The following is a 137,864-nucleotide window of genomic DNA, read 5'->3' as shown; positions in this document are numbered from 1 at the left end:
TTAAGGGGTTATATTTATTCATACAAATCTGACTTACTCTGATTCATCCCTCAGCACCAGAAACACCCGCATAGTCATCAATTAGTTCAACAAATGATCACCATGACGTGGAGCTTCTATTTCTCACCTGTCTCACCTCCCTGCCCCCCCACCCCAGTCCCTGATGACGTCACAGGAGTTCAACCTGTTAATTGGCTGCTGACTGTGCTGTCTGGAGGGAGGTGTTCCTCCTGCAGGGGTGAAGTGTTGACCCCCACAGGCACGAGTGGGAGTGGGAGAGGAAGCACCTGCGGCGCACGTTTATTAATGAATGAATGACTATATATATATATATATATATATATATATATATATATATATATATATATATATATATCATTATCATTATTATATATTTAAATATAAGTGTTATTTTAAAGACATACAATGTGTGACAACAAACAAATGTAAAATGTGTGAAAGAAGGAGATTTAAAAACAAAATAGGTCAATATACACAACCAAAAATGGGCATTTTGATTTCTTTTAGATAGAATGTTTAACAGAGTTAGTTTCAAGTTCCTTAAATGTTTGTTTTTCTACCTTAAAAAAACAAACATGATCTCATACATTATAATTAGAATACTAACACCTGATTTTTTCATTTATGTTCAACTATTTCATTGAAGTTCTTCTCACCAACTTGAAAAAAATACATTCTGTTTTAACGTTTCTTTTAATCTTCTTATCAGTTCAATCGGCATTAGCGACAATGAAATGGTTGAAATGATGGGTTCGACATTGAACTGTCAATAAGATTTAAAATATTAATTGATTAATAAATATATTCATTGATTATTTTTCAGACAAGAGATGAAAACCTTTTTTTATAGTCATAGTCAATAGTCATAGCTGCTGTTAACTTCTATCAACATAGACTCAGATTTTTATTTTTAGTCAGATCATCTGTCATTAATTGAATCCCTCTTTTCTCCCATTAATCAATTATTCTATTTCCTGAGGGATCGCATTACAAACTGTGACTGATTGTTGGGGAATATCATGCAAAAAGGAAGAAGGAAAGACCAAAAATGAAGTGAAAAAAACACAATATGGCAGTTAGTTAAGTTAAATGTATAATGGAATTAGTAATAAATAGTAATACAAATAATAATATTAATTTATTAAGGCTTATACTTTGACACGACTTCATGAGGGCCAAGTAAAACAGTCAAGGGGCCATACGTGGCCCCCGGGTCGTTTAGGTTGGATCTAAACTGAATTTTTCTCAGCCCTGTTTTTTCTGTTTTTGCTTCCTCAAGTATGTTATTATTTTTTATGATGTACATTTCCAGTGTCAATGCTAGTACATATCTTGGCAATAATGTTGAAAAACTCTCTCGCTCGTCTACAGATGGGTGTAAGGGAACTCAAATAGTGTTCCAGGCCCGACCATAAATAATACATCCCAGCGAGGAAGAAGCTTATGTGTCAGAGCGAGCGTGAAATTCTGAGATTTAGTTGGGATGTGCTGACAGTCCTGTCCAGGTTCTGGACACCGGGCTGGCAGAGGAAGCAGCAGGAACCCCTCGGTGGAGACAGAGACGCTTCTTGTGGGGGGGGGGGGGGGGGGGCTCCCTAGAGGAGAGATGGAACTGTAATGAGGCCTTCAGCCCCGAGGCTCAGCGCCCAGAGAAAACATGTTAACTACCAGTTCTGGTGTCGAGGCTTCGGGGTTCAGTTTCTCAGGGGACTGTCCTTCAAAACAGTCCAAATTAGGACCTTCATTAAATGCACTTGTTTCTTCCTAATCACATGATAGTAGCTTTAGTAAAATTATAGTAGAATCAAAACCCTTTTTCTAATATGAACTTCTTCATAAACAGGTTGATATTATTTAGGATCCACAAAACCTTATATGTATTCAAACTTTACAAACCAAAGGGACTGATTTAATGATGTGTCTCTGCACCAACATAGCCTTAAAATGCACATGTTTTAATGGTTTATTCAATTATCTAAGTGATCTCCAGTGTTTTCCAATCCTTTGACGTCCATATCAGTTTAGCCTGGTGATTTAGTATATTGTCTTATAACAAGCATCACCATGGTTAGACCAACATTAACTCCCAGAAGAATGATGTAATGCTACATTAAATAAAAGAAAAGCTTTAAAAGAAAATCTGAGGAAGAGAGAAGTTGAGTCTATATTAAATGAAAGAGCACTGAGACAGAACATACCTCTGCCAAGCAGCTGATTTCACATAGAAAAATGTGGGAAACAATTAAAAAATAAATCAAACTTCAGTTATTTAAGAATTGAAAAATAAACAAGGAACCTAAACCTGGTTTGGAAGCCAAATAACTACATTTTAGAGTCCATAAATAGTTACCTAGCAACCTTAAAACAATGTAAAAAAAATAAAAAGATATTTGTCTCAACAGTTTCAAGAAAGTTGATTTATTTTAAGACGTGTTTAATAATCTTGTGTTTATTGCTGGTTAGGAACAGAGCTGGGTGTGTGAGCAGCAGCAGCAGCAAGAAGCCATACAACTAGTGATGGTCTGATGAAGCTTCATGAAGCAGTGTCATTATTTTCCACTAGATGGCGGTCTCTGCACTATTTTCCTTGTTTTGAACAACTGTTCTAATGAAACATCACATCATTCTTAAACTGATGGCGCCACCTACTGACCTCTGAACAACATGACACTGCTTCACGAAGCTTCATCAGCACATCAGTACATACAAGTAAATGATCCATTAAGGTGTAGTTTCTGTCGTCATCTGTATTTTGCCGACAGACAGAAAGATCAACCCTGACTTAAACTTGACCTGCTAGACAGAAGTATGTTAGCTCAACCAGAAATAATAAGTCACCAAAACCATGTGAATGTTTTTTCTGTCACTCTATAATTCTTTGTTTGTCCTTCGTTGTAGTACTGAAATCTGCTGACCAAGCAGACTGGGAGCTCCACACAACATGTTTGGACACCTGAAGATGATCATTCTTAAGCCAGCAGGTCAGCATGACAAAATATTATTGATCAGGTGGCACAAACACTGAACCCATTTGTGTGAAAAAAATATATAATTATACAGAGATTTGGCTTGATAAATGGTGATGAATTCATCTTGAAATTCATCTTGTGATTTTTCTTTCTTATTCTTTCATTTTCAATCCATCTTAATTATCTTGTTTAACTAACTATACACTCATGTTACTTTTCTATACCATCAGTTTTACTGGTATTGGATCATTTGTTGAGATCTGTAATCACACACACACACACACACACACCCCCCCCCCCCCCCCCCCCCACACACACACACACACACACACACACACACCTACACTCACCTACACTCACCTACACACACACGCACACACCTACACTCACCTACACACACTCACACACACACACACACACACACACACACACACACACACACACACACACACACACACACACGCCAAGGGACTTTCCAATTTTTTGTAATTAGTCGTCTCTGGATATAAAAAGTATCCACCCACTTTTTATTATTTTTATTCTTTCTCAAGAATGAGTCACATCATACGTTACGTCTTCTGCCACAAACTGAATGAAACTGAGAAAGTCGATTTGAAACATCATTATTTCTCACTTTTATATGTAATTACCTCTATAAGAATGATATCTTGTTATTGTTAAATATAGATCATTGTCTTGTCTTTGCTGATAGTTGAAAGGGCAACTAATGTGTTGATTCAAGTGTGTTTTAAATAGATGTTGGACCTCTATTGTACTCATCAGTATGTGTCTGTTTGTACAAAACTTTTAATTGAAATATTTACTTCAGAAAAAGTGCTTAAGCCCCGCCCACTGAAAACACTTTCTAATGCCCACATCACTCACATGCCCATCATCAACCCCGGAAGTCTCCACCTCCAAGAGACTCTTTGTATAAACAAAGCTGGGCGCTGCTGGCAAAATTACGTAATAATGGACTCCACTCTCGTAACCTCTCGTTCGCTTTGATTTCAGACAGAGGAGAGCTGGATCTTGGAGAGGAAGACTTCAACATTTTAAACATGTAAGTCAAGAGAGTTGGAGATGTATTCTATAAACAGAGCGATCTTCTTCTCAGTCCATCTAATTACTGCCACCTACTGGCGAAAATGAAAATAGTCATTTAACGGAACAACGTAAAAAAAAAAAACAGCAATATTTGTGACTATTGACGGTACAACAAGGGTACAGGATGCCACTAAAAGCCTGATAAGACATTCTAAGTCCATGATATCGGAATCACTTAAATTGGGCGTCGACGCAGAAAAATCCGATGAATAAAAACAGGAGGAGACACAAACAACGCTAAAGATGATGCTAAAAGAACACACACTCAAATCAAAGAATATCATGTAAGAGCAGCCAAATAAATCTTCATCATAATGAAGATGATCACGTTTATAATCTTAACAATCTTCACCATCCATAAGTACAATACAGTATGCATTTTTTTAATCTTTAAAAAATCCAATAATACATGCAGCATAAAAGTAAAACCAAAATAGTTTTTTATTTCTAATTTGAAATTGAACTCATTAGTTTGTGATTGCAAGTTATGATAACAGAAAATAAGGAAACAAAATACAAGTAATAAATGTATAAATACATGAACAAACGTCGGACTTGTATCAATTAGCTGCATCTAATATACTAGTAGTTTTTGTTTGCGCATAGTTTTGAAGCACGATTCAAGTTTTAAAGACAAATCTGTTCTGGTGCTTTTGAACGTGGGTGTTGTTGCTACACGACAACAAGTGTGAACCAGAGACGGTGACAACGCTTCATAATAATAGACAAACACTAATTAAAGCAGAGTTTACGTCTCGTTCGAACCCCCCGCTCCTCATTCTCCCTGTCAGCCTGCAAACTCCCACCGCAGCACCAGCTATGTAATTAACCTGCTATAATCTGCGAGGATTGTCTCCTTTTCTACAATCCGCTGACAAGAGTGTGGGCAAAACTGACACCCGCGGAAAGTAAGTGAGGGAAGAGGAGCTACAGGTACTGATCAGTAAACTATATTTAAAACACCTTGAGGTCATTCTCATCTGGATTTCCAGCTGAAACATGTTCTTGCCAAAGCTACTTATAACGGGATGTAATTACATCATTTTTATCTCATTATTGTGCGTCAGACTGGATCATTATTATAGTATAAATGAGTGCGGCAAATATAAGAAAAGGTGGTCTCTCTGGACCGCTAAGATGCTGCTTGGTATGACTGAGAAGCCCTTGAGCAAAGCATCAAACCAGAAGCTGGTCGGTGCAGAGATCAATGGCAGCTCCCTCATCCTCAGCTACTGTAATGATTGTGTGGTTGTGTGTTTGTACGTGAGAGAAAACTGTGTTGGAGTGAACCTGCCACCTTTTCGTACAATCTCCCATGAGCTTCTCTGGCTCCCTCCGACAGTCCAGTTTCCTCTCGATGTATAAAAACTTGCAGTAGCTAATTGATGACCAGGAGTGAATGTGCGATTTGTGGTCTGTTCGTATGGTAATATTAAGGACTTTAAGACTGGAATTAATGCTTTAACGCAGGATTTTTCACACAGGTAAAATTCCTGGATCTTATCACCTGCCTAGCTTAGATAACACTTGGCTGCTTCCTTACCCTCCCATAATCGCGACTTACAAAGTAGGAAAAAAAAAGTATAATTGCACCCTAATCAAATTGCGTATTAAAACTACATCTAATCCTAATAAATCTTAAACTACGCATGTGTGTTTTTGTCTACAACAATTTGGCGACACTTGCTGAGCTTACCTATGTTTTTGTTTTCTGATGACAAATTGACTTGACGTCGTCTCTCAAGTCGCATCTCTGGGTCTTAATTCCAAATAAAGGTCAGAATGTTGGTTTGAGGAAGTCCCTTATCTTGTGTGGAAATATGATAAAAGGTTAAATAGTAGTGATGGTCTGATGGAGCTCCGTGAAGCAGTGTCATGTTGTTTAGAGGTCAGTAGGTGGCGCCATCAGTTTAAAAATGATGTGATGTGACATTAGAACAGTTGTTCATTACAAAGGAAAATAGTGCAGAGACCGCCATATACTGGACTCTGAAAAAAATGACACTGCTTCATGAAGCTTCATCAGACCATCAATTATAAATAGATTTGTATGGCATCGTTGTTAGGTCCATCATTTAGTCACATCCTCATGGTAATCTTACCCTACAGTCAGCCATGGTTGTCTCAACAAAGTTTTGTTTAATTTTTCTCTCTTTCTCTTGTTTAAACTCCAATCCTCTTCCTCTGCAGCTGGATATACTTGGATCGTTCAGAGGATCTATCAGCTCGGTGAGATAATTCCATTTCTATCTATATTCCAGTTTGCCTCTAAGCATACGTTGCCGTAAAATCTGGGCTTTGATTTCCTAACAGGCTGCAACTTGTTACTAAAGTATAGGTTTTCTCTACTTGAGCGTTTCAAACATGCCTGATCAATGTTGTGAGAAATCCATTGAAACTGTGATATGCTACACCATTCGCGTCACTTACCCCTACATTGTATTTGTCTGAGGAAAGGGGTTGTATTTCCAACCAGAAATTGTGTATGGTCATGTGTCAATCACAGATATATCTTCAATGTCTATCAATTGCCTTTAATGCATACATTGAGCTTGGCTTTTTGAGCCTTGTTTTTGAACCTTTTGTTTCCTTCAGTCAAGTTTTTTTGTCAGTGAATTTGATTTTTAAAAGCAATTGGAAAAGGTGTATGTGTTTTTTGTTTGTTTGTTATTTTAAAATGAAATTAAACTGTAAGTAAGTAAGTAATTTTTATTTGTATAGCGCTTTTCCAAACTGTGTGGTGTCTCTCTAAATTTGAATTAAAAGGTAAATTATTTATAAGGTCAAATGAGTAGCATTAAAATCGATTGTCTGTAATTCATCTCATAATACATTGACGACATTATTATTAATTCATGTAATAATATAAAGGATTAAAACACTACTAGAGAGGGTTCTGATCCTCTCTATTCAGGTCAAATTGAAAATTGTTATGTACCATCACTTGTGAGCAAGATCTCTAAGCAAAATTGCAGCTTTCAGTTGCCGTGATTTTACACGGTATCATGATCATAATGGCAGTATAATATTGGTGTAGGAAACAGCTCTGTGGTCTCCTGGGACACCAAAAGGTCTGACTAAATGTTCCAATAATCTTGTGAACTTTGGTAAAAACATGATCATGAATGTGATTCTACCGCTCTATGGTTGGCTGTTGACTGTCATCTATAAAGTTGTAACCTGTTGCTGAGTAATAGTGCTGCTAATTTTCCCCTCTATTGTTGGAATTCTTCTGAGCGGAAGCGTAAGTACAGTGAGGTCACTCAAGTTCAAGACCAACTTGAAATAGCTGAGATATTTTTAGACTCCAGTATGAGGCATGTATGCATGGATGATAAATGTCAAATATAAAAAGGACCCTGGAGCCTTTTGACACTTAGAGCCATCTATAGGCGCCGCGGAGCTCTGATTTAATTATTTGTAATTCTCAGTAATATTTTATCACACACACACATAACACACACTCTCACACACACACACCAGGGTTACTTATAAGGGCTGGCTAGTTGCATTAAAGATCATTTATTAATCATTCCCTGGGGCTGGCAAGGCGGCGGCAGGTCTCGCCGAATCAACTCTATCTTCTTATAAACACATCTAAAAAATAAAATAAAGACTAGAATTGACTGTTTCCCCTCGAACCACCATTTGGGTGATACACTGATGGATCCGAGGATGCTGGAACCTGGTTAAGAAGAAGTCAGATGGAGAGTTCAAGCTGATTGTTATTCTATAAATCAGACTGGGCGGACACAGCAAGGTTCACATGAGCAGGAACGCACACTCGTTTTATTTTTTTTATTTTGCCTCTCTCACCCCCTGCAGCATCAGCTCGGGAACATGACCATTAAATATCCTGGTTCCTATGGCAACGCCCTGCAGCTCCTATGTGTGTGCCCACTTCTTTTTTCTCCGATCCATGTAAATCAGAACCTTCAGTAAGTTGGAGAGAAACCATCAATATTCTCTCCACTTTTGTAACTTCAAGTAAAACTTCAAGAGAGAGATTTGAGGTTTTAATAAACATTATTTAACAATAATAACCAGTCGGTTATGGTTAGTCAGGCTGAAGCCAAACGTGCAACTTGGATGATGGTACATTCCTTACTTTATTGATCCCTCAGGAGGTCTCCTTCGGGAAATTGTTCTAATAAGACATCACTTCAATTTAAAAACTGATGGCGCCACCTACTGACCTGTAAACAACATGACACTGTTTCATGAAGCTTCATCAGACCATCACTAGTTATCACTTGGTTGCAGTCGTTGCAGCAAAGGGTCCCACGACCAGTGGTTAAGTTAAGGGAGAATTGATTTTTCACATTGATGATGTTGGTTTTGAATAATTCTTTACTTCCGATAAAATAAATGATCATCATTGTATTTTTCCTCAATTAATATTTTTTGGATACAAGGGTGAAAAATAGCAAAAACTGGATGAATTAGGGGGAAAAACTTTTTCACAGCACTGTATGGATGGATGGATGGATGGATGGATGGATGGATGGATGGATGGATGGATGGATGGATGGATGGATGGATGGATGGATGGATGGATGGATGGATGGATGGATGGATGGATGGATGGATGGATGGATGGATGGATGGATGGATGGATGGATGGATGGATGGATGGATGGATGGATAAATGGATGGATGGATGGATGGATAAATAGATAAATGGATAGATAAATGGATGGATGGATGGATGATGGATGGATGGATGGATGGATGGATGGATGGATGGATGGATGGATGGATGGATGGATGGATGGATGGATGGATGGATGGATGGATGGATGGATGGATGGATGGATGGATGGATGGATGGATGGATGGATGGATGGATGGATGGATGGATGGATGGATGGATGGATGGATGGTATTGTGTTGACAAAAACATATTTTTTCTCAAAGGTAACCTTAGCATGTGGCTCTTGACACTGTCAACATGACAGACACGCCATTTTGTTAGATAAGTTTATAAAAATAAATCTGTAAAATGGTGAAAATGAGTTAAACACAAACTCTATACAATTTTTTTTTTCAGTTTTTATCTGAATGTCAGTCCTTAAATATAATGCTAATGCAAAACTGGTCCGTGGTGCAAAAACTTTTGGAGACCCCCAGTTTAAATAACTGTATATCTTAATGGTCAATATACTGTGTATTGCTGTTTTCAAAAATATATTAAAAAAAAAGCCATAAAAAAACAAAATATATTTGAAAAAATCAATATAATGATTGCAACTGAAAATTTGAACACACTCGTTTACTTAAACTAATCGATACGCAACAACAAATTACTACAAACTTTGTCATTGAAGACATCAGATAAAGAATACAACACGACACACAAACACACACACCTACACACAGACAAAAACACACACACAATATAATCAAGCAAAAGAATAATAATCATTATTCAACAAATCTTTTAGGAACATAGGTTCAAAGTCCTAAACTGTAGTCAGGTTTTCATAGTGATTGGTTGAGGTAAGAGAACACCACAGTCTTCTGTGTCTATAAGATATATTTCCCTTCTCCCCTGAGGATTCAGTGTGAGTGACAGACTCTGCCCACCACCACCACCACCAGCAGCAGCAGCAGCAGCCCCTTCCATAGTCGTGGGCAAGCTTTGTAGATCCTTCCACCAACCAGAGCTAATTATCACATCTCCACACACACACAGGGGTTTATTAATAAACTAGATTTTAGCCGCATATGCCAATTATCTCAGGTTTGGCCATCGAGACGGGAGTGTGTGGGTGTGTGGATGCTGTGCACCACTTTGTGGTCAATACAGCTAGTTACCATTGGAAATCAATGGGAAGTGACAGCAGCCATTTCTTGGAGTCGAGCAAAGGGAGAAACACGTCTTCACACAACAAAAGCAGCCTCTGCTGGTGTGTTACGACCCGTCCCATGATAATGCTCTCCGCGGTGCTGGTGTCACAGTGTCTCAGCTGTCTCTTCTCAAGCGCTCAGCCACCCCTGACTTTAACTGTGGTACCTGCACATGATCCGCAGTTAGAGCCAGACGCAGGACGTGGAATGTTCACCGTCCATCAAGACGATCGGATCCAACCTGAACGTCTGTGTAGACAATGAGTCGGCGGAACTCTTTAACTTACCCTCCAAGGGAGGCTGGTTAGAAGAGAACGTTTCGTCCTGTGACTCAATCCTCGCTCTAAGATGTGCAAATATTACCAAATGACTGTTCAAAGATCAAAATGATCACTTGCTCCCATGATGGAATAGATTCATTTCAGCTAGAGGTGAATAGATTTCATATCTTTCGGAGAAAAAAAGCAGTGATATCACTGACTCCATTTGCATTAAAACCCACAGCCGGAGCCTTTTTTACAATATCACACCAATGCTATACTTTTTATATACGCCAGGGCAATTTGAGAGTTTCTAACCTGCGCCTGCTGCGCGAACAGTTAACACTTCTGAGGCATGAAAAACTAGGCGGTCTGACCTTTGGAAAAATGACCCAGTTTTGCAAGTTTCTGTCATTTAATTGCTTAAATAAATAAACATCTATGTGAGTCAGGTGAAGAATGTGTCTACTGTAACTGTTTTAAAGATTCTATCTAAGATATATTTATTTAAAAAAAAAACAGTTTGTGGTTTATTTTATACCATGAAAGCAGTATCAAGAAAACAGACACATCCTGTATATGTATTATTGTACATAAGACAACACAACTATTAAATTATAAGTTTTAATCTCTATGCTGTTTTTATAAAGTCATGGGAACTTAGCTTTTGTTCCTGCTTTTCAAGTTAATTATGTGTATTTTTTTTTTTTTTTTACTATGTACTAATGTGTTTCTTTGTGCTTACAACACGCAAAGCAATTCATCACAAAACACACAACAAGTTATCAAACCTGATGTGACTTGTAGGTGTACATTTTTTCAACTTAAGTAAGCATTGTAACACCAAAGTTGTGTATTCAACAAGTTTTTTTCACCAACTTGCCTTCTTTAATCTCAAAATAACAACTTGTGCCATACCACACATGCCTCTATCTTTGTGTTGAAGACTAACAAATATTTTCATTCTATCTGAGGAATGTTTTTTTGAAAAAAAACAATATATATTTTGGAATTTAAAGATTTTTTTTCCATAACGGTTCCAATTTCTTTCTGTCGTTTCGTACAATAACTATATTGTCATATGGTTTGAATTTAATTTAAATGTATCTATTTTTTTCTGAATGTATACATTATTGTGTTAGTGACATCCCTGACATGAATAAAGTTTAGTGAAACTGACTTTATGATTAAACCATAATATTGGAAGAATATGAAGATATACTTTGTGAAACAAGCAACTCTTGTTTTTAGAAATGCTATAAAAACATCATTTTTGTTTGTGAAGTGAATGAGATGTACCTTGTATTTGCTTATCACATTCACTTTTGACCCATGGGCCAGGACTAAGCTATGAGCTATGATTAAAACTCCTCTCACAACTAATGAGAAACAAATTATTTTAATAAATGATAACCAAGTAATGTACATTAGCAAAAGAAATCAGGCAGACAAAGTGAGCAATCTCCTTAAGATGATTGGATAGTGTTGTGTCAATTACTCTGACACTGTTTGTACATGAGCGGCGTTCCTTCACAAAGACCCGGCGCACTAACGGAAACAAAGCCACAAGTTGTTGGCGAAGCACCAACGTCGGATCAGACACAAAGGACATGGGAGGCATTTGAGCCTACATGTCAGCTTAAAGAACAATATGCTGGAAGCTGATACCATGGCGGCCATCTTTCTTAGTGACATGTAAACGACTATTGTGTCCTCAGTAGTTTGGTTACACAGTATATTTTAAAAAGTATCCAGGATAAAAGGATGTATGCAGTTGGCAATGTGAGTGATGCTAAGTTAACAACAACGTTAAGACTGTCGCTGTTTCACCATATAAAGGATTATTTTCATGCCATTTATTTAAGGGTTCTTTTGTAAGTTACAAGAGGAAGAGCATTTATCCAGTTCTACTCCAACATAACACTGAACCATCTGAACCCTATAAAGAGCTCATACACTGTATCAGCTGTTCTGTCCTAATGATCTGACCCGTGACCGACTGTTGACAACATGCACTTTGATGGTTCATTTCGCTGTAACACCGTCACACATAGATACTGAACACATCTTGGGTTGGTTTCTAGTGAGTACATTTGTATGATGTAACTGTCAGCACAAAAGCTTATTGATTTTTGAATGAAACAACATACATTTACGCCTCCTCCAGTTCTGCATTAAGGTCTTTCGTAGTGGAACCTTTGAATTCTCAATGCAGTTCGCTCCACGTTTGTTTGAAGAAATCACTTTTATTGGACATTAGAGATATTGGACTCGGGATTGTAAATTGTGAAATTCTCTGCTCTATCAAGTATATACTGTATCATTCAGAGCCTTGAGATGATGTGGACGGATCTCATCCACTCTAGTGGTATCGTCACTGAGGAGCTTTTCAACTACCTCTGAATCCTGGATTAGGAAGGTCCTCACAAGTGTCTTTTCTACCTTCTTTATTAATGTCCCTGGCCAAGGTCAATATAACTCTGGCCCCACTGTAGTCACAAATTGTAGCTGGCATGATCCGTTGTGTAGTACTCCAGGGAGTTACAGATCATTATGGCAGTTGTCTTCACTCGACTTTACCAGCACTTCCTGTTTGGGCTTTCCCCTTCTCTCCGGCACCCTCCCATGGCATCTAATCCAACCTAACCCAAGAAGCCAAGAAGTGTTTAAACTATTTTATTCCATCAGTTCTCTCTCTATGGATTTCATGTCTGGGATCAATGTCAGCATGAAATCCGAACTGTTCCTTTTTTGAAACTGGAAACTGAAGTTGAGACTTTAGTTGTAGTTCATCTGACAGTGTGAAAATGAAGAGCTCTCTGGGATTTTAACTCAAAGCCTTTCACGTCGTGCGACAGAAGATCATTGTTAACCGGTGAATGCCACACTAGATATAATTGCTGACTTTTGCTCAGAAGTTCTGTTCATTATGAGACAGGGGTCAGAGCCTTAAAAGGTCAGCGACGACCCTTCCGACAATGAAGCGTTCATCCTCCTGATGAGGAGAGCTTGAATAGAATCGTGCTAGAACAACTATTTCTTGCTAAGTCGAAGTCTAGACCAAATGTTTACCACATCATTCAATTAAATGTGGCCATTAATGTTACGCACTGAGTAAGAAATGGTTTTGTAAATACTGAGTAGGTCTTATCATACGAGATGTTGACATGTTGAAAAGGTCAAGTCAGATGAAATAAAGTTTTGGACACTATTACAGAGTTCTAAAAGTTGTAGGGAAATCTAAGAAATGTAGAAAAATACAGCATTAGTTTGTGAGGACTTCGGGTTATTGGAAAAAGCCTTTAGGGATTTGAGTCGTTAAAACAACTACAATATCGTGAGAAACGTCAATACCAATCGCTTATATTGATGAAGCTCGTTTTACAACTGCACACAGTGACAAATGAGCTTTCTAAATATATATACACATTCTTTTTCACCAATTTCCTTAATGTACTTGCAAAAACACTGTGCTTGTGAGGAATTGCATGCAGTAACATTATTAAAGCAATTTGTTTTTACGAAAGCTCCAGGGCTGAAACCAAAGGAAAGTTGAATCATCAATGGACATAACTCTAAGTCCGGGTCTGCACACAATCTTCTTTTTTTTAACTTCAGAATCTGGTAAATGCTTCACACCATAAGCAGTTGCAAAAACACAAACGTGCCTCACCAGATCAATGAGAAGTACAGAAATCCATCCTAGCAGCTGATCAACCACGAAGTAGCTTTAAAATGGTTCAAGTCATAGGGATGTTTTCTCTAACCTATAGAAGTTAATGTAAACATATTTGAACAATTAATTTCCATTTTGTCACTTTATTGTCATTAAAAAACTTAATTATTCAAATTATTCAACCTCAAAAATAATATTACTCCACCATTAGTTGGGCTCTGTTTACTGTAGTCTTCCTGTTGTAACTACGTACTTGGCGGGTTATGCCAAATAACACTTTATTATATAGAAAAAAATCATATTCAACAGTAAAATGATCATCTAGATATTTGGTGCCCAACCTTTTGTGCACCACAGACCAGTTTAATGTCGGCATTATTTTCCCTAGACCAGTCTACAAATAAAACAAAAATAGAAAAGCTCGACCTGCAAAAACCTTTTAGTGCATGAATACAGTTTTCATCATAACGCTGAATCAGCAAACGCTGAGTTTGTTTCACTCTGTTCCACACGTGATCAAAATAGCATCTTGACATGTCAAGAGTCACATGCTAATGTAGGACCCCTGGTCTAGATGTTCATCCTAATGATAACTGCTCATTGGGAAACAGACTAGAGAATAATAGCAAGATTTTAGGTAAGATCCTCGGCCATCCATTCAAAGTTGATTTCCAAAATGACATTTATATTGACGTTCTGATTTTCTGTCACATGCGAGACTGATGGAGCATTTCCTTCCTCTGTCTTATAATGTGAGCAATCAATGCAGCTGAGCCATTTGTAATTTAAGACAAGGCAGATGGTGCAGTTATTTAAAGGGAATGGATTCTCAGCTCAAGCGTCCACACCATGCTTGGAACACACGGCCGTGGGTCTGCAGGCCGACTCTGCAGCATATGCTCGGTGGTGATGGTGGGAGATGCTGAAGAAGTGTAGGTGGATCTTTCGAAAGGGATGGTGAATAATTTGAATGGAGACCGAGCCAAGTCACAGGCGAGGCGACAAAGTAGCGGAAAAAACTGGAGTTGTGTGAAAATATACTGAATAATACTTATATATTTCACAGATCAAGCAGCTATGACCAAGCAACACATCCCCCCCTGAACGTGAAACACATTCTTCCTTTGGTTTACTTTTATTTTGGTGATGTGGAAATAAGTAACCAGGCTGAACTCTGCCATAAAAAAGTAAACTTGAGATGATGCATTTGTGGAATTGGAGTAAAAGAAAATGAGTTTAAGTTCATTAACAGAGTCTTGACAGGGACCTTTTATTGCACCAAGGAATAATTAAAGCTGAGGTTCTATTACAGTTGTTCACAAAGTCAATGCTATACTGGAGTTTTTTTTTAAAAAGCCCTGGTAAATATATTCAAAACGAGATGAATTATTGTCTCTTAAAAAAACCATGCACCTCTTTTGTACTCAACAGTATGTGTTTGTACAAAACTCTCTTTTCATTGAAATATTTACATTAGAAAATGATCTTAAGCCCCGCCCACTGAAAACTATTTTCTGGAGATGAAATCTTGTTTACCATAACCATACCCACTCTGCTATGATTGGTCAAGCATCAAGGTTTGTCACCGCTTGTCATCAATTCCACAAGTCTACACCTCCAATGGACTCATTGTATAAACAAAGCGGGGTATGATTACAGCTGGCTTGAGGAGGAGTGCAGCCATTTTGTTATAATGGCTCTCGTAACCTCTCATTCGCTGATCTTTCAGACGGGGTAGAACTGTATAAAGTAATAGCTTTAAAACAGGGTCATGATGAGATACTTACTGCTTCTTGGAGAGGAAGACGTCAACATTTGATAGATGTGAGATCCAATTGTGTTTGGTTTTATTTTGTCATTGTACTTCCTGCTTCGCCATTTTCTTTTCCTTTTACAGTTGACGGGTCCGGTTCCTGACAGCGGTTGACAAGTCGCACAGCTGCACAGCATTTAGGGATTTAAGGGGCAGACCCCCAACCAGCAGCGTCAGCTCGTTTCCACTTCCACCTGAGTAGTCTTTGACTTAGCTACGCTTTACCTGCTCACAGTTCCAACCCTTTTCTTCGTACGTTGTTGTTCCTGACAGTTTCCTTGTCAGCGTTTTTGTTACTTGTTACTTACTTGTTTTTCGTGAGTTTTGTTTTGACTTCTATTCTTTTTCCCCTAAGTGGATTGTGCGTCTTGCTGCCCTGTCGGAACCTACCCCCTTGTTTTCCCTCGACAATCTTTTGTCTTAGATCTTTATTTTTTTTTAATTAACATGCAAATACTCACGTTTTGAATTTTCCCCTTTGAAATTACAGTTTGGGCTGCAAGATGGCAGTAGTCATTACGTCCTCTGAAGCTAAATAAACATTGAAATCCTGCAAGATCCCAGCTATGACTGAGGACAAGAGGATACAGGCGACTCCAGACTTTTTTTAAGCTGATGTTTAGATATAATTTGGTTTCTTATACAAAAGAAAGTATTTGTATATATTCTTGTTCCTTCACTATCACAATATATCGTATCTTGCCCCGGCAGATTGATTGCAGCCGTACATCCAATGAGCAAAATAAATAAATTGTGCAACATGGTGCACATTAGCATCAGCCTTCTTCTGTTCATACAGGTCTATATTGAACTATCTGGTCAGAGTGTATCTTATTTTGATTGAGAGGTGCAGTAATACTAATGGTATTTTTAATATGCATGTTGTTAACTTGCTTGTGGGTTTTTGTGAAAAGTGTTTTAATGCAAATTTGTCATGTATTGAGAAGGGTTCAGGTTAAAGCTAGAGGTAAAATGTCAGTGCTGAGTGTAAATTGGTCAAATCCCTCCCAGTTTTACGTTCATTGAAAAAAGAAAACTGAATCAAATATATGTAACCTGTAAATGTTATTTTTATATTTAATATCCAGGCAATTTCCTGAGACAAGACACTAAGGCTGATTTCATGAAATGGGAAATTGAACGATGCTCAGGTTTTGTTAGCAGAAGTGATAATTGTTTTGTTTGTGTATTTTTGGGGGGTCATTTCTTTTTTCTTTTTTTTTAATGGAAATGATTATCTTTCTTGTGACAACTGTGAAATAAAGGGTCACAAGATAAAGGTGAATGTTTTCTATGATTTTCTTTTGTTTTTTCTTATAAGTTGTTTGCTCATGTTTTCAAATAAATATTAATGTTAAATCATGGTTACAAGAGCATGACAGAAGATATAAGGAACTTAAAACTAGTGTTTTACTTTGAATCACCCGCACCGCCCAGCAATAATACAAGGAAGTCCATCAACTGCCTGAAGTAAAGCTGACGTTGTTTCATGTAATTTGTATTTTGTGATGTTTAATAAGCTGAAATATGTATATATATATATATATATATGTACAGAGTGTATCCACATTCTAGCCAATAAATGTTCCATGCTCCTCCAGTCATAAATAAGTTAATGGTTTAGATATTGCCAATGTAAGTCAAACTGGAAGTAGAAGAGCAGCAGAACCTGGAGAGAATCTTTTGAAAATGGTATTAAACGATTGAAAAGGTTACAATGAATAAACAAAAGAAAAGTGTTTTTTTTAAAACAAAATAAGAGTTTGCAGGACTTCAGAAAACGAACCAAAAAAAACAACAAAACTTTTATGCCTTTACAATTAAAAAAAACAAACAAAAAACAGCTAAGGCTTCTTACTGCAACATAACATTCAAAACCTTCCGAAATCCAGATGAATCTCAAGAGAAATACCTATTTCTTATCTCACTATCATGTTCCCTGAAATTTAAATTCACCCTTGTGTTATCTCAGGGTCAAGGTGACCCAAAGGCCTGAAAACAAATGTGTTTGTTGTATCCCTTGTGTTGTCTCTGGGTCAACTTGAACGACCTCTCTTGCTTCCATAGATACATATTCAGTGGTCGAGGTCGTCAACCTTGACCCTAAGACATCACAAGGGATACCACAATAAAAATCGGTAAAATCATTCAGAGATTTCCAGATGTTTCTTATCACATTTTTGCTGATGACATCCAGCTCTACTGCTCTTTTGATCCAACTGAGCCCCAAAGGCTGAGCAGCTTAGTCAATTTTTTGCTAGAAATTAAACAATGGCTGAGTGAAAACACTCTACAGCTAAATGTGGACAAAACTGAAACACTGGTGATTGCTCCTGATGATAAGGTTCCAGGGTTGAGTCAGTACTTGGGTGACTTAGGTCAGTCTGTCAAACTGGGCCTGAGAAACCTGGGTGTTGTATTTGATAAAGACATGTCTCTTGTTCGACACTGCAGAAAACTGACCAGAAACTGTTTCCTTCAACTGAGAAAAATCTCTAAACTTAGGAAAATGTTGTCGGAACATGATCTGGAGCTTGTAATCCATGCGTTTGTTTCTTCTCGTCTGGACTATTGTAACAGTTTGTTTTCATGTCTTAACAAGAAGGATCTGTCTCGCCTGCAGTTAATTCAGAACTCTGCAGCGAGAATTCTAACCCGCTCAAGTAGAAGAACTCACATTTCTCCGATCCTTAAAACTCTTCACTGGCTTCCAGTTTCTTTCAGGATCAACTTTAAAATTCTGGTTCTTACTTTCAGAGCTATTCATGGTCAGGCTCCTCCTTACATCAGTGATCTGATCCAGCCTTACACCCCAGCTCGTGCTCTGAGGTCTGTGGATCAGAATCTACTGATGGTTCCTCGCACACGGTTCAGGACCAGAGGAGAGAAATCTTTTCAGGCTGTTGCTCCTAAGCTTTGGAACAATCTTCCTCTCTCTTTGCGCTTGATAGAGTCTACTGACTCCTTTAAGAAACATCTTAAGACGTTTCTATTTGTTTAGGCTTTTCCTTGCTTTTCTGGAACTCCTGTGTTGTTCTCAGTATTATCTTGTTCTTTAAAGTGTATATACTTGTTTGAGTATTGTTTTGTTTGTTTAAGCGCTTTGTGACCCTGGTCTGGAAAAGCGCTATATAAATAAATATTACTTACTTACTTACTTACTTACAAACACATTTGTTGTCGGTCCACCGGGTCCACCTGACACTGAGATAAAACAAGGGTTAATTGTCTGAAAGAAACAAACACCTGACTTCCTAGTAAAGGGATAATAGCGATACAAACGTTTATTGACATTTCATATATTTTATGTTAATAAATACATTTAATTTCTAAAGTTGTTCCCCACAGAATTAAACGATGATAGTTCCGTTTTAATGTTTGGTTCTTAGTGGCTAAACTCTTATTGTTTCCTGAGTTTTTATTTATTAATGTTGTTTTTTTCCCGGGTAGTTTTTAGGAAGCTGATGTCAGAGCATGCCGGTCCAGTGCACGCCAGTGTCCAATGTGTGCTGGCTGAAAGGGCTCATGTGTGAATGCATGGGTGTGTTTGTAAGGATTCATCTACCTCAGCTCCCCTAACAAGTTCTGAAATAATAATGAGAACATTAGTTGGTTCTGAGGTGCAGGGGCTGCGGCGAAGGGGGAATAAATGTAGGACGAAGAATAAATTGGACTGAAATATGATGTAAAAGGTAATATCTGAGGTCCAGCATTAAAGTTTTACTGGCCAACTCTTCTATATTGACTAGAAAGGTAAATCAGAGAGTGCAGTTGGTCCTTTTCTATATTCCTTTTTTCATCCAATATTATTAACATAATATTAATCTATCTGTATATGAAAAAAAACTTATTTTCACCAATAGTTCAACTGAAATCAGCTTAATTGGTGGCGGTACAATTCAGTAGTAATGGTCTGAAGCTTCACGAAACAGTGTCATGTTGTTTACTGGTCAGTAGGTGGCGCCATCAGTTTAAAAATGATGTGATGTTTTATTAGAACAGTTGTTCAAAACAAAGGAAAATATAGCAGAGACCGCCATCTAGTGGACTCTGACAATAATGACATTGCTTCATGAAGCTTGATAACACAACCTCAGGCTACAGTGACCAACACATCCCCCTCAATCTGTATTTTTGTCCCCGAAAAAAAGTCATCTTTTACACTTAAAAAAATATATATATATAAATATATATATTTCATCTGTCATTCAATCCTCAAGCAAAACGATGGAGTCACCATCAGGAGCAACTTATAGTACTCCCTCTAGTAACTCTTGAAAGAGCAGGTACTCTGAACTGCAGTTTGACCCCTTCTTTTCATCTACTGGTATAACCCTAATGTACAGGTATACGAGAGTCTACTCCAGCTTGTGGTTCTCCCACTCTTGGCTGATCCAGAATGGAAAATAATCCAACCCTTCTCAAGTGGATCACTGCTGGAGCCTGGAGTCCGTGTTGAGGTAAACTTTACTTTAGTTGGTACTTCTCCGTCTTGCAAAACAACTAATTCCCAACCAGAGAGGAAGTTCAATATCCCAAGAGCCCGTCTAGGAATCTTTCCAACAATCTTTTTTTCAACATTTCTGGACATTCCTTTCACTAATAATCCCTTACAATCTGGACGCGGTTTGGTGAAGTAGATCATTTCCTGGCCGTGGTCCTCCTCCATTTCTTAGGGTCTGAATGATCAGGGAAGGGTAAGTGCTGTTCGGTTTTGTATTAAGAAGTTTTATGATTCGCTTTTTGTCTGGTTCCTTATCTTGGACCTTCGTTTTCATGGAAGACCCTACAGGCCCAGACAACATAGGGCACTCATTGCAAATGTGGTTGCCTGGTTTCAGCTTAATGGTAATTGTTAGCACCAAATTAAAAGTCATCCCACTAAACTTGATCCGTTATCCTTCAGATCCTTTACGCTGTCATTATCACGGTACAAGATTAAGTTACAGCGGAGATGTAGCCATGGATGTGTACAAAGAGGCCAAAGGGGCCTCACTTCAGAGTCATCACAGTTGAGGGCCACTAAACTTCGACTCCTGTAAGGCTCAAGATGACGTAAGTACCTTGAAGGAGTCGATCATAAATGGCCGACTATGTATTCAAAAACAATATTTCACTCATCAAATGATGGTTATGGAAAACTGAGAACACACTCAGTATGGTGACGACAAATCTAGATCTGTTTTTATACAGCAATGATTTTTATTTGCTCCGGCTCTTAATATTTTTTATACACCATTGGTGTATAATTATATAAATCTATGCTGATAACAAATTAATGAAATTCTCTCGAAAACGATGCTTAATGAAATGAAAGAGAGAGCAGCACACAGAGGCATCTTGTACGTAGTGGCTGACGTTCATATCCAGGCGTTATTCGGTGAAAAGGGTAAATAATCAGATCTCTCTTTTTATGGTGAATATTAGAGCTGCGCGCCATCCACGGCAGTTTTATTTTTACTTGTCTGTAATGCTTGTTGTGGGGTTTAAAAAGATTCACATTCTTTTGAAAGCATTTTTAAAAGTGAATTTTTCATAGTCATGATTATTTGTTAACATAGAGATGTCAATTCTTCTATGTTTCTTCTTATTTATTTTAATATAGATGTTCATTGGCCGTGTGCAGGTGCAATAGCAACTATTCATAACTTCCCCGATAATAAAGTTATATTTGGTTCCCATTAATGTCACCTATTCCCTTCTGCTATGAAACAAAAACACATTCATAAATAATTGAATACACAGATGCCCCAAATTGAACCTTTTTTTTATCAAACTACTGAAAAAGCATTCCTTAACGCGTCAGGCTTTTCTCGACATTTAAAACTGTGTTTAAAGTAAAGAACATTTATATTTCATATTAAATATGTGATTTCTCTACTTAAGGACGTTATAAGACATGGACATGGAAAAAGCAAAAGTGACATTTAGGTAATGTTATGACTGGACGGTTGGCTTTACAGTCACAATATCTTGCTAAAATAGAACGTTTGGTTTTAAATAATTTACTTGTATTGTAAAGACAATTTTACAGTTCAAGTTGTCTTGTTATTCTTTTACTTTCTATTTAAAACTCAAAACCATGCCAAAACTTGCCTAAAAAATATCTAAAATATGAATCTCTTGAGTGGATTAAGTGCATTGTTATTTCCTTTGACCACAATAAAATAAATAATGAAAGAAAAAACGAAATAACCCGGAGGAAGCTGGAGAAAGAGATCCAGTATTATACAATGGCAAAGTGACAATAGGGTCGTTTTTTTTGTGACACTTTAATTTCATGCTGCTTCAAGTTTTCATTTGTTACAAAATATTCCATGCAGCTTCATCAAGTGGTTCCAAAAAGTGCAAAAAAAAAAAAAAACAGGTCCAACTTTTTTTTTTTTTACAGAAACCAGCGAGCATGCCACACATGAACAGAGTCACTCCATAGAGACGTGCAAAGGTCGGTGCTGAAACCACCGGACTGGGATCATCGAGATTAGAAAAAAATATATATATTCCGTCAACTCCACGAAGTAACTGACAGTCATGCTCTTCAAGACATTCATCACTGGTGAAATAACGGTGTCGAGGTAACTTGTAAACGTCTCGTTTTGGCAAAGTTTACTCAAGCATCAACAGGTCGGCACAAGTCTCTTTTACGCACAGGTTTTACGCACAAATCTGGGTTGTGATATCCTTCCTCACTGGGACCCCAAAAGTGAGTTCTAGCTCAGCCCGATCATCACCGTCTCCACGTCCTTCGAGGGTCTCCGGTCCTTCACCAGAAAGTTGATCATGCTCTCCGACTTGATCATCAGGTTGCAGCCCAGGAAGAAGATGCCGAACATGACGGTGAGCGAGAGCACGCACAGCACCGCGATCTGGACCACCCTCATGATGAAGAGCTTGTGCTCCTCCTGGAGCAGCACCAGGGACCCGCCGCCGCCGCCGCCGCCGTCCGCCGTCAACGCGCCGCCGCCGTCCGTGCTGTTGCGCGAGAAGTTGTGCGTGTCATTCCCGGTGAAGAAAGACGCGTCGAACATGGACATGTTCATCGCTCCTGGCTGGAGGAGGAGAAAGAAAAAAAAAAGTCTTTCCTCTCCAAAACGACGCAGAGACTCCGGATGAGAAAACGCGTGAGTTTTGGAGTGTGTTAGCTCCACGTGCACGCGCATCCCCAGGTGAGAAACGACGCGCCCCCCCTTTTTTTTTGTGTAACGAGAGACAGTCCGTGCGCACCTTTGCGCGTCTTTTGTGCCAAACTCTCTGGTGCGTTCGGAGGGATGATGATGATGGATTCCCCCGAGGACCACTCGTCAGTGGAGAAGGTGGTCACGTGACCTGATTCGATCCCAGCCAACAGCAGCACAATATAGATTTAAATTCACGCATTCTGTTGACTTGTCATTTGTTTTAGTTTTGTTTTGTTTCATTCTGTATAACGCTTACGCACTATTTGTTTGAGTATAAAGACACGGCATTTAAATGATTCCAACATCCTAAACGTAAAACACACACAAGACAGTTTTTCATTATTAATGTAAACGCAAGTCAATGGGTTTCTCCAAGTCCCACGTGACACAGGAGCTCTCCACCTATGTGTCGTTTACATTGAGGGACATATAGAAGTGAGTTCAAGAATGACATAAACAGGATTATTATATGCCATTTTTATGGTCATTTCTCTTATTTTAGTTCAGTATATTCATCTCTTTTTATTCCATTCGTTATTATTTCATTTTTTTATTTTGTACAACAACTTCTTGGGTTGTGTTTACAACACTGGCAATGAAAGTTTTCTGATTTTCATTCAGTTAATGTTGTTGTTTTTGCCATTATACTATAAGTGCAAAGTTCAGTCTTAATCTGTCAAAGTTTCTGATGACAGTTACTTGTAAAATGTGTCAAAATGTATTTTGAATTAAAACTGTTATTATGAGCATATTGGAAGTCATTATAAATATAAATCAATCCATTTTCAATCATTATTTAACAAGGACATTTTACCATAGTTCAGTAAGACCCACAAATGATAAAATGTTCTTTTAGTATTAACAGATTAATTTCATGAAAAAAATTATGTTGATATTCCCGTAATTGATACATTCATAAGCGTATTTTCTTGTACATTAAATACCACCAGATAACCTTTTTTTATGGTTATTTAAAATATGCTTTTTCTCCAGATGACAAGACTTACAGCAGGTTTCAAGTACTTCAAGTACTACCTTATTTTAAGAGACAATATTTCAAGCAGACACATTTTTTGCACAAGGGTCCTGATAGCTAGACCAACAGCTTTAATTATATATTTTTCTTGTCTTTTGTCCAACTTTAAGGTATAATATTGTGGAGGACATTTAAACAGTATACTTGGTATCTTAGCTGGCAGGACTAGCATAGTCATCCTTGGGAAAAATGTACAAGGTTGTAGCTTTAATGTGAGCAAATGAGTATCTTAATTATGAAAATAAATACTAATAAAACTATAATTAAAATATAGAATCATCAAGTGTTAAATTATTTTAATCTCTTTTTAAATGTGTGTCATTTCTTAACATTTACTTTGGTTAAGTTTTCTTATTATGACCCAACTATTGACTCAAGATTTATACTCTCCATACACGTTTGATTTTTTTTAGTTGGATTTTCCAAATTCATTGTTATTTAAAATCCCCGCTTGATAGAAATTATTGCATATTGCATTTTATAAGAATTGTCAGTGACCTAAAATATTTCTATTACGTTTTTTTTAAATGGAATACTAAACAAGTCATAATTATTTCAGTGGATGTGACTCGGTATTAATCGCATCATCAAAAGTATAATCTGTTGCATGTTGAAGTCTGTTATCTCTAAAGATGAAAGCAGGTCAGGCGAGACTATTTCCATGCTAAAATCTTTGTAACACCACATTCTCCTATCAATAATCCCCCCGGAGACTCAACACTTAACGCTTTGCCATTAAACTCCGGAAAAACATCCAGTTAAATGAGATCAATATGAGGCGCAGCGTGATATATGCACCGACGAAAAAAGAACCTGGTATTTATAGTTTTAGTCCTGTTGCTGCGGAAACTGTCAGCACAACTCCATGCCCACCACACAGGGACAACTATCACAGCGTGCCAGAGACGGGGACATGAATTAATAAACTCTGATCGACGCCTGGCAAATATTTATCTGAAATATTGCCTTCCGAGATTTCAGGCTTTTTGAGAGGTTTGAATAACTCAATGAAGGGCTGACAGATCTTACTGTTATTGAATGGTGCATATAAATACACCTCTGTCAAAAGTCGCAACAATTGATGAAGCCTGGGAATTCAGTGACGTTTTTTGATGTGAGCATGTATACAATAGACAATTCACAATTACCATTAATTTCATTTCATTAGACTCTCACGCAAATCTTCAAATAAGGCGCTTCCAAAACTGTAAGAGCAGCAGCTTTTTTATCCAAACAATTCCTGCCAAGATCTTTTAAGCAGGCCGGGTAGGTTTTCAAGTCATGTCTGTCTCAGGCATGAATCCACCTGCTTGTACTAAGACTGGGAGATTACATTGCCGCTATCTGACTTGCAAATGTGTGCTTATTTTTCAGAGCTTTCTGAAGATGTCTCAGAAAAGACTCTGCAACCTCTCCCTCAAAAATACAACATATTTTTCATCTTAATATCAGAATCAGAATCAGAATCAGAATCCTTTATTTGTCCCGCGAGGGGAAATTCGGTTTAAACAGCAGAGCAATATACATAAAATAAAAACACCCAGAAATAAAAATAAAATGAAAAAAAAATCTAAATAGAATAGAATAAATCAAAGTTCTGTATGACTCTTGATGAACGAAAATTGAGCTACTAAGTATTTCTTATGGAAACCTCTTCTGATAGCTGATAGATGTGCATTTTATTTTATTTTAATTTTTTTGTTACTATTATTATTAATCCTTTATCTCTTGAAAATGTGGAAATGTTCTTAATGGTATTAAAACTGGAAGAACATGGATCATTTTCCCAAGTCCAGTAAGTTTTATCTATTTGTTGAAACTTTCATTTCTGAGTGTTCTTTTAATCTTTTTAAACCCCGACATATATACATATTTTTTTAATTTCCAAAAGCCACATTTTCAAAACTTCTGAACTTAAGTTTGGCAACATTTTTATCCATTTTCGAAGCCTTAAAGTGATAGTTCACCTAAAATTACAACTCATTTTCTACTGTCTACACTGGAGGCGCTCGGGATGTTCACCCAGAGTACTTCCTGTCTGTTTCGCTGGTTATTCTTTAAACTTCTGCTCTGAACAACCTTAGAATAAAGACTTGTTTAAGTTACTCTGGAACAATTCCTCTTGTCTTGCTTCAATTAAAGATGAACGGTAGAGACAAGCACCATGAGGACAAAGACAACCCAGCTTCAGTCGCTACATTAAAATGAACAAACATTTTTGCCTATAATTTTAAAAAGGAATAGATTACTCTAAAAAAGTCATCATGAGGGTAAGTAGAGAATAAGTGATGGTTCAATTTTGGGTGAACTATCACTTTAATATTTTTGTTATTATTTTAATCTTTTTAGACCCAAGCATCGTGTTTAATTGTTTTTCAGACAAAAAAAACAGGTTTCAAACATTTCCACACATTTTTTTGAGTTTCAGATAATCATCTGGACTTAAAATGTTCATGTTGCGGAAAATGATCAAGAGTCGTATTTGAAAATTGCAAAACATGTTTCCGCCCGGTCTCGAACCGGGGACCTTTCGCGTGTTAGGCGAACGTGATAACCACTACACTACGGAAACTGATGGACGCTCTATGAAACTGACGAGCGACACTTTATTTTGATGCGATATTCTCTGGTCAACCGTCTAAAACTAAAAATAATTCAACATGTCCCGACAGTGAGTCGCAGATCACAGTCTGGATCTCTGGTTCTATTGCTTATTTTGTGTCTTAACTTATTTCATTCATTTATTTATTTATTATACTGACAGTACCAACAATCCTTTGTTTTGTTTACAATATTAGCAATAAAAGTTTGTGATTCTGAAAATATATATATATATATTTATTTATTTTTATTTTGAAGATTTCTGAAAATTACCATTTCAACATTTCAACAATATTTCTTTTTGTTCAAATTGTCTTTTTAGACCAAGGCACTGTGGGTTATTTTTCAGATTTAGGACCTGATTTTTTTGTAAAAAAAAAATCCATTTTTTGAAACCTTTATATTTGGGCATCATTTTAATATTTTTAGACCCCATAATTGTGTTTGTATTTGTTTTCCAGATTTCCAAAAAATCCCAAAACCTTTCAAAAAACTGATCCATTGGGACATGAACCTTGGTATGACTGCATTTGTATCCAAGTCAGTGGCAGCTGCAGTTATGCTGAGTTGATATTTACCACCACATTGTACTAGTTAAAAATCTTTAATTTATTATTTAACATGTAGGACATTTTGAAGAGAGAATGCTGTTTTGATATAATGGTTGTATTCACAAATCTGCAATATCTTCATTATGGAACAGAAGGGATGATTTCATTTGAAAAATGGGTCACAAACATATAATATTAGTATATAAGTATATATATATATAGTTTAAAAGGTAAAATAAATTGCCTTTTTCTACTGGCATTGATGCTAAAATTCCATTTGCCCCCAAAAAAACCAAAATCAAGTAAACACGCAGAGCATTTGTTGTGTTTTCCGTGACAACACGTGTTGATCTATCAGCGTCAGCAGGCTAATTAAAAAACACGTTCATCTCTGGATAGCAGCTTAACTCTAAAAATAAAAGACATGGAATTCCACTGAGCCTCATGTTTGTGTGCAGACGTGTGCAAACACTGATAGCTGCCACTGTCTGGTGGACTCCCTCACATCGACCAGAAGCGACACGCTGTGTTCATCAATTAATCTCATTAGGATTTTCCATTTGATGATAAACCAGCAAGTCGATGTCTTCAGATGAGTTCAGCGCTGTGACACATGATGGAGAGAAGAACTGTGCGAGAGAAGATGGAGGTGACACAAAGAATCTGATATTTTGTTGGATTTTAAAGGGAGTTTCACACACGTTTTTCTTAACTTTCCTTCATAAACCCACCTGTCGCTGCATCCTAACTTCTCTTCTGTCTCTGGTGCCCCGCTGATGTCACGCCTCCAGAGACCCCCGGCCGACCACCTACACCATCACCACAACTGTATACCATTGTGAGCTGTGACTTGTTGCTAGGCAACCATGGACCTTCCAGCCCATTGGCAGTTGGCCAGTGAAGTTATTTTAGCTAAGAGGAGATGGAGGAATCCACTGGGCAGGGAAGGATGGGGATTAGAATTAGAGGGTAGTGCCTTTTTTCCCACCTTACAGGAGGCATCTGGCACCCATAGCAACACAAACTCCTTAGCAACATGGTGGGGGTGTTAAACTTTGCACCTTAGATTTCAACGGATGGGTGTCATCGATAAAAGGAGTGACAAAGCTCAGGTGTCTCCAATAAACCAGCTGTTAACTGTTGTTGCTTTTCTTAGATTCATTTTAAAATGAACGCACATTTAAAAATATTTCAAATGATTCAGATCAACATAAAGACCATGTGGCTATTGAGCTGTGGATCGGTCTGCAACAAAAACAAAACAAAGTAAAAGTACGAATCTCTTTAAGAGAGGTAGAAAAAAGAATAGTATATGGAAAAGAAAGTGTTATAACTGAGGATTATGATAAATCTATAAATGGAATATAGAAAATAGAATTGAGGATTATGTTGCATATGGTACATATTTGCGGGGATACTTATGGGTACTTATTAATTTTATATATTGTGTAAATGTGTATGGATATCTCCTTATATATATAATATACACATATACCCTGTATATTAAACCATGTTATATTAGGGAAATACTGTTTTGTAGTGTTATTAATGAACAGTAGTATATGTTATGTTATGAATTGATAAGGAGGTTTATTTTTTGTATCTAAATAGATGTCAGTGCAGAATCATTTAGAGTGTTTTATTTAAAACTGTAAAATAGTTTAAAAGTTTAAAAAGAAAAAGTTTATTACACATTCTTACTCCTTTTTCTGTGTTCTGTGTTACGTTGTTTGCTTTATTTTTACATTTTATTAATTAAGTTATCTATTCATTTACTTGTTTATTTTGTCCGTGCAAACATGTGTTATACTTGTTTGAAATAAGGCATTTATATTAGAGACAGTTGAGAAAACTTATTATATAATTATGCAACATTCCGACCAAGATTAGAGTTACTTCTAAAGTAGGTATTTATTGTTCAAAATGTCAGAATTTTGACAATATGACCTTGTTTAAACGGAGAAACTGTGAACATATCACACTCTCACACCCTCACAAAAATAAAGTGTGTATGTGATCATGAACGCAACCCTTGTTACTTTTGACTATTTTGCATATTGTTCTGTCGGAATGTAGGGTACATGTATTACTTGTCAATTGAAAAAAACTAATAAACTTAATGTCTATTTGTCTGACTGATAAGATCTTTTCTGGAGCTTCATCTGGACGTATTACTAGTGATGGTCTGATGAAGCTTCATGAAGCAGTGTCATGTTGTTTACAGGTCACTAGGTGGCGCCATCAGTTTAAAAATGATGTGATGTTTCTTTAAAACAGTTGTTCATAACAAAGGAAAATAGTGCAGAGACCGCCATCTAGTGGACTCTGAAAATAATGACACTGCTTCATGAAGCTTCAACAGCCCATCACTACATATTACAGTTTCTTTACTCACTTGTATGGCTCCTAACCGTTTGTGTTGACAAAAATCAAACAAGTGAAATAAATAACCGAACCACTTTACTTCATCTAACACAGCATACATCCAAATGACAAAAATGAATATTGGTAATTTGACATTATTTAAGGGTTTACTTTCTTCAATTATTTATTTAAAAACCCATGTGAAATTAAACTGTATTCAGTGATTTTCTCATTAAAAATGGTTCTTACATCCACAGCATATATTAAATTCAACATTATTTAGCATAATATGTCATTTTAAAAGGGAATAGTATCATTACACTGTAGATCATACTTACATTTGTTCTATGAAAGAGTGTTTGTATATATAATATACGGTATATACAAGTTATATAATTTATGATAAGGCTTTTCTCAAGTAGAAGGAGAAGCGTTTTCTACTTTTTCCTTCCATGGAAGACTCCAGGAAAATCCATTAAACAGTGCTCTCTGCCGACCCTGTCTGATCTTGTTCATTTTTTAAGTAGCCGAAGCTCCTGACTGCGGTAAGTGTGGAACAATAAAATGAAGTAAAGAATCCATATTTTTGCCTTTTGGCTCCGCTCAACACCAGGCCGATGTAGTGTCTATATCGTAAGTGGAGATGCAGAATCTGTCGATATCCCTCCTCTCCATCCCTCGCTCCCAAGCATTCCAGTGAGAATTGACTTGAAGCGCTGCAGATCACAGCAGCACAGCATTTGCGAAAGCAACGTAAAGATCTGGTTTGTTGCCCCTTTTTTCATCTTCTTATTCTTATCCGTAAAGCTAAGAATTCAGAGATTGATGACTGAATGAATTAAAAAAGGGTGAAGCAATATGTAAATATCAATAAATACTGTGAGGGGTAAATTAAAAGTTCAGTAAGTTATATATGCAACTGTAAATAAATGATTTATACAAATGATTTTAATGTGGGTAAAAATATGAATTTCAATATTATACATACATCTTTGAATAGAATACTTTAATAGTAAAACTGAGTGGTTAGCAATAGAAAATCTAATTTAATATTTTTAATGTGTAAAAATGGAGGCATATATAAACAAATGTGTGTGATATTATCATTTTATACAAACTACACCTGAAAATAAACATCAGCTGAATTTAAGAATCCAAACTCAGAGACTTTTGTGTATTCAGATCCCACCAATTGACCTCTCTTTCTACTATGGAATCAAAAAGCAGAGATAAACTATGAACAGACTTGTGCTTGAAAGATACCTCGATCCGCAGATGGATCTTTAACAGAGGTCAAGCCTCCTCCCTCTAACTGTCCGCTTGAAGCCGTCCTTCCTTTGGTCTTGTTCACGTGTAATTGGCTGCCATTTGACCCGGTCGCCTCTTTTTCCTTCCAAAATGCCACATTCAATCTGAAGGCTCGGTCACCAGCACTGCAGCAGAGGGTGTTTGATAAGTGAATCACACAACTATTAACCCTCTGTGATGATGCTCAGCTTCAGAGTCTTCCACTAATTCCACATCTTTCTTAACTGGTGGAGGACTTTTTGGAGTCTGGTGTCTGTATCTTAGCAACCAGGAATGAGAATAATCTGCAGAGATAGAAGATGGAATAAGTGGACAAGTGCACAAATACACACTCTGGAACACACACTTTTTCTCTGTCACAAGCCATCTCAACTTTGATCACATTTTCTGCTTCAAATCTTCCAGTCTTCATTCTGAAAGTTGCAATATCTAATCAAACGCTTCACTGGGATTTGATGTGGTTTCAAATGACTTTTTATTCTTCCCACTAGGGGTCCTACCACCACAACTCATCACCTCCGTCTATAATCCGTCTCTATTTACCTCACAAAACCCAACAATATATTTAACATTCGTGAATATTTCTTCCTTATTTAGAAGACCACACTCTGATTTATACTCATTCATGTTAACTTTTCATTTACAGCTTTATAAATTCGTTTTTTCATGATAGATAGTTTTCCGTCCCTCAAAAAGTTTTCTAAAAAAAAGGTTTTGAGACATGAATGAAACATCATATGAAACACAGAAAGAAAATATATATATATAAAAAACAAATTACAAATTAAATAGTTATTATTTTAGTCGGCTTTTACGAATAAAACAACCAAAAGTTACAAAACCAAAATATATTTTTAAATTATAATTTTAATGTAGCAAGACTTCAATCAATCATTATAAAGATCGATATTACAGCTGGTATATGGCCTTTTTTCTTGGAAGAGAATAACTTTTTTTTTATTCAGGTGTAACTGAATGGAACACTTATATTATGTCTTGTTTAAATGCGTTCAAAATTGAACAATTGGATCCCATAACACTACATATTTAAAAAACACGTAATTAAATATTAGCGATTTTTGTTTGATTTGTTTTTTAATGTCATCAAAAAAAAACAACTAACAATAGCCAAATTTCACTGCTCAATAAATACCGTCGTAGACGCCGGTGACGTCATCGTCTGCTACTTCTGTCATGTTTCACAAGTCCATGTGTCACGGCGTCTGTGGGATGCAGGGAGGCAGTGTCTGTCAACATGTTCTCATCTGGCCAGGAATGAGGAAAAGAGTCGGTGAGAAGTCCAGAGGGAGAGGTTTCCAGTCCGCCTCAGTCCACCTTAGCTCGGTCATGGCCACTTTTAACCCCCTGGTCCTGGTTATTGCTGTGAGCGTGTCCTGCTTTTCCATCGTCCACGGTAAGATTTCTTTTTTTTATTATTGTAATTAAAGAAAAAGAAACATATAAACGCGCAATTGGCATCCAGACACAATCCTGTTTTTATTATTCACTTTAAGTGTATTACTAGTCAGCAGATGAACTACTGTTTGTTCAACTTTTCCTTATAGGGCTGCAAAAGTGAATGAGGGTCCCGAACAAGCTCAAACATCAGTGACTTTTGGAAACAGGCTTTACATGCAACACGATAACATCAAATATGCCTATTTTGTAAATGACTTTTTGGCTGGTTTTGGCTGGTGGTTTTGACTTTTCTTTCTCTGTTCATCTTGATTTATTCTTCAAGGCAGGACTAACATTGTTCAGTTAATGATTAAATGTTGTAAAGGTAAAGTAGGACTCGGTCAGTAACACACCCATCTACAGACAATATAACCCCTGGAGAAGTCCAGTGTTTCAAGCATGTTTCAATAATGTTCCTGGGATCTCACTATAACACAACAACAATTAATGTTTTTTTTCCTGGTTGCTTGGTTTATTCCGCACATAGCAGTCTCAAGAGAGGATGTTATAGTATCTATCACGCCAAATAATCAATCAAATGAAATGTATATATCAAATACAATTATTTATATTCAATGTTTCATACATTTGCCAGTGACATGTTGATGTTTCATGACAATATTAAGAACTCCAGCAGCTCTAGTCCTCGAGCAACTCTGCAAGGTGAAAGTGTGTCAGGCAGAAACCTAAAGAGGACCCTGCTCCAGGCAGGTACTCTTTTCCCAAGCTTGTCAGGGCGACTCTGAATAAATACAGAATATCGCACAGGAATGCAGAGTAATGAGGGGGGGAGTGACCAGAAGGGGAAGGAAACACGGAAGTGCTGCCCGTGGCCTTCTGCAGGACGGCTAGTAGGAGACCCACCAGTGGCTGGCACCGCCCACCATAATGCCAAGAAGTCACATCCCCTCTAAAACTACCAGGACGCCCCTGGACATGACATCACCCAGACGGGGTGGCAGATAGGCGAGGTGCCAAGCAAGGGTTGCACCACATGCCCACTCCAATCCAAAAGCCCACCATCCTGTGTAATTATGAAGGCCCAGAAGGCCCCAGGGACCCATAGAGCCAAAAGGCCAACCCAGAGCCCGGCCCCAGGGCAGTCCACATGCCAATCATCCACACCACCACAGGCCCCCCCTGAAGGCAGCCAGGTCAACCTTCCGCAAGTCCCACCTTGTCAGGCCAGAACCATTTTACAGAGCCAAGGCAGCACCAGAACACCACATATTGCCTTCCATCAGAGAGAAGAAAGAGAGTGCAGTGAGACTTTAGATTTTATTACTTTTTTCTGATTAAAATTTTAAAAGAAAATAAAAGTAAATTTCCTTTTACGATTAAAAGACAGCAAGACGCGGCACAGACACGTAGTAAAAATATGTTTTTTAATAAATTAAAATATGAAAGAACATTACGTTTCAATTGAAGCATAAAGCGTTTATAGGAGATGAATAAAATATAACTGTATATTATGTAATTTGCTTCATTAAGTCATCTGCATAAATAAAGAGCAGAAACACACTTTTTTAAACAATGCAGTAAAGAGAACTGGTTGCTTTTAAGCATTTCATACCCAAAATGAACTATACATAAATGAAAGCTTTTATTTTGATTTTCTTGTTGTAAGGATAAAAGTTCCTAAACATTTAAATTCTTTATCTAACCTGGACATTTCTTTTCAAGGTTCAAATGTTTGCACGTCCAGAGGTGCCACAACATGCCAACAATGCTTGTCAGTGGACCCCATCTGTGCATGGTGTTCTCAGGAGGTAAACGTGCTACATATCTGCTGCATGTCAGGACGTGACCCTCATGTATCTAAAGAGAACTTTATTGTCACATAGTGTCTGAAGAAATGTGGTTTCACCGCAGGCTTTTGGAAAGGGATCTGTGTCTCGCTGTGACCTGAAGCAGAACCTTCTGAAAGAGGGATGTAGTTCTTCCTCGTTGGAGTTTCCCTCCAGCAAAATGACGATTAAGGAGGACAGACGTCTCAGCGACAAAGCCTCGGGGACCTCAAATGTCGTTCAGATGAGACCGCAGAAGCTTCATATGGTTCTCAGACCAGGTATTCACGTTTGCTGCCTTGATACAACACAACAACACACACTTACTGTGACAGTCTTCTGTTGTTCTCATGAGCTGATCTTTGGTGATCTTCATATGTTCATCGAACTTTACATTAAAAGGTTGTCAGAACAGTTTCTAAGGATCTCTTGTTTATAGGTCCGTTACATTGTCTACTAGAACAGATGCATTTGAGTTTTGTAATCACGTGTATACAATGACAAAAATTATCTTATCTTCCTCAAACTAAACCTTATTTTTACCTCAGTGATACAACGTATGCAGGAACATTTAATTACCAATTTGAAAGTAATGAGACTTAGTCTTAAAGGGCAACTAATGTTGATTTAAGTGTGTCTTAAATATATCTTGGACCTCTATTGTACTCATCAGTATGTGTCTGTTGGTACAAAACTCTCTTTTCATTTAAATATTTACATTAGTAAATGTACTTAAGCCCCACTGAAAACACATTTTCTAGAGATGACATTTTGTTTACCATAACCACACCCACTCTGCTGTGATTGGTCAAGCATTGATGTTTTTCACCATACGTCATTATTCCAGAAAGTCCAAACCTCCAAGGGACTCATTGTATAAACAAAGCAATGGAGAGGGGAAGGGGTTAACACTGGCTGGTGGAGGAGTGAAGCCTATATTAAATCATTATGGACTTTACTCTCGTAACCTCTCGTTTGTCGAGATTTCAGACGGGGAGAACTTTATACAGTTATAACTTCAAAACATGGTCATGATGTGGGATTTACTGTCTCTTAAAGGTAATTTCCAAAAGTGAAATTCTTTATCAGTTGTACTGATTAAATGAGTCGGATAAATGACTAACTGGGAAAACATTGAAACAGTACATGCCTCCTCAAATGATCTCATTTCAAATGATAAAAGTAAACCATAAAAATCCTTTCTTGATTTACAAATTTATACTTTAAACAACTGGGTCTTTTCTCTGCGTATGTTCATTTTGTTCGACCCACTGTTTTCAGGTGACACCCAGAGGTTCACTGTGTCTGTGAGACAGGTAGAGGACTACCCTGTGGACCTCTACTATCTAATGGACCTTTCATTTTCAATGAAGGATGATTTGGATCGTCTGCGAACTTTGGGAAGTGAGCTGGCGGTCAAAATGGGAAGGAAAACGAGTAAACTGCGGATGGGATTTGGCGCATTTGTGGACAAGACCGTGTCCCCATACATGTTCGCCCATCCTGCTGAGGCCGTCAGGAACCCTTGCCATGGGTATGCTCATGTCATATTAATGGTGAAATGATGTCACTTTGTCATTGTTGTTTCTTTTTTGTTCCACTGATCGCTCCATCTAGAATTAATGAGCAGTGTCAGGCTCAATTCGGATTCAGGAATGTCCTGTCACTGACGGAGAAGGTGGCCCGCTTCACTGAGGAGGTGGGGAAACAGGAGGTGTCTAGAAATAGAGACGCTCCTGAGGGTGGATTTGATGCTGTCATGCAGGCCGTCGTGTGCAAGGTGGTTAAAAAAAACAACTTAGACCCACTGCTTTTTTTTACTCTGCTTATTTTTAAATGTACTCTTCATATGCAGGATAAGATAGGATGGCGACAGGAGGCCTCTCATCTGCTGGTGTTCACCACTGATGCTAAAACTCACCTCGCTCTGGACGGCCGAATTGCGGGAATTGTCCAGCCCAACGATGGGAAATGTCACCTCGATAATAGTAATATTTACAAAAAAACATCTGTGTTGGTAAAAAGTGACGTTTTTCTTCAAAAGAACATTTGACTTCATTTAAATGTCGAGCTTACCTTTTGTCTTTTATGTGCCTTTTAGGACTATCCCTCTTTAGGGCTGTTAACAGAGAAGATGTCTGAAAATAACATCAATTTGGTTTTTGCTGTGACAAACCCTGTGGAGCCATTATACCAAGTAAGAACCTGTTTATGACAACACACACTCACCAACAGCTGGATTTTGTTCCTGAACATGAAATGTTATTTACAGGAATACAGCCAGCTCATCCCTGGAACTACAGTGGGAACTCTGTCCACAGACTCTGGAAACGTTATCCAGCTGATTGAAGAAGCATATAAAGTACGGCTTTTGAACAATGAGGTACTTTTGAAATGTGGATCATGTACAAATGTTATGTCTTACAGAAAATCCGTTCCAAAGTAGAGCTGGAACTGCTGGACATCCCAAAGGAACTAGATCTTGTCATCAATGCAACATGCTTGAATGGGGAAATCATACCAGGAGTGGATTCCTGTTCTGGCCTCAGAGTCGGAGACACGGTGGGATTTAAAATTTTTTCTTTGTTTAAACCTGTGCATTATCTCCAAAAATGCAAACATGCATCCATTTTTTATTGAAACACATTAATAAACAAATATAGTTAGAACTTCACTTATGAACCTTGTCTTTGGCATTCTACGAAACTAGAACTAAATCGATTATATCATAAAACATTAACCACTACAAAGATAATTAGTATAGCACTTTTTTAAGCATTTAGAAAAGAACTGGTAGCATCCCATGACTAAATGAGCTATATATTATTGAGTCAGTAAGAAATTGCTTTTCCAGACCAGGGTTACAAAGCGATTAAATAATCAAAACAATACTCAATAAAATATATGCTTAAAAGGTCAAGATAACACAGAGAACAACACATAAATGTGAGTTCTTCTACTTGAGCGGGTCAAATTTCTGAATCAACTGCAGGCGACACAGCTTCTTCTTGCTAAGACATGAAAAAAAACTGTTGCAATAGTCCACACGAGAAGACACACGTGGATTACAATTATTATTAATTATTAATGTTGAACATAAGTAGAACAATGGATGGATGGACAGTACGCTTAAGATCTTTCCACTCTTTTTAGTTTTCCTTGTCATCCTGAACACTATTAGAATGTTTTAATGAAAGTGTATCATTGAAACTCTGTCTCTTCAGGTGTCATTCAACATTGAGGCTCAACTGCGCGGTTGCCCAAAAGAAAAGAGTCAAACATTTATCATCAAGCCCCGTGGATTTAAGGACACCCTGCAAGTAACAGTAGAGTTTGCCTGCAGCTGCAACTGCGAAGCAAAGGCCCAACCAAACAGCCCCTTTTGTAGCCAGGGAAATGGGACGTACGTTTGCGGGGTCTGCCAGTGTCATCCAGGTCGCCTGGGCCCACGTTGCGAGTGCTCGCTGGAAGACTACAGTCCCTCTGATGATGACAACTGCATTCAGAAGCCAGGCTTTCCTGCCTGTGGTAGGCGAGGCGACTGCTTGTGCGGACAGTGCTCTTGCCATAACAATGAGTTTGGACGAGTGTGGGGTAAATACTGTGAATGCGACGACTTCAACTGTCAGCGGTTCAAAGGTGCCCTCTGCTCCAGTGAGTATATCTTTTTGTGTTTAAGGTACTTGATCTGAACTGTCATCTTGCCACAGGACAGCTAGTAAAGAGTGTTCAATACATATTGACTCCTCTAGAGATATTCTTTCATGCCCTCAACTTAAAAGCTTAGTGTCTTAAGTTCACTGCAGAAGCTGGTGACAATCTTTAAAAATGCCAAAAAATGTCAACACAAATCTAGAATATAACCGTATATCAATTGGATTTCCTTAATGCTTATATATTAATTTGGTCAATTTGACAGGATAACTGGATATTACTTATTTTCTGCATCTCCATGTTTTGGTGGACATTTGTGTGACCTTTAGTTGTGTTTTTCAAATATGTAATGCTGTCATCAGTCAACAAGGGGATGGATGTTGCCCTTACAAAATGCAACTTACTGTTAAATGCTTAACTTTAAACAATCGGAGACAGAGACAATAAAGTAAAGTTACTACTGTACTTCCCTTCGCTAAACACAATAAAGCTAATTGATAGTTGGATGGATGGATGGATGGATGGATGGATGGATGGATGGATGGATGGATGGATGGATGGATGGATGAATGGATGGATGGATGGATGGATGGATGGATGAATGGATGGATGGATGGATGGATGGATGGATGGATGGATGGATGGATGGATGGATGGATGGATGGATGGATGGATGGATGGATGGATGGATGGATGGATTGACAGAAAGATTGAAGTGAGGGAGAGCTGGATGGACAGTTGGTTTTGAATGGACTGAAAGAAAGATGGATGGAATAATAAATAGATGGTTGGAGGGACGGCTGTATTGATGTTTGGATGGATGGATGGATGGATGGATGGGGGACAGATTGATGGACAGTTGGTTTTTTGTTGGATGGTGCAGGGATGGATGGTTTTGGATGGACAGATGGAAAAATGGTTAGATGAATGGAATAAGGGATAGATGGATGGATGGATGGATGAATGGATGGATGAATGGATGGGTGGGTGGGTGGGTGGGTGGGTGGGTGGGTGGATGGATGGATGGATGGACGGGCGGATGGATGGATGCACAGAAAGATGGACATACAGACTGACTGATGGGTGGATGGACTTTATCAGTCATCACAATAAAAAGGTATAGAGATGTTCTTACAACTATAGATGACCCATAGGAGCTGGACTTCATAATTGTGTCTTCGTTATTTCAGACCATGTAACATCATTCATGTGTAAGCTTCAGTGTGAACACTGTCATGGATTACATAGCTCTCAAGTAGTCAATCAAATAATATAATACTATTATATAATATATATACTTATATAAATAAGTATCAAATATATATACTTATATAAATAAGTATCAAATAACCAGCAACCAACCAGTACCTTCTTTCTCAAGCACTGTGTAGAAATAAATGAATTATGTCCACTTATGATTTCATCTTGTTTGACAACTAGGGTGGATTATCTTAACCTGCATTAAGTCATGTCCACAAAAGTGTACTTAAAGGATTATATTTGTTGGTACACTCATTGTCTGCGGTACCTGAGATTTGTCAATAATTGATGACAGTAATCTGTGCAAACATTTCCTGACATCAGCAGCGTACACAATCCAAATGTTACTTAAATACCTGCATAATCTATTGTTACTCCTCTCTGAGGATGAGGCTGCTGACTGTAGAGAATGCTTTTTCAAATCTTTGCTTCTAAAAGAACATCAATATAAGGGTGGTTTAGTGGCTTCATTGCCAGTGATCTTGTGAGGATCCACGTCTGATACCATTTTAGAATGATGGTTCATCTCATCCAAAAAGCCAATTTCAACAAAAATGATAGACATATTATATTAAACATCACAGTTTGTCATCATGTAGTGCTAGGACATCCCATGCTTTTATATGTTGGGGCCACATAAAATGTGTCAGAGTGTATTTTATGAGGTATTTGTTAATACAATTAGCTCTTTTTTAATTATCAAGCCAAAATAAACAGAAATTCACTGACAGAGTTATTAGCTTTTTAACGATATCTAGTCTAGCTTGTCTATTTCCCCTACAAAAATGGCTCTTCTGTGTTACTTTATCTTCATTAAAGTTCTGTAAAATAAGTGTTGACAGCGATATGATGATTATGATGATGATAAGGTTGTGTTTGCACAGATAGTCCAGGATTATAAAAAAGATCAAGTCATGAGTAAGTTTGCCTCTAATACATGGTGTTTGGCACATACATAGTTATTAACTTTGACAGTAATGACACCCGAAGTGTGTGCGCACACTTTATCTGAACAACACACACTGTCAAATCCATATCTGCTGCAGGACAGCAGGTTTCCGCAGACGTCAAAGTAGGTCCACTGAGTCTGAGAGCGTCCCACAGGCTCAGCTCAATTCCATGACCCAGGGCGACACAAAACCTGCTGTGTGCCCTGTGGGTGTACATTTGTGTGTCTCGGACGAGAGGCAGGAGTCAGCAAGCCCGGCTGCAGGGATTGTCAACTGAACTGAGGATGAAAACAGGAAAGCATGCATTCCCCAGCACTCAGATTTGTCCGACCTGCTCCGGCCCCTGTTCCTTCGATCTGTTTCCAATAGAGTTCAACAGTTCAGTTTATTTCTGGCACTTAACAACTTTAAGTGTTTTAAAAAAACGAAAGGGTTGCTCAAATATTCGGTAACCAGAGAGCTTGTATAATTGTAATACTAAACCAGTGTGGAAGTAATGGTTTTGTGTAGAAAAGTCTGAAGGTTTGGCTCTTTTTTTTAATAACATGAAATATTCGCATTTTAAACTAGAAACAAAATCTAAGCATTTTTTTACCCAATATAATTGTATTTTATGTATTTTATTGCCAACTAGGAGGAGGGACTAGACAGAGATAGTTATTCTGAAAACCTACCTTACTCAGTATATAATACATGTTGTTTAAATGTCGCACCAATTGTACGTATTTCAAGGGGGTCTTCGGCCCCTCTCTTGACCTGATGGAGTTGCCACAACCCCTGGACTCCTGTCTTTGTCAAGAAAAGGACCAGGTTATGTTACTAGTGTGTTAAAAATATCAATACAACACAATAAATTGCGAAGTTTTTCTTCATAATACTGTACCAATAATGAACAGCACTGTATTCATTATTATTAATTTTCTTTTTGACTTTTAAATCATATTGTATTCTTTTACCCCAGTTATTTAAGGGTTTATGGTTCAGTGTGTTTAATAAAATATCGAGATTTTTAATTTATTTCAAAATATTGACGCAGTTTGTTAGATGTCATCACATCCTCCACAGCTAAAAGAACTTTGAAATCCTGTGATATCACGGAGATGACTGAGGACGAGAGGATACAGTTGATTTTGGTCATATTTTGGTTTCCAAACAAATGAAAGCAGTTACGACTTCTTCAAGAGTCATGAAGTCTGTAAATTCTGCAACGCCAGAGTCAAGTACTCAGACAATACTACACATATATCCTTGTTCCTACAGTATTACAATGTATAATATTGATGCTCCTGTATCATGATACCTATCATATCTTGTCAATCAGACCCCTGGTAGTAACACTCCTCCCTAAAACTTAAACCTCCCTTAACTAGTATGTAATTATATTGTTTAATTTCATTTGAAATAGACGTTTTGGTTTTCACTTTGGTCTTCGCCCCTTCTTCTGCATGCTTCTGTTGACCTATACCTTCAATGAGAGGGTGATGATTAATTTTTTTTAAAAGACAGACAGAAATACAATTTATAGATATAAATACAATTCAAAACCTGGCACCAGCGTTCCGAAACTGCACAGGAGGCAAACAAAAGCTATACCACAGTGTTCTATATCTTTAATTGATGTTTGGAACATTTATTGAAACATTAATCTGAACAATTTTAGATGTGATTATAGACGAATGACATTTAACAATACTGGATTGTTTGAAAAAATGTTTTGTTACATTCAGTTTCTGTATATGTGAACATATTTAAGGCAGTTTTGTATATTCAGACACCAGGATTACATGTGATAAATTGAACTAGGTGACCCTGAAGAAGTTCATAGTATGAGGAGTGGTCTTTCTAATTTGATCTTTTCTATCATTGAATTAAGGTAGTGCTGCGTGGTGTTTGGACCGCCCCTCGAAAGAGATTGTTTTGAACGTGAGGTCGACCCAAAAAAGTCTGCCTTGTGTGTAGATAAAGGCCCTCTTTAATCATGTTTATGGGAAATAAAGTTGCTAGAACATCGTCTAGACTTGTAGGGTGAGTCAGGTGAGGTTCTTCTTTCGTAAAAAGAAAACAGCTACAGTACATGTCACTCACCTTTCTATTGCTATTTTATGGTGCAACCAACAACCACACAAGCACATGATCTAATATAATTGGGTGTTGAGTCAATTTCTATTACAAAATGTGAAATATATTAGTTACCTTTAAGATGAAGATAACCTTGATCTGGGTTTGTACTGTGAAAATCCGATTTCATACCTCGCTAAATGAACAGTTTTAGATGGACAGATTTGAAGTACACATAGTTTTGGGCGAGTAAAACATATTCGCTGTGTTAAGAGTAAGTGTAAGTACAATATAATCTCCAACATACTTAAATCAGCAGAAAATGAGCCTGATTTTGAAGTTTTAAGTCATATCTGAAGAACTAGACTTCAAGATATATTTCTTTTGCTAATTCTTTAATGAAGACACAACTGGCTGGAGTATTTCCCAGCTTCTTTGGTTAAGACTCGGAAAAGATTAATTTCCTTAATTTAAGATAAGACAGCTTCCCCAATAAGGCATGTTTTGTCTTGTTGTTTTTTCGCTCAGCTACATCTTTTAATTAACATTAACCCCCAACCTTTCCCATTAAAAGAAATAAATCAGAAATATGTATTTATACAGGAACTGTCAAGTTGGTTTTAAATAGTTGCACAATATAATTTAGTTGCTACATGTAATTTCTTACAGGCAGTTCTTTGCACGTCGAGTTTGTATGTTCTCCTTGGATTTTCTCCAGGCACTCTGGTGTCCTCTCTCAGTCAAAACACATTTGTGGTTTCACAGACGACTGTAGATGATCTCCAGGTGTGACTGTGCGTGCAAGTGGTCGTCCAGTGTCTCCCACCTATTGCCTTATAAGGCTCGGATCAATCTGAGGCAAACGTTACTGCCTCTTGTTTATTTAACTCCCCTTTTCTAAAACATTGCACTCCCAGGAAACATACATTCGCAATCCCTGCTTTCGTTCAACCCCCTTTCCCAGTGTACCTCACACACCCTTGACCTTCTCGTAAGCCTGAGCATGTGATTAATGAGGGTTTCTGTGCAGTCGCTCAGAAAGAGTGGAATGATGTCAACCTAAAAAAACTTTTTGTGTCTGTAACTTGTTAATGGATCAAGAATAGAACATGTTTTCTATTTATAAAATAGTTCCTCTGGCTGTTCATTAACATGTTTATCAGTTACTAACAAATTGCAGTTGATCTGATAACGTGTAGAGAAGCAACACGGGGTGGAGACTGGGATAGTTTCCTGAAGTTTTCAACAACCTTTAGACCCCTGATAATTCACCACCAGTTACTCCCCCCTTCTATGATGCAGCTGGACCGTGACTCACGGGCTCAGCCGTTAGTCATCTACAGCCAAATCCTTGTTTGGTTTCCTTCTAAGATCATAGCTGTCTCTGGAGCTCAGCCTTGTTTGCAACGCCGCCGAGTGTGCTGACACTGGCGCTCCGTTTAATCCAGTGCAGACGATGTGTCATTCCAGCATTCAGCATAGAACTGATGAGTGTCAGGAAGTGTTAGGGTTCCTGTGCGACAGCAGATTGCAGTGCACTTATGTTCATTTCCTGTCTTTGTCGGACAAAGAATTCTCCTTTTTCGCATACCCGTACATGTTCTTTGGTTCATCCACTTTTAAAGTAATTGTTTTGTAGTACTGTCCGAGTACTTTTCTGTAGTTTAAAAACAATTTAAAGACTACATGACTCTTCACGAAGTCACTTTAATTTGTTTTTAAACCAAAACATTTCCAAACATCCACTTTAAAAGCTGCTGGAGTTGATTATATCCTCTTGTCCTCAGTCATCTCACAGGATTGCATTGTTCCTTTAGCGGTGGAGGACGAAATGACTGCCAAAATCTAGCCAAAGTAGAATTCCAAAACAAAAATGAACAAACACCATAAATATTAGCATGTTAATTGTAAATAAAAAAAATCGAATTATTTTCATTTAAACACACTGAACCATAAACCATAAAATAATTAGGTTAAAAGAATCAAATATGATTTTAAAGCCATAAAGAAAATAAAAATGTTTAAGTCCTGTCGAATATCGACACAGTATAGTGAAGAAAAAGATTGCGATATTTCATTGCATTGATATTTTTAACAACAAGTAACTACACCTGGTCCACTTTTGATGAAGACAGGATTGGTTTCCATTTACAAAACAGCTTGTGTTATAAAAATGTCTATTCATTCTTATCATGTCATCTTAATCTTTTCCATCTTTAAACAATGAACAAAGTAATGATAAATGATATAAATAGCCACACTTTGTTATCTTAATTTAGATAGTTTAATCTCTACTTTTTCTTCCAGATAATGGGAAGTGTGACTGCGGCTTCTGCCAGTGTGACGCCGGCTGGAAAGGCGACAACTGCAACTGCACGACGCGCACGGACACGTGCATGAACAACCTCGGCTCGTTGTGCAGCGGTCGAGGCATCTGTCAGTGCGGAGTGTGTCAGTGCACACAGCCCGGAGCCTATGGCACCACCTGCGAAAGATGTCCCACCTGTCCCGACTCGTGCTCCATTAAAAAGTAAGAGGCGCAATCGAGCTCTCTGTCCTTTGAAGACGAGTTTCCTGATTTTATTAGACTGATGTCCTCCATGCAAGTTATAGCATATATCTTTCCTCCTTTACAATATCATATGACGAAGAAGGTTAAAAAAAAAATCTATGGCAGTCATCAATTGTGGATGATAATTGATTTATAGCTTCGTCTTATAAGTCGTCTTTGACATTGAAATTAGAGTCATAGCTGAAATATTATGTTTTTATTTAAAATTCCATATTCAAAAATGTTTTTACCTGCCATATTTAAATAACGGAGACCTTTCAATTGGCTGAAAATCTAAATTTGTTTTAACCAATCAATGGATATAGAAAAAAATGAATTAACTAATAAATAATTTAAAAAGGATTAGCAAACGTGGATTTAAACAGTATAGAATGTGAACGGGATAGTAAACGATTACAAGGAAGATGTAGCTGATTTAATGCCAAAAGTTTATTTAAGTTATCGTTAAGTTTAGCGAGAACTCTCCAGGATTAAATTTGGTTCTAGAGTGAAGAATCCCGAGCTATTTGTTTTAAAATGTTTGTTGAATGTTAGCTGTAATGAAAGATAGACCCGCCTTTTGTTGCTTCTGATTGGTTAATACTGCGTGGTGACTTCTGTGATTGGCTAGCTTTATGCAAAAGGACTAGAGTTTATTATCATGAAAATATAAATATTGAGTATTGAATGGGTCAATATTAATGTAAGAAAAACAAAGATCATTTTATTTTAGGCCAAAATGTAGTTTTGTGTGTGCTTAACAATTTAAGAGTTCAAGAAAAGTTTAGCATTATAAGTATCGACAACTATAAGTAAGTAAGTAAGTAAGTAAGTAAGTAAGTAAGTAATTTATATTTATATAGAGCTTTTCCAGACCAGGGTCACAAAGCGCTTAAGCAATCAAAAAAATACTTCCAGTCAGAGTATTACTGAGGTATTTGATGGAGGACAAATAGTAACTTTAAATAACAGTGTCTGAAACGACAATATCACAATCTGACCCATAACCACAGTTAATACACAATTTTTTGAGCCAACAAACTAAAAGATTTTTACCCCTTGTGTATTTAAGTTTCACCTTTCACTAGTTCCTCAACTAACATAGCTGTATTGTGTAAAGCTGTCTTTAGTAGAAAACATCGCTATATATATTCGGAAATGTCAGTCTTTGTACATCTAATTTGGATTTTTCTGACATGTTTTTAATCCATCTGACTACAAGACAAAAGCTGAAAAAAACATGAATTATTTCAAGAAAGTTATAGAAATAATTATGGAAAAGTTTTCTGACAACTTTATATTGTATGTATTTTCTATTCTAACTGTAAATATGACTTTCTTTTTAAATCTGTTGCTAAAAACGAGTTGAAAATGCACATAAAATGGTACAAAGTGCAATAAAAATAAGCTTTTTATTGTCATGTTATGGCACAATCACACTTACTGAAAGCCTTTTTTGCAACTTTTTTGCAACATTACAGCATCACATTTTTGCAACTTTTGCAAAGTTTTTCTTGCAGGTTTTTTTTTCTCCATTTCTTCTTTCCTCTTGGCCTGACAGCCCTTCACTCAAATATAATGGATCATCTAGGAAAATGTAATCTCCCACTCCTGGTTCAAACAGTTTGTGAAGCGAGAAGTTTCTGCCGGTTTTGCTTTTCATTTACATGCTTGTTATCGTGCTTAAAGTCATGATGAGTTTGCGATCTCATGTGTCATCTCTTGGTTTCCGTTTCTTATTTTAGTCATTTCAGTAGCGACTCTATCTGCCATCGGATCTTTCACACTCCACTAGAGAAGCCAACACATCTGTCAAGCTTCACCTACCTGCTCAACATGTCCTCTCCTTCTGACTTCCCAGTCTCTCTGCCTGTTTCCTGTCAAGACTTTTCTTTTTAAATATCCATATAGGAACAGCCATCGCTGGAATTACCGTCCATGTTTGAGTGTTTGGTCATCTGTTTACTATTACTTTTAATCACTACCATCAACGTCTCATTTTGAATGTTTGTTTTTTTCTCATTATACAGATACTTCCCCAACAACTAGTGCAGCAAAGAAACAATAATTGCATCATTTCCTCCTGACTCCCACTGATTCAACCGCTGCACTAATGAGACAGTTGATTTTTATTAGAAGCTATTTTTACTTCTCTCCTCCCTTCTCCATCAGCACAGTGAGGACTGGAATGCATTCGTAGAGAGAAACGACATCTCATCAGCATGTGGTTTTTCACCAAATGGACAAACCAACCATTTCGCCTTTTTTTCAGTCTCATTTTGACCCATTCTTGATATTATATCAAGGAGTTGAATATTTATTGGAAAATTATATAGTGATGTGAATCCATCACCACACAATGACAGGCTTAATGAATTCATCTATGAAATTAATTTATATGAAAAATATCTGGTAGACAGTGATTACATTCACAGATGCAGTATCATTATCTATTTTGTCAAGGTGCTCATCATTTAACAACTCTATGTTGGTGTCCATGTTAGCACCAAATTGCTAATGGCAGAGGGTGGGAGACGGCGGTTTCATTCATTTCCTTCACGTCTATAGAACACGCTGTGAAGATTCCGTGTAGAAATAAGGGGGGAATTGCCGTTAGAAGAGCATTTCTCTGGTTTTAAAAACTTTTAATGTTGACTGTGGAACAAGGTTGTCTTACGTTTTACTTGTTTGTCATAAAAGTGGGAGGAGCCAGAAACAAACAGGTTGTTAATTTCTCCTTTTAATAATAAGGTTGGGTTTTTTTCTAATAACAAGTTTTGCTATTCTGTATAAGATACCGTTCTCATTCTTAATGCAGAAATTAAATTTAATGCTCTTATGAAACATCTGTGGAACCCACAACACTATACAAACACTGTCCTTTCTGTCTTTTTAGTGACTCAACTGCCATTTGACTCACCTTCTTCTTCTCTCTCTCTCTCTGTCTCTCTTTTTCTCTCTCTCTCTCTCTCTTTCTCTCTCTCTCTCTCTCTCTCTCTCTCTCTCTGTCAGAGAGCACTAAGAAAAGTTTATTCATTCATTCCTTCACAGATTTGGGGTCGCAGTATTTAAATTTTGTGCTTAATCTTGTCTGGAAAAATATTCAAGCTATTATTAAGTTAAAACGCAAATTGCCACTTACGGAGGATTTTCCGAAGAAATACATAACAAAAACTTTTTATTTTATTTTTTAAGGTCATTCATGTCTTGAACTTATCTGAAAGTGATGGTCTGATGAAGCTTCATGAAGCAGTGTCATGTTTTTAGAGGTCAGTAGGTGGCGCCATCCTTTTAAAAATCATGTGATGTTTCATTTGAACAGTTGTTAAAAACAAAGGAAAATAGTGCAGAGACCGCCATCTAGTGGACTTTGAAATTAATGACACTGCTTCATCGGACCATCACTACTTATTTTTTTGTAAGACTTTTTAAAAATGATAATATAAAACTGGAAATTGAATACCAGCGAGTACATCCTGCTTCACTTTAGTCTTCTTAATAACAATGATATAAATGCTAAGATGTAATGATATCCAAGTGCAAAGATTTACTTTCTAGCTTAAAATACAGTTTGACTTTTCTACCCTTAATTTAAATGATACAAAATTACAAAACAGCTCTAGCATGTATCATGTTAAAGACTGTTTTCTTTCTGACTTGTAGAGCTTGTGTCGAGTGCCAGCACTTCAAGAGAGGCCAGTACATCAAAGATAATAGTTGCAACCGAATCTGCAGAGACGAGGTTGAAGTGGTGGACGAACTGGGTGAGCGCTTTCATTTTTGTTTAAAAAGTCAGACAAAGATGTATTTAAACCACTTGTATTCTTTTATTTCATTTGTTTTCTTTTGTTCCACAGTTTTCCACGAAAACGCTGTAAACTGCTCATACAAGGATGAAAACGACTGCGTGGAACACTTCCAGTATTATGCAGATGAAAGTGGCGATTCCATTCTGTTTGTGATGAAAGAACCAGGTATAGTGACACAACCAGAGTTTTAAAAACATGTCAGTAATTGAGTTCAAACTTCATTCTCTCACTCTTCACAAGTAAAACAATAATTATCAGAGTAGACAGCTCCAGGAAAGTCAGCCACACGTACCACAGATATGTAACCCTGCTGTGCCACATGTATGAAAGTGGAGCTGAAATCACGGGCTGGCTCATAAAAATCATCTTTGCAGCAGCAACATTTCAATTGAATAAATACACATTCTTCTCTTGTTTTGCTGCGTTGCTCAGATAACAGGATACATGTGTTAATTTAGCATCATCTGTACTTTAGAGAAGTGAACATACTTCACAGTTTCATGAGATGTTTCTTGACATGATTTGAGAATCATGTCAAGAAACATCTCAAGACAGGCTTTTCCTTGATATTCTGAGATTTGACCTTTTAAGTATATATTTTATTGAGTATTGTTTTGATTGTTTAAGCGCTTTTTGACCTCTGGTTTGGAAAAGCGCTCTATAAATTTTAATTACTTACTTACTTAGTTACTTACTTACTTACAGTAGCATAGAAAGACTTAAATACCACTTTTTAGTGATTATATTAGGTTAATCAATTCAAACATTCAGGTCAGTGTAACAAACCTCCATGAAAGGGGAGAAGAACATTTTGTAAACCATTGATAAGAAATAAATTATAGAAATGTTCTTGATCATCGAGTTACTTTAAGTATAATTATTATTATAAAATTGGAATATATAGTTCAATTATTATTGAGATCATGGGGATCAAATCTTACCACCAATATAGAGCTAAAAAATACTATAAATAGAGCTAAAAGTAAAGATTCAATTGAATCTTCTAGCAGTAGATACTTGTTTTTTTCCATTGATATTATTTTAAAGAATCTCAAAATACAAGAAAACAATGCTCTGGCAAACGTCTAGAGATTGAGGTGTATTTTAACATAGTTGTCTACAGGAATGCTTTCTGATTGGTAGACCAGAAAATAAACATTTGTAAAATTGAGTCCAAAACAGCAAATTTGGTTTATTAAATCAATTTGATATCTTTCTTTCTTGGTGTTAATACAAATAAGTTGAAAATCAGAAAAAAGCTATATATTTAAAAATACATTCTACTAATGAGAACAGGTAAATCAAATTAAGTTTTAAAAAATTAATTCACATTGACCTCAGTAGGATGTGAGCCAAACTATTAGTGGTCAAAGGTAGTCCATTGAAACTCTTCTAAACTGTCTTTAACTCTCGCCTATAGAGTGTCCTGAAGGTCCAAACGTCTTGGTGGTTCTCCTGGCTGTGGCTGGCGCTATTCTGTTGCTGGGACTTATTGGCCTGCTCATCTGGAAACTGCTGGTCACCATCCATGACCGCAGAGAATTCGCCCGGTTTGAGGAAGAGAGGTCCAAAGCCAAGTGGGACACGGTAGGGATCCATTATCACACACAAACGATATTCAATGGAAAAATCCAAACAAAGTCTCTGAGCTAATAACATCTTACGTTTCTTTCCCCCCAGGCTAATAACCCTCTGTATAAAAATGCAACGTCCACTTTCAAAAATGTAGCCTACAGAGGGACCTAGAGGACGTTAACACCAGGAGAGAGACTCAGGGGTGGACGACACGGGCCGAATGTATTTCTACAGCATGGATGACAAAGGAGATTCATTTTACTGGGACTCAGCGACGCTACTGTAGCTAAACTTTTGGCAGCAAAATCGAGTAGTTATTAAATTGATGTCAGCGTCCTGTGAAGATTACTCAGTTGAACTTGACTGCATGTGAATAGATTTATGTTTTAGGGCAGCTAAGTACTTCATATTTGGTGGCCATGTTCATAAGTGTATTACAATTAGATCTATAGTTCGGGTCACAAGGTAAAATATACCAATGGAGATTAAAGGTATAAATTAAACTTATACATTAAACCTTTTCCTGCTAAAGAAGAGAATCCTAAAGACATTTTCAAGTTGAATTTTTATGTTGATGTTTTTATACATATCACAATGGCAGCATTCTTAAGTCGATGTCAGGATGGTAATTGCCAATATATAACCTTAAGTCAGGGGTGACTTTCCACCATAAGTGCCATGTTTGACGAGGTACAGATGTGAACTGCTCTTCCTGTAAACCAGGACAAAAAATGTTTTAGTTTCGTACAAACAAGATCTTATCAAAAAGCAGAAGTGTGTTTTTAATTTAGTTATGATTTTTAGAATAATCTATGTCAATGGTGCCAGCTGGGTCCCGGGACAAATCCGAGCCACTCTCCCACAGTCAAATCTTGAAAGTAAGGTGACATTCCATATGACATCCACGTGTTTTCGTACATTTTCCCCCACTGGCAATTCCCCATTTACAATAAGCACAAATATCTAGCTCAGTAGTCACTTAACGGAGCTGAAGAAGAGTCTTGATACTTGATGATTGTTTCTGGGGAGACCTTTTATGAGGCCTTTTGAGCTTTACAAGATCAACCCTATAGCTCACAGTTTTTACATTTACACTGGTCCTTGCAATACCTTCCTCTTTTGGTTCATTGTTGATTTCAGGTATGGCTTTTTTCAGGGAACCGCATTCTTTTCTCAGACGGCTGCTGACACGTTAATAGATAACTTTGCCTTAATTCACGGGTACCAACCACACTTTTGCTGCGAAATATGTCGGAAACTTCTTCGTGGTATGATCATCTGTTTCCACTGTTAATGCCTGTGACATTCATCATGATCGTGAGCATACATATAAGTTAAATAAATAATAAAAAAAATTCAGTGATAATGCAAAAACAAAACAATATATCCAATTGTAGTATGGCTGGATGGACTGTTGAATGTCCATGTTGATGCACTGCGCATTTCTTTGAATTCAGTGTATCATAAGGTTTGTAATAAAGTGAAGAGTCTGAGCAGGTTCTGTTTACAACTTTGTTTTGGTGTACTTATTTCCTGTTTGTGAGAGAACTTTTTTAACCTGTAAGATTTCTACGGTATAGAAAAGTGTGGATTTTTGTCTGTAAAGTGTCTTGTTTTTTGCTGATTCTTCTAAACACACTGACGATGATCGATCACGCTTGCTGCTTTTTTGCACAATAAAGAGACAACAAGGTTTATGTGTTTGTTTTATTCAGAGAGATGAAAAACAACCACAATCTTGACGAATGCTGTGTGATATATATTGTAATATAATTATTGTTTACAATCTTTAAAGCATCCTTAAGACTTGATATCGACCGGTCAAGGTGACCAGCAGGCCCAAAAACAAACGTATTTGAATTATCCCTTGGGTTTTCTCTGGGTCAAGACGAACAACCTCCACCACTGCATCTGTTCGTTTTCGGGCCTCCGGGTCACCTTGACCCTGAGATAACACAAGGGTTAAATTAGCTGGTAAATTATTACCAAAATTATCACAAAAGATTAAATAACTTGAACTTTTTTTTGTAGTCCACTACATCCTTATTTCAAGTTAGTTAACAATAATAACAATAATTTTGTTTAAAAGCAAAAATATCTTTTTTTAACCCTTGTCTTATCTCAGTGTCAAGGTGACCCGGAAGCTCGAAAACAAATGTGTATGAGGTATGCCTTGTGTTGCCTCTTGGTTAAGATGAACAACCACTGCATATGTATTTCTGGAAGCCAAGAAAGTTGTTCACCTTGATTTAAATAATTTGTCATTATTACAACATCTGAATTCAAACAATCAAACAACAAATCAGAGAAAGATATATTTTAATTATAATAAAAAAGTGACATGAAACTTGAGTACATAATTAAGTAAATACAAAACCCCCTTATTGTAGTTATATATTAAATGGATTTGTTTAAGATCATCAAATTATGCTAAAAAAGGAAATGATCTTGATCATGTAATATAAAGCTTGATAAAATTAAAAAAAGACCCTACTCACCCAATACTTGTTAATACAATGTTTTGTTACTGCCATCAGATATTTGTGAGATGGTTGTATAAATTAAATTATAAATGTTCTGTGTCTTAAGTGATTCAGATTTATCTTTTATGAATTTGAGTGGCCGCACTTACTTCTATGTTTTATTAAAATGTAATTTCTATTCCAAATTAAACAATATTTTCTTGTCTACAATGCAGGCGTTGCTGCCTGAAGCTTCATGATCTTTTCTCGTTTCATTGATGGATTAATTTAGTTGAAAATAAAAAAATGTTGTTAAATATTAATATGAAAATACGTATTTACATAATTTATCTTTCTTCTCCCTTTTAAATCGCATTATATTAACGATATTTAGACAATATTTATACTGATGCATTTCCGACTGTACTTGAACGCCCCGTGACGTCACATCGTGACATCATCTCCAACATGGCGGTCGTCCACGCCGTGGATGAGGTGGAGAGAATCAACAGTGATTCTGGACCAGAACAGTCCAATGGCTCCACCTCAGAAGACAAGAGGCCGCAGTTCGGGACTCGCTTCCTCACGGATCCACGCCAGGTGTTCCAACACAACGCTTGGTCAGTCAAAACTTGTCAACACGAGAATGGACGTGTGTGCAGTTCAGGCGCCTGACTGCAAATGCACCTCTGGCGTTTTTTAAATGAACCAGCTAGTGTTTTTTAAAAAGTGACTTCTCAATATATCGTGGCTTAAACTTACTTTATTTCCACTATTAGTCATTAAATTATCTGAGGCGATGACAAGGTATTGTCCCACCAGGAGAGATGCCTTCATGCTCCACACACTGTCACCATCCCTGGACCTCCAGCATCCAACAGAGTAGAAAGAAAGTTTGAATTGTTTTGATTGTTTTATTTCACAGATGTACAGACAGCATGAGCCTGGACAAAGTCGTACCAGCTTTCATTTGTTTTGAAACGAAAATGTATTCAAAAGTCAGCTTTTAATGCTGCTGGTTGTATCCTCTCGTCCTCAACCAGGTTACTGTTCCCTTGAAAAGGTAATTGGAAATTAAAAATGGAAAAAAAAAGATTTTACGCAGAATGTATTGAAATATAAACCATAAAAACTATTATAAATAATAAATAGTATTTGAAAGCCAAAGAAAAACTGCTGGAATTTAAGATTTTATTCCTTTTAGCTGCGAGGGACGTAATGATTGTTGCCATCTAACAGTTGGAAGTCTAATTGTAACACTAATAAACATAAATGCCATGAATATTTATATGTTAATTATACATTTAAAAAAATGGAATTGGTTAATCTTGCACAAAATTCACACCACAAATGATGAAAAATAAAATATGATTTGAAAGCAGAAATAAAAATAAATGCAGTCCTGTTTATATCAATGAGCTTTATATTGTGATACATAAGTATTGATATTTTCTCTTACCCCTAATCTTGACAGCCTCCTCTTTAAAATCTTTAACTGTATTTTTTAATGTTTTAAGTTTATTTTTATGTATGCTTAATGTTGCTCTTGCAAAGTAAAATTCCTAATCTGTGGAACCATCCACTGATGGCAGCAATAAAAATAATTCTGATACTGATCTTTGCCTTGCATTTAATAGTTTTGTTTTACTCATTAGGGACAATGTGGAGTGGACAGAGGAGCAAGAAGCAGCTGCTGCAAAGAAAGTCCAGGAAAATAGTCAACCCCTGCCTGCTGAGAAACAAGGTTGTCCTCTATTGCTCAAATGTATGATTACATTTGAATTTCTTATTAGAAAAACACACATTAAATGCACATAAATATCCCGTTTATTTAGTTTTTATCGTCCTTGTGTGTACGGGCAATTTATAAATAATGAAGATTTAAATATTCATAAAAACATGTTTAATTCATTTCTGTTATTTTAAGTTTTTGTTGCATCATTAACAAGCATTCATTCTGTTTATTCTGATAAAAAAAATCTGTTTTTCTCCACCTTTCAGAGGACTATGACTGTCGCGCCAACGAGTTCTGGAACGACTTTTACACCATACACGAAAATCGTTTCTTCAAAGATCGTCATTGGCTCTTCACTGAGTTCCCTGAGCTGGCACGTCAGACTGCATCCTGCCAGGTGTCGGCGCCTGTCACTCATCTGCAGGAGAACGTGAGCCGAGATGTCAGCCACCTGTCCCTTGATGACTCCGACTTCCCGGGGTCGTCTTCAACATATAGAATCCTTGAGGTGAGAAAGGAACTCAAAACGGCATACTTTGTTTCCCATTAATTTTACTAAACAAAGTATAGGCATTTCTCCATTATTGAATGCAACACACTTGCCTGTGTCAATCCCATATATATGTTGTTTAAAGAAAAAGTTTTTGATTTATTTAATCAAATATATATATATATATATATATAAGGTGTCCTAAAACTTCACAATTATTACAATCCTTTTTCTTTTTTTCAGTCATTTTGGCAAGCAATAAAGTGAACTTGACCTTTGACTAATAGTGAGTAGGTGGGGCCCTCAACGAGACTTTGCCCTTAAAGAAGATTAGATACTATTTTCTTAACAATGTTTGAAAGTATGTCAATCAAAGTAACGTACTATGTTGCTAGATCTGGTCCCTGGGACTGGGCTGTTTCAGGCATCATGCAGAATTACAGAAATCAATGAAACTAAAATGTTTAAAAAAAATCAGAATAAAGCAGAGAATCAAAAAAAAATTACTCATTTGGGGATTTCAACATACAGAATACAACTTCTAGAGGTGGTACCACTACTTCTTAAAGACAAGTTTTACGATACATGAGTGAACATTTAAACATGAAAGTCCGCTTTCAGATATAAGAAAACTTGTAGACAGCGCCCTCTGCTGTATCGTGGTTTCAATTGTTTTTCCAGTGAGTCTGTTAATGTATATTTACCTCAATGATAATAAAAAAAATTCTATCAATAAATTGAATGCTAATGCATTGGAAAAAATGATTATTTCTATAGTTATGTGGTAAAGTAAGACTTCTTATGGGTTTGGTTTTTATTGGTATTTTTTAGGAAGACAACTCTTCCTTCCAATGCGAGTGTTTAAAAGACACTATTTTCCGAGTAAATAAGAAACTTATGGTTTGCTATGGTATCTTTTAGCTTAAATATGTCCATCAGCTTACTCGGCACACCAGTACATGCTTGTTATGTACTATCTTAACATGTATACTGTATTTATTCAACATTTACTGTTGGCACAGTTCTATTAAACTGAAGCAAGTTTTCCAGTTTTATTCATTCAGCTGCTTACCTGTCCTGGTCGGTCCAAAACAATAACAAAGTTATTTCAATTTTAAAAAGGCTCTTCAGATATGTATCTATGTTTTGGTTCATAACTGGTCTGATAATGGCTTCCTCTTTTTCAATTGCTTTGCCATAACAACTAGTATAGATGAATTATAAATCGAATAACTTTGAATCCATTCTCCCAGGTGGGCTGTGGTGTGGGCAACACCGTATTTCCAATCCTGAAGACCAACAAGTGAGAGACCCCAGCATTTCTGATGTGGTGATCACATGACTGAAGTCTACTTGTCCTCTCCTTGCAGTGACCCCAGCCTCTTCGTTTACTGCTGTGACTTCTCCAGCACAGCTGTGGAGCTGGTCAAGGTAAACTCCCACTGTTTGAAGAGGAGCTGCTCAGAGTCAGACTCTCTTATTTGGTGGTTTGAACTTCTCTGTTGTTCTCTCAGACTAACCCAGAGTACGACACCAAACGCTGCTTCGCTTTCGTTCACGACCTGAGCGACCATCAGGCGGAATATCCTATGAAGAATGGAACTCTGGATGTCATTGTACTCATCTTCGTCCTCTCTGCTCTGCATCCTGACAAGTACAGTTATTCTTAAGGCCATTCTACTCGTTGTGACCTCACTGTGACGCCATGTTCTCTGGTCCAGAATGCAAGAGTCGATCAGTAGACTAGCTGCACTGTTGAAGCCAGGAGGGGTGTTGCTGCTCAGAGACTATGGGCGCTATGATATGGCCCAACTACGCTTCAAGAAAGGTATTTATCGTTCTAGAACTAGAAAGTCATAGTGTGCAGTTTATCATTGAAAGAAGTATGACTTCAATGCAAAAAATACTAGGGTTGCTGACGTACAAATGTGCTGAATATATAAAACATGTTGGATTTGATGAAGGTTAATAAGAACATAGATAGTAAGAAACGATCTATTAAAATGCTACCGGTTTTGACGTTAATTTTAGTTAGTATATCGATGTGTAAACTTCACTTTCATTTTCCCTAAAAAGTCACAATACATATTAATAGATGATTTGGAGGGTGGGTGCTTTTACACTTGTAGCTTTTAACCTAACATCAACATGTATTTGATAGTAATACATTTACACTGTGTATGTATTGATGACTAAAGACAGATATACAATTATAAAGATGTCATTGTATATGGTAACTTTTAACAAGGTTTATATGATAAGTTTTGGACTAAGTGGTTTATTAACCCAACATTTATAATATATAGAGTTTTTTGGTTAATTTATAATTTAGCATTTAATGATCTGAAGAATGTTCAAAGTACTATTTTTATGCTGATTTACCAACAATAATTGTGTTTCAACAGGTCGCTGTTTATCTGAGAACTTTTACGTTCGTGGTGATGGAACAAGGGTGTACTTCTTTACCCAAGGTGAATGGTGTATATTTATGTATTTATATTTAGGTGCTCCTTGATCATTTCAAATCAACTATTTTTCTTCTCATTCCAGATGAGCTACATGACATGTTTACAGAAGCCAAACTTGAAAAAGTGCAAAACCTAGTGGATCGACGGCTGCAGGTGAACCGAGGGAAGCAGATCACCATGTACAGAGTCTGGATCCAGTGCAAGTACCGCAAGGGTGAGGCGCCAGCACAGGAGACGCAGAGCTAACCCTGGTGGAGGGGCTCATCCTGCATCAACCCTTGAAGACCTTTGAAACCAAAAGTGCCACATGTGGAGCTGAGGAATGGGTTGAGCCGGAATTGGGCCAAATCCTCAATATAGAACATATACAAAGGGCTGGTTACCCCCATTTCTTAATATTTCTATTAAACAAAAACTACTTTTTTCAAATGATTGGCATTTTTAACTCTGTGTTTAAGTTTTGTGTACTTTAAATAAACATAAGTCCAATGAATGTGATGGTGTTGGTATGTCTAAATTATGTTGTGTCTCACAGGAGGTGGCGAAAGTGATAAAATGTCGCACTTTAAGAAATGGAAACTAAAATAAGAGTAAAACCTGTTGATTTAAAATGTGCTTACAGTCGATACTGTAGGAGAACCAGTCAGCATTTAGTTTTTTTCATATTGCAGAGGTAGTTGAGTTTGATGGATTGCAAAATAAGATACTATTTAAAAAAAAGTGTTTTTATATATTTACACATTTGACAGTCTTTAAGTTCTTAAAATAAAAAACGTATTTCTGCCCTTATACGTTGAGTTATAATTGAGTTTAGCTATTACAACTTAACTTTTTATTTTCTAACCAAAAAGTTAAGTTTAAGTGTTTAATAATGTAGGTTATTTTCAATTTGTGTTTATCTAAATGGATATCTGTATTCAAGTCTACTTTCCCCCCCCATGTACCTCCATTTTAATCCACCTATGGTGCAGCTGTCTTGTTAAATGTGTTTTTTTTAATAGTTTTTTTGCTTACTTCTGTCAATGTACCATCCATATCTTAAGTGTATAGTTTGTGTAGCTTTTGTTTTAGTGAGACAATGATCACATCGATACATTAGATGCTGAATTAGTCATATAGATTATTAAAAAGATAATTTTACATAACCAGATAAGGAGAATACTTTATTTTATCAACAAGTACATGGTTGTTCCTTCACTAAGGGTGGCACTCTTCAAATGCATGGTGCACTGGGGTGATCTGTCATTGGTCCAGACGAGATTTGGGGCAGGCGTGGATACACCGAAGGTGAAATACTTGAACAATCTCACGAGAAAATATGAGATTTTACTGATTATTGTTTACATTGCAAAAAAAAAAAAACACACATGAAAACAGAACCGAATCGATCCGGATTAAACTGAAACGCCCGCAAGAAAACAGAACTTCCGAAACAGATTCTCCCGCGGCGAGGAAGAAGAAGAGAGAGGCAACTTTGTTTTGATCGGAAACCCGAAATACATCTCACCGCAGGGGAGAAAAGATAGAGGGGCAATTGACGGCAGCTTAAGGACATCATTTATACCTGCTGGAAAAAAAGGGGGAGCATCGCCATTGTGAGAGGACTATCAGACGGAAACTATGGCCCGCGTGTAAGATGGATATGATGGGGATCCCTGCATAAGCAGAAGAAAGGCGGGTTGGGACACCCGGGACTCGTTGAAGGCCTTTGAGGGAATCCTCCGCGCTCTACTAGGACTTGAACCCGCGACACCCTCGCGTTAGCTCGGGATAGATCACCACGCGAGGGCCGCGGCTGTGAGTGCGGCCTAGCCTGGGAGGGTCTGCCTGACACCGGGGAAAAACAACGGAGACGTTTTACGGACTTACCGCAGGCCTCTGGAGGACCACGACACCGTTGAAATACAGTAGGTGTTCCAAAAAATGGCAATACAAAGCGACTTTGTGGAAATTGCTCTCGTTATATGGAGACTTCGTGGCGTCAACACCTGACAACAGCGAGAGGATGCTTCTTTTTGTTCAGCACAAACCACACCTTTCGTAAATGCATTCGCAAATACACACATTTAGTTCATATAAGGTGAGTTTTACTCATCTTCTGTCGGTTACTCGTGTGGTTTTTCTACAAGCAATGTGGATAAATCATAATTAGCATCGCTAGCAAGCATCACTGTTAGCTTCAAATGCTAAAGCTATGTGATGTACTTGTTGGGTCATATTGACAAAAAAAAGTGATACTTTTAAAATATCACCTCAATAACGTGTAGTAAGTCATTTATTTTTAGGGCGAGGTGTTTCATTTATTATCTTACAACACCTTTAGTTAAAAGTAATCGTTTACTTTATTGATTTATTTGAACTCCGACGCGAAACAAACAATTTATTTTTTTTTAAATCAAACATCCATTGGCTTTAAAGCCCTTTCCTTATCCCATGTAAATAAGGCCTTTAGTGGCAGGGCGTTATCACTTGTTCCTATAATTTTTCCAGACATTAGATGTACACATCTGGCTTCCGACTTAAATTCAATTTAGTATTTTATTCTATTATGACATTAATCTCACCAATCATAGGGTGAGCTTGACTTTAATGTGTGGTAACCATGACCCTATTTATTGTAGCATTATATACATGATAAAGTGAAAATAAAAGATTCTGTCTCACAGATGAGTCAGAATATTTGTGTCACCCATGATCCAAAAAGACATCCATGACTCATCACAACCTTTTTATAAAGAATAATTAGTCACACGGACCGGAAAATACCAGACCCAACAACTCTTCTTACGCTGTGCTCTTGTCTCCACAGCGATGATGGAAGAACTGCATAGCCTGGACCCCCGGCGACAGGAGTTGTTGGAGGCCCGCTTCACTGGTGTTGGTGTCGCAAAGGTTTGTGTTGACCAACACTTTTAATCCAGATTCACATGTTCAAAGTTTATACAATCACATATTTAAGAGTGTCTTTATGAACATTTTTTGGTCTAACAAACTCTTTGTCTGTGGTCTGGGCTTTTTTCTGGCTGGTGTGAAATGGCATCTCTCCCTAGCTCATGATCTAGTGGCTGCATATGCAAGTAGTGATGTCTGCCAAGAACGCCACAGATGGGACAGGAGTGCTGTGGGGGGCGGAGGTTTTTGGGGAGAGTGAAGACACAGGAGGAATGCAGAAATGGTTGATGACCAGGTGTTAGTGCAGAAAGCCTTTACCCTACCTACCGCCTTGCCTGCAACGTGGATAATTGATGGAAATGTTGCGGAAGGTTATCTTCCCCAGACAGTGAGTCAATGCCAGAGGTGGGACTCGTGCCAGCTATAAGCGGAGCTGTGCCCAGAGCATGGCATGGCTTTTGCTGCAAAGAAAATGGCGGCTTGTACATGGGCATTATGCCACTACCATCCTGTATGACAAGCGATACTGGGCGTGTAATATGTGGTAGAGGCATTAAGAGGGCAGACTGTCAACAAATTTGATATATAGTTGTTCTATAGTTTAAAAAGAAGGGATGACTGAGTTCCCCAAAATACTAATTTAAAATCTAAAACTACCACACTTACATTATTTGAAAAGGTAACATGGGCATTTTTTATCACGATGTTATATATAAACCAGCTTTTGAAAGGTTAAGAAAACTAATTTTTACTAAACTATCTTGAGATGGAAAACGGAGCAGCAGAGATGAAGAGGAGGAACTAATATCTGGAATTATCTAAAGATGACAGACACAGGCAGGAGTATATCCCCCGCAGCATGTCTAATGTTCAGCCATTTTAGGAGGGTTCAGTGAGAGAGCTCTGGTGTGCTCTGAATGACAAAGTGTCTCTGCCTGATTGGACAGTTGCTGGTGAATTCTGATTCCTTTGACTGACAGGCATCACCTAGGGAACCAGTACGGACGGTTGAAGCAAAATAATTTATGTTTTCTCTCAGGCTTAACAACTCATAAATGCAACAATGATTAAATAATCATTTTGTTTTGTTTTCTTGGCAGGGTTCTGGCCAAAATCAGAATGAATCATCAAACCAGAGTCTATGCAGCGTCGGCTCTCTCAGTGACAAGGAACTAGAGGTGAGTTATTTCAACTGTTTTATCTTATGAATGCAACCCACCTTAACTTTCCTCACTTTTCGTTCTTTTAACAGACTCCTGAGAAAAAGGCAAATGACCACAGAGCAAGAAAACGGAAAGCGGAACACTTTGACAATAGTCAAGGTGTGTTTGTGTCTCTCATGCCACCATCATCGCTAAACATATTCACAACATTGTCTGACCTTTGTGTCTTTTTCTTCAGGCAAAGCGGGAGCACGGGGGCATAAAATTAGTGACTATTTTGAGGTAAGTGGCAGGAAATGGTCGCTCGCTCTTCTTGCTTTTGAAATGCCAAAATCTTGCATCTGTGTACAGCTATTAACATTCACACCATCTCTTTTTAAACGTTCTTAAACTGCTTTTTTCTTGCAACCTATCAGTTTGCGGGAGGTAGTGGTCCTGGTACCAGCCCTGCTCGGGGAATTCCACCAGTGGTCCGCTCTTCCCCTCAGCACTCTCTGTCCAACCCACCTGTTACGGTGAGCTCATTCGCACAAACTTTCTTATTCGCATCTTTTTTCTTTTTTTTTCTTTAAAAAACAACGACACAATGGTTTATTTCTATATCTGTTAAATTCAGGGTCCAGACTGGGCTGCACAAAATAATCAAGATGTACACAAACTGAGGACTTGCACATGATATGCTAGAACTTGTACAGAAGAAAATAGAGTCATCTAAAGCTGGGGTTGACTGTGGAAAGGGGGGCATTTTGTACATTTCCGTTACATTGAGACACATAGTCATGTTATCTTGTTGAGAATCAAAGTTAAAAAATAAATAAAAATGTTTTTTTAGTATATAGTATTCTACCGGCAGAGAGAACTCTGCGAATGAATGTATCGAACTAATGGAGTCTTTAAAAATATGTTAATCGATAAATCAATAAATGGATGCTGTGACACGATGCCTTGCATCATAAAATCAAATCTCTGAAATGAATAATAAGAGTGAAAAGAAAATGAACATCTCTGTAAAACCAAGAACTGTTTATGTATATACACTGTTCTATGTTCTGAAAATACTAAGACAGATCAATGTAAAAAAAAGAAAAGTAATAAATCTAACGAAAACAAAGCCATTTTGATCTTGATGACCAATAGACAAGGTACGGTTTTCATCAGTAAGATCAAATAAAAGACCCATTACCATTGTACTTTGATCTGTGAGATATTGAGCATTCTTTCAAGTCAGCTTTATTGCACATAGGTCAGACAATTTCAATTCATTTCTAAGATGGATCCCTTCACAATGATTTTTGCAACAGGAAATATGGGGGTAAATCATTTTTATATATATATTGCCTTTCTAGAGGATAGGACATAAAAATGAGAACTAATGTTTTACATAGATGGATAAAGATGATGTAGATCATATGTTCCATGTTTAAATGAACTAAAGTAAAACGTTATTTCATCAAATCATATTGAATTGTCAAAAAACGCTCATAATTCAGAATAATAATTCTTATAATGATTGCTGAATTCTTAGTTAGTTTATAGATAAAGATAGTAAGTAAGTTAATAATATTTGTAGAGAGCTTTTCTAGACCAGGGTCACAAAGCGCTTAAACAATTAAAACAATCCCCGATAAAATATATGCTTAAAAGGTCAAGATAACACAGAGACAAACAAAGGAGTCTCAGAGAATCAAGGAAAAGCCTCCACGAATAAAAGTGTCTTAAGATGTTTCTTGAAGGAGTCAGTACACTCCATCAAGCGCAGAGAGAGAGGAAGATAGATGGATACTTTATTGTTCCCCCGCTGGAGAAATTATTTTGTCCAGCAGCAATAACGTCTCCATAAATACATGTAAACACAATCAAATAAATACAATAAATGCATACAAAACATATAAAGGTTGACTGTAATGCATTTTTTGATTAATGAATTTAGAAGAGAGTTTTTATTTCTTGCTGATGTACTAAAGACTCATACATCACTTTGTTTTTTATGTTAAAGACATTCATTCAATTACATATTTTGGGAAATGTATTTATGATTCATATGTTAGTTTTCCATAAACGATGCAATTGTCTAATCCTATGAGTTTAAAGCAAGATGTATTAAGTGCAAAGAATACAAAAAGAAGGATGGCTCCTTTTCCATTCTGTTTTTTTTGCTATATTTGTTGTTGCGATGCTTGCCATAATCAGGTTCTTTACGTGAATATGTATTAAAATGTTTTCTCTTCAAAGGTCCAGCAGGGAAGCCCTTCGTCTGTCGGTTCTGCCAACACAGACCACTCAACATGTTCACTGAAGCCTGCATCTATTCTTGTGCTCCATAAAGCCACACAGGTAAACGATCAATTCAAATGAATGTCACAATCAACTTCCTGATCTAATGTAAGCATCTCTCCTTTATGATAACTGTTTAATGTAAAGTACATTTGGGGATCAAGGAGTCCACATTTCAAGATTTGATAAAACACGGTTAATTTAACTGTGCAACAGTGTGCAGCAGCTCCACAGACCGGTTTAATATATGGTAAATAAGAAGTTGAAAGTAATAGAAGACTGCTTCACCCACTTCATCTAGTTTGTTAGGACATTATTTTAATTATATGTTCAGTGTATTTTGGCAGTACCACAAGAAAAATTGAAGGTATGGAAATGTGTGTTTGTGAATTAAAAGGTTGGCAGCCAATGCTTCAATTAAGCATAAAAAGTGACTTTGTTCGAGTTATATATGTATGTATTTGGCCTCTGTTTGCAAGAGTCTTAACTGTGATCGAATGACATGATTGTTCACCATTAACATGCACTGTTTTCTGTTGTTTTTTTGCACACATTGTAGTCTGACCTTACAATAGAGAAACTAACAGCAATGGAGAACAACAAGAACTCTGACCTGGAGAAGAAGGAGGGTCGGATAGACGATTTGCTGCGGGTACTAAGCACATTACTTTCATGCATGCCTCATGAATTGGTTTGTTTGTCAACTCATTGTGTGTTTCACTCAAAACTTTTTTATGTGATTTTCTTTCTATTCTCTTGTTCATTTGTGTGCTTTGCTGCAGGCAAACTGTGACCTGAGGAGACAGATTGATGAACAGCAGCGGATGCTGGAGCGATACAAAGAACGGCTGAATAAGTGCGTGACCATGTCCAAGAAACTGCTAATTGAAAAGGTATGTATCTCTGGAAAATATCTGAAGGATGAGAAAAGGGAAGAAAATCTGTTGTTTTTTTACTAACGTTTTTTCTGCTTGTAGTCAAAACAAGAGAAGATGGCATGTAGAGACAAAAGCATGCAGGACAGACTTAGACTGGGTCACTTCACCACTGTGCGACATGGAGCATCTTTCACGGAGCAGTGGACAGACGGATATGCTTTCCAGAACCTAATCAAGTAAGGAACACTTTCTCCCGTAAATGAAAAATAATCATTTGTTCTCCTGGTAGAGCTTTTCCTTATGTGGTTTTGAGGCGTGAGGTGACTGAAAACAATTCATGATAGATCAGTGCAGATTTCAAATTAAACACTTTTGTGTTTCAGATATTTCACACTTATTTATCATTTGAAATTAAAATAATTGTTCTTATTCCTGAGTACTAAGAGGCTAATGCTCAAAATTCAGCATGAGTTAAACATTACCTAAAATATTTATATAAATATTAATATCTAATGATAACTGCTCTCAAGATACAGATTACTAGATTTTTTTTTTAATGGATTTCTTTAAGTCATTCCACACTAGAAGAATGTTACTTAAACATAAGGGCAACATATTTCCACCCACGCATGCAAGAAAGTGAATGGAAATATACCTCAAGCAAATGTTTAATCTTTTGAGAAAAATAATTATTATAGAATGAGGATGGCTGTCAGAATGCCATAACACCAGTTTCAGAGAAAATTAAACATCACATTTTCTCCTATTTTGAATTATTAAAAAAGCTCAAAAACATTTTTTTACCTTTTATGTTTGTACAAATTTAAACAAGAATACATTTTAGCTAGTACATGCATTTGTGATAATGATCTTTTATTGTTTTCAGGCAACAAGAACGAATCAACTCGCAGCGAGAGGACATCGAGCGACAAAGGAAGCTGCTGGCCAAACGAAAGCCACCCTCAATGGCACAGGCGCCTCCTCCAAGTCTAGAGCAAAACAAACGGAAAAGCAAAGCCAACGGGGCTGAGAGTGAAGCGTACGATTGATTATGTTTTCACGCATGCTTTTGGAAAAAAATGGACGATTGATTTATAGATGATGCTGACTGTGTTCTGCTTTGGCTTTTAGGTTATCACAGGCAGAATACCATGAACAGGAAGAGATCTTCAAACTGAGACTCTGCCATCTAAAGAAGGTATTATGGGACCCAATAATTTATTTACACGGACATTCTTGTGTTGGACAAAATGAATTTGGACATAAAAAAGTCCCCTCCCATAGTCATCAAGCAACACCTGTATTTATGAAAACCTAAATAACATCCTGTAGATATGGGCTCAGAGCAGGAAATGAAAGGTGCACTAGTCAGAGTTTATTATACGGTCTCTTGCATAGGAATAGTTTAGATCTTCAAGAACAAAGAGCCATTTTATCTCCAGCAAAAGATGACGATATCCAAATAAGCATTTTTAGTTTGAATGCAGTATACATTTTTTTAAGGTCCCACTAACATTACATTTTTAGGTATTACATTTTATTTGGAATATAGTGTACTATGGAGGGTGAAATGCATTATATTCGAAATTTAGTATACTGTATATAATACTGTGATATTATTGTATATAATTGTAGATGGCAATCTTTTTTTTAATGGTCACACTACATTCATGTGGATAACTATTTGTCCTGAGAAAACTTAAATGTTTTTAATAAGCATAGATACCTTTTCCCAGAGTCTGTTCATGAAAAATAAAATGTGATTAAGTAAAATTAAATACATTTATATAGGGTTGCTATTTGCTTTGTAGTTCCATTTATCCTAATTTACTTTGATGGAATATAATCAGCTCTATGTTCAAATAATACTTCATCATTTCTTATTCGTTTGCCCTACTAGGAGGAGGCAGAAATCCAGGCTGAGCTGGAAAGGTTGGAGAGGGTTCGAAATCTACACATCAGAGAGCTGAAAAGAATCCATAATGAGGATAATTCACAGTTAGTTTTTCTTTCTTTAATATGTAACCAATTTGCTTTGAGTTGTTTCCTATGATCTTAACAATCCTTGTTTCTTACAGGTTCAAAGACCACCCCACGCTAAATGATAGATATCTGCTCCTTCATCTACTCGGACGAGGAGGTTTCAGTGAAGTTTACAAGGCAAGTGCTTTAAGTTTTTATGAAAGAAGTGAACATGTTTCTAGCATATGTTGAAAGAATAACTTAAGTTGAATCATTAATAATAAATTAAGAGCCAAAATGGTGCCCAAACATTTGACCGTATCAAAAGTGAGGTGAAGGACTTAAACCTAAACGAGTAGTTACTGCAATCCAAGTTCCAACCTTAATAATTACTGATTAGATTTGATCTACATTTCTCAATACACAGAAGTCATCCACAAATATAAGATTTGAACCACGAATAAAATGTATGGTATCAACAAATTAACATCTTTAATTCCAATTATTTTCCAATGATTCTTTTGGTAATACTTTAATGTCTGGCCACAAACATTTCCTTATTTCTCTTAAATCTGTATTTTGTGTCAGTCAGACACGTAAGCCAATCACAAACATTTGTTGTCCAACCAGAAAGTGGAGAAGATGGAAGCTTAGAAACTAAAGTCTGTAAAGCTCATAATTCTGTTTCCGTTTCATGTGTGATACAAAGTGTCTTCAAATCCTTCTTTTGAAGTTTTATTTTCCCATAAAAAGTAAAAAAAAAAAATCCAATTTATAGTTGAGGATGGGACAACATCACCAGGAGAAGCCGGACAGATTCCATAGCCAGAGCCAATAATACATCTTTTATCCGTCTGTCGCATATCCACTTTTTGGGCATGAGAGTGATATCGAGTCTTTATTCATTTTGTCGCGCATTTACGAGTAGAGAGCGTGTAGCGAAGCTTTACTGAATTTAAGCTGTTGTCACACCACACGCCACTCTTCAAAAATTTAAAATTCTCACGCTTATATTTAACATTTTAACACTCCATTTAAATTTTTTTTATATCAAACGTTTGTCCTTTTTTCGTAAATCTCGACAATCAGGGAGGACACAACGCAATATCAACCAATCACACGAACATCATACTGCTGTCAATCTATCCGTTGTTCAGGTTTCTCCTGTCATCAGAGGCACTTTGATATCGCTAAACTTTACGGTAAATTCCCAAAACGCTGCTCAGAAGAACATTCAAATTAAGAGCATCACATTAGCACAGCGTTCGGTCTGCCTTCTAACCCTTTTTTTCTCACTCACTTGTACTGTTAACTGTAACCCACGTTTGTTCTTTTTAAAAAATTAATTTGTTCATTCATTTTGCCTTCTCTCGACTGTTAAAAATAATTCTAGATTTTGATTGTCACCCAATTAATAGGTTTCAGATCTTTTATTCAAATTTAATTGAAGATCGTGGCAGGTTTAAGATATAAAATGGTGATGAGGACATCAGTCTTGTTAAATCGGATAACATTTGTGTCAAAATCTAGTTTTAACATAAGTGGATTGTTTAATGTTATTCACTTTCAAAAAAGGTGGTATGAACATGACAAATATAGCATATTTAAATATTTGATGGTGACTTTATTTAATTCAGACAGTCAGATTTGTCATTCTATTGATTAATAGTGGCAAGACTCCATGGATTTAAGATCAAATGATGTAATATCAACCTAGTCATGTTGAAATGCAAAAAATATGAAGGTTTTCCAGCATATACATCGATATGTATTTATCAATCTAATATCTTGACTTTTTCAAGTTCAGATCTAATCATTATGTTTGCAATACTATAAGCTGTAGATAAGTATTTGCTGATGGATATGTGTAGAGCCATAATTATCTATAGATTAACAACTGATATGAATGTTTGTTTCATTTATTTCGTTTTTATTAATGAAACTTTTAAAGATGTACTTTTAAAATATCTACCTTATTTGTCTGTCCCCACTAACAGCAACAAATGAGGGATATTTTTATATTTAATATTATCTGGTTTTCCTTTTTGGTATTGAGCTTCTTTTGCATAGAACATAAATTGGCTGCTGTTTGATTGAAGATGGGTTGTGTTTCCTTTTAAAACCATGCAGTTAAGCCTGCATATACAGTTGAAAGTTGATGATTTTGCCAGATTACGCAACTTATTCCATGATTTGTTGCCATAACTGTAAAAATGACAAATGCTTGCACTCATTCAATGTGAGGTTTCTCTCTGTGGGTAAAGTTAGAAAACCTTGCCAGGTGAGAATTTCTACTCAACTCGGCCAAAATATCTCCTTACAGGCCTTCGACTTAACAGAACAAAGATATGTGGCGGTGAAGATCCATCAGTTAAACAAAAACTGGAGGGATGAGAAGAAGGAGAATTACCACAAGTAAGTTATTGTTGAGTGTTTACTCTCAAATAATACTCTAACATTGAATCATGTTTTTTTTTTTCAGACACGCCTGCAGAGAGTACAGAATCCACAAAGAGCTGGACCATCCACGAATAGTTAAACTCTATGACTATTTCTCGCTCGACACTGACTCGTAAGTCTTGCTAGAAGGTAACAGGAGTTCAGGTATGAGAACATACTCAGATTTGGCCCTTTTGTTTGCTAGGTTCTGTACGGTGTTGGAGTACTGCGAGGGCAATGATCTGGACTTCTACCTGAAGCAGCACAAACTTATGTCGGAGAAGGAGGGTCGCTCCATCATTATGCAGATTGTCAACGCCCTAAAGTACCTCAATGAGATCAGACCTCCCATCATTCACTATGACCTTAAACCTGGTACGTACATTTGTGTAGTCTGTTTAAATACTTTGTTCACCATTTACATCAAGAACGTATCAAAAATAATACCCAATCAGAACCTCAAGTTATTCCTTACGACTATTCCATTAATTGGTATTCTGCTTAATGTAAATAATACAGAATACATTGAAATAATACATACAAGTAGTAATATCAGTCCAGATATTAAACTTTAACTTGAATCCTTGACTGTAATTCAAATTTAAATCATTCTATTTTGTTTTAGTCATCTCATATTATCAGCACACATAGATGCTGAGAAATCCTATAACTGGATTACTTCTTAATTTTTTTTTTTTTTTTTATAGTAATCTAATGCAAACATGATACATTTGAGAACTGGAAATTAGAAAATAGTTTTAACATGTAAAGGTTGAGGAGCTGTGTACTTGGCAAAAGTACAACTGAAATGCTTAAACTACATAATTAAAACCTTAGAGGCTATAGCACTAACCATTATGTCACATGCTTCCTAATATGGAAATGATTCTCTGAATTCATTCTCAATTATAATTAGAGTTGCAATGCCATGTATTTAAAAAAAGAAAAAAAGTTATGTCCTATTAGGTTCTTATTAGTATTGAAATAGTTCATACTACAGAATGAATTCATACTTTTCATTAGATAACAGTCTTGATTGTAAGGCCACATCACATTGAAAATGCATTCCTCTCCTCATCCAGGCAACATCCTTTTGGTGAACGGAACGGCATGTGGCGAGATAAAAATAACAGATTTTGGCCTGTCGAAAATTATGGATGATGACAGCTATAACTCTGTGGATGGAATGGAGCTGACGTCGCAGGGAGCTGGGACCTACTGGTAAGATGTGTCACATAACTCCTGCAAATATATTCAGCAATAAGTCAGTGTTAATATAAGCTACTCCAGTTTCCATCCAATTTTAACTTATCATTTTTATAAAGAGGAGTTTAATAGAGACATTTTTTGGAGTTTTAATGGGTAAATATTCAAACTATTCATATGTTTACAGCCCACTACAAACCGTAAACAGGAAGAGGATGCAGTCTGTTTCAACAATGTTTTGTTTATTGCACATACAAATAGACAATTTATCCTCTGTTTTGGAATGGGTCCCACCCTCAGGTCTTTTTCAAACCATTATATTGTTATCTATTCTTATATCTTCAGTGATCTGTCTGGAAACATGTAATCTCTCATTCTGTTTGGGTTTATTGTGGTCATTGTATCTATGTTTACATCTCACAGCGCTTTGTGAACCTGGTCTAGAAAGGCGCTATACTAATAGACATTATTATTATTATTATTATTATTATTATTAATTTTATTGCACTTCTTATATTTTTGCTATTTACTGTTTGTATCAAAACTAGGTGTCTTCATAGTAATTAGCAGCACTGATATTTTTTAGTCTTTCTTTCATGAAAAAATACTTTTCTTTCCAAACATGAAATCAAATGTTTGGCTTGCTCCAATGTTGACAATGCAACATATTGCTACTGTGGCTATATTTGCTTACGTCGCAAAAATGAAATCACCTCAAGTGCATGAATGAAGTACGAAAGTAGTGAAGAATGTGAAAAGAAATTCAGGACTGAAAACTATCTTGCTTTCAGTGTCGTCTAGCTGTTCAGCTTGTCTTCTGTCTGACATGTAATCAACCATCTGGGATTTTACTAAATTGAATATATTATCTAGCAGAAAAAATAAAGATATGTGATAATCACAGATATACCAAGTATCAACGTCATAGTTAACCTAGTATTTGGGACATTCTGCTGCAGAACATTGTGCCCTTCTCCATCTTCAAGCATGTTCTCTGCGTCCATCTAGGCCTGAATCATTTCTCGTGCATGCCGCTTCATCCTGCATCCAAATTACAGTCTTTACAACCTGAATGAAATACCAACATTTCAAAATAGATGTTGCAACACACATCCATGAGCTTTTTGCTGCAGATAACAGTTCGCAGCTCGGGTTAAACACGCCGAGTAATCTCACCTGCCAGGCATGGCATAATTTGTTCGCTCTGCCTCTGAAATCCTCTTCAACGGAGAAATCATGATCGTCTAAGGCAATGAATTTCATCATCTTCAGTTAAATGCCCTTTAGCTTGGCTTTATATCTAGAAAACCATCTATTTTCCACAACATTTTCTGTGCCGTGTTCTTCATGTTCAGTATGGCAGTCGGGAGATTGGCTTTCAAGTGATTAAATAAATCCGACAGGGATAAACTCTTAGCAGAATACCCCACTTGATATGGGTACCGTGGGTCTTTCCCAGATGCTTTGACTGTATACATGCTGTATCCAGACGCTGACTAATTAATCCGGTGCTACAGGCACATTTGAAAATCTTGTTCTGATAAATGTTTGTTGTTTTACCTGAAGGTACCTGCCTCCTGAGTGTTTTGTCGTGGGGAAAGAGCCCCCAAAAATCTCAAACAAGGTGGACGTGTGGTCTGTGGGAGTTATTTTCTACCAGTGTTTGTACGGACGCAAGGTAGGAGCCAACACATGTTTTCATTATTTTCAAAATGTTCACTTTGATACACCGTTTATAGCCTATTGCTTTTAGCTAGTTGTGTTGTCATCTACATGCACTTATCAATGGATAAAAATAACTCCTCAAATGTTTCTGTAAATGAGTGCATTTACTCATAAGCAGCTGGGAGAGGAAAATCATTTCTTTGTCTCCCTATCGACGGTAACTTTGTATGTAAAGTGATGCAGAAAATGGGTTCATCACAAGCTCATCTCGTATTCCCACCCAGAGTCAGGTCGTCGTGGCAATAGCCTTTGCAAGGAAGCCCAGAATTCCCTTCCCACAGCCATTTAGTCCAGCTCTCCTCTGAAGTATTCTCAGGCCAGATGAAAGATATGTCCTCGGACATCCTGAAAGCTCGACATTGAGGCTTTCAAGAGGCACCCTGATCAGTTTCCTAAGCCACCTCATCTGACATGAAGGAGCAACAGCTCTTCTATGAGACCCGTAGTTTCTCCCCCCTTTCTATCAGACAGAGAAAACATATTTCTCTTATACCCACTCTGTTCTTTAGGTCAGTGCCCGCAGCTCATGACCATAAGTGGGGGTGGGAACGTAGATAGACCGGCTTTAGACCGGATCTGTCCCCTCAACCGGAGGCGTGGAGTTGCCCTTTGTGGTTCTCTGGTTCCAGAGCCCACACTGTACATCAAGTTGAGTCTGACTATATTTGACGAAACTTCTCCACCTCCTGGTACCTGCTTTTGGCCACTGTCCCGCTTCCTCTGCACCCGACCCCTTTGGCTCGTCCCACCAGTGGTGTTCCCATGGGAATCAGAACAATGGCATGTGTTTATTAAAGGCTGGATAATAACAGTACGCTTTATAAATATGAATCCTTTTAATATTTGAAAGCTTTTTAAATTGGTTATTAATCAATGGTTACAGTTAAGTCTTAAAGGGCATTTTACAACTAACATCGTTTTTCATTTTTCTAGCCTTTTGGCCACAACCAGTCACAGCAGGACATCCTACAGGAGAACACCATTCTAAAAGCAACAGATGTGCAGTTTCCTCCTAAACCAGTCGTCACACCTGAAGCAAAGGTAAATGTTTCTTAATTACAGAGCCGTGAGAGCAATAAAACAGACAATAATAGTAGAGAGACACAACGCTAGTAACGGGGAGAGAGAGCAAAGTACAACAGTGCTCAGTGGTTAACGGTCAAGTCTCAATCGTTTTGTTATTGATGGACAAAAACAGAAATAAGTCTTCATGTGATTGAAAATTGTTCTCATTGAAAGTTTTCTTGTGAAACTGACATGCACGTATGCAGATGCGCAGTTTTTTGTATTAAAACTTACAACTGTAAATGTTTTTTGGTGAAATACATGGTCTCTACCAAAGGTCAGAGTTAAAAAAAAAAGGAACTAGGTTTTTCAAAAAAGTTTAGCAGATGCTTGTTACCAATTAAAAAGCATTAACCCATGTTCTCTTCCTCACCTCTCCTCTCCCTCTCCAGGCATTCATAAGGCGCTGTCTTGTGTACCGGAAGGAGGACCGCATCGACGTGCACCAGCTGTCCAGCGACCCTTTCCTCATGCCACACATCCGCAAGTCTGTGGGCTCCTCGGGCAACTCCAGCATGGCTGTCGCCTCCACGTCCAGCTCCTCCAACAGCAGCGCCTCGAATTGAGACTCTCCAAAGACTTGACTGAAACTTGCGTGCGAGATGAAGTGGGACGGGGTGATGCCGCATAGACACTCCCCCACTTCTGGGGGGGGGAAACGCATCCCTTGCCATGAAAAAGAATTTAGCCAAAATGTTGGCTCAAAGGGGCGATGAGTGGGTTGAAACCCTCTCGTGTCCACGCGAACCTGCTGCCTGTTCCACCAGGTGGCATCTGTGGTTCTGGGGGTCAAAGCCCTGGAGGCAGTAAAGGTTTGGCACTGAGGTGAGGTAGGGTTCATGGTTTCGGATTGGTCTTAACAATAACACACACACACTTGGATTTTTTTTTAAAAGACTTAATGGCCTCCTACAGACACACACACGCATGCACGAGTCATTCCAACGGTGGAGACCCCCAGCCCTGCGCCCAACGTTCCTCTCCCAAACCACAGGGGCCTGTTTATTGCTTCCTTACTATCTCTGAGCTGCAGCTCCACTCAAATCCGACGCCTCGGCTGCGTGTTACGAGGAGAAACCCCCCATCCCACTTCTTCATGTACCCCCCTCCCACTCACCCTCCCTGCTTTTCTTCTTGTCCAACTCCTGTGACCAAAGCTTTCACCTTCCAGCTGATGGCGCTGTTTCACCACCCTTTTCTCTAAACGCTTTTGCAGTTGTTAGTTGACGTGGAGTGGAAGCAGATTAGGAACCTTTTACATTTTGAGAAAAAAAAAACACCCTTTTAACCAGTTTTACAGAAAAATAATCTGTTTTTGTTTTTTTTTCAAGTTGCCTTTAATTGAAATTGTTACTGCTTTTATTGACCCTCCTCCCCCCCTCACACCATCCACCAACAAACACACATATTTATTTAGGTATGTTTGAATTTATTTTTGGCCAATGACATGCAAGGGACTGGTTTACTAAAACTGTTGGGGGGTGAAGAGTTGGGCCTTAGCAGGAAATTGCAGAAACCATTAAATACTATTGGTTCTAATCTGTGCTTTTGTCCTTTTTTACTCCATAGGTTTACTGCTCTCTATTCTGAACCAACCATTCGAGTTGGTTAACACACTGCTCAATGAAAAGTCTGAAGTTTTTTTCATCGTTATAAGTCGTTTATTCAAAGCTTAGCAACAACATTAAGTCCACATGAGATGTCAAATTGGAGATCAAACTGAATTTGTACTTTGCGTTTCATGGTTCAACAAGTATACAATTGTTTTCCTGAAGCGACCATTTTTACCAAGTCAGGGTTTAATTTTTGTGGTTATGCAACCTTTTTTACTTGTTGCATCAAACTACACAGATAGCTGGTACAACACACAAATCAATGTTGTCAAACATGTCTTAATATAGCATAGCTCAACAGAGTACGGTAATGCAACACACAATTGACCATTGGCAGATATTACATTAAATCACCCATGTCAAATTATTTGTATAGAAATGCACTAAAAATTTACAGTAAACTTCATTTTAATGCTTGTTATTAAATAAGATATTGGGTTTGTCTGCTTTGAGTTTAAACCAGGAACACAAACGTGAACCCATCTGATAACATGACGGCTCTTCTCATAGTTTCAAGCTAGATGATGATGATGATTGATTGCATCACCAGACTGTGTCTTGCAGAACTTCCAACAGACACGACGACTCATTTGTTTAGGTCACCGAAAAGAAATATCCGACTTGTTAACATGTGATTAGAAATCATTTGGTCTAAAGAACAATTCTGACTTGATTAGATAATATTCAGTCAATATCAGGAGCTGATAGTAAAACGCTGGTTTTAAAAGTAAAATAAGCCGATCTGGACTCCATATGTTGTACATCTTGCATTTTAATTTGATTAAAGTTTACTATTTAAATGTTAATAGGTTATACGTATTTGTATGAAAACTATTGTTGCTATGATAACACACACACTCTGCACCTACTGTGTGTGTGTTCTTCTTTTAATTAAAAATGATCTGAAGTATCTCTCTTTAATTTGTTAAATAAAAGTATTTAGAAGTGTCTTAAGGGCCATTGAAATCTGTATTGGGGACTTTTAGAAACAGACTTGACGAGAGAAGAATTCAAAGGTTTGGACACTTGAAGAGGAGAAACGGAGAACCTTGAGAATAAAAGAAAAATGATAATTGTCGTACATGAATTTGGTAGATGAGTATCTGGAAAGTGTTGAATTTTGGAAATTTTTCAGAAAGGGGTTAGAACTGAGCTTTTGGTGTTGCTGTGAAGTTATATTTGAATTGACAAATATTTTTGAAGGTTGCATCATTCACTTATGTGGCTTCTATTTCTAGAACGTGTAGCTGCTGCTCATATGGCAACATCTGGCAGGAACTATACAAAACCAGAAAAAACATCCTTTAAATTTCACTTTTCGTTCATTGTTTTGAGATCAACTAAGTGTATCTTTGTGTTATGGTTAACAGATTGCTTGTGAAACCTCTAACCATCAGCCAACACAAATAACCAATAAGGACCAGAAAATAGGACTTATGGTTACCCCTATATACCGAAAAAAAGTGAATGGACAAAATAATGAAAAAAGAAATGCAAAACAGAAGAAAGAAAAAAGGATATAAATTAATACTTTATTATTATTTGAATATATTTGACCATAAATAAACAAGCAATATATTCACTACCACCAAATTCCTGTTGTACTAATATGACACTTGTTTTCGATAATGGGTTCTATACTCATGAAATCTTTTTTGAATAGGTAAGTGAATATCTATTTATATATTTTTAATCTATATTCAATTATATGCTTAAGATGTTTTTATTTGTTCAGGCTTTTCCATGATTTTCTGGAACTCCTGTTGTGTTCTTAGTTTTGTCTTGATCTTTAAAGTATATACTTTATTGAATATTGTTCTGATTGTTTAAGCGATTTGTGACCCTGGTCTGGAAAAGCACTATATAAATAAAAATGACTTACTTACTTACACGCTTTCTGCACCTACTGTGTGTGTGTTCTTCTTTTAATTAAAAATGATCTGAAGTATCTCTCTTTAATTTGTAAAACAAAAAATATTTATTTATAAGAGAATCTAAGGAGGGAAGAATTTAGACACTCGAAGAGGAGAAACGGAGGACATTTTGGATCCTTGAGAACAAAAGAAAAATGATAATTGTCGTACATAAATTTGGTAGATGAGTATCTGGAAAATGTTGAATTTTTTCAGAAAAGGGTTAGCTTAGAACTGAGCTTTTGGTGTTGCTGTGAAGTTATATTTGAATTGACAAATGTTTTTTGAAGGTTGCATCATTCACTTATGTGGCTTCTATTTCTAGAACGTGTGCTGCTGCTCATATGGCAACATCTGGCAGGAACTATACAAAACCAGAAAAACATCCTTTAAATTTCACTTTTTTGTCATTGTTTTGAAATCAACTAAATGTATCTTTGTGTTATGGTTAACAGATTGCTTGTGAAACCTCTAACCATCAGCCAACACAAATAACTAATAAGGACCAGAATGAAGAGTCACTTCTGACACTTTTAAACAGACTTGGTAAGATTTTTGGTAAGAGCCACAAATGTGTGTGCCATATAAGTGGATGGAATAACCAAATATACTCATATAAAATCAGTTATTGCTTCAATACAGATAATATTCTTGTTCATTTTTTGAGGCATAATGGGAACATAAACAACACTAGAAAAATGCATTTCCAGAAGAAAATGCAGTGTGAATGCTGAACCTCCTGTGCTGTGGAAGTAGTAGTGGAATTACTATTAAAAATAGAAGTAGTAGAAAAGTAAAAGTTGTAGTGGAAGTAGTATTAAAAGCAATATAAGTGGAATTAGTAGTTAAAGTAGAAGTGAAATTAGTAGTAATAACAGAAGTAGTAGAAAAATAAAAGTAGTAGAAGAATTAGAAGTAAAAGTAGAAGAAGTAGTAGTATTAGTAGTTGAAGTAGTTGTGTTAGTATTAGTGGAATTATTAGTTAAAGTAGAAGATGTGGAATTAGTAGTAAAAGTAAAAGTAGTAGAAAAGTAAAAGTATTAGTAGAATTAGTAGTAAAAGTAGAAGTAGTATTAGTAGTAGACGTAGTAGTAAAAGTAGAAGTATTAGGTCAAAGTGGAAGGAGTTGAAACATGAGTTGAACATTTTCGCCATTTAAATAAATGGGGTAGAAAAAGAGGAATAAAAGAAAGGATGGAATAGATAAAAGAAAGCTAGAACATAGCCCACATTTCGTACACAAGCTGAATTAATAAAAGTTTGAACGAATGCTTTCCCAGCATTCACACAAATATAAAACTTAAAAGATAATATAAGTTTATAGTAGATCTTCCTTGAATATAATGCATTTGAAGATGAGCTAAAGTAATATTAAGAGATGGATAGAAAGTAGGATTTCTGAAGTGGAAACGATGACCCCTGAGCTCGCTCCTGGTGTGGCCCACCTTCAGAACACTGTTGACGCTCCATTCATTCCACAGTGACCGAGGCAGACGCAGCAGCAGCAGCAGCAGCGGCAGCAGCGTCAGTCTCTCCAGCGGCTCCTCTCTCCGCTTCCCCCGCTCGACGCGAAGAATGGAGGACACGCCACGGGAGAAGAAGAAGAAGAAGCCCACCACGGGAATACGGAGCAGGCGACGACCTTTCGGGCTCTACCATTGCACTTTATATTTATGCATCTTTAGTCTGGAACTGAAGCGCGGCGCGGCTGGTGAGTGTTCACTTCTGTTGGAGTTTAGCTAGCGTGGAAACTAAACTAGCTTCATGACATAAAATTAAAAAGTAAAAAACGTTTGCGTGGCTTCGGTAAAATGCCACGAACCAAAAAAAAAAAGTCCGAGCAGTGAGTGGAACCAGATGTGCAAAAGAGTGTTCGTGGGAGGAGAAAAACTGCTGAGTCGCCTCAAAAAAAAAAAAAAAAAGTTTAGATCCGAACTTCTTAGTTTAGACTCGGTTCTGGTCAGCTGGTGTTATTTCTGTCCCTTTATTTTTTTTTTTTCTGAATCCATTTGGCCCCCCTGCGGGCAAGATGTTGACCTTTACATCCTGTTGCTGTTACTTACGGTCCACCCGTGGACGAACATCATGTGGACTTTTTTTTAGTGTTTGTGGGTCCAGATGTTGATGCATCGAAGTGAACCAGGTCAGAGCTATACTACAGTGCGTCAACAACTACTGCCAACACTCATGACAGTAAAACTCCCAGAGGAAAAGTTGCATCCTACTGTGAAAGTAATAGTCAACAACTGCTGCTTTTACTGCTGGTTTGAGCTGTAACATTGTACACTACATTTATACTAGAAGAAGGTCTACGGGAAGTTACTTAAAATTAACGCTACTTCAGGACAAAAACCTTTATTACAGCTGCTTTTATCCATACGGATAATCCTACACATTCTACAGCTGTAATAGTGTAGTTACTGCTTTACTGGTTCAGTGGTTATAACCACAAATACTTCATCAACATCTACTTTGACCTAACTCGGACTCAAAATAGTTTCGCCCGACTATACTGTCGGATTCTCTATATTCTCGGATCACTGCACATGTTTTGCAACTGCTTGGATGTGGCTCCGCTGCCGTCTTTTCAATATTGTTACAGTGTTGCATTACAAATACAACAAGACGGGGTCCATTATGGCGATATAATACCGGGAAGTACTTTTGGGAAAAAATAAAATAGTTGCCTTGGTGTGCTTGGTTCTGTTGGTTATCTTATTTCTACTATCTAAACTTCTATGCTGTACTGTCACCACAACAAAAAGCATATGTTGTCTTTACAACATAACCATTTAAAGGTTCTGATTTTAATAAAGCGTTTTCTGAATTCAAGCATTTTTTTTCCCAGTGTTAAGGTAGAGAAATAGCAAGTATGTTGGACAGTACATTCTCAAATGATCCTATGAAAACCATAACATTGTGGTATACGTGATATACAGTATATATATTTTATATCGCCCACCCACCAATTGTTGCTACTTTGTCACTACCATTACTTACAACTATAGCCAACGCAATACAACCGGGCTTTCTTTCTTTTTTATATTATTATATATTTACTAAAACAAATGCACTATAACTATAATGACAAAATAATGCAACAAATATCTCTCAAAGCGACTTAACTAAAAATGGACTAAAACATATTTATTTTGTGTTGCAATGTCTGTGCAGTCAACAAGGAGTATAACGTGAAGAGACACTCTTGCGCTGTTGCTATTTCAATACATACAGTAAGTGCTGAATTATTTACAGCATTGTGTTTCTATTTTGTATCAGTAGTAGTAGATGGGTTTAACACAGGCTGGACGTCCTCTTGTGTAACCCTTGAAACAAATGTGTTTGTAGTATCCCTTTGTTGTTTTGGGGTCAAGGTGAACAAACTAGATGAGTTCCAGAAATACATATGCAGTGGTGGAGGTGGTTCACCATCTTGACCCAGAGACAACACAAGGGATACCTTAAACACGTTTGTTTTCGACCACTGGGTCACCTTGACCCTGAGATAACACAAGAGTTAAACAGCATCACTAGTACTTTAGAAGCTGTAAATATGTCAAATTAATTACATGTTTTACTAAAATGATTCTTAGGTAACAATGCCAAAAATGCATCAGCTCCATGCATTTTTTATATAAGAAACCTTGTGTTGTTTTTTCACCACTCACTATGAGGGGGGTCTGATGTTGAAAGAACCGAAAACCCTGTGACCCTATCAAAGTTGATGTGTCCAAGAAAGTTGCATCTTGAGATGTTTGTCAAAAACATTATCTCAATAACAGTCATCCACTCCATGGAGACCAGATCTGTGTCTGTTATTAGAGGATTTAATGACATTTTTTCTGGTAAGGCTGATATTGGGAAAAGGACTGTTAAAGGGATATTTCACCCAAAATTCAAGGTTGACTTATTTTCTGTCAAAACAATTTCTCACGTCTGGGCTTCAGTACAAGAAGGACATTACAGTATGGAAGTATTTTTATGTTTTAAGTGTGTCTAATTTGGAGGAGGACATAGAAAAGGGAGGACTATTGGTGACCGTCATATGGACATACATTTCTGCCTTTAACTCCAAAAAGATACAGATATATCTGGAACTACTCCCAACCCTCAGGCGACATGAGGGTGAGTAGAAAATTAGTTAATTTAAATTTTGGTTCAACTTTCACTTCAAATTGAGTTGATGTTCCAGATAATTTGGAAAGAAAATAGTTTATGAAGCACAACATTATATTAACAATGCACAGTGACGTGCATTAACAGTCTCAAACAACCTGGAGCAACAGTCAATATCCAGTATCTATCAGTGTTTAGTTGTTTTTTTTACTTTAAACTTTGAGTCCAAACATCAGCTTTAAAAGCTGCTGGACTCTGGTGTATCATTTTTTTTGTCATTGCTGCCATTTCACTGGTTATGTTGCTACTTTGGCACAGAGAAATTGATGAATGTTGCCAACTAATGGCCAGAGGTTTAATTGCACCACACAAATGAATAAACAGCATGAATATTTGAGTTATTTTGTTAAAAATATATATATTTTTTAATTGATACAGTTGTTACGCATTTAGTATATTTTCGTATTGTTAAAAATTACATTTTAAGAAAAAATGACCTTGGCTGAGGTCTACACTGACACTGATTACTTTTTGCATTAAAAACCTTAATTTAAAGTCAATGTGATTCAGAGTACGACCTCAAAAGACAAAGGTCAATCAAGGAGCGATGAGATTGCGGAGAAAGATTGCGATCCACTCGATATGTGAAGGAGGAAATGTCATTCTGTGATTGATGGTCAGTAACAAGTCGACAGGCTGAGAAGAAGACCAAAGGCACCCTATGTGGTTTGCCCTTCTACTGCATTCTCATCTTATGTTCCATTGATGTGGAAACATAAGTCAGGTATGAAGCACAACTGCTCATCCATGCTGCTGAAGATAAGAAGTCTAGTCCAGGGACCCTCACACTACACAAGCTATTTTGAAATTTCAAATCGATCCACGGACTACAAAAATGTAAAACGTGTCTTTATTTATAAATGTATTGAAAACTCTTTATATCTACATGTCTGTTGATGCTCGTTTTTATAACCGCGTGAACCAATATTGCACAACACGACTAAGTATGTACATTTTGGTAATTTCCTGAAAGTTCTCTAATGCACTGAATAGATAATTTGTGTCCATCAGAACATTTCATTAGTTTAATCCAGCATCTTCGAAACGACAAATTGGCTCTTTTAATTGACAGCAAATGAGGTCTTTTATTAGGCCCGGACTCAATGGGCAGAACATGTGACAATGAAAGCCATTGGCTTATTTTCTATTTTGGGAGGGGCTGGTCCAATCAGCCGGACCTTCACAAACATAGTTTCTTGGACGCCACAGTGTCAATAAGGTCGTAGACGTAATTTTATTAATCAATTGTAGACTCATCTTTGTCTGGACAGTAAACAGGTTTTGGTGTGTAATGCTAAAATTTGGACCACTTTCTGAGTTTGGAAAAAAATCATGGTTACCTTCTCATCAATCCAGTGATGTAGTGAATGAATGAGAATGGATGATCGAACCAATTATAGGCTGATGTCTGTTTTATTCATTGTCATACAAACTTCCAACAATACCTAGAAATGCAACAGGGGTGACAATAAGCAAGTTTAAAACATGATAACAGAATTTACCTGTTGTGGTTTCAATACGATAGAGGAAAATTATTCAAAAGTTTTCACATTTAAACACCTATTTGTTTGTCTACCATAATAAACGTGAGACGGCTGCATTATTTAGGAATATAAAAAATGAATTCCAACAACTTCAAACAGTTCCAAACCTGGAAAATTCATTAATTTATTTAATTCTGCTTCCCTCCCTATGGAAATTAAATGTGTTCCTAACTGACTGTTAAATTCATTAACCTTTTTAACAGAAGTCAGGCCAACGTCTTCTCAAAAAAGATGGATATGAGTGTGATTTCTCCAACAAAAGAAAAAATCTTTTCTCTTATCTCAAATGAGTCGATGTACAAATCTCTGCTGTGATAAAAAAAAATGAATCCATTCGACTGTGACAAGTGTGCGTGGGAGGTTTGGAAAGTTTGGACACTTTCTGCTTTCTAAATGTGATATTCGCCCTCACACTGACTGTGGCTGCAAAATGCAAATAGAAGCTCTTCTCTGGAAGTCCCTCCTGCTCCTTCCTTCTGCCTGTTCCACTCTGTGCCTCTTGTATGAGGTCAAGTCTCTCCACAGTTTGGGTTGACTTTGAGTTCAGAAACGCCGCAGAAACAAACAAGGCAGGCATGAGTTTCACGTCTTTATGCCTTTTTGTCACACTTACCTGCGACTGTGACATGAATGCCGGGAATACGTAAACACACATGGAACCTAAAATAAATATATACGCCTGCTGATTTATTATATCGTAAGTTAAGATAAAATGTGTCTCTATAGGTACAAGGCCCACTTATGTATCTTGACAAACCGGGAATAACTAGAAAATCACCCCAGAGATGTTAGACCTTCACCGAGCTGCTGAATATTATGTTTTTGGTCAAATTGTATTTTCCTACAGTCATAGTTTTGTATATATACATGTAAGTATACATTCAAACAAACACACCTTTGATTGATATCAAGCTCACAGTGTGAACAAGAATGCAGTGAGGTCCACGATCTATTTTGCACCATTAAATGTTGGAATTGTATTAATGGATGACCTTCAGAAACGGTAAATAAAAAAAAAAAGTGCGTGAAAAATACATCTCACCATAAGAAACTTAGAAAAACATAGATATTCTTTGTTTTAAAACAAAACATCTTTCAGACAATAATAATGTCCTGTAACAAGCCCCAAGACCTGGGGTTGGGGACCTGGATGGACGTCTAAAATATATTCTATATATATACTGTTTATATCTGTTTTCTGACCCATTGTGTAAAATGTCTTAAAAATCTCCTTTTAGAAGCTTAGAACTCTCCAAATTTCTTAAAACAGAAATGTTTTCCTTTGTAGTCAACAAAGTATTTGTCCTGGACCTCCTTAGTCTTAAACCATTGAATTAAAAAAAAAGGTTCTCAGGAAGATATTATCGTCTGAATTTTTTTTTTTCATTTTTGCATCTTAATTTGACCACCGCCTCATAGTCTGGAGAAGAACCAAAGTAGCCTTCTTTTTGTCTTAAGCAGATAAATTAAGGCAAAATGTCAATATCTTGCGATTGTAATGTATCTAGTACAGCATCAGTGGTAACTCTCAAGTGGCTGCTATGAATTCTTTCAGACTTCCACTGAATCCAAAGCAGCTTCTGCCAGCTCTAGCTCTGGCTGAAGGCATGAAACATCCATAAGTCAGAGTGAGTCAATGAATAATATCATTTCTCAGTCTGGTTCTCCCTGCAGTCTACTGAGGTATCTGGAATATCAGAAATGATCTCAGTTATATAACATTTGTGTGCCTCCCACCACTTATTGTTAGTGAAGTATTTTTTTTTCTTCATGGTAGGATGGAGATGGAAAACAAAAGTCAAGTTTAATTTGAATCAATCCGTCTAACATTGCTCAATAATGAAGTCCCAGGTACTTGAAAGACATTTCCAACCAGTGTTTCCGCACTTTAATACTGGCAACAATGAACATGCCCGTTCTGGCCAGTTTATCCTCCGCAACAAAGAGCTCCAGTGACAAGTTTTTAAACCCTGATCCAACTTTTCTATCCATTAAAATACAAATATTTTCAACATTTGTCATATTGGGAACCATGCTATTGGATTCAATACCCTGAATTCCCAGAGCGCCTTTAACATGGGATCTAAGAAACATGATCAAATGTCTCTTGACTCTAGAACTTGAAAAGGCTTCTGTCACTGAAGATGAAACCCAGTGGTTGTAAATTCTCATTTAGGGCCCAAGATTGCCACTTCCTCTGCAAACAACAAAGACCAAATTGCTTTGTTTATCTCTTCCTATCAGCTTAAATGATGCTGCTCTAACAGACAACCCGGAGTAAAATGTTGCTCACAAAAGCCTTTGAACATTCAAGTTTGTTCACCTAATTCTTTAAATAAAATGACATGTTCCTCCTTTTTAAACGTATAATGGAATCTTGTTTCTTAACATTCTAACTGCAGCAATTCCTGACCGAACCGAGACTTACGAAAAGCCTTGTTTTGACCGAAAATCATGCGCATTATCATCCGACCGGTTCCTCAAATCCACATGACCGTGATGAGGAGGTGGATGTTTTGGGAATATCAGTCTTTGCCAGCCAATTTCAGAGTTCCTGGTTGTTCTTGGCTTCTCTCCCCCCTTCTCTCTCTCTGCCTCTGTCTCCTACCCTCTCTACTACTCCAACAAGCATTCAGTGTTTGGAGAGAAGAAAAAAAAAAGTTGAGGGAAAGTGAGATCACAGCTGGAGAGCTGTTGTGGCTTAGTTTTCACACAGCTCAATGGCTTTACGTTAATCTGGAATTCAGCCCTCTCCCTCTCTCTCTCTCTCTTTCTCTCTCGCCGTTTCTCTCCCAGATTATCCTGAGTTTTTCCCCTTCTTTTTTCTTTGACATCAAACATCCCAGATGAGCCTCCAGAGAGGAATTAAAAGACACTTCTAAATGTGCTCCTTACTGTCTTGAATGCTCAAGTTATGTAACCCTGCTTCACATTTCTATGGAAAGCCTCATATGGAAGCAAATGTAACTTGTATTACCACTATATGGACATTTTGACAACAATTATTTAATGATATAACTTAACTACATAATACATTATATTTTTTTACCCTCAGACTGTTAACCATTGTGTCACTTATCCAAATGTTTTTGCAGCTTGTAATTTATAAACTAAAATTCTTTGAGGTTTTGTCGCATCATAAGGATTGACCAGGCTTTCCCACCAGACAACATCATAGCAGCAGGAAGCGGCGGGATTGTCTTCAAAGATGAGTGAAACTTAATTGCAGTTAATAATTTTAATCTATGACATCTTATTTTATGACATTGACACACACATCTGTTAAGAAAATCTATGACCAATTTCGCAGGCAGCAGGCAAGAGTGCAGTTAGCAGCACTTTGAGATAAAATAACTTTTTCAAACATATCACTTAAATAAACACAACAATTATTTACAGTATTAAACTTAAACAACTCAATTGAACCAACATTTTAAGAGGGAGCATTACATTTCCCTCATTATTTTGCGGTTTAATGTTCTGTAAAGTTTTGGGGTTCAACAAATGCATCAATAAATAAATACGATATACCAAGTACATATAAAGGCTGATCATGATTAATGATCAAAAGCAATCTCCTTTTCAGCAGACAGCCTCTTTCTCAGGAGTGATGTCTCTTGTCTGAAACCTGAATTCTGTTCATCATTTGAAGTAGTACCACCCAAGTGATCAGGCTAAAAGCAAAAGCAATATCTTCTCAGCCTGACACAAACTTCACATACCTTTATCCACTATACACTATATGCGTTTTTCTATTGTTGATATTTGTATATTGTGTTTTTTTATTATTATACGTTTTTTCCACTATTAAACTTTGTTATGTACAAGTTTGACCTTGTTGGTATTTGAAGAGAATATGGGTAATGGCCAGGCCGCACACTGTTTTTTTTGGGAACAAACTGCACCAGAATGATTGATTAAAATGGACACTAAAGTGATTTTCTGGAGAAGAAATGACTAGCATTGACTCAATTCTTCACATGAATTGTGACTACTCACTCCTACTTAAAGAATGCAGACAGTATTGCAGCATTTTGTATGTCCGGATTCATTGTATCAGTTTATTTAAATGGCTAATGTACGATTTGGCTTCGCAAATGTTATAATAATGATGGGCCTCACTAACAACTGTGCTGTAGGGACTATGCATATATGAGTGGGTTTGTTATTGATCTTGTATTGCTCTAAAAATAATATTGATATTTGCATAAGCTGTGCCACGATACCACAGAACTCGAACACGGCTGGTAATCCTTTGATTGTAAGACATGGAGCTGGTCCAGATAAAATGAAGGGGCAGATTTCCATCTGTTTTCATAGTAAACACGTTCCCGATGCATGCTGACCCACCAGTTCTGTTTCTGTGAACTGACCAAAAAAGCTGTCTGTGAGAAACTCGACCACAGTGTGTGAGACAATGCCTGCCCCCTAGATTACAGGGTTCTTGTGATCTCTGGACCGGCCTCTATTGTCTCCTTGTCTGTACAAGCCACAGAGTTGGAGATGGAAGACGGCAGCAGAAGCACTGACTGAAGCAACGCACTTTTCAAGTCGACATCCACTGATCTTTCCTTCCTTCCCCACTTACTGGCCTCTCACAGTAGCATGCTGAGCCAGAATGCTAAGGGTCTCACTTTCCCCTGAGTGTGTGTCAGATCTCTGGAAAGAAATACATCTGAAGAATACGGATTTTATCCTCTGTGAGCTTCTTTCTTCCACACAAACAATTTGTCTCTGCTTTTACATCTTAAATCCTAAGGGAAGGGAACAATGAGGGGAGGTTTTTTTTTTGTTGTAAGATATATTTGGGTCAAATATGTACTGCAATGTCCTTTTTATATCTGTGACCTTCTCTATATATTCTTATATACTCTATCTATTCCAAACGGACATATTTTCAGAAAGCTTTCACGCAGTTAGTTCCTTTATTTTTTATTCTATTATTTTACACAAGTTCATATGTATAATGTATAATGGTTCCTTACGTTGATCCAAATGTTCCTGGATGAGCGATTGTGAGGCTGAACTTTTGAGAGAGCTGTTGTACAATAAAATTTTTGTCAATATATTGTCAAACCTGTGGTTTACTCTTCCTCTTCATATTCTTCTGTAGCTTCCTGTGTGCTCCTTCAATTTTCCCTTATGTTTTGAGAGGGATAGTTGTTTTGTATATTTGGCACTAAAACTAACTAGGCAGTACATTGTTTTATTGTGTGATTGAAGGGAGCAGGAACTGTGATGCCTTGTTGTCTATTAATAGAGTATTGATTGAAAATGTGTTGACCTGGTGTGTTGGTTGTGTAGCTAACAGGCACATCTGTCTATTTTAATCAGTGTTATCGACCAACATCTGCTCTTTCCCCTTTTTTTTTTGTTTGACGCAGAACCCACAGACTCTGATGACTTTGCCTTCATCCAAGAGGGCATGCAGGGCTGCCTCGGGGTGTCGGGCAACTCTCTCGTCCTGTCCGCCAACTGTGTCGGCGACAATCAGCGATGGAAATGGGTGTCCCGGGGTCGCCTGTTCAACCTGGGCTCGTCCCTGTGCCTGGGGATGACCGTGGGAAACGTCACCAGCCGATATGAGAAAATGGGCGTGTACACCTGCGACCACGAGCCCCCCCGAGTGCGTTGGACATGGAACTGCGGTCAACTGCTGGAAACGTTCAATAACCATCTCCCCCCGGCGTTTTTCAACTCCTCGTCACCACCAGCGTCATCGAAGTGGAAAATGCACGGCGGAGTACAGGACCCTTGCACCAAAATATTCCAGCGTAAGACAAATGATATACAGACTTTATATACAGTATATAGACTTTATTGGGTTGTATAATTATGTCTATTCCTTTACTTTTACTTTACTTTGCACTCATTAGTAAAAAATGTATCCAAAACAAAAGTGCTGTCTCCAAAACGCGCTAAACAAAACTGATCTAATATTCAAAGGGATTGGCTGCTTTGAAATGTCAAATGCACATTTGTTAGAGATAAAAAATGCACTTTTAAATAACCTCAGATTTTTTCGATAACTGATCATTATTGTTCAATACACTGGATCATTTATTAAGTATCATTAATGTGTTAAAATAGAATTTTTCTGAGACAATACTAACAATTAAAAGATATATCTGGTAGAAAAGTGTAGTATTAACAATGGTTATTTAATGTATTGCTTATTTGGAAAACCAACTCCTCATATATACTGCCGTAGCCTTGGGGCATTGCAGTCGTGAATTTAGAGGCGAGCAAATACCACACAGACACCAAATAACATAAAAGCAGAAATAGCTTGAAAAGACTGTCTGCTTTCTTCTGCCCGTTTTATTGTCCAATACGAAGTCCAGTCACGGCTGGAAACAGATGCCTGTGACATTAGTCAGCAGAGGAATAGTTTCAGTCGTTGGTGGGGCTTCATGAAATCTTTTTTTCCTTCATATTTTAACATGTCTGTCCTACTTTCCATTTGATTGTTTTGAAATTATTTCATGCTGTCCTCACTAAGAAATATGTTGCTAGTACTGTCAAATTTGTGTCAAGCTTACTTTTAAGTAATGGTCCATTTAAATCATTTATACAACCAATGATGTAAAATGCTAAATGCATTCAGACGTCTGAAATTTTACTTTATTGTCTGAAAATAACAATCTGGTTGTTTCAGCTCCAGAACTATGATGAAAAGTTATTTATGTCAGTCAACAAATTAAATGTAGAGCCTACATTGGTTACTAATGATTAATACTATTGTCTACATTACAACATTTTTTTTTTTCTCAAGTGTTAATTTTGAAAACCTTTCACTCGCAAAGATATTTTATTATAAAACTCGCTGATCAATAATCACCCTAACCCATTTAACTAAAACTTTAAATGTGTCCACTGATGCAATTTGGCACGCGGTCCCTACACACTGGGATACTTATGTATCCTTGGTATTGTTTTTGGAGGGTAACAAGACCAAAGTGGAGTTGTAATCTGTCTACCTTGTCCAGTCCTGGAGATGGAAATCCATCCTTTTTCTCCTGAGTCACATACTGATAAGGTCAACAGCACCCCATCATCAGCCAGTTACCTTAGATACAGCTCCCCAATACTGAGATCCTGCCCATGTAAAGCACAAACAAGTTTGTCAATGTCAGACTTACACCTGACAACTTGGACAACTACTACTTTGGTCATACAGGGATTGGATAGCCATTTACAGACAGCGCCTCCCCCCCAAACTCCAGCAGCTTCCCACCGCAAATTTTCCCTCAGAACCTGCTTGTTAGCTCATCTCAAAATCAACAGAGCACATTGTTGATCTGAGGTTTGACGATCGTCCTCTCCAGCACCTTTTCCTGTGAAGCTAAGTAATGTGATCCCTGGATAAATCCACTCCCCAGGCACTTTACCTGACTTTACAAGGTCACAGGTGTGTCCACAAAAACAGTCCCTCAACATCAAGAGCCTTCAACAATTCTTGGTTCATCTCATCGGTTCCCAGAGCTCTCATAGTGCAAGCATTTTTGTCTACTTCAATGACTTCTCCTTCAGTTAACTCAGATCGCTCAGATCATCTTATAGTTCTGCATCTACGATAAAAGTTCCTATCAGGGTTACTGTTCAAAGGTTGGCTGTTACCCCATTGCCTCTTCTGGGGTGCTGTATGGTGCTCCTCAAGTCTGATTCCTTACTTACCTAACATTTTACTTTAGATTTACTTAAATACTTAAGGAAATACTTAAATGAAAAGGAAGAAATGGAGAAGTGCCCAATTCAAACAATTTAATGATTTATATTTAGACTTGAAGTTGTTATGAATAATACATACAAAATTAAAGTAGTTTTTAAGCTATCAGAATGTTAGATTTATTAACATTTATTATTTATTATTCTTCCTTAAAAAGGGCACATAATACAGTTATGAGTATTTTGTGGCCCAGAATCACTTTGCCCAGGTCAGGCACAAGAGCTGTTCCGTGTCAGCACTGGCCAAGATAAGTCGAGTTCATGTTGAGTTTGATAATATTATTCTATTGTATGTTTGATCTGCAGAGATCTTCACCATCCAGGGAAACTCTCAGGGTCGTCCCTGCTACTTTCCCTTCCTGTACGACGGCCAGTGGTTCCACAACTGCACCAGCTTTGGACGAGAGGATGGTCACATCTGGTGCGCCACAAGCTATGACTATGGCAAAGATGAGCGCTGGGGCTTCTGTCCGGTCAAGAGTAGGTCGATTTACGTTTTAGCCTTTGTTACCCACAAGCGGTCCTTTGATCCAGTAATCCCTTCTTTCTGTTGACAGCCCGTGGCTGCGAGACCTTTTGGGACAGTGACCCACTGACAGACAGCTGTTATCAGTTTAACTTCCAAGCAGTTCTGTCGTGGAGTGAAGCTTGGGTCAGCTGCCAGCAGCAGGGGGCGGACTTGCTTAGCATCACCAAATTGCACGAGCAGACCTACATCAATGGTTGGATGCTTTTAAGTTGAAATGTTTTTATCTGCCCTGAGATAGTATGTCAAATGTTCTTGCTAATTGTCACAGTTTGGAATTATTGAGTAGCAGACAAAAAACAATGGAATATCATATGCTTTAATATTATCAGGGTGAATAAGATAATGTATTATTTAGACAACATCATTTTTACTTTTTTTCTCATTTATGTGGGCAACAAATATTAAACAAACAGAAAACTTCATAGACGTGTTTTTTAATGTAACATAAACAACAATGATGCCAGGACTGACTCTTGTGGAACACCACACATTTTTTACACGCCCTCATTAGGTAGAGGTCACATTGTTTTTCTTTTGAATAGATTTTGAGTTTTTTTTAATTAATTAACGTAATTAAATGGCATGGTCAGGCATTTGTCAGATTAACCTAATCTTAAAAAAAATAAAAAGTTGTCATTTAATATTTATAGTTCTAGAATTTATATTACAGACTATCAAAAAAGGCAAAATGTACTCATAGATAACATTTATTCAACAACATACATGTATCTCCTCAATTGAATCATCTTTAAACATCAAACAATAATCTTGACCTAAGGGGTTTTACCCGGGGGAACCCTCAGGACCTTCTATGTCTTTATTAAAAGACCTACAGTTTTTAAATGGATGTTTCTCATATACATTCTCAAGTGAAGCTTACTGTCCTCATACATTTTTATGTTGATATTTCTATATGTAATGATTTATCATTGATAAATAATAATAATAGTAATAAAATGAAACCAAAATGATTTGAGCAGTGGGTAGTTTGTACACATATATTTTATACATCAATCAATATTTTGGCACTTCATATCTCACTCATGTTTTGTCGTTCTTCCCTTGTTTCAGGCTTACTGACAGGCTACAGTGCTTCTTTGTGGATTGGCCTCAATGACCTGGACGTCAATGGAGGCTGGCAGTGGGCTGACTCCTCACCACTCAAGTATCTCAACTGGGAGCCAGGTGTTCATTTTTTTAAATTTAGTTTTTACTAGTTATTCTAGAAGTCTTTTTTAATATACCCCTGTGATTGAACCATGGCCCCACCATTTGTTTTGAACCACCATTAGATTTTTTTATTCAAAATATATTCAAAGAATATTTTGCTTTATTCATTTTTAAATACAAAAACTATTGCATATCTGAACTTTTTGCATTTCTAAGGCTGTTTTCTCCCTCTGTGCTTAACCAGTAAAGAAGTTTATCTGAATGTAAAGGTACAATAACCAATTTAACATGATATCCCTTAGATTGTATTTCACTCCAGTATTTCAACGTCCAGTTTTCTGACACTGCAAACTTCCTAAAGTTTGGATATTAAAAAAGAAAGTTCTTCTTTCTAACCTTGGACTTAATTAACTTTTCATGAAGCGTTGAGGAGCTTAATTAACCTTTTAGCAAGCTTTATAGGTTCAAGACCAAATGTGCTGCCTTTGAAAATATTAATGAACCGTTCTGGCTAAGTAGGTTTTCGACCTTGAGTGACTCGGTGAACACATGGTGGGGTCAAGGTGTCGGTGTGTGTCAGAGGTACTAAAACATCTGCTGTAGTAATGTTGGATTTAATAAGGTTGTATGATCATGTTTGCGTTGCAAAAATAACACTATAGTAGAAACATAGTTAGTTATCATTTCAGTCAGTCAAATTATACCTGTCTTGTAAATACACAGCTCAGTTTAAGTCTTTCACTCACAGGCTTGGGCAAAATTCTCAATTCAATTTAAAATGCCCATTCATCAAATACCTTTTCAACTCTTAACTTAACTCAACCTGACATTCCATTGTTGTCGATTGTGTATTTGGTGCATTCACTAATCATGCTTAAAGTAAAATACAATTTACTTACAGGGAACGTTTTTAAAGATAATAAAAGCGTAGTATTCCAGAATTCAAGCAAAAACTCAGATGAAACAAAATCTTACTTTTATGCTGTTGAATGATGAATTATTATTAAAATACATTGAATTACTCTCCCTGTAATTCCAGACCAAGCTACTGATAAACACCCTGTTATGATTTAAATTCAATTTGTCATTAATCAAATTGATTGCTGATGTTATGTTGCGTCCTTTAATGATAGTTAATCATATATTGATCAGATTCACCATTTTTGTTTCACATAGATCATCATTAAACAGCTCATCCATCCGTCACTTACTGAAAGCAGGGTGGTATGAGCACAAACCATGATATTTATTTAAGACTTTCTACTTTTTTTTGAGTCATGCCTTTTGATTTCCCAGTTTTAATTATTTTAAATAGCTTTTGACACAGTTTAAGATTTAGCAACATCAGTAAAAGAAGCACAAAAAGGTTAATAGAATCTCGCTAAAGTGACCATGAAATATTGCTGAGAGGGAAAAGAGTATTTAAGAGGCTTTTATGAGCACGTTGATAACAAGTATTATTTTCCTTCAGACATGCCAAGCTTCTCAGATGAAGCAAACTGCGCTGTCATCAGAACAGACTCATCGGGCCGCTGGCAAAATCGCGATTGTTCTATGGCTCTCCCCTACGTCTGCAAGAAGAGACCCAACGCCACTATGGACCCTTTCACCACTGGTCAGTTACATTATTGTGAGCTTTGCAGGATCCTATTGTACTCTGTTTATCTCTGTCGCGCAGATTCATGGACAGACGACCAGAAATATGAGTGCAACGTGGGGTGGCAGGCCTTCCAAGCCGGCTGTTATAAGGTGACCTCCGAGAAGTCGGACTGGGACTCGGCCCAGAAGACCTGCCAGAAGATGGAGGCCAACCTGGCCAGCATCCATACGCTTCCAGAACTGGAGTTTATCCTGAATGAGTTGAAGAAAGGTAAATGTGTCTTAATAGCTGATACCAAAAGTTAAACAAATGAATAGATGTAAATGTATTTGATGACATTACTCTAATGTATATTTTAAGATTATAAAATGAAGAATATTCTTTTGTCTGGACCAGATTTTGAGCAGCTGTGGATCGGCCTCCATGACACCAATATGCAAATGGACTTCCAATGGTCGGACCACACGCCGGTCATCTTTACTTTCTGGCATCCATATGAGCCCAACAACTTCCGCAACACCCAAGAGGATTGTGTCTCCATGTGGGGGGCTGTAAGTGGAGCGATCACGAACTTGCTTGTCTCACTTTGGTTTTTTCAAACAGTAGTTGTGTTTGTGCTCTTCAGGAGGGACGCTGGGATGACAGCCCCTGTAACCTGACTCTGCCGTCCATCTGTAAGAAGCCAGGTACCAAGAGTGATGGAAAACCACAGCACCAAGATTGCAAAAAGGTAACTTTATTTTCTAATATTAAAGTTCAAAATACCTTTTTCTATTAGATTATTTATGCAACTGAAAAGTTTTATACAGTGCCAATGTGACCAAATATATACAGCATGGACCATAAAATACTTTAATATAATTTCATGGTTTCTTTTATTGAGAAAAAATGAGAAAGTGCAGAAATATTATCTCTAGTAACTCGATGAGAACAGGTGGCCACAAACTCCTACTCTTTCTTTCAAATTAGAAAAGAAAAGCAGACCAATAAACCCTTCTTTCTCCTGAAACATTAACTTAAGGATTGTTGTAAATAGTTTGAACCCGAACAAACGTCAAACAAAATGTTCTTATTCATGGTCAGTTGCAGGAGTAGAAGCCAAACCAAAGAGGCCCAGACTTTCTTTTGCTCAGGAAGATCTTCTGCGTGAACATCAATGCGTTCCCAGTCAAAGTGAAAGAGAAGTTAATTCCATGTCCTTGTGTGACGGGAGGTATCTTCACTGTTGGATATGCCTGGCACTCGCCTTAAAGATTCCAGAACTACCTAAATTTGCCTCTTTCCATGTGGAAGAGCAGTGGTTCTATTTTCCGTTTCTCCTAAATGACTAAGGAGTTCATACCATATGGAGAAAACTCCTTTTGGTCGCTTTTATCTAGTTCCGGAATCCATACTTGTAGGAAAAACGGTAGAATGTATCTGTAAAAGGGTTCAGAAAACCTCCATAAATATTCCAAAACCCAGCTGAGGGTTATATCAATCTAATTAGAACATACTTTCAGGCACACCATGCAATGTTGCACAAGTACATCAGCCGTGACTAACCAATAACATCCAGGGCCTAAAGAAAATAAGTTCATGACTGAACCTGCCTCAAATTCCTCCAACTCTGCCTCTTCAGTAGAAGACACTTCAGAAGGAGACCTAGGTAGTCCTTTTTCATAGTCTCAATAACCCTTGGGATGACCACAGAAGTCTATTAACAAACGCCTATACCAGTTGAGATTGAAGAGGATTTTCCTAGCAATCGCACCTTTCCAAGTCAATGTCTTGAGCAACATGAGTAGCAGCTACACTGAAGTGCTTTTTTAAAATAAGGTGGAAACAGCACTTAAACTCATCTGTCAAGCTGAGACTCTGATTTAAATATACTGTTTGAATTCACACAGAATAAATGTCTCATTCCTTGATACTGAAAGACATAAGTGGAACCTGAATTGCTTGTAGAGTGAATTCATCTTCCCATAAAGTGAGCAAAACACATTATTTTTTGGTTTCATATAAGTAATATATACAACATATACAACACATTAGTAAGTAAGTAAGTAATTATTGGTAAAGCACCTTTATCAGACCAGGGTCACAAAGTGTTAAAAATCAAAAACAATACACAGTTAAAATAAATATTTAAAAAGGTCAAGATAACATAAGAAAAAACAATACACAATACAATATAAAACACAAAAGCCTAAACATATGTTTTGAGAAAAAAGTAGTGTAAGAAATATATCTGCAAATGCAAAAAAGTTTCATTTCCATTCTTTTCTACTTAAAAGTATTGCAGTTAAGGTTTTCCATTGTTTTTAAAGGATTTGTTTGTGGCACAATTGTTTTTATTTTATTTGTTTATGTTGTTAAATCATTAGTGAGGCTTCTAGTTAACCATACTTAAAATGTGTACTTCATTATTTGCTTTTTAAAGATATTTTTGGTGGTAAACACTCCTCACATAACTTTAAAGACTACATATATTTTTCCTTCTATTGCCCTCTGTTACCTCATAAAAACATAATTTGTGTCTGTGGTCGGTCTCCAGCTGCTGACAGTCCGCCGACTACGTCTGGAAAAAGTTCTTATAGTACATATTTCAGCTGTTCCTTCATCTTTGACCCCTTTTTCAAATCTCCTCCCCTCAAATGTTCTGCCTTCAGTCCCAGTCTGGAGCTGTTGCAGCACTCCCTGAGGACCGAGAGGCAGACTAGAGATAAGCAACACCAGCATACAGTCAAACAAACATTGTAAATGATGAGCCACGTTGACAGACACTAACATGGCCAATGAGTTCTAAACAGGAAAGGTTCTAGCGTCCATCTGCTTCTTCCAAATCCATCTGTCTCTCATTTCACACTCCATAAGTCCCTCCATATGAGCCATCTTATAAGCAACAGGCGCTAAAAATATCCAAAACATCTATGCGTGAAACGAGGCGATTGTGTGTCTGAGCCTTTGAGCAGTTGTTACTCAAATTTATAGTGAAAATGATCTGAAGATGAGGGCGGGCAGCTGCCGAATCATCAATGGTCTCTTTATGGAAAATAAAGTGCGCTGTAGTGGGGTGCTATAATGTGGAGCCCAGCAACTGGGGTGTGTGTGGTATTGTGACTTTGGTCTTGGTGACTCATTTGTGGCACTTTGGGGACTGAGCTTTTTTTACTCAACGTGTGAAACAACCGAGACATAAATTGGCTGCTGACGACACTGATGCTGCAACGTTATCATATCAGGTTAATAAAACACAGTGTCCCTGTTGTTAGCGAGGATTATTAGAAACATATCATCATTTTAAAAAGATCTTAAAACTACTGAAGCTGAACCATCAACTTCTTATGCAAACTTTACATAAAAACTCATACATAAAAGCACGTAAAGAACCAGTCTTTATACTCTTCCCTTGATTTATGTACAGTATGTAATACATTTTTTTGAATTTGATAAGCTCAAATAAGTAACAAGTAGCAATTGCTATCTTCCAAAATATTCACATGCTTTAAAATATATTTTGATGAAGGACTATTGGACTGATAGACCGAGGTAAATAATTACATAATCTCCGCCGTGTCTCTGTTCATCACAGATCATGCAAAATAAGCCAATCGATGCCTGATGACCAGTTGCCGGGTCAACTGATGGAACATTTGTTTTCCAAAACATCCAAGTAAAGGCATTAATGAGTCTACCACTGAATCTGAGTTTCACTTGTTTTTTACAGTAGGCTGTGGAACATCTATGCAATACAAGAGGCAAGATCGAATTACATTATTAGGAAAATCTTCAGCAAATTCTACAGATATTCAGGATATTATAACACAACAAATACAAAAGAATGGCCTTGTCTTTAATGATGATATAACTGTCTTCTATTTAACTTCAGACAGTAGCGACTGATAAACTGAGAGGCTGGAATTGATTCAGAAGATCCAAACCATACATCTGACATTTATCTATATTCACTCCAGAAATTCTACACTTTATTTTACTTCATTTCTTTTGTCACTGTGTATGTTTATATGTTTTGTTTTAGGGCTGGAAGTGGCACAGTCCAGCTTGCTACTGGGTAGGAGAGGACTTGGTCACATTCGATGAAGCCAGGAAGTCCTGTGAGGAACAAGGTTCAACCCTTATAACCATCACAAATCGGTACTGAGAGAAACAGAAGCACAACAATTCAAACATGTTGCAAAACTCCATGTTTCTCTTTGTTCAGGTTCGAACAGGCTTTTGCCAACAGCCTGGTGTTCGGTCACTCTGGTAATTCCTTCTGGATCGGGCTTCATAATAGGGATAGTCCGGGAAGCTACCGCTGGCTGAGCGGGGATGACGTGTCTTACACCAACTGGAATCGAGACCAGCCGGGTGAGTCTTCACTTCTGCAACTACACTTTCAATTCTGTATCTACCAGAGGGTTTCCACTGACTCTTTATACCATTATGGAGAGAGATAAACCTGCAGAGAAGTGTCTTAGGAGAACAGATGTCTTTCTTAAAAATCTTTAATATAAATAAATAAAATTAATATCATATAATCATGAATAATTTTGGTTAGCGTAGCTTTGTGGAAACGAATGAGCTCTCGGCTAGCTAAGATGACAACATGGCAGTGAAACATTGAAGTCCGAACCATGACGAATACATTTCTATTTCTAAAGAAACATTTAACTTAGTCTTGGTCAGTTATGGTAACTTACCTTACCTACTTGAACTAAATTTATTCCTTTTGTTGTGCATATTTTGTTATGGACCTATTCCAAATCTGTATTTTAATTAATTGTAAAAAATGGTGTTGTTATTGTTAAAAAATGTTATTTTTTTGTGTTTTTGCATAAAAGAGGATTGTGTTTTAATTCATTGTATGATACTTTTTCCCATATTACTATTAATAAGTAAAAACGGTGATGTGATACTGGAGACTTTATTGTAAATAAAAGAAAAACCTCTATCGACAATTTGAGGCGAATTTTTAATATCAGTATTAGTCAAAATCTTGGTTTGTGATCCATTAACTATTTTGACTGAAACACTTTACTTTAACAAATTACATGTTTTTTAGATTAGATTAACAAATATGTTTTTCTCAGTGGGGAACGGTTGCAGTCTGATTCTGTGAAGTGAATGTTTCAACTTTTATTCGATAGCTTTTAAGAAACTTCTATCCTTGCCATTATGTTTAAAAAAAAAAGGCCTTTTTATTTATTATTAGTATTATTTATATTATCTTGTCCTTAATTAACAACATTCCTACGCCGATTACTCCACATGTTTTGCCTTTTTAACATTAAAAATGTAAAATAGATTTTTAATAAAGTATGTTTTTCATCTTTTTGACCAACAATTAAGCCTTTGAATAACAAATTATAAACCTAATGCATGTGTAGGCTTCTCACACACTGCGCTCTTTTAAATATAGAGCATTTTTTGCTATGACCCAATTTCTCTTCACACCTACACACGTGTATTAATAAATTCCCTGGAGGAATTCTGAAAGATTCACTGCATATTTAGAAAAAGATTCTCACGCCTGCAAGAGACGTTTCAATCTTGATCCAAATCCTTCCAATGAAAACAACATGTCCGGATTGGTCGAAAAAGGCTCTTGTCTTCAGGCAGAATCTCTTGTTGAGATCCGTCTTGAGTTTGCATGTTGAACAATACTGGTGGCTGAAGTGAGATAGACAGAGGTCAAAAGGTTCTGCAGTCTTAAAGCATGCCTCAAACCAAGAAAAGCTCAGAGGAACATATTCAACTTCACTTGTTTAGTCAAGTTCTGTATTTTAAAGTTTTATAAACACAGCACAGGAATTCTAATATCTTGTAATTGAATTTAAATCATCAGTCTTACAAGGTACATTTTGATCAATGAAATCAATTAATTTAAAAGAACATGGCGGAATCCATGACAGACTTTAAAATAGTTTTATTATAACTAGCTTAAGGATCTGATTTTATCTAATCATGAATTAACTCAACTTTAAAAAGGCCCAAATTAAACAAATGATTAATTATTTAATTGTAAACTGGCCCTTTAGTTTATACCATTATCTTTGAATGATTTTTAAGTTAAGATAACTTGGCATAATATTGAATTGGTTTATTTATTTAATTTATTTGTTTGTTTACAATCAATTAATACATTAATTTACTTTTTTTTTTTATCATACATTCATATATATACTACATCTATCTCTTCAAAAACAACTTTTAAATTGACATCAAAAAATGTTCTATAGGCAACTAATGTGAAACCCCAACTCTCCTGACTCACTGACATGTTTGAAATGTCGAAGTCTTCCTCTCCTAGATGCAGTAAGACCATCATCATGACCATGTTTTGAAGTTATTACTTTATAAAGTTCTCCCCCATCTGAAATCCTTATTCTATAGTAATGTAAACAAAGTCACACATTCAATTAATAAGTACATTATTCACATTTTTACGTTTACCTTTTCACGTTTTTAATTCCAACAAAGTTGTTGAAATTCAATGCTTTACCAAAGGACATCCGGCCTGTTCGAAATAAAAAAACATTACAGCAAAAATCACTGATAAAATTCATCATTTGTTTGTGTAGATAAAGACCCTGTTCGATATTTACAAGTGCAAATCATCACTTCTGCGCCTCAGTTTCCATGTGTTTCATCACACTTTACCTCCGTGTCTATTTCAGTCAACGTCCGTGTCGGCTGCGTCTCCATGGCTACGTTTCTTGCAACTGGTCTGTGGGAGGTGAGGCAGTGTGACTCATACAAGGCGAAGTTCATCTGCCGGCAGAACCAGGACACGTCCTTAAGCCCGGAACCACCCACCCCGCAGCCCACGCCGAGCCTGAGCGGCAACTGCCCGAATGGCTGGAAGAGCAACAGCAACCTGCGGAACTGTTACAAGGTCACAGCTCATTTCATGTACATCCCAATGATGTGTATGACATGTATGCTCAATGTGCTTGTTTGTCCAGGTGTTTCATTCCTACCAGCTGGACCAGAAGCTGAGCTGGATGAAGGCTCACATGTTCTGTCAGAAGCATGGAGCTAATCTTCTGAGCATCACAGATGCTGAAGAAGAGCACTTTGTCCTGCAGGTGCTCCACGAGACTTTCGGGTGAGTGATGAACGCTGTACGTCACCTTTGACACGAGGTGATGCCGACGATTCAATCATCTGCAGAGAGTCAGAGGAGCACGAGCAGCACTGGTTTTGGATCGGGCTCAACCGTAGGAACCCCATGGACAACGGCGGCTGGAAGTGGAGCGACGGTCTGGCTGTGAGTCACAACCATTGAGAGTTGAAAATAATTTGAATCTTAACCCGATCTACTGTTGCAGTACACGTACCAGAACTTTGGACGCTACAACTACAACGTCCGACAATGTGCGGCAGCAGACTTGGGCACCATGACCTGGCTGGCCATGCACTGTGACTCTGAGCTGGACTGGATCTGTAAGATCCCAAGAGGTACCACACACACTATCTTTGAGTGCGTGGAATGATATTTGGTCGACCAAGATTTGACTCCCAAAAAAGTAGAAACTCAAATTGACCCTTCAACTACTTTAGCCTCCTTGATTACAAGATTCATAAAATAAAAAAACACAACTACGAATATTCTTCTTGGAAGTAAATAAAATGACCTTATTTTAATGGTGCTAAAATAACTGACTATTCAATAGTATGATGGATGGATGGATGGATGGATGGATGGATGGATGGATGGATGGATGGATGGATGGATGGATGGATGGATGGATGGATGGATGGATGGATGGATGGATGGATGGATGGATGGATGGATGGATGGATGGATGGATGGATGGATGGATGGATGGATGGATGGATGGATGGAGGAAAGTAAACTTATTATAATTCATAGATCTATACAAACCTGGCAACACAATTATTCAAAAGTTGTTGACATATACGCTGAAATTAATTTTAATTAGATTCTAATTTAACTAAAAATATATTTTTGAATATAATGAATACATTTCAATTCATATATTTAGTTTGATGAAAGTAATGGCGACAGTCGTTACAGGTTTTGCCCATCATTTTTTTAATTTGAAGATTACATTCATGTAGTTTCAGATTTTAGAAATTATTTCCTGCCTGTATTCTTGTTAAAACCTACTACTATTTCCTGTTGAATGACAGGAAAACATGAAAAATAGATACACAATGTTATGAATAATTTAGCACCAATGTATTGAAATAGCAACAGCAAAGTGTCTCTTCAGCTTTTACTCCTTGTTAAGGTCACAAACCTCATGACACAAAAGAAACTTGGGAATAAATCTGGCATTTTCTTTGTTTATTGTGATTTTTTGTAAAATCTACGATTTTTGTTCCATGTCTATACTAGTGGTATCTCCAGATGTCTTTAAACATTATTATATTATTAGTTTCCAGTTTATAACATTTGAATCTCTATATTTTCAGGAAGTGTTGAGAAGGAGCCAGAAGCTGCAGAAGGTCAGTTGTGTCGTCGTGACTCATAAGCCCGATTATTTAGTTTCCAACTCACTGTGATCATGAAACAGGTGCCAAATCACCCGAGTGGATCGGATATCAGGAGGCGGAATACAAGTTCTTTGACCACCGCACCACTTGGGACCAGGCCCAGAGGATTTGCTCCTGGTTTGATTCCTCGCTGGCCTCGGTCCATTCAGCTGAGGAGAAGGCCTTTTTGACAAACACGCTAGTGAAGGTTATTATTCTCCTGAACCTGATTTTATGGATGGATACGGGTTATAAATGGAGCCGTGGTAGTTTGTGTCGGTGGTAACTGGACCTGCAAGTTTTATTTGATGAAAAACCATTCTGGGAGAACATGGAATCAAAGTGAACAGAGGCTGTGGTTACATTAATAATAAAAAATATTTATGACCACAGGCGGTTCTCTGATGTACTCGCACTCCCAAAGTCCCAAAATGTATAAATAATTGCAGATACTTTTTTCTTGAATGTACTTACACCTTGAAGCAACTTTTCTTAGAAGTGTTGCTCCTCCTGACTATCCGCTTATTGATTTCATATTCTACGAGTGGTTGAAGTTAAAGTTCCTTTATTTATGTTGTTTTTTCTTCTACACTGACATCTTCAATAACTAAACATCATCCCATATCCCTCAATGAATCCTATCCAGTGCATCAAGTCTTCATTTCTTTGACCTGTGATGAACAAATGCTCTGCAGCAGTACTGGTACTAATGGTTTATACTCTCCTGCTCAGATGGAGAAATCCGAGGGGGACAACTGGTGGCTGGGCCTTCGTACGTTTGAAAATGACGGCCGTTTCCGCTGGTCCGATCACTCTGTGCTCAACTACGTTGCCTGGGCTCTTGGGAAGCCACGGGCGCTCAGCCGGGATCGTAAATGTGTCCATGTAACAGCGACTAAAGGTGAGGACGGATTCAAAAATACTGACTTTCTAGGTCACGTAAGTTCATATTCTTCCTTGGAAATGCTGATTAACTCAAATTGAAAAAAATGTAAAACATTATTTGAAGTTGAGCCGGTTCTGTTTTTTTGACACGTTAATTACATTTTTACTCAGAGTTAAAACTATTTAAATGTTTTTCAACTTCGACATATAAGTTAACCCTTGAGTTACCTCAGGGTCAAGGTGACCTAAAGTGCCTGAAAACAAATGTGTTTGTTGTATTCCTTGTGTTGCGTCTGAGTCAGCTGTTTTCGGTATTGATATTCTGATGAAGCTTCATGAAACAGTGTCATTATCTTCAGAGTCCACTAGATGGTTGTCTCTGCACTATTTTCCTTTGTTTTGAAGAACTGTTCTAATGAAACATCACATCATTTTAAAACTGATGGCGCCACTTACTGACCTCTAAACAACATGACACTGTTTCATGAAGCTTCATCAGACCATCACTAGTTTTCAGGCCTTCGGGTCATCTTGACCCTGACATAACACAAGGGTAAAATTAACTGATAATTGGAGATCTGCTTAATTAAATCAAGAGCTAGTTGCAGCACATTTGTTAAAATGTTAATAATATCATATATTAATAGGAATTATAATATATATAATTAAAAAATAAAATGTTTGACAAGACATGTCTAGTATTATAAGTTGCACGAGGATTAACATGTATTTAAAACATCTCTAGAATATCTAATAAATCTGCATATTTTCCAATTTTACATTGCAATATTTGTATTTTAGTATTTTCAGTGGGGTCATGCATTGTCCTTATTATATATTATCCACTTCTTTGTTCAGTTTACAGCTCATTTCATTCAAAAAATAAGTTAAATAAAACCTTATTAGACATGAATCAAGACATTTTGAAATAATCGTGGCTGATCAAATTAATTGTTGTGTATACGCAGGAGAGTGGGGCGATCAGAAATGCCACTCTGACCTTCCATACATCTGCAAGAGAGTGAACGTCACAGGAACCATCCCTCCAACTCCATCGTCTCCACACCCTCCTGCAGGTTGTCCAGATGGATGGTCGTCCTACCAGCACAAGGTGGCGTCTTAAATCATCCTTGCAGCATTTTTGCATCTCATTGCATTTCAAGTTAGAACATGCATTTGTCGGTGAAGCTGGTTTGATTGCTCTAGAATTTGATGGGTTTGACAAGAGGCTTCTAATAAGTGGAATTCAACGTGTTTCTCCAGTGCTTCCGAGTGTTCGACCAGCCACACCGGAGCACCTGGTCTGCAGCCAAGTTAAAGTGTGAAACTCGAGGCGGAGTGCTGGCCATCGTGTCCAATCATGTGGAGCAAGGTAACGACGGATGAGGCCATGATGTTGATGGAGGACTACTTGGTGTTCGTACTGATTTGTGGACTCATAACCGTGTCCTCAATGATCCTTGGATTATGAGCCATTAACCTTTTTCATGTAATGGAAGATCCCGGGCCGTCAGCGTGAATCTTGGGCACTGACATTTGCTGTGTGTTTCAATGACTCATACCTGGAGCTTAGAGACTGGGATCTTCTGCTAAAAACAAGGCTAAAATAGTTAAATTATTTAACCTTTTTACTCAACAATTTCTAACGTCTGGGTTTCAATGCAAGATGGATGTTACAAACGAGCACTATTTAGGTATTTGGATGTTTTTAAGTGTTTATTTTCGGAAGAAGATAAGGATGAAGACACCTGAGCATCAGTCGCTACATTAGCATCGATGTACATTTTAATTTTTAACCCATTTCGACTTAAGAGTGCTTTATTTATTAACGATCGAGAAAATAAATCGCTAGTTTAAGAGTTCCCACTGGTGGACTGCCTTTTTGTACCACTCAGAAAACTGGAGACCTTAAATAAATAAATACAAACACCAACACAATAGTGTTAAATAAATGTGAAAATGTGAGTGCTCTTGGATAAGATTTAGCTAGATTATTATTTGTATTATATATTATATTATACAAGTTATTTTAAGATGCATTAGCTCCTGTTGTAACATAAGATTCTTAAAATAAATGTCGACAAGAAGGATAATCAGATTAAATACATTCTAAATATATATGACAACATTTTTATTCCTTGTTTGAAGAACATCCATGTCCTTGTTTTACCTTGCAACTGGGCAAATACAAAACCATCAAGGACTACTTTATAGTTTTTAATTAGGCTGTTGCTTGTACTACACTAATGATTATTACTTTTATTTTCTTAAAAAGTTAACAACCTTTTAAAAAACTTCTATGAATTTCAGTTTTTCCGTTTTCAAAATGTTAATTTCGTTGCATTGTCGCAGGTTTATTTGTAAGTACATTCAACGTTAAGCAAGAAATACTCAGTAAATTCTACCACCTGTTTATTCTCTTCCTTCTCCTCCTCACAGCCTTCGTCACCACCCTTCTGACCAACATCAGTGGAGATGTCTGGGTTGGTCTGACGTCCGACTCCAAAGGCCACTTCCACTGGTCCCAGGCTCGCCTGCTCAGCTACACCAACTGGGCCCCGGGTGAGCCCGTGGACAACAGCGGTCCACACCACAACAAAACACCGGTACACAAAACTATAACTTTATTTCATGTTTTATTTAGTCTCCTCACATCTTCTCTGTCTGCTCTGCAGGGAAACTGTGTAGCCATGGTCCACGGGAACCCCCGGAAGAACACGGGAATGTGGGTGTCGAGGGCTTGTGAGATGGAGAGTTATGGCTTTATTTGTCAACGTGGACAAGGTAAGTGTTTTTGACAAGACCACAGCAACAGCAGATGGTAGACTTTATACTTGGTGTCCTCTCTCAGATCCAGGTATAGTCCCGGCTGCACCCCTCATCCCTGAAGTGTTATCGAAGCCTGTGGAGCTGGGCGGGGTTACATACCGGGTGGTACAGAAGAGCCTGGACTGGACGGGCGCCTTGCATCTCTGCGAATCCTTAAACGGGACCCTGGCCGCGGTGAAGGATCCGTTCCAGCAGGCCCACCTCACGCTGCTGATGAACAGCCTGCGGCGCCCGGCGTGGGTCGCCCTCTACAACTATGGGGTGAGTCACCATCAGCAACACCCGCCCCCTCTTTATTCAACCTCTCTACTCTTCTCAGGGACGAAGCTTCACCTGGTTGGGCGAAGAAGAAGTTTCATATTCCAACTGGAAAGACGGGGAGCCCAATCAGATGGCGGGCTGTGGTCACATGACGATAAATGGGGAGTGGACCATGACCCCCTGTGACGCCAAAGTAGAGGCAGCCATCTGTCAATTAAGTGGTAAGAATCAAATATCCAGAGATGCAATAGTGAGGACTTAGTTTGGAAGACATGATCGTCTTCCTGCCATTATCCTTCCTGCCACCTGTATCTGTCTTCTTGCTTCCTGATGGTTCAGCTGGCGTGCTGCGTCACAGCCTACTCCCATCAGTGTGTGATTGTGTAACTTAGTGTAAGCTCTTTTGGTGCTGAATAAGCATAGAAAAGCTCTATAAAAGTAAGAGCCATTTACCATTCTTACTGATCATTCATATTTGTTATTATTATTTTATGGGAAATGTCCGGCCTGCTTTCCATTACCTAGAATATGACTCAACAATCTTGTTTTCTTTGCGTAAAAATCGAATTTGAGCTATAACTTTCACCTTTTGACCTTTAAAAACTAAATTATGTTTTGATTTACCTTCTGTTTTTCCGCAAAAAAAACCTTGTCCTGGTTATTTTCGAGCCTATATAATGAAAAGGAACAGATTAATTGGCTTTTTACATGAGCTAAAAGTTTTTTCTTGTGCTGTGCATGTATTGTAAAAACAACCTAATTTCCATTTCGACAAGACGCTGAAACGTATTATTACTTATTGTAATTACTTCAACACATCAATTTTAAATTCTAGTCCACATTGTAACATTGTAGCTGACTGAAGTTCCCGTTTTTATAAAGTTAATTTTTCTGAGCTTTAACGTCATATGAAAAACATATTTAATCGGTCACTTACACAAGAATGCGCCTTGAGGACTAAGCTAATCGTCCTGCTAGAGTATCAAGCTCATTTTTTGATGTCAGGAGTCGTCATGTTTGTACTCGTTTCTACACATGCAAGCATTTATTTAATCAAACACACCGACTACCAGAAGGATGGCATCACTTTTATATCAAGACTACGCAACCAGTGAAGAAAACACAATACATTGATTTGTTGTTTCGGTTTCTTTAAATCGAATTTCTGTTTCATGGTTTCAATAATTCAATCTATAATCTAAGTTTTAAGGTCTTTTTTAAAAACTGTTTTGACCACTTTAAGTATTTTTTACATGATATAAAATGTACCCTTTTATTAAAATGACAAAACAAGTGAACACAACCAAGCAAAGTATTAATAATGCATTTCAGTGTTTTTAGTTGAACGTTCTATTGTTTTCAGGCTGACGTGTCTCTTGAAATGCCTGCTAGCCATATGGTCACATGACAAGCTGGATCGATCCTGCCAAACATTCTTCTATCTGTCATTTACAACAAGTTCATGTTGCAAACACTTCATTCAAATTTGTATTATTATGATTTCTTTATGTGACAATTTTACTAACGTCTGTTGAGCAATAGTGATCTAGATATTTGGCTTCAAAGGGAAAATTTTATCCTAAAGTACATCAGCTCAGGGATCTGCCAGAGACTCCGTGTAGAACATTGTTTCTTGTGAACACTTCAAGATTCAATGTATGAGTTAGGAGGAAGAATGATGATGATGATGATGACGAGTTCTTGTCTCTGCAGACGATCCAGTGGAGCACCAGTGGATCTACCCTGGCCAGTGTCCCACGTCCATCAGCGAGTGGTCCTGGGTCTCTTTCAGGAACAACTGTTACGCCTTCGACCTGCAGAGTCTGAAGCTGCAACAGGACGCGCGCTCGGCCTGCGAGAAGGGTGAGCTCCACATCCCTCACCTCCCTGAACACCATCGACCACTTCTGAGTCAATAAGTCGAAACTTGGCAAACTCTGCCGGAGTCTGACCCGACACGAGCGCCGGCACTTGTTTTCCATCCCTCACTCTTTTGTCTTTGGTTCTTCTCAGTGGGATCAGAGCTTCTGTCCATCCTGGACGAGACGGAGAACGGATTCATTTGGGAACACATCCAGAGCTACGCGGAGCAGGCGCACGGTGCCTGGCTGGGCATCAGTGTCAGAGGTCTGTGTTGCATTCAGACATCGTCACGACCCACAGTATTATCTGTAGAAAGAAGGTCTCATTGACCCCAAATATCCATTGTTCTCGGTATATAAAGATTGACAAATTGATTTAGTAAGTTGGTTAATCAGTGAAAAGGACCTTTTAATTAAAAATCAAATATACTTTATATATATATATATATATATATATATATAACAATACTTTCTCCCAAATCTGTGCATAGTTATTTGCTTATTGTCTACAAAACCATGCAAATATCTGACATTAAATTGTTTTTCCTCATAGTTTTTTAATTATTTAAATTTTAAATCATTATTTTGTTTTTTAAATAATAATAATAATAACAACGATAATAATTACAAGTGATGGTCTGAGGAAGTTTCATGAAACGGTGTCATGTTGTTTAGAGGTCAGTTGGTGGCGCCATCAGTTTAAAAATGATGGTATAAATATATGATATTATTACCATTTTTAACAAATCTGCTGCAACTAGCTCTTGATTTAATTAAGCAGATCTCCAATAATCAGTTCATTTTACCCTTGTGTAATGTCAGGGTCAAGATGACCTGAAGGCCTGAAAACTAGTGATGGTCTGATGAAGCTTCATGAAACAGTGTCATGTTGTTTAGAGGTCAGTAGGTGGCGCCATCAGTTTAAAAATGATGTGATGTTTCATTAGAACAGTTGTTCAATACAAAGGAAAATAGTGCAGAGACCGCCATCTAGTGGACTCTGAAAATAATGACACTGCTTCATGAAGCTTCATCAGACCATCACTAATAATTATACTTTAATTCAAGAAAAGACATGATTAGAAGCATTAAAACGGCCTCTTATGAGGTTGAAATGATACTAAAGGGAAAATATAATTTATTTGTGAATTTTAATTAAATTATTAATGGCAAAAGTACCTAAACCCTAGAACGAGTTCACTTCCCTGTTTTCCGTGCAGGTCGAGGTCTGGTCTGGAGTGAGGAGGGGGAAATGTCCTACACCAACTGGGAAAAACACGACGCCGCATTTTCGGTTCTCTCTCCAAACTCCTGCTTCTGGATCCAGAGCAACAGCGGCCTGTGGAAGCCCGGCTCCTGCAGGAACAGAACGCACGGAGTCATCTGCAAACGCCCTCGCAGTTAGTTGACACTTTTTATCACTTTTTACAAATGTATCCTCTCTGTTTTTATATGTTTCATGAAGATTAAATCTAAGAAACGTTTTGTTTCTTTGTTGCAGCCATCGACACGGCAGCTTCTACCAGTGAGTACAACCAAGTTCACTTAAGCTCATTTTAAGATTACCCTAACCTTTCCTCTTGTATCGTCCCTCAGTGGACAGAGACCACCTGCCGATCCTGGCCGTCGTCATGGTAACGGGCCTGGTCCTGATCCTGCTCATCGTGGGCATCATCTACCTGTACCGCCGGCGCACCATCGGGGCCCGCGGGTCCTACGAGGGCGCCCGCTACAGCCGCACCAACAGCAGCGGCGGCGAGCAGACGGAGAAGAACATCCTGGTGTCGGACATGGAGCTGAACGAACAGGCCGAGTAGCGGCGCCCCCTGTGGCGGCCGGCTACTGGCACTACTTTTTGAAAAACCCAAAACGATCTTGAAGTGCTGAAGGGCTGTGTAGAGCACAGCAGATGACATTTTTTTCATGAAGGTTCATTCTTGTCAATCCTCACAGTCCAAGCACATTCCATCACCACACATTACTTATCGTCCTATAAGCATCCGATTGGATTTCCACTTTCACTTGGAAATTCTTATCTTATGGAATACTTTTTTTTTTTTCCGTCTGCACAATGCTTATCATCCAGAACCGTCTGTCCCTCTGACCCATGGACCCTTTTTTTTGATGCCACAATGTTTCTCCTTCTCCATTCTCCCCTCCTCCTGCTCCAAGAGTGTCTTTTCTTCCGAGGGGACACGTCAGCACCAGCTGGAGAACTGAACAGTGAGAAGCACAAACGTGGAAGAATCTCAGTCCATTTCCGTGTGAGGCGAGCAGGGAACCTTTTTGACACAGAAAGCTGGTCTTCAATTAGAAAAAAAGATTACTGTTTAATCTTAATTCATTTTGTTACTCGTTCATCTCAAACTCAGTCCGGGTCGGATCTCGATCCACATTTTCGGGACGGCTTCACTTCTGTTTGTGAAAGATCCCCCCACCCCCAACCCACCCCCTCCACCTGGAGCTGAGTCAGCACTTTTGTGTTGAGAGAGCAGTAATTCTCTTTCTGTACACCACAAGAGGGCGGTTTTGTAATAGGAGACAGTTCCCGTAGTTTGGAGTTTGCAGCTCTGTTTTAGACATATGTGTTTGGATTCTGGATTTACTTAACCCTACTCCTCCCGCGGGAGGTCTTGATGGCCCTCAGAGGAAAACATCCCTCATGAGTGCGACACGCGACCAAGAATGTTTTGAAGGGAATTTAGAAAGTCTTTTTGTTTTTTGCTGTGGATTCGTCAGTTTAGACACTATTGCACACAAACTCATAAACATGTCCAGCTGGGAAAGATCCGGAGATGAACTAAAACAAAATCTTACGCTTTATTTAGAGTTGACACAAAAGTATTACACACTGAAACACAATATCCGTTGTGTTCACAAACACACAGATGAAGCTACAATTATCACACACACCAACAGGAAAAATACAGACCACCAAATACATAAACCATCAACTCTATAAACTTCATTAGAACAGCTGTTCAAAACAAAGGAAAATAGTGCAGAGACCGCCATCTAGTGGACTCCGAAGATAATGACACTGCTTCATGAAGCTTCATCAGACCATCGCTAGTAGACACTCGTTTTTACCACACAAAGAAAATCATCTCATTTGCACGTCAAACACAGTACTAGGGTTTGTTTTGACAAGACGAAAAGGTCAGGGGGTTTATTGTTAAGAATTTAATTTAAGTCATACAAACATTTAACTGGATCTTTTGTATAAAGAAAGTCCACAGTTTTATTGACGGTTAAAAAGATTATCAATGAACTTTTGAATACTTTCTCAGCAGGTTCAAATTTCTGAAGTCAAAAAAGAAAATGCAACATTTGCAGGCTGACAAATAATATTATTATAAATAATATTTGCATTTGTTTTTAATTTCAACTCAAAAATGAACTGAATATTTGCCATTCTTAATTCTTAAAAAAAAAATCAATACATTTCTGTTGAATATCGATTCAGTATCGTGGGAACTAAACATATTTAAGTGTATAAGTATTTTCTTACACTTCTACACACTATTCTCTGCGTTGTTTCTACAAATGCCATGATCAACAATCAACACGGAAAACACAAATTAACCACAACAATAACATAGTAACACCTTTGGACAAACCCACAATAGCTACACTATCACTCTAACTACACACATGAACACAACCGGGCAACCGTTTGCTCACAGTAGCACACATCTGCAACACGAGGACAGACTCTTGGAAGGCCTCAGTAAGTGTATGTAGTGGAGGTTGAGGGGGAACAGAAACTCATTTGCAGGGCTGTGTAAGCGATGACATAACAGACCACACACTCCACCTCCAGCCCTCCGCGAGTCCGTGTCTGCTGCTCCGTGGAATGTTTTGGGAGCTTTTTCACAGAGCGGCTGTTGCCGAAAAAGAAAAATGGGTGGAGGAAAGGAAGAGAAGGAGTCAATAGGAGCGAGTGCATGTGTGTGTGTGTGTGTGTGTGTGTCTGGAGTGTGTGTGCAGTCTCCAGCTGTGGAATGTTGAGTCGGCAAGACGAGCTCAGTGGCACGTCTGGATCCAATCAAAGATGCAAGGTTTCGGGGACGCGAGGGGTCATGGAGATGATGGAGGGGGAGGAAGGAGGGAGAGGGGGAGGAGTCAGGGAGGTTTTCATTCATGTGTTCTGTTTTGTTGCAAAGCGACCTCTATTGGTGACTTTCTGTCTTTCACCATCGGCTTGTATGCGAGTCCCAACACCTTGTTTTTCCCCCTGTTTTATAATGATCGAATAAAGTCTATGTTTTCAAAGCGTCTACTCCAGATGTGTCTCACAAACAATTGAAAAAACTACTCCTATAACTAATACTGAATGTGAATGAATCCACAAGTCTCCATCATAAATGTATTGTTCAAATATTGACTAAACTTCACATCAATTAGCTCAATCTCCTGACATAAATGCAAACCTATCATTGCAGTTGCCTTTTTAACCCTTTATTTTCCGCAGTGAGGATGTAAAACGGCTTTGTTTTTATTTGTTTGAACAACAAGATGACTCAAAAAGGTTCTGAATTAGGTGACGCTCCAAACATTCAAATCAGTCTTACTGTTTCAGCCAATGGTTGTTCATTATAGCTGGTTTCTTGATAATTTCTAAAGGTGCTTTTATATTTCAGTTCAACTTTGTCCAATAGGGCTACTAGCTTAGCTAGCGTTATATGGTGGTGATCTGCCGACCTCGTCTCAGGACTTTGTTGATCGATGGAACAAATATTTCAATTAAATATTTCAACATTTCCACCAATGTGACCTCCAATTGTTTGGGTTTTTTTGGCATTGTATGAGATCAGGAAGATGATCAAACCAAAACATTCAGGAAGCGCATAGTGGTTTTCATGTTCAGGTGTAAGAACTTTGTGATCATTTCTAAACCCTTGTTTTGAGGTAGCATGGGAGTTCCCCCAAACCTGCCTAAAGGTTTTATTGACTTGGGATCTCCGGGGGGAATCCTGAAGGCACTACTCCTAGGATAATTTTGTATCGGATACTCAAGAAAAGGATGTTTTAATCCTATACGACCAGTGCCAGATCTTGGTTCCCAAAGCTGGTAGCAAGTCAGACTCGTTTCTAGTGAAGGTTAAATTTGTAGGCGGAGCCAGGGCATCAAGGGGGTCAAGTGTGCGGCCTAAAGTATATATATATATTTCTGCAGTGTTGAACTAGAGACATGTCGTTATCAAATACAACACCCAGGTTTCTCAGGCTCAGTTTGACAGACTGACCTAAGTCACCCAAGTACTGACTCAACCCTGGAACCTTATCATCAGGAGCAATCACCAGAGTTTCAGTTTTGTCCACATTTAGCTGTAAAGTGTTTTCACTCAGCCATTGTTTGATTTCTAGCAAACAATTGACTAAATTCAGCCTCTGGGGCTCAGTTGGATCAAAAGAGCAGTAGAGCTGGATGTCATCAGCAAAAATGTGATAAGAAACATCAGAAAATCTCTGAATGATTTTATGATGGGAATCAAGTACAACAAAAAACAATAAAGGACCAAGAACAGAACCTTGAGGGACTCCACACAACAGATCTGTCGATTCAGACCTCATTTGATTGGCAGATACACTAAAACTGCGCCCAGAAAGGTAAGATGAGAACCATTCTAACACAGACCCAGACAGTCCCACTTCATCCCTCAGTCTTCTCAGCAGGATCTGGTGATCAACTGTGTCAAAGGCTGAGGACAGATCCAAGAGAACCAGAACAGTGGATTTACCTGAGTCAGCCGAAATCATGACGTCACTGGACACTTTCAGTAAGGCTGTTTCCGTAAAGTAATGTTTACTGAAGCCAGACTGAAACTTCTCATGGATGTCGCTCTGATCCAGGAACAAACACAGATGCTCAGACACCACCTTCTCCATTTTTATTCATAATTATTATTATTATTATTATTATAATTATTATGATATACAATTTGACACAAGAAAAAATATTCCGGTCTAACAATAAGGTTGTACTGTGATGCTCTTATATTTCCCTCAGACACAAATGACAAAAAAATATATAGATTATTTTAAAGTGTAATGGCGAGTTCAATCCAGAAGAGGGAGACTCTGAACCACACCACACTGAAGTTTCCTCGCTCTCCACACATCGAGGACAGCTCACTGTCTTTTTGTCTCTGTGGTGAGAGTGGAGACCAAATTCAACATTCAAACAAGTCTTGGATTTAAACAATAAAAACCTAAGCACACAGGTTTTATGCTTCAACTGATATTTATGATACATTTTTCTTTTATCCATGTTTGTCACCACATGAAGCTTTTAAAACAGTTGATTTAGATCCAGATAATCAAGAGAATGGTATTGACAGAAAATGGTTAGTGTAACAGTGTCAATGACAGACTGGATCCCCAAATGGATTATTTGGAGTTCCTGCAGACACTCCACTTTCCTCCCACTGTCCCAAAACATGCATGTATTTTAAGGGGTGACTCATGATATTCTATTGAATAGCAACAAAGATAGCTTAGATTGAATACAATGACATCAGTTTTGTTTCAAAATGTAGACACCCAAAACAATTCGGATTAATAAAAACAATGGAACCAATGACCAACAATATAGTTTAGAAAAGCTGACGTCGGCATCCAGAGAAAAAGTTATCACTTCATAAATTATGAAACGCTTTTGTTTCACCCATATAGATTTAATCCAGGTGGTGATTATTGAGTAGACAACCAAACAGTCCAATTACCTTGCATTGGAACGTTTACTATACTATTATTTATACATTTACAGACCAAAGAAAAGTAAATATAAGAAAATGCACTTCAAGTTTGTTTCTTCAAGGGGAATGCAATGTATTTGATACAGCTCTGCCTCTCTGGACCACCATTCATAAATACCACCACTACATTAGAACCCCCCCCCACCCCCTCAGTAGATTGACCTTCTTTTAAGATGTCACTTGAAAGTGGTTTATTTGCTGGAAGGCAACCAATGCTCGGTTGCAAAAAGGGTCAATAACCTAGCACACTGACCAGGCAAGCCTGAAAAAGCTACGTTGAATTCCCTTTCCACGGGATCAAGACCCGTCAGAGGAGTCAAGGAATCAGGCGCAATCGAATCCAGGGATGCAGAATCTAGCTCCAGGGACTTGAATTGTCACCTCTTTGGTGGGGATGGGGTCTTAACTAGTGCTCCTTTTTAATGGGATTCCCTTGTTCGGGGAAGTAGGCTTGTCATGTGGGTAGTACCCATTAGAGGACCAAGACTGTAAGGGACCCAACCAATTCTTGCTTTGTGAAAAAGGTCTTGGGCTAGTGACCCGTGTGGTGTTCAGCAAGGGTCAGTTCTAGGTATGATTTTAATTTCTATTTATATGCTTCCTATTGGTCAGATTTTAACTTTACACAATGTTCTATCATATTTATGTAGATGACATACAGATATACCTTCCACTCTGATACTTTTTAAGGCTTAGCTTCAGTTCAAGCTTGTCTAGACAGCGTGACCAGTTCTTAAACTCAACAAATCCAACAGTTCCAACAATCTAAACCTAACCACCAATGGACAAATCAAAATTGCTTTCAACATTTTACCAAATACTTTAAAGTTTGGCTTTTATCTTATTCCAAGGTATATTTCTGACATTGTTAGCTTTTCCAGAGTTCAATTCAAAGGGGGGATCGGGAGTTTCAGTTTGACAAACAAGTTGTTATTTAGAGTTGTTAAGGTCAAGCTTGAGGTTTATTCATCTGTCAGTTGAAGCTCTTAACAGTGTTTCAATCCCAGTGTTCCTCGCACCTTTATCTGCCTCTGTGTTTGGAGGTACAACCTGGACCCCCCCCCCCATCCACCCGCCTCTCTCACTTTCATGGCCGTCAAAGAGCCGACACAAAGCCGGCTGTAAGGGGAGCTGGTGGCCACTTCCTGCAGCGCACCTCTGCAGCACACCGGCTGAGCCAGAACAGTGTGTGTTATTCAAATCAAACCGGCTGCGACTGTAATCAATCTCACTTAAGATGGATGTCACATTCACTGCTTCAGCTGTGCTCCGCTGTTTTACAGAGAATTTCCACAAAGTCGCTAACATAAATTACCTTCTTTAGTCGCCTCATTTTTTTTTGACCCTCGATGAACTGATGCCGGATGTCACGGTGTCAATGAACACAGTCACATGACAGCTCAAAAAAATTCAGTCTAAAAATCACCTTAGTTTGCACAGGTTGAATTAATTTTGAACCATTGTGACTTATACAGTATATATTGAAATATTCTTTAAAGAGTCTTTATCTTTTTTATAATATTAGCAACCACAACACAGACTTTATGACAGTTACAGTATTCCGACAATAGAGGGAGACAGAAACACAGTTTTAAATCCTTTAGATTGGGCCTTTAACATCACAGATCTGTTGAACGGAGCATTAGCTGTCATTCCTATGTAATACTTCTATATATCTATCATGTTAACAACCCAAACAAAAAAGTGATGGGTAATTCATCCCTGAATCATTTTTTAATCCGAGCAAAAGTCGTGTGACTAATGCATGTTTAGTTTGATGGCTATCAAATGATGGTCTGATGAAGCGTCATGAAGAAGTGTCATGTTGTTTAGAGGCCAGTAGGTGGAGCCATTACTTTAAAAATGACGTGGTCAGTTGTTGCCTATAAGTTGACCGAAAACTATTTTGATATTTAATATTCTTGATCTCATCTGCAGGAATAATTGAGTGTACAGACCATAGGCAAATATCATATTTGATAAATCAGTCAACTTAGTTATTCAATTAATTCAGAATCAATGCCTTCACACTACTGATAGTCTGTTGAAGCTTCATGAAGCAGTGTCATTATTTTCAGACCCCACTAGATGGCAGTCTCTGCACTATTTTCCTTTGTTTTGAACAACTTTTCTAATGAAACATCACATAATTTTAAAACTGATGGCGCCACCTACTGACCTCTAAACAAAATGACACAGTTTCATGAAGCTTCATCAGACCATCACTACTTTACAGACCAACCTTCGATACGGAAGTGAAAATATTAATAGTAATAATAATAGTAATAATTGCTCGCCTGTAGTATGAGAGCGTCCACACCATGACAATAGAAAGACTTTTCCAGAAACCAAAAAAACATTAAGACGCTCCAAATATTTTATTGACACACTGTCACATCCCTCTTCCAGGGCCTTTTATTTTGTATCATGGTTTCCTGCTGCTGCCTGATCTCGCTCTCTTTTCTTGACAGTCAGCGAGCGCGGGGCTCTGCGAGAACCACAGCTGCCGACGATGATCATTCTACTGCCAGGTATAAAGGCAAATATCCTCTAGTTGCCCTTGTTACCCTGGTAAATGTTGAATTCCTGCCTGACATTTGGACTCTGCCTTGAACTCTTGTTGATCGTTTTTTGTTCTCTTTGGTAAGTTAGATTACATTTTTTTTTCTTCTCTACACCAGTGGATCTTGTGACTTGCAGCCAGGCCCGCCTGAACTGTCTCTTCTATTAACGGACTATTGTTGGACTTAATGTTGTAATTGTTAGACTGAGAGAAAGGACTCTAGTAACACTACCACCCTCTGCTGGACATTCGTTGTATTTGCACTGTGTCTTTGTATTAAATTGTATTTTTGTCACCTCAGCCGTTGGAATTTTTATTGTCTTGCGCATCAGGTGCCATCAGTTTAAAAATGATGTAATGTTTTGTTAGAAAAGTCGTTCCAACAAAACAAAAGTGCAGAGAACGCCCTCTAGTGGACTCTGAAAATAATGACACTGCTTCATCGGACCATCACAATGGGTCACCTTGTAAAGTATTCCATGACATGCACCTGACTCGCAATACAATCATATTTTAGTTTTCATGAAACGATTATACAATTAATGGTGTTTGTTTATATGCGGCTTGAGATGCGTAACTGTGCAGCAAAATTAATGACTTCTCGGTGAACGATCATGACTTTCATCCAGAAAGAAACTAACCTTATTTTTCAAACTATTATGAAGAAAAGTTCTTTACATTCATTACAGGTTTTTTAAGGGGATTATCAAGTATAACTTGAGTAGAGTCTGTGTGTTTGTAGGAATGGCCAAAACTTTTGTTGCTGCTCAGATTTCTTTCAAACTCCCACTGAAGACTAGTCTCGTCCTCTAGACACACACAGCCTTTCGTCCTGATGGTCCTCGTGACTCTGCATAGAAATTCTTTAAATTTAAGCCACATAATGCTCAGTGGTGTTTGACAAACACTTCAGCGTCCGCCTATCCTTTTACTTCTTTGCCGACTTTAATTTCCCTGCTGCTCCCTGAAGTATCACAACAGCTGTGAGGGAACACATGAAAGGAAGTGTTGCCTTCCTCTGAGGCTTTTTTACTGGAATTCTTCCACTTTTTACGGTGTTCTTTCTTCAGACTTCACTGAGACTCTATTAGTTTCTGTCAACCACTGTCTGGCAACATGTGTCTCTGTGGAATTTTATCACGCAGAAGATTTGTGGAATTAACAATATTCAAGAAAACCTTACGCACATTTCCAAGCTAGAAGGTAACATTTGTTATCCTTCAATCCTGGACAACGGAAAGTATTTATGTGTATTCATGTGTATTATGAGACAGTTAACAGAAGCAGACCTTTTAAAATGGCTGCTGTCAAAGAGGGGGACCGCCGGGAGCCGGCCCGGTCCTCACCCCTGCTAGATTGGTTTGTCGTCTGAAGAGTCGGGGGAATGTCTCTGTGTTGACTGGACTGGTGACAAGAACAGAAGTGTTTTAGAATGTATATTTAAGAGACTGACTCCCATTTCCTCCTATAGCTTTTATTTTTATCTAAATATTTAGATATAGCATTTAGTAACATTAAATGTCACTCTTTGCGCTTGATGGAGTCTGACTCCTGTAAGAAACATCTTAAGACATGTCTATTTGTTCAGGCTTTTCCTTGATTTTCTGGAACTCCTGTATCAGTTTTATCTTGATCTTTAAAATATATACTTAATTGAATATTGTTTTGATTGTTTAAGCGCTTGGTGACCCTGGTCTGGAAAAGCGCTATACAAATAAAAATTACTTGCTCTTATGTAAGATTGAACTTTTTTTCTTCTTTGGCTCCCCTGGTGTTAGAACAGAGTAACTGCAATAATGCGGAAAATGCTGCAGGTTTAATCTTCCTGGAAAGGGCAACTAATGTGAAAACCCAACTCTCCCGACTCACCCCCATGTTTCTAATATTTAAGTCTTCCTCGCCAAGATACAGTAAGTCCCTCATGATGATGTTTTGAAGTTATTACTTGTAAAAGTTCGTTAGGACATAAAAATGTCTTCACTCCTCCTCCAGCCAGCTGTAATCATGTCTGCTTTGTTTATACAACAAGGCGGTGGAGACTTCTGCAATTGATGATGCACAGCGATTAAAAACCTGATTATGGTAAACAAGATTTAATCTACAGAAAAACATGTGAAAAAGTGTTTTGAGTGGGCGGGGCTTAAGATCATTTTCTAATGTAAATATTTCAATGAAGAGAGTTTTGTACAAACCGACAAATACTGATGAGTACAATAGAGGTCCAAGATCCATTTAAGAGACGCATAAATCAAATTCAAAATGTTGCTAGTGCTGCTATAATGATCTAATTCTAACTTTCTCAAGGATCTTTATGGATTTTTGTGTTATAAGCAAAGGGTCAAGCACCTGAGATCAAACATGAAAATAATAACTTGTCGTACACAGTGACATGTCTAAGTGTGTGGAACAAAAACAGTCGTGGGTCTTGTGCAAGTTAGCTGAAGTCCTTGAAGGGAAAGCCATCGTAGACACCTTCATTTGAGGTTAGGCTGGAAGCTTTGAGGATCTGTTCCAACTCACACCTGGAAGACAACAGCATCTTAAAACTTGGAGGAGTTTTAAGATGCTGTTGACCGGTGGAGACTAACTTTGAAGAGCCCTCACTCGTCTTGCTAGTTTCAGATTAGCTTGCAGAGGCTTCTCAGGAAAGTCTCCTGGCCTCACAAGGTCCAAAACTAAGTGCAGCACAAAGGGAGCCACCTGAGAAGCAGCAAAGGAGCTTCTAGGACCAGCTTCAGGGACCATAAGATAGTTCCTCCACTACTTCGAGATGGATCTTGGTTCCTGCCTGTTGAAAGAAAGTTTCTTCTCACTACTGTCGCCATCATTTAGATTCACCAGACCTGAGTTTCTCTTCTATCATAAAGTGTAGTTGAAACTGTAAAGTCTCTCTCTGTTATGATTTCAAAACTTTAAATAAAATTCAATTGAAATGATTAAAGCAGAGAAGCATCAGTAGGTGGTGGTTCAGGGTGTGCAAGAAATTACCAGCGGCGCTGCTTTTTACTCCGATATTTTTGTTCCATATATTTTCATAAAACTTGTGATGACAATTGAGTGACTCCTTAACCGTGACTTGAGGTGTTTTGTGTGCTTTTTTTTTTTTTTTTTGTCTTTGATCCAATACTAGATATTATTGGTTAGCTTAAACCTCGAACTAACCAGACACTTGATCAAATGGTCATAATGTTATAGGTAATAGAAACGTATTGACATATTGTTGATCAGGAGTTGCCATGACAACCCTTGTTATCCCAGGGTTAATGTTGTAACTGTAGTAACCTTTTTTTTTCGTTTTTTTGCTGAATTTCTTGAATGAAATTGATTTATAAACTGCTGATAAAGTAACATGAAAATGGAAAATTTGAAATATGGAGCTTTGTGTTTAAACACTTGTTAATTTGTTACTACATTAAAAGAAAAGAGTGGCCAATGTTGGATAAAAGAGCTGTTTTTGAATAATCCCTTCTCGTGTTCTACATTCAGAATGAATCGCAGTTCGGATCAAGAGACAATATCGCTACATCTCCATCCGTCGTCGACTCAGTCAGGCTGAACTGCTCATTATTAATGAACCACCGAGGAGTCGCCAGCATCACTTTTCAAACCTCCCTTTATTCCAACGTTTAGATTCTTCAGTCTCGGTTCGTGACTGAGTCAACACGCTGGGTTTTGTTGAGGGAGCAGCAGCGTTAACGAGTGAAATTAAAAACCCATTCAGTCCTCAAGTCTGGCCAGAGGATCAGCAGATGCTGAGCAAAGCGACTGAAGGAGGAAGAGAGCGAGATACTCACAGGAATGTTGTGGTTGAGAAAGTGATGAACTCGTATAAAACAGTGTAAGTATTAATGGATTTAGAAGAAGACATGTACAACGTACTGTCATATTAAAATAAAAACCTGTTTCGCTATAATGTTTTTAGAATCAGAATCTGTTGAATTATGAGTCAAATATATCATTGTTTTACTCAACTTTTACTGTTCAGTTAAAACGACAAATATATTGTTAGGATAATACTAGAACATCGGTGCCGTTTGTGTTGGTCCATTTAAGCACTGAAAATCTCAAAATCGAACAAAGGAATCAAAACTTTTTATTAAAGTGTATTGAGTTAAATTACATGTGTCTCGTTGTCAGAAAATAAAAATCAATGACTTTTTACTATTTAAAAAAAAAAAGACAATTACACCATGACTAACAAGTCCCATCGATAATTATCACATATTAATTCAAAATACACACATTTTTTCTTACCAAAATCATCTTGATTTAATTATAAAAGATATTTGTTTAATACCATACTATCATTTCATTATTAATAAAATGAATTGCTTCTATCTAAATGCTGACATACTATGTCTGTCTTTAAGTGACACTTAAAATTGCATTTCTTTCTTTTTCTTTTGGGTAGTTGGACATGGTTCTTCAAACCGTTATTACAAATAAAAAATATATTAAAACAATTATTTAAAAAATGCTGTTATTTATCATAACAATAACAAAGAAATTAAAAAAAATACATGTTAAATATTTTTTTCTGAATCCCAGAACAGTATTCATGGCAATATTAAATATACTACGAGTGGATCCATTGAAAAACATACTGAACAAAATATGTATTAACATCATATCTTGAGTAAATTTCTTGATCTTTATCAAAAGTGTTTTTAACCAGTGTAACCGGCATTGTTATGCACACTCTTTTAGCCAAAACACCCAACAAATGTGGGTCATTATTTATTCATGTGTACAGCCAGCTCAGACTACATCAATACCTCTGCGGTAGAAAAGTTGGCCGGCGTATAATAGAACTCAGCACTCCGGGGTGCAGCACTTCACAAAAATGGAGCGAGGGGAGAAGCAAGGAAGTTGTCACTTTGTTTGATTTGTGGTGCCCACGGAGGTCGTAGCAATCGCATCAAGCGCGCCACTGTAACAACCAGTCATCATCTGGTGAGAATAAATGGCCGGGCAGGTTTTATTAAGTGTTGTATAATAGAGGGAGCTGCTCATTCTTTCCCGACCTCTGTCAGCGGCGCCGCAGCTCGGAGAAAATTTTGATTTTCAAATGTTTTTGTGCTAAAGTCGGGAAGAGGAGATGTTATTCAAGCATTAATGCTGTCTTACTTCCTGCCTAACTACATTTATTCTCAAGTGCTTTTCAAAAGTTTGTACTTTACTTTGTCTCTTTACTATTCCCATTTTTTCCATGAAGGTTACAATTATTGTAAATGCTGGATTACTAGAAATTTTGGTGGAATATATAAAGATATGGACGAATGGTTGGCGTACTTGTTAATTCTGCTACCTTACAACAAGATGGTTGTAGGTTCTAATCCACCTTAAGGAATTCTTCGAGTGAACTTTGAATATTCCAATAACTTACAAATTAAATACTATTAAATGTCCATGGGAGAGTGTGAATTATTGTACCCTGTGCCCTGCCCGTTTTCCCTAACTAGCCGGGACCCTGAGATCCCTATACGGGAATAAGTAGTGACAAAGAAGACATTAAAGATCGTAATTGTTTTAAAGTCTTAGCAATTTTACTTGCAATGAGAGTTTAATACAGAACCTTCTCATTAAATGTCCCATTTTCACTCTGAAGTAAGAGCTGTTTGGTCACATCTTTATACTCTAGCGGAAGTTATTGATTATCTGAGAATGATTTTCCAAGTACCAGATGCCCTAAGTAGCTGGGACCCTGAGAACCTGATAAGGGAATAAGTAGTGGAAAATGAATGAATGAATGAATGAATGAATACCAAGGTACTTTCTAGCTTCTTCTAGTGCACTGATGATCAGGAAACCATGGGTGTTAAGAAATATCGCTATGGAAATATGTCACAATGTTTTTTTTTTCTCACAATACTGAATATTTGAAAGCACTCTCATTTTTTATTTTTTTTAGTGACATTTAATCACACTCTAATCCAAGAGGTTCAAAAGCAAGTCAACTGGACTGTGTAGAGTTTCTAGGACGACCTTTCGTTCCTCATCCGAGGACCTTCTTTAAATCCTCTTGGCTAACCATCACCTGGATGATGTTCAACGACAGATTGAATCACATTTTAATATCAACCATATTTTCTTAATGGTTTAGAGTTTTATAAAATTATTTGAAATGTAGTCAAGTTCTTGGGCAATATAACAAATATATCAGAATCAGAAACGTTTATTAAGAGTGTTGTAAACACAAACACATTTTTGACTATCGCAACACAGTGTATATAGTATCGTAATAAAATCCAACCTACAGGAAACCCTTCCAATACAACAAATTGTCTATTTAATTCCAAAGCTTTGAAAGGCATAATATGTACAATATCATGTCAAGAATAACTTTTATTTTATCATTAAGTATTTGAACTATGAAAGTAGTCTTGTGTTTCATCGTCAGCGTCCAGACTAACTCCTGCTATAAGAATCCCTGAAAGCAAGTTTTTGTCGAACTGAGCTGAATAATAACATTAAAGGGGAACAGATTCCAGACAAAACAGACTGAGCTAGGATGACGAAACTGGCAGGAGAAGCAGAATGCACAGATGGCTCAGCAAACTGAATCTCTGCCAGGGGAAAGGAAACATTAAAACTGAAATGTACTTTGAGCCACGTGGGGGAGGGGGTTAATTTGGCGACAAAGACAAGGAAATGTTTTAGATTACTTGACAAAAGAAACATAATTACGAACATCATCATGACAGTGTCCCTTTTGCCTTTTTGTTGAGGATTCTCGAACCTAAGAATATGTGCATCACCTGAAAATGTTTTGCATATCCTGCTTATATCCTGGGCTTTTAAATATAAATTGTGCATCCATCCATACATCTATCAATCTAGATATTGATATATAGATTCACCTCTTCCCAGGATTGATGAATTATTTTTCTTAACAAGGCCGTTTTTATTTTCTTTCATACTAGGTATGTTCGGGCAAAGTATGTGGTCTTTGTGTCAACTTTTATCACAAAATGGTACAATAATTTATATTTAAAATCCATCAAAAGTTCATAAAAAAACATGATACCCGTTTATTGTTTAGGTATTCCTACCAAATTCTGACCACCTGAATTTCTTCGCCTTTGTCCTTGACGCCTGTTTTTTGTGGACGCCTAAGTCCTTGAATAAGAGAAGAATCTCAGCTTTTGGTGAGAATTTCCATGTGCTCTAAGCCAAATTGTAGTGACAAAACTCTCATCACTAAGCTCACTCAACTATCCTGGGGCCTGAGGGTGCAGCTAATCTCTGACTAACCCTTAGGTGCATTCTTTCTTTTTTTTCTGGGTATGAATTGAATCTTCAACGATGTATAAAAAGTTGAGGTAAAAAAGTAAAAAGAAAAAGTTTTAATAAAAATAATAATGCATTTTATTTAGTGGCTTTCTCGGCACTCAAGGACGGCACGCATGAAATTAAAAGAGCAAAGCTTAAAAACAGAATTGAAACATTAAGACACATTAAAACAGAATTAAAACACAGTACTGTAGACATTTTTTGGGGAAGGATTGAGGAATTTAGGGTTGCACAGGTGTCAAGTTAGGAATCAGACTCAAGGCTATGCACTTAGATAAAAAAAAAAACACATCAGATTTGGTTCAAAATCACAGCAACTTTACTTGCAAGGAGTTTAATACAGAACCTTCTCATCAGTGTCCCATTTTCTCTTTGAAGTAAGAGCTGTTTCAGTCACATCTTTATACTCCGGCTCAAAGTTATTTATTATCCGAGCAACAGAAACAACGTTAAGAGACAGGAAAAAACAGACAGATGTTAAATGAAGCAAACAACGGTTACCGCTACTTTCTTTTCTCCTCATTTGATTGAACTCACGACTTTTTACTACAAGTCGCAGAAATCCAACTATAGGTACTTCCTGTCAATCATCAGCAAAGGAATGTGATCTGAATCTCGTCAACAGTCTTCTCCAGACTATTATCTGCAGCTTCTTTATTCCTCTAACCAGAGGAACTCACTGTTGTCGCTCCTCGTTATCTCGGTCAGCGTGAGAGTTCGGGCTGGGATCGTTCACGGCGTTGTCACTATCCTTCATTTCTCACCGAGAGATGCTTCTTCCCGAACCCGTTCCGGAGCCGATCCACTGAAATAATCTCTTTAGCTGCTGGTTTGTCTCGTAAACAGCGCCAGGAGCCAAAGATGATGATGGCCCTCCAAAATAAGTCCCATCTGGCATTTGCCATTGATTTTGAGTCAGAACAATTCTTCACGGCCCATGAAGACTGTTGACTGCTGTGTGCCAGCCTTATCAGATTTTCACCGACTCCAATAAATCTTTATCCACATCTGAGGCTGCAGTTTGGGAGACGGCGTGAGTTCAAAAAATATTTTCATCAACAAGTTCTATTTTGTTGCGGTTTCGTTTCTTCTTAAAGTAGAAATGATAACTACAATAACAAAAGTTGTCAACTTGTGTAAGTCAGTTTAACCTAAATATGATTGTGTTCTGTTTTAATTTCGGTATGCTTGTGTTTATTGTGTTCCAGGTCGACTTTGTTCCCACAATTTGGCTATTTTTGTGAACGTTCTGAAATATGTTCGCCTCCGTACTTGCCCTCGTTTCCTGGTTTATTTGTGGAATTTCACTTGTCAGTGCATTTCAATCATTGATGTTTAATTCTGTGTTTGTCTGTGAACCCCAAATAGGTCCTGCTTGTGTTTATTGAAAATTATAGTTTATTTCCACATGATGTTTTGACCATCACATGTTTTTGTGTTTAGTTTCTTATAATGGGTTTCCCTGAGTGTGTATTGACCACTTGTGTTTTTGATTTAAGATTCTGCTACATATTTTTTAGACGTTTTTCCTGGTTGAGGAACATTTTGATCAGTTCAGATATTTGGTTTATTTATTTATTTTTCTCTTGTGAATTTATAATTAAATTATTAAATAAAATGATCATTAGAGTTGTCATTCAGATTTATTTTCCTGTATAGTTGAATGGGTTTGTCTCAATAAAAATGACAGATGTTTTGGTTATTATGGTGACACTAGCATTAAAGTAACTATCCTTGCATCCTTTCTGTATGGAGTATGTTTTTCTGTGCTCTCAGGGGTTTACTCCGAGTACCCTGGTTTCCTCAAAAAAAACTATAGAAGTTGACAGAATGAGTTTTTTCCCAGCCCCTTGTGGCCCACATATGTATTGCAAGTTCACCATCAAATCACTACTGAAATAATTTTATTTTGTGTGTGTCTGTTACATTTCAGAATTGAAACATTAGGACACATTAAAACACTATTAAAACACAGTCCTGTAGAAATTGGACTTGTTATTTGTTTGAGGAAGCATTGAAGAATTTACTGAGGATGATCAGGGTTGCGCAGGTGTCAGCTTAGGAATCGGACTCAAGGCTGTGCACTTGGATAAAGAAGATGAATCAGATTTGGTTCAAAATCACAAAAATTTTACTTGTAAGGAGAGTTTACAGTTTTTTTTCAGCAAGACAGGCGTTTGTCCAACCAGTTGTCACATTTTCAAAACTCTTAACACAATAAGCACAGCATCGGTCTTTTGTGGCCGAACCATTCACACATTTCATGTCGTTTTCACACAATATGCCGTCAGTGAACACATTTCCACAATGCTTACATTTTCTTAACAGACAAGCTAAACCTCCCAGCAAAATGATGTATTATTGTTTTTTTCATTATTTACAAATGTTAACACACAACATCCTACAATAGCAAAAACAATAATCCAAACCTTAGATACAGTATAAAAACCTCCGCTTCTGCAACGATATCAGTTCAAAACCAATATATCTCAGCTGATAGTAAACAAACAATTGAACTGTTGACACTCATTTATGTCGGGTAGAGAGAGGAGCAGGCCCAAGGAGAGGGCAAGATAGAGGTGTAAGAATGTGTGGTGGTAACATTCCAAGCACTGATCATTGACCACTTAATCAACCATGTCTTTCACTAAGAGTGGCTGGTGAAAGAGTGCGGCCTCCATTATACGCATCTTTAAACAAACTAACAGGTAAGTTTTGCATTTGACATGGATTGTTTCTATTCTCACTTGACATGTCAATAAGGCCATACAGTAATGCATATGTTTATTTTTTACCCCTCTATAGAATGCGACGTCTTCCTACCTCTTGAGGAAGAGGAAAGCTCTTCATTCATGATCAAGAGCTTGCCATTGTAGAAATGATTGTTGCAAATAATTGCATGTTTTGCATGCAAAAAGCTGTAAAACTAAAAACTAAAAGTCTATGCCGTTTTTGTAATGTCAAAAATAGCCAGTATTTTGAAACCTGGTGTACTTAGTTTGACTGCATGTACCTTGTGAAGTGAAAACAAGTGTTATTCTTTGACAGAATGATTTCATTTTAAGTCAGATTTTAAAGTATTTTGGTAAAGTTATTGTGTGCAGAGAAAGACGTGTTCTATTATTGAAATGAAGAGTTTGTGTTTAAAAAAAAAAAAGTGCTTTTGAAGAAATTATTCATTTGGCCCATTGTAGTCTGTGCTAAGAGTTTAGAAAAAAGTATCTGAAGTATTGGTAAGCGCTTGTTAGCGATTGAAAAAAGAAAAACTGTACAGTAATACAGAACTTTCTCATCAGTGTCCCATTTTCTTTTTGAAGTAAGAGCGGTTTCAGTCACATCTTTATACTCCATCTCCAAGTTATTTATTATCTGAGATAAAGGAACAAAGTTAAGACACAGGAAAAACAGACAGATGGTGTTAAATGAAGCAAACAAAGAATATCGTTCTTCTTTTCTCCTTATCTGATTGAACCGCTCATGTCTTTTTACTACAAGTTGAGGAAATCCAAGTCTAGGTACTTCCTGTCAATCGTTAAAAAAGAAATGTGATCTGAATCTCTTCAACAGTCTTCTCCCGATTTTGTCAACGTTTGTGTGCGTCTGTTACATTTCAAAATATATTAAAAATGATAAAATATGCTTCAATATCTTTTGCAGCAGGGCCGCGTTGCTCTTGACTTGTTTACGGCTGATGCTGAAACTGGACTATTAAGATGGATAGCTGGCCGGCAACGGGGAGTCTTAAAAGGAAAGACGGAGGAGAGATTGATGCTGAATCGACAGGTTCTCTTCTTGCCGCCAAACAAAATAACAAGGGGGTTGGAGAAAGTAAAGTGCAGGAGTTTTTATTTTTTTTTGGAAAAAGCACAGAAGTTTAACTGTAACAGTGTTTCCTGTGTTTAATTCAGTTGTTTGTGTTTTATAGTTAATTGAATAAAGTGCTCTGAGAACACATTATATGGCCTCAGTATTTGTGGTGTATCAAGCTCCCATTTCACCAAACTAGCTTTAACTTTTGTTTAAATGTGGTGCATAGAGACTTAAACAAACAAAAAGAAAAATATTAGACGTTGAAATGGAGGTAGGACAGTGACTTCATGGAGAACAGACGGGGTCAGCAAAAGGCTGCGTGTGGCCCTGGCTTACATTTGACTTAATGGTTGCTTTGAATTTTAATTAAGTGAAAAAAAACACACTCGGTGTTGTGCAACACTGTGTGTCCTCTGGGCCGGAGACCAAAAGCGGAGCTCTGGCACGAGGCTGTTGAGGTGAGGGGCTCGAGAACACTGTGGAGTTATCTCCTCTGAGCAGGAGGCAGCGTGGTCGTCCTCGCCTTCAGGACACAACTGAATATTCACCGGAAAAAATACATTGCTGACTCTTTTCTTTTCCTTTTTGTGATCCGACTCGCTTATTCTTTTTGCCGGCTTCTTCTCGAAACCTCTATTGTGCGTCCTTGATGTGCACATGTTGGTCGCCTCACAATGTTAGACATTGAGCTGCAGAATGTTTTCGGGGGAAAAAAACAAGTGTATTCATCAAAGAAAACCGGTCTCAACTTGATGGTTTGTTTTTTTTATTTTGAAAGAAATTTGGCTTCAGACAAACTAACAGAAAGTTTCTTTCGCAACCACTTAGTCTCACAATTATGCTCTCAGAAACACTTGACAGTCAAACAAGTACACGTCAGCGCAAATTCATAATGTTATAAAACAGAAAAACCTTTTCTTCCAAAAAAAAAGCAATAATGTGAAATATTAAAAAGGATAAAAGTATAATTTATCCTGGAAGGAAATGGCAGATTTATATTACCTTTATAATTGAATATAGATTAAAAATATATAGCTAGATATTCACTTACCTGCTTAAAAAAAATTAATGAGTATAGAACCCATTATTGAAAAAATTTCACACCACAAAGAAACATTCCTTAATAATTGATTGAAAATAGCATTATACTTTTTTCTAAATAGTGCCGTCATATTAGTACAACAGGAATTTGTTGGCAGTGAACATATTGCTTGTTTATTTATAGTCAGATATATTCTTTAAAATATTAATTCTGCATTCTATCCCGTTTTTTTTGTTGTGTTTTGCATTTCCTTTTTCATAATTTTGTGCATTGATTTTCAATAGGTTCCACGCACACGGTTCAGGATCAGAGGAGATAAATCCTTCCAGGCTGTTGCTCCTAAGTTGTGGAACGATCTTCATCTCTCTGTGTTTGATGATCTACTGACTCCTTCAAGAAACATCTTAAGACGTTTTTATTTATGCAGGCTTTTCCTTGATTTTCTGGAACTCCTGTGTTGTTCTCAGTATTATCTTGAACTTTAAAGTATATATTTTATTCCATAGGTATAAGTGTGTGAATGGTTGTGTCTCCTTGTGTGCCCTGTGACACACTGGAGTCCTGTCCAGGGTGTCCCTCACCTCACGCAGGAAGAAACTGGGATAGACTCCAACTTTAGATAATATTGCTCGAAGCACTTCAGCGTTTATCCTGCTGCTTTTGTCAGGAGCTACATCATCAATAAATAGAAGGGAACCAGTCCCATTGGCAGTCATTCCTGCCCACGCCATGCTTGACTGATGAGATGGATGTTTTGGATCATGATGCTTTTCCTTCTCCACACTCTCTTCCCTTCACTGTGGTACAAGTTGACCTTGGTCTCATCTGTCCATAGGATGTTCTTTTAGAACTGTAAAGGTTTTGTAGGTGTTGTCTGGCAAATCCGAATCTGTTCTTGCTGTGTTTAAGGCTCTCCAATGGTTAACATGTGGTGAACCCTCTGTGTTCACTGGCGGCTGGCCCATAGAGGGCGCTTGGGCGCTGCTCTCTCACCGATTTGGCTGTTTTTTCATTTTTATCTTTATATATTTATTTTGTTAAAAAATTGTCATTATAATTTATCCTTTTTTAAATTGAAAATAATCATCAATAATCATAATAAACATTGATCATTTTGTGTATTTGTAGATGTGGTGATACAGATAAACTACATTCGCATTGATAAACGTTCTGATTATAATCTTAGTTTGTGTCATCATTCGTCATATCCGGTCTACCTGGGGGTCGCTTTTTGAAGAACCCATCAGTGACGTCACCTTTCCGTAGCTCATACACTTCATAAAAGTGAAGCATCATCTCTGAATATGATTTCAAGGCGCTGGAGAAAGCGACCCTGGTAGATAAAATACTTAGTTAGTTCACATGGTAACACACACTGTTTGTTTTTTTTTACTTTAAGGATGCAGGGTTTTGCCGGATTCGATCTCCGCTCTCTATTATTTGTTATTTGAAGTGTCTGTTTGTGATGAATTTGTAGCAAATATCTCTGACGTCCTGGTGAGGACAGGTTTCTAATAGTTTTTCCTTATTTTTAAAATAATTTAGTTTACTTTGTATGGTGTATTTTATAGTATAATTAAATGTGTTTTCATTTGTATCTAAACAAGGAGCATAATAAACTTTATAATTCATCATTAGCTGTGATTACCACAAGTTATTAATATTGTTTGTGTCTTCTCGTCTGGACTATTGCAACAGTTTGTTTTCATGTCTTAACAAGAAGGATCTGTCTCGCCTGCAGTTGATTCAGAACTCTGCAGCGAGAATTCTAACCCGCTCAAGTAGAAGAACTCACATTTCTCTGATCCTTAAAACTCTTCACTGGCTGCCAGTTTCTTTCAGGATCAACTTTGAAATTCTGGTTCTTACTTTCAGATCTATTCATGGTCAGGCTCCTCCTTACATCTCTGATCTGATCCAGCCTTACATCCCAGCTCGGGCTCTGAGGTCTGTGGATCAGAATCTACTGAAGCTTTGGAACGATCTTCCTCTCTCTTTGCGCTTGATGGAGTCTACTGACGTTTTTATTTTTTTCCTTGATTTTCTGGAATTTATCAGTTTTATCTTGCCCTTTAAAGTATATACTTTATTGAATATCGTTTTGATTGTTTATGCCCTTTGTGACCCTGGTCTGGAAAAGCGCTATACAAATAAAAATTACTCACTTACTTAAGTTTAATATAAGACTATTTACGACTGATTCTATCAATAGTCAGGGAAATCTACTGGAAAATAAATACATTTTCACCAGCCGCCACTGACTCTGGTGTATTCTTCTTTTAATTTGTTGACTTTGAATCACACACACCTACTTTCTGGAGAGTGTTTTTGATCCAGCCAACTGTTGTGAAGTGATTTTTTTCTCCACCAGGGAAACGATTATTCCGTCGCCCACCAAAGTGGTTTTCCGTTGTCTTCCCGGTCTTTTGGTGTTGCCGAGCTCACCGGTGCATTCTTTCTTTTTGAGAACGTTCCAAACTGTTGATTTGGCCACACTTGATGTTTTTGCTATTTCTCTGACGGGCATGTTTTGATTTCCCAGCCTAATGATGGCTCGCTTCACTCACATTGAGAGGTAACAGTGACAGGTTTCTAATGTAAATGTCACTCTTGGAATAAACTCCAGACATTTTACCTGCTTATTGGTGATGAATAGCCAACATTTCATTTTTTTCCTCTATCCCAGGGGTGAGCAATTATAATTCTTCAAGGGCCACATTAAATTATGTGAATGTTGTTAGGGGCCGTCAAGCAAAAACAAGAAAAAATCCCTAAAAAAAAAGACATTCTATATAAATAAAAATTACTTACTTACTTACTTACATTCGTCATTAGGCCATGACATTTATTTAGCTAAATAAGCTGCAATTTTATTCTTGTATATATGATTTTTTTTCAAACATTTTTTCAACTAACTTGAAAAAAATTTGAGGGATTAATCTATACTTGAATTAGAACCATTTATACATGATCATACTTTGACATTACGAGGGCCGCATAAATACAGTCCAAGGGCCGCATGTGGCCCCGGGCCGCACCATGCCCAGGTCTGCTCTATCCCAATGTGTCAGTTAATAACATTTGAGTAAACATGTTCGTAGCTCATTTATGTGAGTCCAAATGTAGCTTCAACTTGAACTCAGGAGGATCAGAGAATAAAAAAAGGCATGTTTAAATGCATGTTCATTTTCATCCGTTTACATGGCAGCATGTTAAAGAACAAAACGATTTAACCGCGACATGAAAAAGAGGTGATTATCACCCAGCGGCAGTCGCGGGATTAGCAAGCGCCGTCATTAGCTCGCTGTTCCTCTCCAAGCTAATAATAATAATCAGTCACAAATATGGAAGAAACGGAGACAAAAGGTGAAGCTAATTTATGGAAAGCTCATCTGCTGACTGCTTTGATGACTAATCCGTTATTAACCCACACACGGATTGACACGTGGACACATGTGTGTTAACACCAGAACACACACACGACACGGCAGATGAGTCAGGGGAAGTAACGCCGCTGACATCCGCCTGCTGGGAAATAAAGAGTGTGGAAGGAGAGGACGAGTGAAGAGGATACCGTGATGGAGCACATCAGGAAAAACAAAACAACGGAACCCACTTGCGTCTGCTGCCTCTGGTTTCCACGGCGATGGCAGAAGTTTTTAGTTTGCAAAGCCACTTAGAGGGATGGATCCGGGGGGAGATGGGGGGGGGGGGGGGGGGTGGTGCGCCATTACCAACAGCATCTCCACTTTCAGCAGTCGTCAGATGCAGACAACACGACTTAAGGGAAAAAGAAAAAGTTAGCCTGGCTGTGAAATAAAAAGCTGAGCCTGTGGTGAGACATTTAGGATGAGGCAGCATTGTTGGGTAGATTAAATTATCTTTAATCATTGGCAAAAGTATAATAACATTTTTTCTTGAAGGGCAACTAATGTAAATACCGAATTCTCCTGACTCACTCGCATGTTTCAAATGTTGAAGTCTTCCTCTCCAAGATGCAGTAAGTCCCTCATCATGACCATGTTTGGAAGTTATTACTTTATAAAGTTCTGCCCTATCTGAAATCTCGGCGAACGAGAGGTTACGAGAGCGGAGTCTATTTTCAGGCACATAGAATGAAACCATAAAGCAGTAAATTACACTTTCAATTGATGTGTCTCTGTCACACCCCTGTGGGAAAATAATAAATAAGAACCGATAAAATAACTCACTAGAGTACAGCAGATGATTGAGTATCCAGCCATTTCTACAGAATTACCACCAAATTGTATAATAAAATGTATATAACCAATATTAGTTAATCAAAAAAGAGAGAAAATGTTTAATAACCTAGAAGTTGTCTGTTGGAATATTTTGTATAGCAAGTAACAAATGTGTACAATATTTATATTTCTCTGTGTTTTTTTATCTCTAATCCTAAAAACGTGAGATAAAAATAAAAAAAGCAATAGAAAATCTTAAGACTTTAAAGAGGGATGATAAACACTCTCAGTCTGGCAAAGCCTGCAAGGATTTAAAATATGAAAGCACGTCTTTACAAAGGTATATGTTTATCCTCTTATTAAATAACATTACAAGTTTGAGGGAAAATCTCTTATTATTACTGGTAGCTTCAGAGATTTACTAAGCAGAAGCCGGCAATATTGAGGAAGGAGTAAATCTAATAACTGTTTGGCCAGAACTTAGATTTATGTTTTCATGAGGTTCCAGAGATACAAGTACAAGGCTATGATGTAATTCCCAATACAGTGGGTAGAGTTTTAAAGTCCTGAGCCAGAAGGTAGAACTAAAACTCTTCCTGCTGTTTCTAGATATATTAGTCTTAATAATGTCTTCATTTAAAAAAATAAATCTCTTTAAAGTGAAGGAGTTAAAGTCCAGCACAAGAGAAGATCTCACAAACCCAATTTGCTCTACTCTACACAAATTGCTTCCGTTTAAATAAAGTTGTAAATGTTTATTGACCAAATAAAACTGATGACCTGTGTACCAGGTTTGAACTTTATCTAGTAATCGTCTGATGAAGCTTTATGAAGCAATGTCATGTTGTTTAGAGGTCAGTAGGTGGCGCCATCAGTTTAAAAATGATGTGATGTTTCATTAGAACAGTTGTTCAAAACAAAGGAAAGTAGTGCAGAGACCGCACTAATTATCAATAGTCATGATTTCATATTTGTGTAGAACTCAATGATAAACTACATTTGCATTAATGCATTTACCTTTTGTTTTTTAACTTGGTAAATAAAAATGACAAGTGTACAATTTCCCGAAGGAGACCTCCTGATCGATCGATAAAGTTTTACCTTACCTTACTGTTATAAAGAGCCAGAACATATAATATTTTTTACCAGGCACCACTGCTCCCAAAGTCCAAATTAATCTCCAGGATATGAACAACTATTAATCACCTCTAAGTTAGCCTATTTCTAACCAATACTAAAAGTATCATTTGTGTTTTTAAAGTTTAAATTCTGGAAATTTAATTTAAATCAAGGTTTTCTATCAAAAATATCAGGGAAAAAAAAAGAGATAATTCTAGATCGCTGGAAGGAACATGTAGTGTCAGCGATCAAAATGATCACAAACCTCCCTCACATCAAACAACATAATATATGTTGTTCATTGTTTTGTTGGTAATGATTCAAAGGTTGGTTTAGTAAGTATCACGTCTTTCATAATTAAACACATTATGGTTCATCTAATGAGACTCGACACATACACCAACAACACTGACACGCAGTGAAAACAAAACATTGTCACAATAATGTCTAAACAAATTCAATTCAATTCAATTCAATTTTATTTAAAGTGTCTTATCATAACAAAGTTATCTCAAGACACTATACAGTTGAAATAAGACTACAGTTGATTAAGGAAAAATAGATCCCAGCAATTCAACAAAGAGCAAGAAACAAAACACTGTATACACACAAAACAAATCATTTCTTGTATCTACAGATCGCTAAAGTTGTGTTTTGTAATGATTGCACTTGTGAAAAACGCTCGCAAAACCCTATAAAACAACGTTTTACTATAATTTAAAACACAACGGCAGTTTGTCAATACTGTAATGAAATGATACTGAAAGTGATCGATTGTCTCTGCACACATTCGTGTGAATACTGTCATGGTGTTAATCCTGTACTGAAACAAAATATGTTTTTATATAATAGATTGTAACAAGTCAACATATTTTTTCAAGGCTTTTCTAAAAATGCTACCAACTGGTCTTTCAATGAGCTGCTTTCATAATGTACTCATGGAAACATGTTTGAGGAAAAAAATAGATTTTAAAAAATTGATAAGGATAATTTTAGACATCGTTTTCTGATTAAATAGACCCAAAGGGCAAAACAAAAAAAAAAAAAAAATCAGAGCGCTCCATCCCTGGAACACCCACGGGATGAAGCGAATTCATGTCGTATTTATATTCCTCCAATTCATAACGAAAGTTATCTCCAGGCAATCAGCCTCCGGGGACTTGTGTCGACGTCTGTGTGTGAAATGAGCTGTTGAGCCACGGACATTTTTCCTGTCTAAACCGGGTTATTGACAAGATATGAAGCTGTCACATCTCCATCAGATTTGCCCGAGTAGCTATTTCAGCCTAAAAAGTCCATTCCCAGTGGACACGCCGGCAATCACGGCGCGCGTGAAGGCAGGGGTGCTGGTGTGTGATGTGCTGGCGAGTGTTTCCAGTCAGAAAATACACAGATGAGCTTCTTTGTTGGCATAAATTGCTCGGCCGGGTCTGCTGCCTTTTCCGTCGGGCATCTCCCGCCTCACACTGATCGATCTAATCCTCGGCTGTAATGAGTTTCTCTGTCTGAGAGTGAGGTGGAGGGCCCGGCCATGAGGAGGAGCGTGGGGGGGAGACATATGGGGGAGACCACTGCTGTTGCCTCTGATTAGAAGAGACAGAGCAACAAGAAGTTGGCGGCGTGAGGAGCCGAACGCTCGCCTGCTCGGTACTCAGCAACCGTCTGCTCTCATACTTTGTAAACGTGTCAAGATGAACGTGGTTTTTGAACGCAATAAATGGACTCACTTTGTCACTTCGTCTCTATTCATGAAGCCTTCGTGAAGTCAGTGAAACTCAAACGGTTCAGCTCTTCTGCGGCCCCAATATGGCCGCCGTGAACTGATCCGTCTGGACTCTTTTTCAAGGGAAGGTTTTTAACTACATTACAGATTTTTTGTTTTATTGCCATAATAATTCAAAGGTTCCACCAACTAGGAATTCATGAGTGCAACATTAAACATGAAAAATAACTTCTTACACATAAATTCAAGTACAGTTTTGCGATTTACAGTGATCTGTAGCTCAAATATTAAGGAAGTTACAGCCTTTTAAAAGTCCAACTTTCTTCTGTCACGAACGAAAATGATGCAATCACTCATCTATGTATGCTAAAGAGACAAGAAATATTTAAAAACGAATAACATGACCCTTTGGGGACGCACAGCAAGAAGCTTGCAGGTTCACAGTTTGTTATGGTTTTACTCCGGTCACTCCAGTTTCCTCCCACAGTCCAAAAACATACAGAGGTTGGTTGGGGAATTTGGGGGAACTGGTCCGTAGGTATGAATGTGTGTGTGTGTCCTGGGACAGACTGGGGTCCTGTCCAGGGTGTCCCCCAACTCTCACCCAATGAAACTGGGATAGCTTCTCCACCTCCCATGAATACATGGCTTTTTCATTTAAAATATTTTCTGTAGTTTTGTATTTTGTAAAAGTCCCCTGGCAACAACAACAACTGGGTATTTTAGATAGTTCTAAAAAAATAACTCAACTAATATATCAATTTGCTTTGCACGATTTGTTGTTTAAAATTCTTTTAAACCCGACAGCAGGGTTTAAGATGCTGCAGGTAAAGTATGCATGGGAACCCATAACCAAGTAGCTGGTATAGTGTACGCTAGTCTGATGAAGCTTCATGAAACATTATTTTCAGAGTCCACTAGATGGCGGTCTCTGCACTATTTTCCTTAGTTTTGAACAACTGTTCTCATGAAACATTATTTTTAAACTAGTGGCACCACCTACTGACCTCTAACAACATGACACTGCTTCATGAAGCTTCATCAGACCATCACTAGTGTACAGCAAAAGTTTCAATCACGCAAGGGTCCAAAATCTTTTAACAGTCGTACATTAACTTTGAGAGGAGGTTTGACACTTGTTGTAATATTATTGTTTTTGGAGGTTCAATCCATCATAATGATTTGTTTTTTTCCACCAACCTCTACCATTCAATTCATTTCTGTCTTACTGTCATTGAAAGTTTCTGTATAATCTGTTGCTTATCTTTTCTTAAACAATGTCCTCTTTATACGTCACTATATCAACATTAATCTCTTTTGATGAAGACTCAAGCTTCCAGGGGCCTCGTGGAGTCACTTAGGCAGGCCAGATTTGGCTCCTTGCCCTGAGTCTGAAACATGTGGTCTACAGGAACATCTATGTAGAATTCAAACTGGAAACCCTGGAAAAGGACCCAGGGTATGTTGATGGTAATGGCCAACCAGGAAAGCTGTTGCGGTAGCATTTTGCGTAACTTTACAAGTTACTAGTTTTTGCTAAAGATAACATATACTTTATATTATGTTGGTTCGTTTTTTTATGTTGAAAACAACAATACATTACATTTTGTTATTATTTAAATAATTTATATTTAGACCAGATAATCCAGATACACAGTTTTTAAATCTTACAGATTTGAGGCTTTTACTTTGACAGCCACTAAAACAATGCCATGTTCATGGGAATTTAAATGTTTGATGTCTTTATTAACTTTGTTTTTTTCTATTTCTTCGCCACATGTATTTGTTCATCAGCAGATGTTGACCATTATGGTGATGAGTTTGTTTGAGTCATTCAAGAGATTTAGATTCATTGTGTGCAAAATGTCATTTTAACACAATGCGTGTGATAAAAGCAGGGATTAACACCTGCTATAACTACTTTTGTATATGATGCTCCACATCTTATCTATTTGTGAGAGTAAGAATTGTGACTTCACAATAAGCCTGTGGATGAAAACGAGGGAGCAAAGGTTTTTATCTGGACATCTTCCCCAAACACAAGATAAGGAAACAGCATTATCAATATTTACGGCAATAAATCCTCCCCTGCAGACTCTGCATTGATAAGAAAGAAAGAATGGAACTGAAAAACCTTAATAATGAAGAAATCATTCAGC

The 137,864-nt window shown here is 37.5% G+C and overlaps 5 protein-coding genes and 1 non-coding gene across 9 annotated transcripts; 4 read left to right on the top strand and 2 right to left on the bottom strand.

Annotated features, from left to right (window-relative positions):
• Positions 1-22,009: 22,009 nt before the first annotated feature.
• rprml (reprimo-like) lies at positions 22,010-22,885 on the bottom strand. Its single transcript, XM_087809409.1, has one exon. The coding sequence runs from the start codon at positions 22,854-22,856 to the stop codon at positions 22,407-22,409; it is 450 nt and encodes a 149-aa protein (XP_087665535.1). The 5' UTR covers positions 22,857-22,885; the 3' UTR covers positions 22,010-22,406.
• A 3,524-nt stretch (positions 22,886-26,409) lies between these two features.
• On the bottom strand, positions 26,410-26,482 carry trnav-aac (transfer RNA valine (anticodon AAC)). The gene has a single exon. It is a non-coding gene; the product is annotated as a tRNA-Val (tRNA).
• A 5,475-nt stretch (positions 26,483-31,957) lies between these two features.
• Positions 31,958-51,531, top strand: itgb3a (integrin beta 3a). 2 transcript variants are annotated; one of them, XM_087808742.1, is made up of 15 exons: positions 31,958-32,148; positions 33,876-33,961; positions 34,065-34,260; positions 35,261-35,513; positions 35,597-35,759; positions 35,835-35,996; positions 36,081-36,176; positions 36,252-36,341; positions 36,407-36,541; positions 37,204-37,633; positions 44,209-44,431; positions 48,116-48,216; positions 48,310-48,426; positions 49,682-49,848; positions 49,942-51,531. In XM_087808742.1, the coding sequence occupies exons 1-15, from the start codon at positions 31,965-31,967 to the stop codon at positions 50,005-50,007; spliced, it is 2,469 nt and encodes an 822-aa protein (XP_087664868.1). In that variant the 5' UTR covers positions 31,958-31,964; the 3' UTR covers positions 50,008-51,531. The 2 variants fall into 2 exon arrangements, with proteins under 2 accessions (XP_087664868.1, XP_087664867.1); XM_087808741.1 differs by having other exon boundaries at positions 48,116-48,426.
• A 1,235-nt stretch (positions 51,532-52,766) lies between these two features.
• Positions 52,767-57,484, top strand: mettl2a (methyltransferase 2A, methylcytidine). The gene is made up of 9 exons (XM_087808927.1): positions 52,767-52,918; positions 53,954-54,042; positions 54,300-54,541; positions 55,777-55,826; positions 55,894-55,954; positions 56,038-56,177; positions 56,245-56,351; positions 56,929-56,994; positions 57,074-57,484. Exons 1-9 carry the CDS (start codon positions 52,767-52,769, stop codon positions 57,235-57,237), a joined length of 1,071 nt encoding a protein of 356 aa, XP_087665053.1. The 3' UTR covers positions 57,238-57,484.
• A 744-nt stretch (positions 57,485-58,228) lies between these two features.
• tlk2 (tousled-like kinase 2) lies at positions 58,229-74,138 on the top strand. 2 transcript variants are annotated; one of them, XM_087808699.1, is made up of 21 exons: positions 58,229-58,898; positions 59,801-59,883; positions 60,984-61,061; positions 61,136-61,205; positions 61,285-61,328; positions 61,463-61,561; positions 63,279-63,380; positions 63,880-63,972; positions 64,103-64,213; positions 64,298-64,434; positions 65,085-65,237; positions 65,330-65,396; positions 66,099-66,196; positions 66,277-66,358; positions 68,484-68,575; positions 68,643-68,732; positions 68,805-68,974; positions 69,682-69,820; positions 71,372-71,483; positions 72,464-72,571; positions 72,988-74,138. In XM_087808699.1, the coding sequence occupies exons 2-21, from the start codon at positions 59,803-59,805 to the stop codon at positions 73,159-73,161; spliced, it is 2,100 nt and encodes a 699-aa protein (XP_087664825.1). In that variant the 5' UTR covers positions 58,229-58,898; positions 59,801-59,802; the 3' UTR covers positions 73,162-74,138. The 2 variants fall into 2 exon arrangements, with proteins under 2 accessions (XP_087664825.1, XP_087664826.1); XM_087808700.1 differs by lacking the exon at positions 61,463-61,561.
• Positions 74,139-77,634: 3,496 nt separating this feature from the next.
• mrc2 (mannose receptor, C-type 2) lies at positions 77,635-111,467 on the top strand. 2 transcript variants are annotated; one of them, XM_087808778.1, is made up of 29 exons: positions 77,635-77,832; positions 87,226-87,615; positions 89,876-90,049; positions 90,127-90,291; positions 91,170-91,283; positions 92,740-92,883; positions 92,947-93,138; positions 93,265-93,419; positions 93,494-93,598; positions 96,890-97,005; positions 97,073-97,221; positions 99,531-99,748; positions 99,819-99,961; positions 100,027-100,123; positions 100,185-100,314; positions 101,296-101,328; positions 101,397-101,563; positions 102,088-102,256; positions 103,209-103,351; positions 103,504-103,612; positions 104,680-104,846; positions 104,916-105,024; positions 105,092-105,330; positions 105,389-105,551; positions 107,044-107,193; positions 107,344-107,457; positions 108,413-108,592; positions 108,694-108,717; positions 108,789-111,467. In XM_087808778.1, the coding sequence occupies exons 1-29, from the start codon at positions 77,697-77,699 to the stop codon at positions 109,007-109,009; spliced, it is 4,416 nt and encodes a 1,471-aa protein (XP_087664904.1). In that variant the 5' UTR covers positions 77,635-77,696; the 3' UTR covers positions 109,010-111,467. The 2 variants fall into 2 exon arrangements, with proteins under 2 accessions (XP_087664904.1, XP_087664903.1); XM_087808777.1 differs by having other exon boundaries at positions 92,740-93,138.
• The last annotated feature ends 26,397 nt before the right edge of the window (positions 111,468-137,864 follow it).

This window comes from Callionymus lyra, chromosome 15 (assembly GCF_982586985.1).
Source record: "Callionymus lyra chromosome 15, fCalLyr1.hap1.1, whole genome shotgun sequence".
Classification (NCBI taxonomy): Eukaryota; Metazoa; Chordata; class Actinopteri; order Syngnathiformes; family Callionymidae; genus Callionymus; species Callionymus lyra.
The sequence above is the reverse complement of the archived record's forward strand: the minus strand, read 5'-3'. Positions and strand labels throughout refer to the sequence as shown.

Bases quoted from the DNA above. Each gene is read 5' to 3' on its own strand.
- rprml (XM_087809409.1), bottom strand. From the start codon at position 22,856: ATGCGCGTGCACGTGGAGCTAACACACTCCAAAACTCACGCGTTTTCT.
- itgb3a (XM_087808741.1), top strand. From the start codon at position 31,965: ATGCAGGGAGGCAGTGTCTGTCAACATGTTCTCATCTGGCCAGGAATG. The intron at 37,634-44,208 runs GTGAGTATATCT...TTTTTCTTCCAG, and splicing joins CAAAGGTGCCCTCTGCTCCA to ATAATGGGAAGTGTGACTGC. The intron at 49,849-49,941 runs GTAGGGATCCAT...CTTTCCCCCCAG, and splicing joins CCAAAGCCAAGTGGGACACG to GCTAATAACCCTCTGTATAA.
- mettl2a (XM_087808927.1), top strand. From the start codon at position 52,767: ATGGCGGTCGTCCACGCCGTGGATGAGGTGGAGAGAATCAACAGTGAT. The intron at 54,542-55,776 runs GTGAGAAAGGAA...CCATTCTCCCAG, and splicing joins CAACATATAGAATCCTTGAG to GTGGGCTGTGGTGTGGGCAA. The intron at 55,955-56,037 runs GTAAACTCCCAC...TTGTTCTCTCAG, and splicing joins CAGCTGTGGAGCTGGTCAAG to ACTAACCCAGAGTACGACAC.
- tlk2 (XM_087808699.1), top strand. From the start codon at position 59,803: ATGATGGAAGAACTGCATAGCCTGGACCCCCGGCGACAGGAGTTGTTG. The intron at 61,562-63,278 runs GTGAGCTCATTC...TTCTCTTCAAAG, and splicing joins TGTCCAACCCACCTGTTACG to GTCCAGCAGGGAAGCCCTTC. The intron at 64,214-64,297 runs GTATGTATCTCT...TTCTGCTTGTAG, and splicing joins AGAAACTGCTAATTGAAAAG to TCAAAACAAGAGAAGATGGC.
- mrc2 (XM_087808777.1), top strand. From the start codon at position 77,697: ATGGAGGACACGCCACGGGAGAAGAAGAAGAAGAAGCCCACCACGGGA. The intron at 101,564-102,087 runs GTTATTATTCTC...TCTCCTGCTCAG, and splicing joins TGACAAACACGCTAGTGAAG to ATGGAGAAATCCGAGGGGGA. The intron at 107,458-108,412 runs GTCTGTGTTGCA...TTTTCCGTGCAG, and splicing joins GCTGGGCATCAGTGTCAGAG to GTCGAGGTCTGGTCTGGAGT.